The sequence below is a fragment of the Mya arenaria genome, chromosome 5, assembly GCF_026914265.1.
Source record: "Mya arenaria isolate MELC-2E11 chromosome 5, ASM2691426v1".
In the NCBI taxonomy this organism is placed as follows: Eukaryota; Metazoa; Mollusca; class Bivalvia; order Myida; family Myidae; genus Mya; species Mya arenaria.
In genome coordinates, this window is record NC_069126.1 from 45,610,978 (window position 1) to 45,737,095 (window position 126,118).

Consider the following 126,118-nt stretch of genomic DNA (forward strand, 5'->3'; position numbering starts at 1 on the left):
TTAATTGAATTTTAGCAAAATGATAAAATGCTTATTCATACTTTTGTGATAAGATTATGAGATTGTAACAGTGTTAGCCCCGATAGGTCGGAACCAATAAAATAAACACAGGAAGTATCAGGAACACTGCTGTGATAACATTAAAAATGGCAAAAAGGGGAATTATCCTATGCATCCAACCATTAAGCAGGCATTACAATGAATGAGTTCCTATTAAACTTGCTATTTGATGTAAAAATACATGATATGCATCGTATAAAAACAAATTCTATACAATTTCTTTAACAAATGATGAAAAGTGTCCTAAAGAAATAGTACTTTTATTTTATAATGGAGTTGCAACACAAAATATAATAAATATAGCCTATTTCCTATCTTTTATCAAAACATATTTGTTTACATCTCTCCTCTAAAACAAAATTCGTAAACAAATATATTGAGTTTCCTTCAAAGGCCTAGTTTTAGGAATGAGTGTCATGATAATTCTTTGCTGTGTATCCCTTGTTTATTGCACTAGTGTCATTGCTGGGCCAATTTCCTGTGTATTTGATTATTGGCTCGGGGCCATTTAGAGGTGACACCATTTAGAGTAGAAAATAGCATTGTCTCTTATACAAAACCAATTCTTGCATAAACAATATATGCATAGCCAATGTATTAATTTGACTGATGGGAAGTAAATAATAAACAACTAAAGTTAAAAGGGTTTCATTCCATTTATGTTGTATACTATAAATGATATTAATTGGATATTACAAATAATATCTAACATTCCTCTTATTCTTACTCTAAAGCATCGTAATAATGCCTTTAATATGATTTAAAATATATATAAAAAAATAAACAATTAGTCAAACACTGACAGATCTGAGATTTGACAGACAGCATGAGGCAATAAAGATCAATACACAGAATTGTGTACTATGGGGGGGGGGGGGGGTGCACTTAAAGAATGCTTAAATTATCCTTCAATGGATAGTATTTCATTTGATAATGAATCAGCAAAACCAATTATACAATACATTTAAAATATGTGTTTATCTATTATGTGTTTCAAATCAGAAATGCAATTAATAAATCTGGGTACAATGTTTTAAATATACTATAATAATTAATGGTGTACTTAGTTGATAATGATTGCTGTCAGGTTGTCACCTTAAATCATAATACATTTGTTAAACAAAAATAAACATAAAATTGAAAGTTTCAGAATAAATGGAAGAAAATCTTTGTTTATATAACATTTGAATGAATCAACAATGGCACATCAATTTCATAGTTTGAGCTTGAATGGAACATTAAGGCGTGAACTTTGATGATTAACTATTTCAAATAATGAACAACTTGTAATTATCACCTTGTGAAACTTATTGTTTTACTTTAAATAAAGGCTCGTGAATTCCTTTCATTGGTATGTTCAATAAGTGTTTGAAGATGAAACCCATTAACCCAGAACCAAAATTATATCATTATTCCTATCATATAATATCAAAATAATGCAATGTATATTTCAAAAGAAAACAAAAAAATATTTAAATATCTTTGTTTGCCATTTTTAAAAAAAACAACAAAAACAACATCAGTTATTTAATTTTATAAATCTATATTATTTACATGAAAGGTCCAAATGGATTATAATTATTCTCTATATATTAATTAACATTAAACATCTGTTTAAAGTACACTCATCATTCTAAGTTTCACAGTAAAGCTTATATGATAGACTGAAGAAGCCTTATCTGGTCAGCCCCTTGTCTGCATTTAGTCTTTCCCTGGTTATTGGAATTAGCAGTATACTTGTTTGCATTTTATGGAGCTGGACATTGAAAGTCATTATGTGAACAGTGATCTATTAAAAAGGCTAATTATTCAAAAAAGGTTGTTAAGTGTTATTGAAAAACGGTCTGGTGAACATTGATGAAAAGCTTAGTAACCTGGCTAAACATTTTGTTTTAGGCTTTTATTTACCAAAAATAAATGTTCACTTGAGTATCTTACCAGTTACTGTTTTGGTTGTTATTTTTTAATAAAAAAGGACAATTTTCTCATATATATATTAAGACTAATTATTATTGAATTAGATAAATATATTGTGTATGGAAACTTTTAATGAGAGTGTTTATTCAAAGCATAAAAGAAAAAGTGAGCTCTATGTAAAGCATGATCTACCGTGATCAAATACTATTTGAAGACAAATCAAATTCTGCCAACTTAGCGAACACAAAGATTTGGACGAACTCCCACGCACTTATATGGTATATTATTCATTGAGCATTGAGTGGCAAGTCACCACCCTATGCCAACCCAACATAACTTATTACACAAAAATGTTCAGTCTGCAGCCCGAACCCAATAATGCTGCATCAAAGGTATGCATGGGTATCAACTGATAAAGCTGACTGGGGGGGGGGGGGCAAGCTCACGCCCACTCTATTACAACCCACAGTGTTCTGGATAATGCAATCAATGTTGTTTTTTTGAACAGAATAGTTATGTTTTCTGAATGGCAAGGAAAGCTGAAAACACACACGCAATCTATGACTAATAACTTAGGCCAGAGTTTTTTATTTTTCGTGTTACGGGAAATTTTTCAAAAATAAGCGCCAGGAGGAGGGAATAAAATTAAGAAAAAGATGTCCAAAAATGAGCGTCGAGAAAAAATAAATAAAAATAAGATGGATTTTCTGTATTTTTTTATTTTCGGAAAAAATTAAAGAATGTATGTTTTGAAGTTGTACACAAGTTTTTTACTTCATACTGCCTGTTATATAATAGATCTGTATAATAAAGTCGAAACAAGATGTCATTTTCACAAGTAGTCACAATAATGGACCAGACAATTGTAACTACACCCCCTCCTCCCAGGTCCGGAGAATAGCGGGGACTTTGACTTTCAGTCCAGCCAATCCTTGGTAAAATCCCCGCCCTGAGGAGAGAAAGTACTGGTCAAATCCCCGCCAAATTCCCCCGCACCTCGAGGTAAGGCCCTTTCCCCGCTATTTTCGGCGCAAATACAAAACCACCGCATTCACTAGGCACTGCGAGGCCACCTGGAAGGTAAAAATACGGCCCATTTCTCTCATTATCTCCTATATACCCAAGGACCACGGGGGCCATGGTTACAATTGACTGGTGCATAATCTGGTGCATAATGCACGTTTAAGGAACGTTTTTTTAACATTTGGATGTACCTTGTTTCTTTCTTGTATATCAAAGACATTAATTATCTTCAGATATGTTGTTTATCTCATTATATGTACCCAAAATGATATTAATCAACATTTTAGACACAAACAATGGGCCAGATGCATTGGTTTGAAATGAGATTTGGACAACGCGTTGATGTAACGATTATCTACTACTGGCCAAATGAACGTATAAGTTCACCTTATTACAAACGTGAGCTATATTTTAAGCGCTATGGTCAAGTATTGTTACTACTTAGTATCTTAATGTTGTCAAACAATATGCATTAAATAATGTTGTCCATATAAAGGGTCCACATATAAACAGCCACTTCAGAGTCATTTGACGTTTTTTTTGAAATCACTCAAAAATTGACATTTAGACACATTTAAATTAAAATACGTAAACCAAGAAAAGAAAAACAACATGAGTTTTACAGGACACACTTGAGGATGAAATTTCATGGCAGTAATATCAAGTATGCAAGTATCAGTTATTTTAGTTGGAACGCAAATTTTTTAAAGATGTCTCAATATTGACGTCAATGGTATATTTTGATGACTCGTAGCTTCAAAACAGTTTTTCGAATATTGAAAATGTAAAAACAGTCTCTAATTAGACCTATAATGATTTGATTGTATACCAATTATAAGACATTAACTCGAAAATATGTTCCGCGTTGCTTTCCACATTAATATAATAACCAGTCAATTGTTATAACAGTCCCCCCCAGGTCCGGGAAAAAGTAGGGACTTTGACTTTTGGTACAGCCAATCCCGGCTAAAATCACCGCCCTGCGGACACGAACAGATGGTAAAGCCCCCCCCCCCGAATGTCCCGCACCCCAGGAACCCTAGGTAAGGCCCATTCCCTGCTATATTTAAAGCTAAGACATAACCTACGCAACCATCCGGCACTGTGGGGCCACCTGAAATGTAAAAACAAGGCCCATTTCCCCGGTATACACCCGGACCTGGAGGTCACTGCGAGAATACAAACAATTGCATGAATAAAACCAAGAATGCATACCTGAAAGACCTTAAGCAAAACCAATCAACTCCGTAAAATAGATTTTCAGCAAACAGTGTTCTCGCTCTAAACTTCGTGACTGACTGAGTCGAACCATGCCTGAACCAATTTCAATCGCTGTTACTTATATTTCGACCAATAAAACTGTCTCTTCAAAATAATGCGAAGCCGATAATTTAGAAACCAAGTTGTTCCGTATATGATCAAAACAAAAGGTCAATATTCAATTCTCGATCCGATCACCCAGACATCACGTATATGACATGCATACATTTCCTTGAGATTCAGATCAAACCAAACTGATTCAAGCTTATTATAGTAGTCCGATGTATTTGGTGAGTCGTTTTTGGGTATACCATTTTGCATGTTTTGAAATATCTGGTAATGTGAATCGCAGTTAGTGTCAACTCCCATTTATTCATTTCTTTAAATGACAGAACGTGAGTAGAGTTGACAGGCGCTGCATCATGTCTTGAAGAACATTCTTGAATCATTACCTTGATAGTTACATTATGCGTATCGTCTTGACGCATTGTGTCTCTTGTATTGTGAAAAATTATTATTTAAACAGTATTTTGGCTACCAATTACGCTCTAGGGCTAGTCCATCTACCTGCCATTGTATTATTGTATGTGTTCATCTCCGTAGATGACACTAAGTTATGTCGGAAACTTAGGGGTCTGATATTTTACGTTTGAATCCTTCTTTGAGGAGTCCAGTTTATGTATAATGTGTCGTTTGCCAGTACTTTCTCCTGTCTGTGTGTAATTCTCTTTTTAACCAGAACTCATGTATACACAGACGATATAGTCCCTTTCATTTGAAATCTTTTAAAATATCTAAGTATAATAATAACATAAATCTATATCAACTAGGGATAGCAATGTTTTTACATGTTTACTCAACCATTGTCCGATACATATTCAAAAGGATAAACCAACTTTAAAATTTATTACAGTATATTTCCATTATATAATAATATGGTTACGTTTAAAAATAGCTGACAGCATGTGCATAGTCATACAAAAATGCTGATGAGAGTCAATGAAATGAAACACAATAATATTTACAGAATCACCATTCTAAACAAATAGTTTTGTCGTTGTACCTTCAGTCCCATTACCAATGAGTGAAAAAAAAAAACAATAAACGCGTCAAATCACTCAAATAATCATGACTTTAATTGGAAAATGTTGAATCAGGTCTCTTAATGTAAATGGTAAACTTCTGGCACTGAACACATTTCCATTGGTTTGAAAAAAAAATACATGTATCTAATACAATTAGTTTTGGAATATAAGATGCACGCAATTTGAATTTCATTTGGATAATAATGTATGAATTAAATGTAAAAGCTATATAATAGTACGTGCAAATTAAGAAAATATACGAACCTGGTAGGTTGGATTTAAATATACTTTGAGAATACAAGATATACAAGATATAATCATAATATAAAAAAGATCAAGAAACAGATTTGGGTTCAACATTTACAAGAGCAGTTTCCCTCGTACTAAGTGTATGTCTATAGGGAAATGTTAGCAGTTGTACTTACTACGTCTGGTAGCGACATGAAAGCAAGCTATGACTCAAATAGAAGAATATATTAACAAGCTAATGACTGAACAACTTTATTGTCAGATAAAATAAGCCCCACTTATCGCGACAATTGCCAAACATGATTTAAAAACAATTAAAATATAAATGAATTTGATGAAAGATACCCTCACGAAGAAAATAACTCTTGTAGTTTGAAGTGAAAACAACCATATACATACAGCCCATAATACACAACATAATGTAAATATGTACCAATTTCACTGAATTAGCTCCGTTTGTTAGTATACATTTTAGCAGCATTTGAGCCGCATTTATTGTCAATGCAGAACGAGAGTATCACCGAAGCATAACTCACGTGTCATTTAATGCGTGCCATAAATGTTTAACTAACACAGTACATGATGATTATTCCAAAAATAATATATATATATATATATATATATATATATATATATATGGTCTGTAGAATTATATGAAAGCAATATTTACACCTTTGTCTTTTGATAAATTCATTGTTTTATCACCGAAATCTCTTTATTTCAAGAAGAATGAGGTGATATTCTTTTCTAAATCAATCCGCTAGCAGCATATATACAGCATCTGAAAATATAAGAAACTTTTTCTAACGTATTTTTAATCTGCGTTGTTGTCTTGTGGCGTCTGTCTGCGTAATATCTCGTCATGTAGTGTAGTGTGGCGTGTTGTAGGGTCCTGTACGGTCCTGTAACGTTCGTCGTCATAGTTTCAATTATATGATAAACATTGACAAACCAACCAAGGCCAACCGACACTGTATACGATATGTATATTAGATATTATAAATGTAGTTAACATTATATAATGTAAGTTTGTTTATTATTTAAGAATGTTTTTTAATCCAATTTCGTGGTTCAATTTAAGATTTTGATATAAAACAGAAAATTATTTTTGGCAAACAACGGTAGATATATTAAAACATCGTTATCAACAGGTATAAGTATTACAATTGTTTTATCAGCATGTTAAATATAATAACCACAAAAGCATTAACAATATTAACATACACTTAAAAGGGTGGACACGAAATCATATCCTTATTTTGCTTCTCTTCATAAACATATGTTGGGCATACAGAAAATACCTACTAGATGAAAATCTCTGCATGCAATCTTAGGATGAAATTTTCAAGGCTTTGGCTGAAAAAAAATTAAAAATAAATAAATAATTTTGACCTTGCAGTCGGCGTCATTGAAGCAGGTTGTATCAAGAACAAAACTTTATATATAGATAATCATTTTACTTACAAATATCATCAATCCTACATTTAAAACGGTATTTGGGTACATATCAGCTATATTTAATTAAGTGAAAATACTTTTTATACACACCCGATATTGAGGACGCTGGATGCGGTACTGAAAAAAGATAAATGTTGATATAAATTACTGAAATGCCTTTTACGCACTTGTTTCTAATCAAAGTGGGCGAATTCGCCAATATTATTTTAACGTATCTTATCATTTAAATGAATCGCGACACGCAAAATTATGCCTTAGATGCCTAGAAAATTGTTACTCTTTATGAGGATCATCATTTATCATTTGGCAAAGGATTAGTCCTTGTATTTTACATTGTATTATTCTAGTTTATTTTAAGCATCGAAAACTTTTGGTCTCATGTCAAATACGCCCTTTTTAATGAAGGAAACATACTTTCATTTAGATGGATCAGTCCCTCGACATGTTAAACCATTGGTCATGCTGTCATACATCTTTCAGACATATGAAGCTTTGCTGTATTAGCTTATGTCCATTAATCTACCTTTTTTTCTGTTTGTTACGGTTCTAATTATTTCAATACTTTAGCCCTTCATTCTTCTTACGTTTACATAATCTGCTCATTTGTTTCTCAAATTTACTTACCGGTTCATTCGGATTTATGTGGTTGAACATAAAGTCCCATGAGAAATTGGATTGTTGGTTACCATAAACTGAAAGAAAACGATACATGGAATACGTTTCGCACATTATTACTTGCAAAGAAGTATTGATAGCCCTTCAGAATATATGATGAAAAAGGAAACAATAGTGTTTACATTTGTTTTCATTTGCAAAGACTAAGATAAAAAATTACGCTACGAATCGAAATAAATGTTTATTTGAGCCTTATCTGAATCAGTTCCTACAACGGATACATTGCAACATATACACAAACTCAATATTATGGCTTGCACCTACCCTGTGTTTCACCATAGTTTTCGCGTCCCTTGTACTTCCGCTTCCGGCGAACATCGTCGGAACTTCCGGAAGATGTTGAGCTTTCCACTTCCCATTCCTGAGGTCTGTATGCTGAATCGTTCCTTCCCCATGTGTTGATTTTGGTAGGCATTGCAGTCGGGAAAAATCCGTTGTTCGGGAAACCCGATAGCCCCATACTTTAATGGAACATACGTGTTATCATTTAACTGATTTGATTTCATGTCGATATTGACATGCCCCTTGCAAAGGTTTTACCCATTTTATTTAGGCGAAATATGAATACATATACCACTTCGCAATAGCCACTCCTTTATATTTTACAGTTAGTTATATCTGGTTAGGCCTGGTTTTTCATTATAACATAAAGTCGTTTAAAGCTATTTCTTTCACTTAAATCAACGCCATCGTCTAAACCTATTATAGTTTATTGTATATCTGGAGTAATCTGGTAGGTTCTCCCTTACGAACCAAATACGACGTTTTTTGTAGGATACCTTCGTTCCAAGCCTATTCAATGAACTTGAAAACGCTCTTTGTTTGCAAATGTAGGATGCCGCGTAGGACTATTTTAACTGTTATTTAAGTATTAGTTCTGGGAATGGCATACCCTTCATTTGCGACCCAAGGGTACCTTGTACCACGTTTCGATAACCGCATACCGAAAATAGCGGTTTAACAATATATTAATCAAAGTATACATAAAAGGCATTATATATTTCATTTTCTAGGAAAATAAACATTTACCTCTCCTCAGTGTAGAATCTCCTTTTCTCTCGTCTCTTCTTCAATGTTATCTTTATTACCAGGAAAATGACGATAGCCAATAAAAAGAACAGTGGAAATCCAATCCCAAGTCCAAGCACAAGATTTAGGTTGTCTTCGCTTTTCACTGGCCTGAAAATACGAATCACATAAAGCATATAAGGTCAAGATATAGGTCAGAGCGTACAAATCAAAAAGCAAACTGTTCGTATGAGCTTTAATGACAGAACTACTAGACTTTATTCTTTATCACCAAAAAACACTATTACACTATTTTCTTTATTAAGCAGGTAAATCAATATTTATTTTGAGTGCGTTTTGTCTGCACGATAATCTTGTCTGTTAAACGGTTTCATCAGAATGATGTGCTTTCTCATTATCTGCCCTTTAAAACGCACGTTACTTACTGGCAGACGGGTTTCGTGTTTATGACGACACACACTTGTTTATCGCCACATGAACCACGATCCACTATAAACAGGTCACACAACAATTTGTTTGGGCCGGCATTGTGGTCAACTGGAAAAAATCGGTTATGTTTTGTGAAAATTTAAGGAAAACATTTAAAAGGCAATACGTTTGTTATAAAAAAAACAAGCAAAACAACATTTATAGGGATCATATACGTTTCTGATTGAAAATAATGTAAACAACATCAAAACAAATACTTGAGAACAGTAAACAATTAATTAACACTATTCGAATATTTTGCTTAATACATACAAAGTGAAATAATATTGACAGAGAACACCAAAACAATAATGCTGTTATGGATACACAAGGGACGTTTAAAAATGTATCATCATTTTCCTCATGTCTGTTCCAATAGTTCGATTTTTAACTCATGTGACGTACTTTGAACACCAGCCAACGCACTAGCTGTTGCGGTATAGTTTTCACCATTGACTTCCAACATGACGTTATCTAATTCACTTGTGGCTTGACTGAGCAATTGGGCAGCCTCCTCAGAATCATCTTTAATTATTGTAGCATTAACTTTGAGACTGCCACTGAAAGAAGGCAGGCAACATTAACGTATTGCTGTTAGGAAGCCGTAACACAGCTAAATCCCAATTGAATGTAAACAAATTTAGACAGTATGTTGATGCTAAATCAAGTCAATAAATTTCACATAGTAGACAACAAAATGTATCAGAAATATCACATAATCCGAAAATTTTTACATATAATCTTTGGGCAACTATTTCTTGTATCATCACCATCATCATCAACAACAACAACAACAACAACAACAATAGCAGCAAAAACTACAACAACAACGTTTAATGCCTTTAGACAATTATGCCAATAACATACGAATAGTTTACAAGCAAACAGGTTCAATTTAGCGAAGCTTAATAATAAAATGTAAACACAATTAATAATTGTTAAATAGTAGTAATGAAATAGTTTACAATTAAAGGTAAATCTAAGAAACTTATGTAAAAAAACACATTTGTTTAACAGATGTTAGGGGTAGTAGTAATAATTCAATCGAAAATTTCATTATGTATATAAATTGAACTAATTCATATTATATCATGTCACGTGCTATTACTTTAACCAATTTTCTATGAATGAAAAGTACTTTGTACTTAAGTAAATTGTGACTGACATTGCAACCGTGGATATCTAGTGAATTAGTTGCAGCACTTTATTATAAGTTGAAATTCTTTGTATAATGTATTTCATGTGTAAACTTCCGGCTAAGGGGCTTGTTTCTGTAGTTTTTAATATTAATAATTACTATTGTTTTTGTAATTGCAATGAGTTGAGTTGAAAACTTGCATTTGGTTGATTTGATGGAATGAACTATGTGTTTTCGTGGTTTGAGACTTTAGATAATTGGTTTCAATAAATGTTCCGTATATTTTATAGTGCATTTAGGTATTGGGTTTTCAGTCATAACAAGAGTTAACTGCATTCACTGTGGAAATTGGAAGTAAAACAGCCAGTGGTTTAGTCCCTTAGACTTGGTAAGTGATAAATGTGAACTGTGTTTCAAACGCCACTGGACAATTACGTGACATTTATGAAATACATCATATTTAATACCATCAGATTTCTATGGTATTACAAGAATATTTATCTTGTACTAAACATTGTTTTTTTCTATATTTAGAACGTGTCATTTTTATATATAGATTGATATAATGATTATCAACTTTTGAAATGTTGCATCAAATGAGTATTTAGAAATCACGTCTTCTAAACATTTTCCCCTAAGTATACATGAATTATCGTGAAAATGGAGTGAAGTTAGATATATATTTTGCCATATTTATGGATGTGTAACTGGTTTTTTCGCTTAATGATTTTGTAAACTTGTGTTAACTTGCCAGAGACAATGGTATGTTTAAAAGAATAGTTTACGTATATCACGGAATTTAGGACATTTTAAAAAGAATATGATATTTTGATTCTACTTGGTTTTAACTGCAAATTGTATTTAATCGTATCGACGGATATTTACATACAATCGAGAACAATGATTTGTACAAACACTTACATTTCAATGTGAAAAACATTGACTCTTTTAACTCTGTTTCCCATTTTCGCCATGTAGTATTTCAAAAGCTGCAACGGAAATATATTACCTAAATTACTCATCGTTTCCAAAAGTACCATGCTATTATTATTTTAATTTCTACCTAGTTTATCTTATACGTGTAGTATAACCCTGAATCCTAGTTAACAAATAATTAAATGAATGAATAGCTTATTTCCAATATACATCTATATTTCAATGAGTCATTTAAATGTTCTCTATACAGCAAAGTTTATCGTATTACCGTTTCTCCAACATCGTCTGCCCATTCCTGAAAAGTGATGGCTACCGAGAAATTTACATTCTGCAATGTCGTTGCGGGAATTTGGAAAACGATAAACACTTCTATACCATCCTCTGCAACAATATAATATAATGGTTTTAAAATAACGATATGGAAAACTGGTGTTCAGTGAAAACGCGTAACCATGTATATACAACTGTACTTGATTGAGTTAAATGAATTTCATGTTTTGTATAGAGTACATTTTTGAAATGGTATTTACTCATTTCATTACATGGTTACGCGTTTGCAAAACCACTACAGTTGCAGAGACAAGAAAGAGTTCAAATCAGCTTACCAGTTCTTTATCTCTTAGCAACAGGGGACATATTAAAAGTAATATATGCAGATGTTCTAGGTGTTTTATAGCACCTGATACCTTTTCTCTGTTTGTTAAATTATTGGCTTCTATTTTTGTATCAATTATTATTATCATTATATTTATGTATTCAGTTTTCAACATAAGTTCCAATTTGCATATTTCGACCAAATGTTAACAATGGTTAAAAGGAATGCTATAGTATCCTATGAACCATAAACTCGTGAGCAAACAAATTACCTTCTGGAGCTAATGTTGTGGTAGTAGCAGCTGCAATAATTAACAAAAGGTATTATGTGTTTTATATAACGATCGTGATTCATTTCATTATATATCCGAAATAACGCTCACTTGATACAAATACATTCATTTCAAATAGATGAATTAAAAATGAACGTACTAAATAGCACACAGGTGCCATTACTGTTCTCTTGGTAGTTGCGCAAACATGAACAATTATGTCCACCAATGATGTTGTGACAGTATTTATTTTGTGCAGTACAGTTGTTGAGCAGCGGATCTGTGCACTCATCCACATCTATCTCACACCGAGAACCACCCCACTGAGCCCTGCACATACACGCGCCTGTTGTGTGGTTGCACGTCTGCTCAGACGTTTCGGCATGATCAGTCTTACAATCGCACATGTTGTTACAACTATCACCGTAAGTGTTTCCACTGCAAGCTGAAATTGAATATATTTTATTAGTTTGAAAAATTGAATATATTCATTTATAAGATAAATATTACTCAATATGATTTAAGTATACCATCTGAAATGTTTTAAAATCATATTTCAACATCACGATCCTGTATATAGTTGTATACTTAATAATGAGTTATCATCCAATGGCAAAAAACACCAATTAAACATTGAAAAACCAAAATTGAGTGACAGCAGTATTATATACAAGTTTCAGAAAGCATCGCAATGGTTGTATACGAAAGCTTCTTGTGTATGTTTTCCTAGTTGTATTGTGCTCTGAATTTATATTCTTGATCTGAACAGCTATGAAAAGAGCAATCAATGTGGGTGAATGTTTCTTTTATCTAAAATGCACTGGGTGTTTACTGAAAATTAACTACATTTGTTAATTTTATCTAAAATAATTAATGAGTTTCATCATTCAATTTAATCATAACACAATTATTGCATTTCAGTTGAAATCAATTTCTTTATCGACCTGATGACCGCAGGGGTATCACTTCATTAGGTCTATAACCACCATATCGTTCTCAGTGATATTCAATAATTGTATATTTTACGGGGAAGAACTCTTTCAGCTATGCTTTCGTTCCAATCCATTTCAATATTAGGCCACAACGAATTGATCATTTGTTCTACGGATTTTGTCAAATAAAAGTAGGAGCGAGCGAGCGAAAAAAAATAAACATACTTTTTTTAAATTTAAGGCAATTTATAAGCGATCGTAAAGCGAAAAATAAAAAATAAAAATGTATTCCTTACTAAATTTATCATACAACTATGTCAAGAAATGCTTTTTAATTGCAAACATAGGTTCTCAGTTATAAATGAAAAGGTTTTGATTGTATCACATAAAAATTTGTCTCAATATTTAACACATGGCAATAAGATCCAGGGCTTTACTATTAACTCCAATTTAAACGTGGATATATTGTAAAGACACCATTTCTTATAGTAACGAGCAATTATTCGAAGACCCAAAATTAAACTTTTTTATTAATTCCGTAACTTACTATCACAAAAAACATTTTAGACTTGCAAGAGTAAATCAACATTTGAGCCTAAAATTGAACCTCTTAAAACACATGATACAATTGTTGTGACTTTGACATTGCAGAAGATCGAAAATGTAAATAACACAGAGAACATTTAAAAAAAAGACATTCTGGATTAAATTGCGGTACAACATAATTAAAGCAGCATCAAACAAATCTGCAAATGTTGTACATGTCATTAGATAAGAGCAGGTGTAGGAATAAAGCCGTTTTCCTTTCAAGAGCCTTGGATGGGGGGAGGGGTGGGGGAGGGGTGGGGGAGGGTGGTGAATATTTTAAAACATTGACAAATCCTACTACTTTTATCTGTTTATAACAATTATAAGTATATGAAAACTGAGAAATGCATTTTAGAATTTAAAAATAACTCACGAAAACATGTTCAATTGTAGTAAGTCGTGTGTCCGTGTATTTGATATAAGTTTTGCACTCAAAATCCGATTTAGTTTTAATTTAACTCTAAATTTTGAGTATTAAACAATGAATTACTAAAATACACTTAACTAATTATTGCCTTCGGCGCTGTGAAACTTTTGTTGTTTACTGAAGACTATAATATATTAACTATGACACTGATTTTCATTTAAAACGTGTATTTTACATTACGAAAACTGAAAGTAGCCTGAAATTTAATACCGGCAATAAATTACAACGGTGCGTCCTGCAAAATATTCCCGACAATAAAAACTGTCAACAAATATCGGCTGTTTTGCGGATACCCGGACCTGATTTTGTCCTGACACAGGGAAATTTTGCTCACGAAGAATGTAAAGCATGGGAATAACTTAAAAAAAGGCGAAGTCAACGTTGCAGGTTTAAATTCTATGTAAAAGAACTTCAGAAAATAGAGGAAATTCAGAAGTAACCAAAGAAAATAATATGCGCGGCTAAAAAGTATGTGCGGGCGCATCAAATGTTACAATCGTTGTGTATTTTGTTATGTGTTAAAATAGCTTACTGTCCACACTTTGTTTAGAATGCACAACACATTCACCTGAAAATTCTAATACAAAACATTAACCAAATCTATCTGCAAAAAGCCGTTTATGTTATTTCTTTTTAATGTTTTTATCTTTTCAAGTTAGATCTGAAACAAACAATACAAATTAATCATACCTGAACAACCATCATCCACAGTTAAAAAGCCTCGGTTACATATACAGTCGTAGCCCTCCATTTTGTTTGAGCAGTTTGAATTTGCAGGACATGTGAACTTTGTTGGATTAGCGCATTCGTCTACGTCGGTATCACATTTAGTTCCTGTCCATGTTGCTTTACAATCACATACTCCTGTTGCTGCGTTACATACTTGTGTCGCGTTTTTAGTGTTCGCTTCGACGCATTCGCACACATTAGCACATTCCTTGCCGTATTTGTTACTCTCACATGCTATGACAGATCATTAAATAACGAACATTTTCATAGATAATTACTAGATGAGTGACCTTTGTTTTATTTTCTCACTGCATGTTATAGTACAAATTTTCATAAAAAGTTAACTTAATCTTTTCAGAGAATCAAACGTAGTGACTTAATAGTTATAAATATTACTGTCATCCACGTTGTGATTCTTACATGTATTATCACTGGATAAAATAGCTTTTTTAAATAACATAATTGCAATTGGTTATTTCTCTTGCGATGTCAATAGCACCTTTTCATATCAAGACATATTACGCAAGTGTTTCTGTGCAAGTTTAATTCCACGGCTTTATATTGACAATGATACATACGTGTACATGTTTCGCCGTCTCCAGAAAATCCCGGTGAACAAACACATGTGTATGAACCAGGGGTGTTCACGCAATCCTGATGGCATATTCCGGATTGGGTTAAGCATTCATTTATTTCTGCAATAGATAAGAACATTTTAAATTTCAGGTCCAGTATTAGTGTTTTATTATTTCACAAAATGTATATATATATATATATATGCAAATATCAGAATCAATAAATCTTTCATCTTGCAACAATATCATGTTTTTCATCCAAACGCACTACAAAGACAGTATGAAATGTGTATCGGTGTATTTTACAATATACTTCAAAAATGTGTAATCATTGACCCTACACCACTATCTGTTTCAGGTCCACACTTACCTACACAGCCAGTAGCGTCTTCCTGATAGCCAGCAATACAATTGCATTCATAAGATCCATATTTATTGTTGCATGTTGTATGCTGCTTTACTGCGCATGGATTTAAAAAGGATCCACCCGGATTGCATTCGTCAACATCCTCGTTGCAAGTAGTTCCTTTCCAGAAATCATTGCATTGGCAATCTCCGGTGACCTTGTCACAAATGTCTGTGTTTGTCATGTTGCATGCGCAGATTTGGGCACAGTTCTCACCAAACTTACTGTTAGAACATTCTGTAAGACAGAAAACGTATAGATGTGTAATATAGGACGATTAATTATATGTTTACATTCTGATTATTGATATAAAAACATTCAGAGCAAAACATGGGTTAAACATGGATTTTTCTATGGTATATGCGTGTTTCAATTAAACAGCTGTGCATGAGAAATAAGGTGAAACAGAAAATAGCAAAAGTAAAAGAAATACATTATTGAATATATTCTTATATTTCGATTATATCTATTCACTTATGTCTTGTAAGACGCTGACCTTGACATTGGCCTACTGCAGTTTTCAAATATCCACTTGTGCATTTACAAGTATACGATCCAGGCATATTGAAACATTCGGAATTAGTTGGACATACTGCCGATCCATCTTCACATTCGTTTATGTCATTTGAGCAATTTGTAAGGTTATATCCTGACTTGCAATTACATGTGCCGTCTATAGGGTCGCATATGTCAGTATTTGCTTCAATACAATCACACGATTCTGTGCAGTTTGGACCGTACTCTCCCTGGGGACATTCTGAAAAAAATGTCAAAGGTAACCAAAACTACCGCATAAACTTAAGGTATATAATACATACGGAAAACAGTCAACATTACCTTTTCATGATGTTATAGCGATATGGCCATATCGAACGAACTTTACCATTTGAACAGAAATTATTCAAAACGCTTTATTTTCTTATAAATGGTATGTCTTCACTACGCATGAAGACTCAAATTAAAGCATTGATTTAAAGTCATATTGTAAAATGTTTCTTTCATAAATATAAGTAACAAATAACTTAATCAAATATGGTTCATATCTTAATAAAAGTAATAAACTTATAATATGAAATACGTCTTTACGTTCATGTTAGGTTCCTTTACCAAATATTTTGTCGATAACTCTTACTTACGTAAGTTTCAACAATGTTCATTACCTATGCATGTTGTGGCATCTACATCCAGTTTGAATCCGGTCTGGTTACAGACACATTCGTATGAGCCAACTTTTTCTATACACTCTTGGGTACAGGGAGCTGAATCACATTCCTTGATGTCTAAAACAATAATAACAGATAACGATTACATTTTCAAGAAACCAGTGCAACTAAAACTAACGTACGTTGGTGGTCATTATTTCAAATTCCTCTAGGCAACCAAACAAGGACATGATTACAACTTAAAGAATAGGGAAATGAGATGGCCCAACGATAAATGCCAAACGACATTAGACATTAAGTCATTTTCAAGACAATATACTTCCTACAGGTAACGGTCAGGGGCAAGAATAAGATTATTCTTGGGATAGTGCAAGACGAGAGAGAAACCTTAGACAGAAAATTGTCGTATAACACAATTAATTTTACTTACTTACTTATAAAAGTATGACTCATTGTAATTAAATGCGGTGATAATAAACGGCAAGACTTATATCAAGATATTTGGATAATTACATGGTCAACCTTATACGAAGGGCAATCAATTACCTTCACAAATCGTCACCGATTCGGACTCGAACTGGAAACCCGTATGACAGGTACACGTGTCAATCCCACCGATTTTGGCACAATCAGCGTTGTCACCACAATAGCTGCTGTTGGAGCATTCATTTGAGGCTGTATATAAACGTGTTGTAGATGGTTAGCTTCAGTTCTAATTTAGAGTGTTTTGAGTACTATTGATACTAAGTTCAGAAACGGCCATAATGGTACACCAGTAGATTTAGGAACTTGTCTTAAGAGACACCACTCGGAAGAATAAGCAGAAAGTATGGTTGGTGAAACAGTGTAAAAAACCCTTCGGTAGCGGCCACTTATAAGTTTGCCCATAAACATGTTTTTAACTTTAGATTATACACAATGGCGTCATGATCAAACTCTTCATGTAGTAGTAAGAGATGATATGCCGATAATAAAACATCTCTTTGCCTTACGGATGCAAGTTTTGAAGTCTGTAAGGTCCAATCTGTACCCATCATTGCAAGTGCATCGGTAACTTCCGATTGTATTTTCGCAAGTTTGCCCACAGCCGTGAGTACTTGTTGAGCATTCGTTCACATCTGCAAAAGATATCAAATATGACAAAATTGTAAATCAAATGCTTAGGTCTTTGTTCATTCGATAGTACATTTGAGTTATCACTATACGATGACGATTAATTGGTATTGGCTATAATTTGATATAAAACGTTGTCGGGGTGCTTGGTCGATAATCGATCAAACGTCGAACTAACAAACACTCTCGCGGATATCATAATTAACGATCCGATTCATTTCCATACAGCAAAATAAGTTGATTTTAGCTGAGCTTTAAAGAATACATTTTATGAAATGTGGATATTTATCTGTTTATAGCTTTAAGGATAAAACATGTTATTACCAGATCATTTATCATAGTCCGGCTAAAGCGCTTTTATCAATGGTTATTATTCAAAAGGTTTTACCATTAATAGTCATAAGTTTAATTTTCAAAAGGATGCCACTATAATATAAAAAAAATACAGAGAATGCCTATTGTATCGTATAGTTAGTTCACTAATTCCTACACACGACGGAACAAAACCAATTAATACTATTTCTTTATGTTTAATGACTACCGTTTATCTTATAAATCGAAGTGACTTATCTGAAACAAAACATTTTTTACCATTGCACAAATTGCGTGACTTCCTGAAGCCATCATAACAGCTGCACGTGAAAGATCCCGGCACGTTCTCACACTGTTGGCTACAGTTATGCAGTGATGGAATTATACACTCTACGATATCTGTAATTTAATATAACGCATTAATACACCGGTATACATACTGTTAAAAATATTATTTGCTCATATTTACAATACTACAATGTAAACTTCAAGATAATCTCATACAAATAGTGTAAATTGAAAATCTTATACACATATATCCGAATGATACCTTCACATATATTTTCTGCATTTCTTTGGTATCCAGGTGAACACACGCATATGAATGATCCGGGGATGTTTTTACATTGTTCGTTGGTTCCTGTGCAATTATGTGTTCCTATGTCACATTCGTCCGTATCCTGGTCACATTTGGCGCCAATCCAACCGTCTGATTTGCATACGCAACCTGTTTGACTGTCACAGCGAGAAGACCCGATACCACAGTTGCATTCCAGATCACAGTTGTCACCGTAATGGTTGGAATCACATACTAAATACAAATACATTACATTGTGGATCACTAGTGATTGTACATGCTTTTTATACAAACAATAGACAGTTTGAACATTGATTTGTATAGAAAAATCGAATGAACAAATATGAAAAGATTGATGAAAGAATTAGGAGTTAGTACATATTGTTGTTAAACAGAAGAACTATTAAAATTGTTCACATAATAATAGCATATACCCATGCAAGTTCTTTCGTCATTTGCAAGTTTCTTGCCCCTTGGACATGCACAGTTATAACCTCCATCTTTGTTGGTGCAAATATCTGAGCAGGAGTTGTTTGTCAAACACTCGTTTATATCTGTACATGAAAAATATAAAATCAGATTTTAGAGTTTTTCCGTTATTATATCAATCATGATGAGCTCATGCATAAAGTCTAACTTTTATCACATTGAAGAACAACTGGTTTTACAAGTTTCGTGTTAATACTATAGCGATGAATAACAGATACAGTTACCAAGTACATCCTTATAAGACAACCTGACATGTTAGACACGTTACATTTCCGTCAGTTCTCCGGATTTGTCCGCAAAACTTCTGAGAATAAATGTGGTTAATCTATATTGTTATAACCTGACTGTTTGACTGTTGTAAACATATTTTAACTTCCCAAATACAGTAAATTTCTTACCTATGCATGTTTTGGTGTCAGTAGACAACTCATAGCCCGTTTCACACAGACAGAATGCCTGCTGGTTTTCTACCTTACATATATGGGAGCAACCAAAGTTGGCGAACTCTTCAGCACACACGTCTTGCACTAGAACATATGTATCAAATAAATGCACTCGAATGTAACACAATTTCCGTTTGAGCCCCGGACAAGTATGTCTTCTGTCTTTAACGACAAGCTTCTAATAATACCTTGTCCAAAATCCGCATTATTTTGAAATGCCTTCCACATCATATTCCAATTGAATATTCTAAAAAAATCTTGGCAATTTAAACTCATTGACTTTGTCTTTCTTCATAACTAGTGTAGAATGTTGAAAGTATACCTTGGTAACAGGACTTCCTGTCGTCATTTAAACGGTATCCGAAATAACATTCACAGCTAACTCTTCCAACTGAATTAAGGCATTTCTGCTGACAGCCGGAAACTCCTGCATCACACTCATCATAGTCTGAAATAATATGTTTACTTTGAAGTTTATAAGCCAAAAGAAACAGGTAAATGATGAAGCACATTTTCGTCCAGTACCTTCCCTTTCTCGTTCAAACATTACAGATGCGGAAAGGTCAGCGAGTACTCAATTTTTACGGACGTCCCTGTAGCGCTCTGACAGGTATCGTTTACAATACACATATCATTAAACAGTTATCATGTTTATACGTTTTAAACTAACCGACACACATCAAAGCGTTGCCTGGATCCACATTATATCCCGTGTTACAGGAGCAAACGAAACTTCCGGGAGAGTTGGTACACGACTGTTCGCACGTGTTCAGCTGGTCTGACTCGCACTCGTTAACGTCTGTATGTAACAAACCAAACAGAAACATTGTGTATATTCATAATCAATAATTCTTCATATGTTAAAAATACTTCCACAACTTATTTAGAAATAGTACATACCACTAAGGGTTATATGACATTATAAGGACCGAAAGTTGACAAAGGCGTTAGCCGAGGTCCATTCACTTTCGGTGGCTGACTGGCCGGTCCATGTAATGCCAAACGGCCCGAAGTGATGTGCTATATTTCTTATATTATACCGAACATTTATATAACAATTCATTTTGAAGTGTTTAACTGAACACCACAAAAAAATATTTACACGCGACAATTGTTCGCCGTTGTGAAAATTGCAAGCCGCACTCGCCAGTTTTTTGAAGTCATCCGTCAATATAATATTTCTGCCGAGGTCCGGACCGGTCAAAAATAGGATATAGACCGATGACGTCATAGAATTGGATTTGTGTTATGAAAATACAGTGATATACGGACCGATCGACTTTATATATACAAGGAAGGCACCTATACATGTGTGGTATAATATTTAATGAGGTTCAGCCTACCAAGACATGTTCCGTTCGCGGCTTTGTTATAACCACTTAGACATGAACACGTGTAAGACCCAATAGTATTAGCACACTCTTTGTTGGCATCGTTACAAACATTTGGCGTATCGCACTCATCAATATCCGCATCGCAGTTGACCCCCTGCCATCCAGAATTGCAGACGCATCCCCTCACGGAGTCGCATCTGTTTGCCCCTCTTCCACATCGGCAGGTAGATGCACAGTTTTCACCAAAGGTTGGATAGGGACATTCTGTAAAAGACATTCATCACTGTTATACTCACTTATCACCAAGGTTTGATAATGGCATTCTGTAATGGACAATTATCCTCAAAGTTTGGATTGGGTCATTATGTAATTGTCAGTTATAACCAAAGGTTCAATAGTGGCATTTTGTATTAGTAAGGTATTACCAATGGTTTGATAAGAGCATTTTGTAATAGTCTGATATCACCAAAGATTCGAAAGGGTCATTGTTTTACAGTCAGTTATCACAGAAGGTTGGAAATGACATTCTGTAATAGTCAGTTACCAAAAAAGGTTAATTAGGGGCGCTCAGTAATCATACATTTAGTTTGTACATATTTGATCTATGTTTATAGCGACACTCTGTTATATTCACGTTTGAGTATGTTTCCTGAACATAGCCCATGTTTATACATATCTTCTCATACTTAACTCCGACGTTAAACCAAACTTATTGTAAAAACACAGTATTATATCCCAAACTGTGTAAAGAGCATACTTTAATACTGTATGAAAACTTCAATGTGTATTTACGTGTACAGGACACTCTGTCTGCCCCAAGTTGATATCCTGTCAAGCAGCCACATCTAAAACTACCCTTGGAATTCGAGCAGGTTTGGGAGCAAGGACCATTGTCGCATTCATTTGTATCTGAAAATAGTTAAAACCATTTTTAAAGCAAAGTAACACTTGACATGGTTATTAAATCGAATATAGTTCCCCGTCGTTAACTACACGCTGATTAAACAAGAAAGTCCATACTGATAAAGTCAATACAATGGACATTCTACTGATTCTTTTGGTAGCCTACATGTTCTTTCTCTACGGACACTCAAGCATCATCATTTAAAATGCTCGTACATATTGGTCATTCTTTAACGGGATAACTTGCAAACACATTATTTCAAATGCAGCAGTCAACAGTTTTACCTATGCACGTGTTATTTTCCGGTATGAGGCTGTATCCTGCATTACAGAAGCACTTTGCATTGTTGTCGGCGTCCGTCGTGCACCCATTCGCACCGTCACAGTCGATCGTATTACACACATCAGGGGTTGTCGCTGTGGATACAAAATGTAACAATAAAAAATACAAAAATAATATACCCAAATAATTGCATGTTTTGCACAACTGCCCCGAAAACAAGTTTATTTTCCAAATGATACATTGTGATTTACAGGAAAAAATATATGATAATGATTCTGTATTTCATAATAATCAAAGTTAAACATGCATGCACAAACACACTTTTCCATAGAAGAATAAACTAAAATAATGTACATGTACAAATTTCTTGTGGTATAGTGATAAATCGAAGTTGAAATATATAAGCCAATAAATAGCTTAACTCGAGATCTGTAGTGCTTATATATTTAGAGCATACATTACGTACACGATTGTTATGCTAATTAACTAAAGCATAAAGCGTTATGTACAATATTGATTATGCTATTTTTTTTTAGCTTACCCGTTATACTTATATCATTTTATCACACCTTTAGTACACGATTCCTTATGCTTATTTAATTAGAGCATTTTGTACAAGATTGGTTATGTCTATGTTATTTTAGCTTACCTTCAGTACACGATTCCTTTTGATAGTGTAATTAGTGCATTTAGTGCAAGATTGGTTATGCTTATATTATTAGAGCATACCTTGAGTAAACGATTTGTTTTACTAATAATATTGTATCATACCCATAGAACACTATTGGTTGTGCTAATACAATTAGAGATCATACCTGCAGTACACACAGAGCCCGTCAGGTTGAACCCCGGGAAGCAACTGCATGCGAAGGAACCAGCTGTGTTGTCACATATTTGATCACATTCAGAGGTGGCCTCATTACACTCATTTATATCTGAAAAATATTTCCATCTGTTTTGTTTATAAGTTGTTCAATAAATTATCTATTCAAATCCCTTTCACTCAGTGACATAGTTTTTTCTAATTTGATATTCGACAAACACATATCACAATTAAGGATGAGACTAAAAGGAGGTTGTCGATACTGTACCGATATTATGCGGTCGCTGATACGTCTCGATTTTAATTGTTTCGAGCATTAATATATGTATAGTATTAAAGCTGCGCGTGATATGATCAACAACATGGTGGACGAAAAGAAAATCGACTGATATTGTTATGTCATTACATATTTTGTCGTTTGCGAATTATAATGCACGTATGTTCTATGTTGACATGTGTCATCTACGTATGCTGGTTTGTATATACACTTGTCAGTCCAGCCCTTGGTTATCACTAAAGGACCCCGACCCACAAATATGTGCATATAAGTTCAGCCTTTCGTTATCACTTAATTACCCCGACCCACAAATTTGTGCATGTAAATTCAGCCTTACGTTATTACTTAAGGACCCTGACACACAAATGTGTTCATATAAGTTCAGCCTTTCGTTATCACTTAATGAACATGACCAACAAATGTGTGCATGTAAGTTCAGACTTCCGCCATTACTTAAGGACCCAGACCCACAAATGTGTGCAAATAAGTTCAGCCTTCCGTTATCAATTAAGGACCCCTACCCACAAATATGTGCATATAAGTTCAGCCTTCCGTTATCACTTAATGAACGTGACCAACAAATTTGTGCATGAAAGTTCAGCCTTCCGCCATTACTTAAGGACCCCGACCCACAAAGGTGTGCAAATAAGTTCAGCTATTCGTTATCAATTAAGTAGCCCGACCCACAAATATGTGCATATAAGTTCAGCCTTTCGTTATTACCTTAGGACCACGACCCACAAATGTGTGCACACAAGTTCAGCCTTTCGTTATTACTTAAAGACCTCGACCCACAAATGTGTGCATATAAGTTTAGCCTTTCGTAATTACTTAAGGACCCCGACCCACAAATATGTGTATATAAGTTCAGCCTTTCCTTATTACTTAAGAACCCCGACCCACAAATGTATTCATATAAGTTCAGCCTTCCGTTATCACTTAAGGACCCCGACCCACAAATATGTGCATATAAGTTCAGCCTTCCGTTATCACTTTAGGACATCGACCCACAAATGTGTTCATATAAGTTCAGCCTTCCGTAATGACTTGACCCCGACCCACAAATGTGTTCATAAAAGTTCAGCCTTCCGTTATCACTTAAGGACCCCAACCCACAAAGGTGTGCAAATAAGTTCAGCCTTCCTTTATCACTTAAGGGCCCCGACCCACAAAGGTGTGCAAATAAGTTCAGCCTTCCGTTATCACTTAAGGGCCCCGACCCACAAAGGTGTGCAAATAAGTTCAGCCTTCCGTTATCACTTAAGGACCCCGACCCACAAAGGTGTGCAAATAAGTTCAGCCTTCCGTTATCACTTAAGGACCCCGACCCACAAAGGTGTGCAAATAAGTTCAGCCTTCCGTTATCACTTAAGGGCCCCGACCCACAAATGTGTTCATATAAGTTCAGCCTTTCGTTATCACTTAAGGACCCCGACCCACAAATGTGTTCATATAAGTTCAGCCTTCCGTTATCACTTAAGAACCCCGACCCACAAATATGTGCATATAAGTTCAGCCTTTCGTTATCACTTAAGGACCCCAACCCACAAATATGTGCATATAAGTTCAGCCTTCCGTAATCACTTGACCCCGACCCACAAATCTGTTCATATAAGTTCCGCCTTCCTCTATTACTAAAGGACCCCGACCCACAAATGTATTCACATAAGTTCAGCCTTCCGTTATCAATTAAGGACCCCGACCCACAAATATGTGCATATAAGTTCAGCCTTCCGTTATCACTAAAGGGCCCCGAACCACAAATATGTGCATGTAAGTTCAGCCTTTCGTTATGACTTAAGAACCCCGACCCACAAATGTGTGCATATAAGTTCAGCCTTCCGTTATCACTTTAGGACACCGACCCACAAATGTGTTCATATAAGTTCAGCCTTCCGTTATCACTTTAGGACACCGACCCACAAATATATGCGTATAAGTTCTACCATCCATTAATACTTAAGGAATCTGACCCACAAATACGTGCGTATAAGTTCTACCATCCGTTATCACTTAAGGACCCTGACTCATAAATATGTGCATGTAAGTTCAGCCTTTCGTTATGACTTAAGGACCCCGACCTACCAATGAGCTGTTTTGTGAGAACTCAAATAATCAAAATGTAAATTGTTGTTGCCTGAAGATCCCATGTTAGCCTTATAACATTTGAACGCGCATTGCTTGTTGTATGATAATAACTAAAGGTTCAGTTAACATAAAGTTATTGTAGTTTGATTTTCATTTCAACAAAACATGGATAGTTACAACGTCTAAGGCAAAAAAACATTTTATGTAACTTTCTGTCTATTTTTTACGTCTTTTTTTAGAAAACAACAACATATTCATGCTAATATACTATGGGGTCATTAGGCATTCCCATTTGTGGGTTATATACATTCAGTAATAAGACAGGCTGACTTTAGCAGATTTTTTTATTAACATGTATTTTGAAGCACCAACTTTAAAACTGATTACTCGCTTAACATAATTTAACATAAACAATAATAACCATAATTTTCTTTTTTTCTTGTAGCATGTCTTCTAGTAACAAATGATACTCAAATTGAAGCTACTTGAACTTACCAAGGCAAATTGTTCTATCTGAAGTTAAAAGCCTAAAGCCCGAGTTACACGTGCAGTAGTAACTACCGAGCGTATTGGTGCAAACACTGTTGGAATTGCATGGAGTGGTGGTATTACACTCGTCAATATCTGGAAATAAGGCGAAGGTGATACATATTTTGATGCGATTGCATGCCGTACGTTTCACCAATACATATTGCGAATAATTCACATTCACGTCCTATCTTAAGGGCATCGTTCACTTTTGTTATGAATCTGCTCATTTTTCATTTTTCACTGTTTTAATAGTTTAGCGTATATATATATTAAATAATATAATTGTAAGGACAGGCAAGTCATCCCCGCAGAAGATATATGTATGTGTGTGCATATTTGTATGTTGTCTGTGTGTGCATATTTGTATGTTGTCTGTGTGTGCATATTTGTATGTTGTCTGTGTGTGAAGATTGTATGTTGTCAGTGTGTGCAGATATATGGACCTTTAGGGGTTGAATGGTCGGTTCTACAATGCGATTTGGCCTTAGGTTATATTTCATTTATTGTTTATACCAAACATTTTATATTACCGTTCACTATTTTTAAAGCGCTTTTGATGTGTTTTATTAAACAAAGCATATAATGCATGAATATTTTAAACTTTCAAGATTTCGCCGTTGTGAAAATTGCTAAGCCGTACTCACCAATTTTATGACGTCAACGGTCCATAAATTATAGCGTGACAAGTCCAGACCGGCCAAATATATTTTAAGGACCGCTGACGCCACAAAACTGGATTAATTTTTAAATTTAATAATATACGGACCGATCGACTTCATACATACAAAAGGTAAACATTTATGTATGGTTTAATATGTTGAAATATTAAATGGACCATAGTCCTAATAAATATCCCCAAACTAACTAGTCAATGCATGACAATGGTCAGTCATGAATTAAGGAGCTTTAAGAGTATGTACTGATTCTTACTGTTATGGGAACTGTAGTTAAAATAGTTTAGGTTTTCTCGGAATTAAAAAATCTTTCGCCTATCCTTGCCGTAACAAAATAGCTTTTAAATACAATGTATTTTCTATAATAAATCTTTTTGCCAAAGCTTTTTTTGGGAAATGTGCGCCTTTAAAAAGATGTAATGATAATCTTTAAAACTGTGCTTTTTCTTAAATTTTCACATCCTTTGAAAAATGACATACTCAAATAGTTCTACCACACTCGTATTTTGAAGCCTACCTTCACATTTTGTTCCTCTGACAGCGTATCCATCCGGACAATCACTGCAGGTATAAGCATCGCCATTCTCTATGTGATCGACAGCAAGAACATCCGAGCAATTCTGACCAATAGCACAAGGGTCGGATGCACAGCCGTTAAAGTCCGTTTCGCAGTCATTCCCTACAAAATATTTTATCGTTATTACACGTTTATTAAAATAACCAGTTAGCATTTAAAACTTGCACTTGTTAATGTAATATATATTTATAATTAACGGATTGATAACGTTTTTTTTCCTTTATGTTTAATAACAAGTACAATTTAAAAATCAGATCAGAACAGATCAGAAAGCAGTAGGACGCACATAACGAACGTTATTAACGTGGTCTTAATTGATATAAAAGAAAGTAGTGTTTAAATAATCATATCGTAAGCTCGGTACCTTCCCAATTGAAAGGGCAATCGCATACGGCAATTCGGAAGCTATCTGTTCCCTCTCCTTCTCTGTGACTATTGTAATTACACTGGCCGTTTCCAGTACAACCATTGCAGTAGATGATTGTGACCTCAATTTCTGAGGAGGTTACGTTTTTGTCATCACGAACAAAGACGCTAAATATTGAAAATATTATTGATAAGATATTGTGCCAAACTTTGAAGTTGTAACGAGGAAACGCATTCTTGATAACACAAGAAATTGCATGAACGAAATGTTGCATCAAAACTGTTGATACTGAGCCAGGGTAAATAAAACATGTCTGTTTGGCCTCGTTGCATGTGTATAGCAATACAAATTGAAACAACGGATGTCCTGTAGCAATCCTCTTGCAATACGGTCGATTTTCACTGTGATGACGTCACTTGTAAACAAGTTTTATTTGCGCGATGTTCAAATGACGTCATAAATCAAAACAATGCGCCATTTGAATAAAAGTGAACACATCTATTATTAAACCAGTTGAAATGTATATAATTTAAGGGAGATTAGGACTGTTTTTTATCGAAAACGTCATAATCAAATCACATGGATTGTTTGTAGCAGGCTAAAGAAATCTACGCAAGTCAATAACAACCTTCCGAGTCAAACCTCACTTTTTATATTGTTATTATATTATTTTTATAAACTAACAATCGATATAGTCAATATAATAATAATAATAATAATAATAATAATAATAATAATAATAATAATAATAATAATAATAAAGATCTGTTATTTTGAACATAGTATGTTTTTTTTGCACTAACCTGACTTTCACGACGTCAAGGCTACTTAATGTAAACTTTATTTCCTTCCCATTCCCTGAGGCAGGATCAGAAAATGCTGCTACGTTGTCAGTATTGTCAGCAAACTCATATGTAACTGTTCCGTCATCCTCTCCGTTTACTATGAAACTAGCTTCTGTGTCCTTTTCAACGTTTAAAAAGTGCTGGCCGGTTTCATTATCCGTTGTAAGTCCTGATACAACTGTTATATTTGGTACCACGTTACCTGCAAAGAGAAATAATTCGACAGTTAACATTCTTAAGGCTGAAATACAATAATGTTTAATGCCATTCATTATAAATAAAACATGCACGATTATCATTTCCAGAAAGATAATGAACCCACTTTAAGCCTATCAGGAGAAAACTGTTTTCGCACTCTTAAGACCTGCAGTAATTAACCGATACAAAACCATAGTTTTCGTTTCTGCTGTGTAAATCTAAAAGTAACTTATGATTGTCAATACAATTTTGAACAGTATTTTTGGGAAGGCACAAACTACTTCAAAAGTATGACAATATTAGTTAGGTTTTAATTGGAAGTGTCCATTGACAGAAATGTCGGCCTAATTTAAGTCACACTGGGCCATACTCAGATGTTTTATGATAATATACAAACTTCAGTCCTTACTTGCATCTGCAATCGCTTCATCTGCTAATTCCTCAGTACTTCCGGTTTGCAATGCGAGTTGTCTGTCCCCGGTGAACACAAAATCAAAAATACACTGGATATTTCCATTGCATGTTGTATTCGCCTCTTGTATCTTGGTTTGATTCGCTTCCTCCAAAAACTGCGGTGTAAACTCCGGATGAGAAAAATTACGGTGTGTAAACCCTTCATCATATTTGAATATGGACTCTGCTTCAGTCGTCATCCCTTAGAATTAAGAAAGTATTACATATTATACCAGGAACTCCAACAATTGCATTAGCCGGAAAAGCTTGTTAAAGAACAAGGACCTATAAGCATCAACCACACAATACATCTTAAAAGGACCTTTGTCCATAACAATGAACTGTGTGCATACATATTAGGATCAGTTAGGACAAAATTATTTTTTTTTGGCTGAGAAAAGTATATTTTGTTTATATAAAGAGCTCTTAGCTGGTTGTGTCTAATAGTTAGCATAAACTGTTTAATTCCAATGATTGTATAGGTGAACATGCAGAATAAATGTTACACAGACATGAATCAGTGGTAAGGCAAAATATAAACGTACACGTCTGTCCAAAAGCCTGGAATATGTTACTCTCAGATGTGTCTGTAATTGGCTGAGTTTGATCTCTAGGCACAAGATCATCATGTGGATCATCGTTGTAATTTCCCAGAAGACCCACTGCGTCTTTGTTCTTCAAATCTGCGTCCATGCTGATGCCCATCTGAAGAAGCCTTGAACCAAGTGAAACATTAAAGGTGACGCCTGAAACAATGGAGAAAAAAACAATTTATATAAATTATATGAATGACGTTGCCATCATGAACTGCCTTCTTTTCTATAAAACTAGAGTTATAATTAAAGACGTGGCACCATAATGAATAGCGTTGTTACTTGAATGATTTTTGTCAATATTAGAACATTCGATTAAGAAACTCCGTATTGACCGACCACACATGTTTTTCCTTCAAATATCTAAATTATCGTACACATTGGTATTGTGATATTAACATATATTATAGAACTCCTGATTACCGCTTAACCAACGCGCAGTGGAACAAAATACCACACTATTATATTAAAACAACTCACCTAAATCTGTTAAAACAATCGAGATTCTGGTTTTTATTGCTCGCGAGTCATTTCGGGAAACGGACACTATAATGCCTTCATAATTTCTTATCACTTCTTCTGCAGTTTCATTGTTGTACGTGTCCGTGAAATCGGACCAGCTACTTTTGTTGTTGCCCACGAACAGTAAAATTCCAGTTTTGGCTGCATTTAGTTCCGCCTGAAAATTGCACAATCAACTAATTGAAATAGGAATAACGAGACGATAATGTAGGCGAAACTGTCATCAGCGAGCACTACAATCAATAAATATATGTAGGAAAATCGATTTCAGTGTAAGGACGTATTTAAATACAAATTTGCTATGGTCATGAGGGAAACAATATACGATTTTACACTGAAATGTTCTGTTCTTTTCGGAGATTTATTTGGAAGTTTTATTTATTTATCTCATTATTTTGCCCACCGTTTGATGCATCTCACGCACCGATTACGTATATTGGCATTCATACGCTGGTTTATGAAGAAAAAGTACTGCAATGATGTTTTTTAAGGTTGTTATTTACTTCTATTTCATTGGTGGCACAGTGGTAACATCCGCAACACTTCATTTATATTATATGGTGGCCACAGCTTGTGTCGTACGATTTAATTACATTTGCCAATCATCGTTTTTGCATGATTCTGAGTGTGTCTCATTCATTTGACTTAGTGATACCCCCCCCCCCCCCCCAAATAGTTTGTGTACAGATAAAACATATAAGCCTTTATATTAAAAAAATAGATACGTGGCCACAAATTCCCATTTAAAATGTTTGCAGAAACGGAATCATTATTTACCTGAGCCCAAACTTCATCTCCTTGAATAGCAAACCCGGAAAACACCGTCGCTTCGGATGCGTTGCCATCTGCCTTAACGGCACGATGTGTTCTGCTCTGTATGGTCAAATTTGATGAAGGGATATTAAGCAACTGGTATTCACCGTGGCCGTTGAATGTATAGCCTTTCCCATCTAATGTATTAATATGGGGATCACCAGAACCACGAGCTGAAGAAAACGGTTGACAATTGCGTAATTATAATAATAGACATGGTAACAACAGTATCTATAAATTACCGCTATTTGAGATTAGTGGCACTATGTCAGGTTTATGGCACTATGTCAGGGTAATGGCATTATGTCAGGGCTATTGCACTATGTCATGTTTATGGCACTATGTCAGATTGATGGCACTTTACCATGATATTGCACTATGTCAAGTTTTTGGCATTATGTCAGGTGCATGGAACTATGACAGGTTTATGACACTATGTCAGGCTTATGGAATTATGTCAGGAGTGTGGCACAATGCCAGGTTTATGACACTTTGTCAGGCTTATGGCATTTTGTCAGGATTGTGGCACTATGTCAGAGTTATGGCACTTGTCAGGTCTATGGCATTATGTCAGGTATCTGGCGCTCTGTCAGGTCTATGGCCTTATGCCAGGGTTATGGCACAATGCCAGGTTTATGGCACTGTGTCAGTTTGATGGCATACTGCCAGGTTTATGGCACTATGTCAGGTTGATGGCATTATGTCAGCTTTATAGTATTATGTGATGTATATGACACTAAGTCAGGGTTATGGCACTATGTCATGCTGATGGCATTATGTCAGCTTTATGGTATTATGTGATGCATATGACACTATGTCAAGTTTATGGCACTATGTCAGGTTGGTGGCATTATGTCAGCTTTATGTTATTATGTCATGTATATGGCACTATGTCAGGCTTATGGCATTATGTCATATTGATGGCATTATGTCAGCTTTATGGTATTATGTGATGTATATGGCACTATGTCAAGTTTATGGCACATTTCAAGTTGATGGCATTATGTCAGCTTTATGGTACTATGTCAGGGTTATGGCACTATGTCAAGTATACGGCAATATGTCAGGTTGATGGCACTATGTCAGCTTTATGGAACTATTTCACGTTAATGGCATTTTGTCAGGATTATGACATCATGTCATGGTTATGTAACTATGTCAGGGTTGTATTACCAGAACCACGAGCTAAAAAAAACGGTTGACAATTGCGTAAATATAGTAAAAGACATGGTAACAACAGTTTCTATAAATTATCGATGTTTGAGGTTAGTGGCACTATGTCAGGTATATGGCATTGTGTCAGGGTAATGGCACTTTACCAGGTATATGGCACTATGTCAGGGTAATGGCATTATGTCAGGACTATTGCATTGTGTCAGGATTATAGCATCATGTCATGGTTATGTAACTATGTCAGGGTTATGGTATCCTATAAGGGTTATGGCACTTTGCCATAGTTATATAGCATTTTTTCAGGCTTAAGGCACTATATGTCTACGTTTTCAACTATAACTTCAATGTGAATATACGTATATCGAAATCAAAGTTATTTAGATATACATTTAAAAGTTACTTTTAAATCAAATAGCATACCAATGGCAGGATACATCGATACCTATACATCATTTTAATTAATCACTAAATTATACTTATAATGTTTTCTTGTATGAGTACCAGAGCAAGAATAATGCATTTATAAAACAAAATGATTCAATAAACATTAAACATTATATTATACATATATCCTTTATTGTCTAAGACAATAACCTTCTGTTGAGGTGGGGGGAGATATTTAATTTAGAATTTTATTCTGGGAGGAGGGTCATTAACATACATTTACATTCCGGGCTGTAGATCCTTAATTTCATCATTAATTAAACAATAACATCAAACTATTACTTTTTTTAAATTCGGAGAAGGGAACCCTTGATGTACACTTACATTCTGGGTTGCAAATCTTAAATAAAATATGCATTCTTGGGAGAATATCCTTTATAAACAATTATATTATGGGAGAGATCATTATGATTATTATTACATGCTTGGAGGGAGATCAATAATTAACCTTTACATTCTTTTATTGGAGGAAGATCCTAAATAAACACTTACATTCAGTGAAAAAGAACCCTTATAGAAAATACATACAGTGGGAACGAACCCTTATATACATTCTGGGAGGGAGATCAATAATTAACATTTACATTCTTTGGATTAGAGGGAGATCCTAAATAAACACTTACATTCAGTAAGAAAGAACCCTTATAGACTATACATTCTGGGAGATCCTTTATACACAATAAGTGTCTGGGAGGGAGATCCCTAACAGACAAATACATTAAAGAATAATTACTTTTAAGATAGATAACCATTATAAACAAATATTTACGCCTCAACTTCCATTTCTTAAATTAATTGCCTTTCGGAAATCGCGGTTATCATCAGATGAACGTAACATATTCGGATATTTTCGGATCGCGAATCATCGCATAACAATATACTTGAAAATTGATTATCTTGTTATTGTTTGTTTTGTGCCGTAAAACATTTTAGAAACTGTAAATTTATGATATGTTAAATGTATTGTTGTCATTTGTGTTTTAAATTAGGGTTGAAAGTGATTTAAAGTTGTTAATCTTTCCTGCGTCATTGTAACGTCAATTGGAAAAATGTTTCCGGTTACAGTCGGGTCGTTCTATGTACTGAATGTGTGGGAAAGGATTACTATAAGGTTTTCTTAATTGAAATGAAGTATATTTTTTACAATTCGTGAATGAAATAATGGACAATTGTTGTAAATTTAAGATTTTATTTAAGTAATGAATTGAGGGACTGATGTCATTAGCGGGGATATGAACGCAATAGCGCTGGTCAAAGTAAAATCTGGGAGGGAGTTGCTTAATAAACAATATGTTCTTTGAGTGGGGATTACAATCTGGAATGGCGATTCTTAATAAACAAACATTTGGGAGGGAAATCCCGAATAAAATAATACATTTTGGGAGTGAGAATCTATTCTAGGGTGGAGATCTTCATTAAATTTACATATTTTGGGACGGAGATCCTTAATAAACAAATACATGCTGGGAGAGAGAATAAATTTATGAGGCAGATCATTAATAAACAAATATATGTTAAGAGGGAGAATCAATTTCTGAGACAGAGATCCTTAATAAACAAATACATCCTGGGAGGGAGAATCAATTTCTGAGACAGAGATCCTTAATAAACAAATACATGCTGGGAGGGAGAATTAATTTCTGAGACAGAGATCCTTAATAAACAAATACATACTGGGAGGGAGAATAAATTTCTGAGACAGCGATCCTTTATAAACAAATACAGCCTGGGAGGGAGAATCAATTTCTGAGACAGAGATCCTTAATAAACAAATACATGCTGGGAGGGAGAATCAATTTCTGAGACAGCGATCCTTAATAAACATATACACGATTTAAAATAGTATTTTTACTATAATGGTGAATATTCATTAATTGCTTTAGTGTCATGTAAATATCGTATATTCTCTGTTTAAGTACAGTACGCCCATCATGTCGACTATTCTTTGCCAAAATAGTCAATCAGAATGAAATGTAAGAAAATAGTTATGACAATAAACGCAGTAGGATGAGTGTTGCATTACTGACCTCTCAAAGTAAATGGCGATCTTGTATAACACGATCGAGCAACAGGCCTTACGTCCCAATACTTTTCGCAAAGATCGGCTTTATCGCAGCAAACACGTTTATAGTACGTGTTCTCGATTGCATAACTTCGACGATCAACAAGAGCGCTGTATCTTGTAAATGTGCCAGCCCACTTCCCTGAGCCGATAAAAGACCATGTGCGCCAGTTATATGCACAGTTCTGAAAACAAGAACGAATTACAAAACACAGACTTCATTAAAAATGATTTTTTGAAAAAAACAACAACCCTGGATTGATCCCCTCTGTTTTATTTCGTTCTGACGATATTTTGAATACACAGTTATACAGGAACAACATGTCACCTTTCCGTTCGGATAGAAGACAGACCTCCGACTTGTAATTAATGGAACGCTGATGACCTCATCTCCGTTTTGCCACTCCCTATTCCATAAACTGAACCGCGGATCCCACCACATGAACTCGTAAAAGCAAGGACATAGAGGCATTTGGTTTGATTGATCAACATAAGAGCGCTTTTTGACAGATTCGTTTTTATGCCATGAAAGACATTCTAATCTACTATTGCGTAGAGTCGCTTCATCTACTGAAACGTCATATGTTGCCCCACCGATGCATCCTGGAAAATATATATACAACAAAAGCTTAATAGCACATAAGACATAAAATAACCTATACACTTGGAAAAATGGATATTCAACTCTTTTTTTCAAGTGTTTAAATGAAAACCGAGTTCCACTGTTTTTTGAAATAGGGAGAGTTTTGAAAAACTAATATATTCAAACTTGAATTAATAAGTATGGCTTTTATTACAAGATTACTTGTAAATACCAACGTTTTCAATACATCAACGACCGATTTGTATATGGTAAAGCCTATTCTAAGTGATAAAACACACCTGAAGCACCAGAAAGTTCCAAATTCGCGTCCGGGCGGCGTAAAAATGAGCCATCAGCCGAAGTTTCAAATTCACCAAAAGCATAGCCATCGTTGATATAGCCTATAAATTGATCACCATTTTCGAAGTTCATTCCTTCTGACAGGTATGAATAAAGTGCATACGCATGGGTACCGTCTGTGGTATAGATACCTTGAAATGTCACGTTCTGAAAAATTAAACTGCCGGTAAGCATAGATAAAATAAATTGTAGTTTAAATCCTGCGTTATGATTTATTTGACATGTGTATCACAGTATATGAGCGGTAATATATGAGCGATGATATAATAAAATGCGTTCACTAGTTATGCATTACGCCGTAGAAACTTTGCTTCTGGATAAATATTCCCATGTAAAACCACAGAAACAAACCCAGTAGCCAAAAGTTTAAACATAAACCCCGTTTAATAGCACTGGGTAAACGCCAAAAGCGTAGAACACAAAAACAGACAATCACAAACAAGAAACATGGAGTATCAACACAAAACTCAACAAACAACACAGTACATATATACTATATAAATAAATAGGTGTGTTTATCAAGGATTGTTAGGTACCGCCTTGGAACGGTCAGTAAAATGTAAATTTACTTGAGGTTTAAACCAGTCTATGTGCACAACCTCACTATATATCTTAATGAAGTAAAAACGTTAAATTCAATTCTTATAATTATGCAGACATGGAACTTATGTGAAAAAAAAATCATAATGTCGTTTCATTAGTTCAAAACTAATATTTCTAATAATTTTTATTTGCTGTCATGAGCAAAAAACAAACAATATAACATTATTTCTACATTACCTCTGAATCAGGGCCACCAAATCGGGGAATTTGATCCCATGTGGCTTTGACAATGTACTGTGGCAGGAAGTTCGTGGTGTTATACTGAGTGGCAACTAATGCCTTTACTTTAGAATAAACTGTCTGGTCGACATCGGAGCTGAGGCTATCGTAAACTTGGTAAAATACATTTCCGGCGCTATTCGGATTCAAGTCAGTAAAATAAGGAGCTAGACAAAACGACCCCGCGAACTCTGAGTTTACTCTTCTATTTCTTTGCGGTATTGTATATCCTTCATACTTCCGACCTAAACACATAAGTCCATTTGGACAAATCTGGAATGTAGTAAGGCATCATTGACGACATATTAAGCCCTTGTAAATCAAAGTGATAACTGATATTTAAGCATTATAGAAGAAGAAGAAGAAGAAGAAGAAGAAGAAGAAGAAGAAGAAGAAGAAGAAGAAGACAAATATCAAAAGGAACAAGAAAAAGAGTTATTTAACTAAAAAGTATGTAATATAAATACGCTTCAAACCATATTCATAACTAATAAATCTAGTAAAGGCTTACATAAACCCGCCTATATCCCGCGCCACGTATGAAAGGTATGTTATAGTTTGTTGCAATTTCAACTCGACAACTGTCATCTGACTTTGGGCTTGTTGTATCGCCCGCACTTGTGCCAAATGCGAGGTGAAGACCTGGAAACGTTATTTATGTAGAGAAATTAAAGGCTGGCGACTTATCTATATGCTAAATAAGTCATTTTAGAAGGGATGCATTAACGGTAAAACGAGTTAAAATCATATTTTTTTAAGCTTCATTGATTTGATGATCAAGTCTTTATTAACAACGTAGCTCCTGAGAATGCCTTCCCGTGTACCTATGTATTAAGTAAAATCAAAGACGGTATTAAACCTTTCCTCGTTTTATAACTTGCTACAGTATCCGACCAACAATTATGTATTTTTGGATACTTGCTAACACATATCATTATTGGTGTTTCTCTAATAGGTATTCATATACTGCACAATTGAAATTAATGAGTAAATATATAATAAATATATTATATGTAATTACTTAATGTAAGATGAACTTTCGGTCCTAAACTATGCATAAAAGTTATGCGAAAGCAAATGCGTAACAAACAAGAGATGTTTGTCAAACATAATCCCCCCTGAGCGCCATATGGTCAGGATTTTTTGGGCAATTGAATGGACCGACAGGACAGCAGAATTGTTATTGACACTGGATGCCTTTGGGGCAGTTGTAAGATTATGACCATTCATAATGTGAGGATAGTAGGTACAGTTTTTATTCATGTTCAGATGATGACTGATATTTGCATATTAAAATGTATCCTCTTAGCAGCAAGAAATAAGTAAATATGACGTAAATTATAATAATAAATATGAGTAATGACCTTGACCTTTGACACTATGACCTCAAAATGCATAGGGGTCATCTAATGGTCACCCCAACCTAAATGTCAAGTTTGAGGTACATGTCGAGCTTTTTGCGTTCAAGGTCACTGTGACCTTGACCTTTTATCCGATGACCCCTAAAATAAAAAGGGATCATCTAATGATCAGGCCCGACCGCCATATTAAGTTTGATTATCAAATATCAAGGCATTGTTGAGATATCACTCGGAGAAGTTTTGTGACTATTTTCACGTCAACGGTCACTGTGAACTTGACCATTTACTAGATGACCCTTAAGGTCAATAAGGTTCATCTTCTGATCAAGCTTAACCTTCAAGTCAAGTTTGATGACCATAGGTCCAGGAATTGTCGAGTTTACGTTCAAGGTCAATGTGACATTGACGGTTGACCCGATGGCCCCTAAAATCAATAAGGGCCATCTACTGGTCAGGCCCAACGTCCAAATCAAGTTCCAGGGTCATTGGTGCAGGCATCGTCGTGTTATCACTCGGACAATTTTGTAGCATTCAAGGTGACCGTGTCATTAACCTTTGACCCGATGACTCCTTTTATCAACAGGGGTGATCTACAGGTCAGACCCAGCCTCCATGTCATGTTTAATGACCATAGGTTTAGGCATTGTTGAGTTATCACTCGGACAAGGTTTGACAGCCTTTTACCATTAAAGTTTACAGTGACCTTGACCTTTTACCCGATGACCCCTAAAATCAATAGGGGTCATCTTCTAGTCTGGCTCAACCTTAATGTCAAGTTTAGTGACCAGACGTGTAGAGATTGTCGAGTTATCAATCGGACATGCTTTGGTGTACCGACGGACGGGCCGACGGATCGACCGACATGTGCAAAGTAATATTCCCCCTATTTCGGAGGGGGGCATACTGATGGTGAAATGATATGGGGTCAGGCATCGAAATTTAACATTATGGTAAATGTGTCATGCATGGAACTTGCTCATTTATTGGTTGGATTTCTTGAACGGGTCATCATTGTTTGAAAGGAAAGAAAAGATCATGAACTTACCGCAACTCTCTCGAGTTGTAGCTGGAATATAACATCATGTATTAGTATGAGTATCAAGTAAAATTAGTTTTGTACTGAACATATGTAATTTATTTAAGCAATTCGTTTATGTTGCTAAGATTAAAACTTAGTGTCCCATACATAACCCTGATAATAATGTTCGATACCAAATAATGTATGCATTCAACATCATCAGCCAAGCAGTAAGCGATATTTTACTTCATTTACAGATAGTTTCTAAGAAATGAACGTGTCACAAATTGAAATTAAAGTGACACTATATCAAGGACCATAAAAGAATTACAGCGACATGCCCCGTAGCCTAAAATGTTACATAGATTTTGCATATCGTACACTCCTGCATTCATGAAATCACTAGATTCCCCACTTGACGAATGCGGACATTTAAAGTCGCTATCGATTGTTGATCGAAATTCGGTAAGAGCAACACACTTGTCTATTCGTATTTTATTATGGGTGTACATGGTTGGCTTACAAGAAAGGATAATATGAACACGATTTCAGACGAATTTCGTCAATACATACCTGCGCATGATGGAACGGAGGCCTCAAAGGTTTCATTGGATAAGCATTTAATTGTTGCCTCACCAGAAAGGTCAAAACCGCTGATGCATGTGTATGTGACGGAAACTCCATAATCGACGATCATAAGATTCGGCGATTTGTTCGCATTTGCAGCCGATGGTACCGTGCAATTTATTCCTAGAAAAGAGAACAATACGTTGTCGCATACAGATCGTTAGGAGACACACACTTCATCCGAAGTATTAAAACACCAGAAACTGTCGTTTTGGTTGAGACACGATCATTCATATATAAAAGTGGACACATTAATACAATAATAGTCTGTTTAATTCCTCATGCATGGGTTGTGTCAGTGTGTACGCAAACAGTCATCAGAGTTTTTCTTTGAAAATGAAATGATGATAAAAAATTTGTATTTGATTCGCGAAAACTTAAAAGACAGATGTCAGTAATGTACGAAAACGGTCATTGTAAGACCAAAAACTGACAACAAATATTCTACAAATTTAAAGCAGTATTGAAAACAAGCAGCCGTAGACTCGAGTGTGACTGTACGTCAACACTTCTGTCTAACTCTATTCACTTGTATAATCCTGAACACCAATATTAAACACTATAAAATACAAAATAAATGAAGAGTAACAAAACATATGTATCTAAAGTGTTCAATCAGTAAATCAAATTTACAACTTCTTAAGTACAAATACTATGCAGCTTGTTATTGTAATACGTACGTTTGTTTTAATATGTAAACCCATACGAATTAAATCACATTCACATGCAAATTTAACAGTATTTCAGATATAGTACCTAAACTTTCATAGCTGATAATGTATTCAAAACATATATCTTGAAACATAAATTACAAAAGTTTATGTTTAAACTTTTGGCTACTGAGCTTATTTCTGTAACTTTTCATATAAATATTGGTCATTACTCGAGCAGGTCGGATGAGTGCCATTGAAACTCCCATCAGCTTGGCAGGAAATTGTTGCGTCACCGGAAAGTTCGTAACCGCCGTCACAAGCAAATGTGACAGCCACATCGATTGCAACCGTATGAGGATGTGGCGGTACGGAAGAAGCATATGCGATGGATGGAACTGTACATATTGTGACTGAAACATATATCAACCATATTGCCTAATATGTGAGTCTGACTAATGGAGTCACTGCAGTTCTAAATCCGATACTTATGCAATAAAAGCATTGTCGCCTTTTAAAAGGTGGTTTGCATTATTATTTTTAAGCTCTTATGACCTTTCGGTAATTGGTAATCCATAAATATTTCCTACCTTCACTTAAAAATAATCAAAACTTAATTTTTTTGCAGATAAGAGGCATATTTTTTTTCCAAACATATTTGTATCTTATGTGTTTAATAATCTGTGGGTTTGTTGGGAACTGTTAATTTCGGTCATTCAAGATATGTTGAGGAATATGTTTATTTTGTGTTTTAACCATGATTACTACAGCTCCTGCTTTGTCATTTTCATTGATAACTAAAACATCATACTGTTTAATGTTATTCAAGGCATTCCATTCTGCTTTTCCAATATAATTATGTTTTCACGCTTTTTTGCAGTAATAATATGAAAATATTCGCAACAAAACCATTTGTTTTCAACAGTCCGTAGCGTAGACCATGTTTGACTTTTGTTAATTCTATAAACATCGGTGCTACAATTTAATCGCTTCTAAAATGACTAATGATTTAGTCGTGTTTTGCTGCTGAAACATGTCCTTTTTACAAACACGAATTTTCAATTCAAAATACGATATTTATAAAAAAAAATTGATCCAAACGTTTTTCGGAGTCTGCATAAGTTGTTAGATTTGTTCTATTTCATTAGACGAAATACATTAGTATTTCTAAAATCCATGCCGAACCAAAACTAGTGTGTTGATGCACTTTCATAGATGTCATAAAATCCTTCAATCACTGTTTTTGAGTGTTTGATTATTTCAATGGCTATATTTACCATCTGTTTAGATTTACATAAAATAGTGTTCAAGTGGCATTTTATGCCGATAAATGGGACATGTAAATATCAAAAAAGTTCTGGAATGTTAAACAGTGTAAACGAGCGTCTGTTGCCAGAAATGCTGAATGCCCTTCGTACTAGGTAAGCAAACAAAGTGAAGTTGTTTCTTCTTACTTAAAATAAAACTGTGGTTTCCATGCGTCTATGCGTATTGACTTCTGTGGGTACTTTTAATGTAATTAAAAAAGTCTTTTTTCCAATGATCTAAATCTAATATCATTACAAAATATAATGCTGTTTCCAAACTTTTATATAATAAAATGATTTAAAACGAACCAGAGCATACGGGATCTGTTCCGTTCAAGATTCCATTTGCTAAACACCATCGAAACAAAATTAAACCAAAACTGCCCAAGTATGTTAATATAAAATGATATTTATTTATCATATAATACTGTGATTCTACGATTTTTAGAAGTAGAAATGCAACATAACATGTCCGCTGGCCAAAATAATAAACGTCATGACCAACTAGCATACCAAATATGAAGTTTCTTGACCAAAAGGATCTTTAGTTATTGAGCGGAAACCGTTTCATGACCTCAAGGTCACGGTGACTTTGACCTTTGACCTACTAATTTCAAAATTAAGAGGGGTCATCTACTATTCATGAACAACTAGCTTACCAAGTATAAAGTTCCTCCTTGGTACAAGCGTTCTTTAGTTATTGAGCAGAAACCATTTTTAAGCTTAAGGTCACCGCAAACATATTGTTTTTTACCTGAAACTAACATTGTCGTTTGACCTTTTGACCTTGAAATCGATAGAGTTCATCTCCTAGTCATGACCAACTAGCAAACCAAGTATGAAATTCCTTGACCGAAAGGATCTTTAGTTATTAAGCGGAAACCGTTTCTTTACCTCAAGGTCAAGGCGACCTTGACCTTTGACCTAGTGATTTCAAAATCAATAGGGGTCATCTTCTAGTCGTGACCAACAAGCATACTAAGTATGAAGTACCTAGAGTTCTGTAGTTATTGAGCGGAAACGAAGTGTGACGTGCAGACTGACGGACTGACAGTCTGACTGACGGACAAGGCAAAAACAATATGAATGGGAAGACATAATAGGAGAAATTAAACCCCACTGCCAATGCACGTTGATTTAAATTGATATATATATTTATTTATATTAAATTACTGTGATTCTACGATGTTTAGAAGTAGAAATAAAATATAATAATTATGTCCGTTGGCAAAATTCAGAAATGTTAAAACGCTATTCAGAATTTCTCTAAATAGAAACATACCTGGTGATTTTGTTGTGGAACTCGTTGGTGTAGCGGTTGAAGTTTGATCTGAAGAAAAAACATTCGTTTTATGAAACAAATTGTATTCAGACGTTTGGTTCATATACATGTCTCTCTTAAGTGAGCACCAGCAAGGGCAATAGGTATTATAGTAAATAAGAGGTGTATTCATTATAACTGTAATTGAAGAAATGATATTTTTGCTAAGGATAAACTCAAACGTCTACGTTTACATTACTTTTGAGTGTCCATTTAGTTCAACAATAGTAAAGATTTAGCAAGAAATAAAACACTGACAAACCTTGATGCACCCTTAGCTCGGGATTTCTCAACATTTGTATTTTATAGTTATATCTGGTGATTTTAAACACCCGACACATTTATTTTTATGATATTTCACGATATTAAATTCCATCAGAAGAAATTCATTAACTTAGTTGACTTCCGGTTTGATTTTTCAGAGGTAAATTTTTTCAACAGTCTGTTACGAAGATCATGATTGACGTTTGTTAACTTTATGAAAATCCAGGCTTATGTTCCATCCCTTCAAAATAAAGACCAACAATTCAAAGAATTAAGGGTTTTTTTTGCTGTTGAAAAATGAAATCTCTGAATGCGCTGTTGGGAAAAGTTTGAACCAAATGCTTTTCAGTGTCAGCAATTTTTACATTTTACACTTGTTCAGTTCATCGTAGTAAATACCTTTAGAAATCCATGCGATACGAAAACTACTGTGTTTTGGCAATATCTATAAATATCAGAACATTTTTCTACCACTGTATTTGTGTGTTTGACTATGTCAATTAATATATTTTGATATATATTTAAATTGACAATGTTGCACAGGCATTTTGTGCCGCTTGATGGAACATTCAAAAATAAAAAATGTGGAATGTTATGCAGTGGATACATAGTAGAACAATGACTCTTTTCATGCAAACAATAAAGTCACTTCCTCTTATATAGATAATAGCTAATAAAAGTGCTTCAGGTGTACGAAAGATGGGATGTTCTAGTACTAGGTAAGCAAACGAAATGACGTAACAGTTTCTTGCTACTGCAAAAAACACAGCGGTCTCCATGCTTGAATGTGTTTTACTTCTGTTTATATTTTGACTGTTTTCCTAATGTTTTTTTCGAATGAAACATTTCTAGTATGATGACAAAAACATATAACATTGTTTCTTAAAGTTACTATGAAAACATGTTTTGGTTTGCCACTGTTGAAGCATTGCAGGCTATTGCGCTATCTTTTGAAAACAACGAAAGGTTTGCTTTTTTCTTCATTAGAAGTATGCTATAGTACAAACCAGAACAAACGGGTTCTGTTCCGTTCAATGTTCCATTTGCTAAACACCATCTGGTCAGGTCACCGGCTTGATGGTTGTATGTTGCGTTACATTCGTATGTTACGGATTTGTTGATGTCAATCACTGATTGGTTAGCAATCGCGTTAGGAACGTTTGACACATTGCAGGTCACGACTGGAATTCAATACCATTAAAGTGATGCTTTCATTAGGCGTACACGGGGCGAGTTGCTTCAGACAAAGCTCCATATAACTGTAGTGTAGGGTATGACACTGCAATTATTAGCGATCAAATGCAGTTTTTTTTAAAGGCCGATCGGCGATGTTTTGGCTAGGTTAATTCAAGAATATATTTAAAATTCCTAAACATTTTTTTAAAATATTTTATTTTGGATAATTTCAGCAGAAGTAATGCATTAACAAACTTGCTTCCTCTTAAAAAAATCGGATCTTTAATTCCATCGCTTTTAAAGGAAGAACAAAAATCAATGACTAAAGATTAAGGTTGTATTTTGCTTCTTTAATATTTTGGTTTGTCACAGTTGAGGTACTTAGGCTCTTCGTGATACATTTCAAACAATAAGGTATATTTTCTTCTTTACAAGTATGATTAGTACATACCAGAGCAGACGGGTTCTGTTCCGTTCAATGTTCCATTTGCTAAACACCATCTGGTCAGGTCACCGGCTTGGTGGTTGTATGTTGCGTTACATTCGTATGTTACGGAGTTGTTGACGTCAACCACTGATTGGTTAGCAATCGCGTTAGGAACGTTTGACACATTGCAGGTCACGACTGGAAAACAATATCATAACAAAGGGCGTGATGCTTCAGCCAAAGCTCCATATATAACAAACACGGTTCTAACTGAAAGCCGATTGGCGAGATATTGGATATACATGGAAGTAGTAATGAGAGATCATCGTATTACAAAACAAAACAATTATTAAGCATATCATTTTATTATAGATAAGGTGAATTGTTCCACCTGTCATTACTTACGAATTATTTAGACGCTATGTAAACGACAGTTTATTGTTGAAACCAACTGCCCCTATGTTATAATACAAAGGACACGTCGAAGTCAAACAGGGAAGCCAAACTTTTTTCTCAGCATTATGATTAAAACGGCGAGAATTAATACCGAATAAGCACTAAACAAGGGACGCACGACGGCACAAGGCAACACATATTTAACGATTATCTTCATTGTAAACGCCTTGAAACGGTCAGTGATATAGTGTTTTATTTCAATGATGGTTTAATATTTTTTGTGTGCTTAACCTCACACTTGTCCATAACAATAAATGTTTTAAGATACAATCTTACTCACTCCCAAATAAGACGTACCACAAATGATAAAATTGTTTTGATTTACCGAAAAGGATAAATAAATACTGAAAAGAATGGTTCGTATGACGGAAACCGTGTATAATTTGAAAGGTGCAGAAAACACGGCATTTCTACTTGATGAGACGATGGTTGATTACTGTAAATTTTTTAGGACCAACCAGTCATTTACTACTTTTTGCATTTTCAGCCTTTATATACAATGTTAGAATCTTATTATTAAGTATTTAATATTTTTCATTAAGGCATTATTCAGTAATGAGTTTTAGATGTATTACGCAAAATTTATCAATTTGTAATGCATGTGTATTTATTTATTTTAAATACAAGTATCACTTTAAGATGTAATGGACAAAGAACAACACATTAAAAACGAGAAAAATAATTGAAAACGGTAGCCAATAGTATAAAATTTGGATACGTTAACCACGGTTATCCTTTAAAGCCAAGTTTAATGTGACATGTTCGATAATTATTGACCTTACAAGAAACATTTTGGCTAATTAAGACCAAACCAAAGTTTAACCATTTTATACAATTGACCACTAAGTCCCCCCCCACATTCGTCCACGTCAGTCTCGCAACGTGTCCCTGTCCAAGTTGCTTTGCAATCACATACTCCTGTTGCTGCGTTGCATACTTGTGTGGCGTTGTTAGCGTTCGCTTCGACGCAGTCGCACACATTAGCACAATTGTCGCCATATTTGTTACTCTCACATGATATGATAGATCATTAAACAACGAACATTTTCATGATTACTTAATGAGTGGCTTTCGTTTTATGTTCTCACTGCATGTAGTAGTGCAAATATTTGAGGAAAACTGCTCTTAATCTTAGCAACGAATCAAACGTAATGACTTCAAAGTTATTAATATTATTATAAGTTGTGATTTTAACATTTATTGTACCCGGAGAAAATAGCGTTTTTGAAATAACGTACTTGCAGGTTTTATTCTGTTGCGATGTCAATAACACCTTTTAATATCAAGACCTATTACGCAAGTGTTTTAATGCACATTCAATTACAAAGCTTTATTAATTATGATACATACGTGTACATGTTTCGCCATCTCCAGAAAATCCCGGGGAACAAACACATGTGTATAAACCAGGGGTGTTCACGCAATCCTGATTACATAGTCCGGATTGGGTTAAACATTCATTTATATCTAAAACAGATAAGAACATTTTTAAATTTCAGTTCCAGTATTAGTGTTATATAATTTCACAAAATGTACCGCTTAATAAAAACACTCAATACATGTAAACGTTTATATATACAAATATCAAACTCAATAAATCTTTCATCTTGCAACAGTATTATGTTTTGCATTCTAAAGAACTAGGAAGAAAGTATGTAATGTGTATCAGTATATTTCACAATATTCCTTCAAAAGGTGTAAGGTGTACTTACCTACACAGCCAGTAGCGTCTTCCTGATAACCAGAAACACAATTGCATTCATAAGATCCATACGTATTGTTGCATGTTGTATTCTTTTTTACCGCGCATGGACCGGGACTACCCATATTACATTCGTCAACATCCTCGTTGCAAGAAGTTCCATTCCAGACAGGCTTGCATTGGCAATTTCCGGTGACCTTGTCACAACTATCTGTGTTTGTCATGTTGCATGCGCAGGTCTGGGCACAGTTTTCACCAAACTTACCTTTAGAACATTCTGTAGGACAAAAAACGTATGGATGTGTAATACAAGACAACAAGTACATGTTTACATTATGAAGTTATTGAAACGTTCAGATGAAAACATGGGTTGGGCAAGAATGTTTCTATGTTGTATGCATGTTGCAATAAAAACAGGCTGTGCATGAGGAATGAAATGAAAAACTAAGGAAAGAGCAAAAGTAAAAGGTATGTCACTGAATATATTCTTATATTTTGATTCTAGCTATTCGCTTACATTTTGACTCTAAATAGGTTGTAAGACGCTAACCTTGACATTGGCCTACTGCAGTTTTCAAATATCCACTTTTGCAGTTACAATTATACGATCCAGGCATATTGCTACATTCGGAATTAGTTGGACAAACTACTGATCCATCTTCACATTCGTTTATGTCATTAGAGCAATCTGTTTGGTTATACCCCGACTTGCAATTACATGTGCCGTCTATAGGGTCGCATCTGTCAGTATTTGCGTCGATACAAGCACACGATTCTGTGCAGTTTGGACCGTACTCTCCTTGGGGACATTCTGTATAAATTGTTTAAGGTAACTAAAACTACCGTATAAACTTAAAGCATATACTGCATACAGAAACAACCGCTTATCATTACTTTTTCATGATGTTTTAGCGATGTGGTCACATCGAACGAATTAATTTAACAGTTGAACACACATAAATCCAAAAGATCTACTTTGTAAGAGTTTGTAATTTATTTGTTCACTACGCATAAAGACGCAAATTAAAACACTGATTTAATGTAATGTTCTTAAATATATTTTTTTTCATATTAAGTAAAACATAACATGATCCAACATTATTTACATCTAAATACAATTATTTATTAAAAGTTATTTTCTAATATGTCAAACGTCCTTACATTTACGTTTGCATTAGTTTCCTTTACTATATATTTTGTCAATCACATCCTATTTTTTTTCAACAGTGTTTCATTACCTATGCATGTTGTGGCATCTGCATCCAGTTTGAATCCGGTCTGGTTACAGACACATTCGAATGAGCCAATTCTTTCTATGCACAATTGGGTACAGGGAACTGAATCGCATTCCTTGATGTCTAGAACAATGATAACAGATAACGATCACATTTTCAAGAAACCAGTGCAACGAAAACTAACGTACGTTGGTGGATATTATTTGCCAATTACTCTAGTCAACGAAACAAGGACAATAAAACAATTTAAAGAATATGGAAATAGTATGACACAACGATAAAAGCCAAACGATATAAGAAACTCATAAGACAATATAAAGCGTTTGTTTCTTTCATATTACGGTCATGTAAGAATAAGATATTTTTTCTTGGGATAGTGCAGGACATAAAATGAATAGAACATTATTGTATAACTGAATTAATGCTACACTAATCCAGATAAAAGTATGTATTATTTATGAAATGTGTTGATGATTTTCGGGCAAGACTCATTGCAAGATAATTGGATAATTACAAGGCCAACGTTAAACAATGGGTAAGACATTACCTTCACAAATCGTCACAGATCCGGACACGAAATGGAATCCCGTATGACAGGTACACGTGTCCAGTTCATCGATATTGACACAATCAGCATTGTCACTACAATAGCTGCTGTTGGAGCATACATTGGAGGCTGTATAGAAAAATGATGGGTAGTTAACTTTAGTTCTGTTTCACAGTGTTTTGATTTCTACTGATACACAGTACAAAAAACAAACTTGTAGACATATGAACATTTCTTCAAACGACCTCGAGGAATAACACAATAGACAGTATGGTTTGTGAAAAAGGCAGAAAACCCTTACGTAGCAATAGTTTAAACGATTTCGTTTGACCACGTTGTTTGCTTATCCGAAAATACAGTGTGGCGTCATTCTCAAACTCTTCATATAATGGTTAGAGAGGGCGTGTCGATATCTGTTACTTACGAATGCAAGTTTTGAAGTCTGTAAGGTCCAGTCTGTACCCATCATTACAAGTGCATCGGTAGCTTCCGATTGTGTTTTCGCAAGTTTGTCCACAGCCGTGAGTACTTGTTGAGCATTCGTTAACATCTACAAAAGTTATCAATATGACTTAATGTTATATCAATTACATAGGTCTTTGTTGGTACATATCTGTAAGAGTTGTCAATATGACTAATTGCAATATCAAATTCATATGACTTTGCTTATATCTGTTGAAAGATGCCCAATATAATTGCATTTTTATATCAAATATAAAGGTCTTTGGTTTATCGCTTGAACATGTGAGTAAGCACAATACATATACGATTTAACGGTATGGCCAATAATAAAATCGAAAATTAGCGAAATGCTTTGGCCAATAAAAGACGATAACCGATCGAACGTTGAACTTAAAAGAATTAAACTCTCGCAAATATAAGAATCAACTATCCTAATCCATAGGAGCAAAGCAATATATTTTTAACAAGCATTACAATTTAAGAAATGAACATATTGATATATTTATATCTTGAAGGAATAAAATGTTATTATAATATCATTTATAGTAGTAGCTGTCTGAACCGCAAATATCGATGAATCGATTATTATCTATGCATGTTGTATAGTAAAGTCAGTTCATTAATTTATGCTCACGACGGAACTAGCCCAATGAATACAATTATTTATATGTAAATGACTATCGTTTATCCTTAGACTTGAAAAGACTTATCTGTGATACGACTTTTCAAATAAATAGTTTTCTTTACCATTGCAAGAATTGCCCGACTCCGTGAAGCCATCATGACAGCTGCACGTAAAAGATCCAAGCACGTTCTCACACTGTTGGCTACATGTATTCAGTGACGGAATTATACACTCTTCAATATCTGTAATTTGAGATGACGCAGTAACACACTGGTATGCCTAATGCTAGAAATATTCTATGCTCATGTTTTCAATACCACAATGTTAACGTAAATAGTATCTTATGTAAATAGTAAACATTTAAAATCTTATACAAAAATACACTTATATTAGAATATTACCTTCACATATATTTTCTGTATTTCTTTGGTATCCAGGTAAACACTGGCAAACAAATGATCCGGGGGTGTTTCTACATTGTTCGTTGGTTCCTGTGCAATTATGTGTTCCTATGGCACATTCGTCCGTATCCTGGTCACATTTGGCTCCAATCCAACCGTCTGATTTGCATACGCATCCTGTTTGACTGTCACAGCGAGAAGACCCGATACCACAGTTGCAATCAAGAGCACAGTTGTCACCGTAATGGTTTAAGTCACATACTAAATACAAATGCATTACATTGTGAATCACTAGTAATTGCACATGCTACTACTGCAAGCAATAGAGAGCTTGAATGTTGAGTTGTATAAAAATCGAATGAACAGATTTGAATAGATTGATAAGATAATGGGAATTAGTACATATTATTAAGCAGATAACCACAAACAGCATACCCGTGCAAGTTCTTTCGTCATTTGCAAGTTTTTTGCCACTAGGACATGCACAGTCATAACCGCCGTCTTTATTGGTGCACGTATCTGAGCAGGAGTCGCTTCTCAAACACTCGTTGATATCTGTACAAAATATATTGTATCCGAATATATAGTTTTCCCTTAGTGTATATCATGGTGAGCTAATGCATTAAGTCTGACTTTTATCACATGAAAGAAAAACTAAGTTAACTATTGCCGTGTTAATACTATATGGATGAATAACACGAAAAGTTATTGAATACGTCCTAATTAGACAACCTGGCATGTTAGAAAATTGACATTTCCGTCAGTTCTCCGGATTCCTCCGTAAAACCAAACCCCCTTTTTGAGAATAAATGTGGTTGATTTATGTTGCTATAATCTGATTGCTTGACTGATGAACACAAATTTAAACTTCCCGAATACAGTATAATTCTTACCTATGCATGTTTTGTTATCAGTAGACAACTCATAGCCCGTTTCACACAGACAGAAGGCCTGCTGGTTTTCTACCTTACATATATGTGAGCAACCAAAGTCGGGGAATTCTGCAGCACACACGTCTTGCACTAAAACAGAAATATTAAACAAATGCGCATGTAATATAACATAGAAATTACTTGGAAACAAAGATAGAATGCCATGCACTCGAATGTAACACAATTCCGTTTGAGCTCCGGATAAGTATGTCTTCTGTCAATAACGACGTGCTACTAATACCTAGTCCAAACTCCCCATGTTGGAAAATATGGTAAATTTTGAAAAGCCTACCACATCATATTTCCTCTAAATATTCTAAACAAATCTTGGAAATATAAACGAATATTGACTTCGCCTTTCTTCTAAAACAAGTGGACAGAGTGGATAATGTACCTTGGTAACAGGTTTTCCTGTCCTCATTTAAACGGTATCCGAAATAACATTCGCAGCTGAATCTTCCAACTGAGTTAAGGCATTTCTGCTGACAGCCGGAAACTCCTGCATCACACTCATCATAGTCTGAAATAATATGGATCTTTTGTTCGTGTTTATCATTTTGATTCAAACACAGGCAGGAAAATAAATGATTTATGAATCATAGATATTCGATTCAGTTAAACCTTCCGATCGATGGCCGCCTATACGAAATGTTACTCTACATTTGTCATATTGAGCGCTTTTTTATTTTCTAACATTCTTAAAAACGGTACAATGTTAAGTTAGTTCCATGACAAATCGTATAAGGGATGACATTTCGTCTAAACCTAAATATATTTCACTTTAAAATCACTCAACAATATATATTTAAATATAGTATGACCCTATACAGATTTATATTTATATGAACAACTACAGAAACAAGCTCAGTAGCCAAAAGTTAACATTAACCCCGTTTAATGGCACTGGGTAAACGTCAAAGACATGTGTTTATAAAATATTGTTAGGTACCGCTTGGAATGTCAGTAAATTGTAAAATAAACGAATTCATCCAAAAAAAAAATTTCGAAGTGAACAATAGATAAACATTATTTTTCAAAACACTATATATATGTTTAACATAAGTATTAAGCTCCAGATGAAATATCATTATTTAACAAAGTACTGTGAAACTGAAGGAAATGCATGTTTATAAACATATTCTGTTTGACAGATGACGTGTAAAACACAAATATCATTAAACAGTCATCATGTTAATACGTTTTAAAACTAACCGACACATCGCAAAGCGTTGCCAGGATCCACATTGTACCCCGTGTTACAGGAGCAGACGAAACTTCCGGGTGAGTTGGTACACGTCTGTTCGCACGTGTTCAGCTGGTCTGACTCACACTCGTTAACGTCTAAATATTACAAAACGGAAAGAACCATTGTGTGTATTATAATCAATAATTCTTCATACCGACGTCGTCAGTGCTACAGTTTTGGGAATTACATATATACAAAATAATGCGTAATTCGTTGTGTTTGAACAATATTTTATTACACAATTTACAGATAATAATTTTCAAATTATTTTTTACATTTTAACAAAAAAATATATTCTATATACAAACAGAACTAATTTAGAAATTTAGGACAGCACTGAGGGTCATATGACATTATAAGGACCTGCCAGTCAGGCACGCCTCGGTCCATTCACCTTTGGTGGCTGACTGGCCGGTCGTTTCAATACCATATGGCCAAAAGTGATGTGTTATAATTTCTTATGTTATATCGAACATTTATATAACCATTCATTTTGATGTGTTTTATTGAAAAAAGCAAATTATGTTTACTTGCGTCAATTGCGTCAATTGTTCGTCAATTTGTGAAAATTGCAAGCCGCACTTGCTAGTTATATGACGTCATCGATTAATATAATATTTCTGGCGAGGTCCGAACCAACCAAAAATAGGATATGAACCGATGACGTCATGAAATTGGAATAATATCAAAATACACTGTTATACACACCAATCAACCCTATATATACACAGAAGACACACATATATGTAAGGTATAATATTCAATAATGTTCAGCCTACCAAGACATGTTCCGTTCGCGTCTTTGTTATAACCACTTCGACATGAACACGTGTAAGACCCAATAGTATTGGCACATTCTTTGTTGGCATCGTTACAAACATTGGGCGTATCGCACTCATCAATATCAGCATCGCAGTTGACCCCCTGCCATCCAGAATTGCAGACGCATCCCCTGACGGAGTCGCATCTATTTGCCCCTCTTCCACATCGGCAGGTAGATTCACAGTTTTCACCGAAGGTTGGATAGGGACATTCTGAAAAAGACATTTATCAACTAAGGTTCAATAAAGGCATTCTGTATTTATCAGTAATTACCAAGGATTTTATAGGGGCATTATGTAATGGACAATTATCCTCAAAGTTTGAATTGCGGCATTATGTCAGTTATCACCAAGTTTGGATAAGGACATAATGTAATAAGTCAGTTATCACCAAACGTTTCATAAATGCATAATTTAATAGTCAATTATTACCAAAGGTTTGATAAGGGCATAATATAATAGTCAGTTATCACCAAAGGTTGGATAAGTGCATAATGTAATAGTCAGTTATCACCAAAGGTTGGATAAGGGCATAATATAATAGTCAGTTATCACCAAAGGTTTGATAAATACATAATGTATTAGTCAGTTATCACCAAAGGTTATATATGGGCATTATGTTATAGTCAGTTATCATCAAAGGTTGGATGGGGGCATTATGTAATAGTCCGTTATGAACAAAGATTCACAGGGGCATTCAGTACCATCAATTTAGTTTGTACATATTTGATCTATGTTTATAACGACAATCCGTTATATTTATGTTTGAGTATGTTTCCTGCACATGGCCCATGTCCGACTTTAATCCAAACTTATGCTAAAAACACGGTATTTTATCCCAAACTGCGTAAAGAGCATACTTGTATAATGTGTGAGAACTTTAATGTGTATTTACGTGTACAGGACACTCGGTCTGCCCCCAGTTGATATCCTGTCAGGCAGCTACAGATAAAACTACCCTCAGAATTCGAGCAGGTTTGGGAGCAAGGACCATTGTCACATTCATTTGTATCTGAAAATAGTTAAAACCATGTTAATGCAAAGTAACACTTGACATGACTCTTAAAGCGTATATAGTTTGCCTCCGTCAAATACATGCTGAATTAACAAGATAGTCCATACTGATACAATACTGATACAAGTCAATACAATGGACATTCTACTGAATTAAGGGTTGCGTACATTTTCGTTATCTACGGCCTCTCAAGCATCATCAACAGTCAGCATTTAAAATATATATTGCTCGTACTTCAACGGGATAACTTGCGAACACATTACTTGAATTGCAGCAATGAACAGTTTTACCTGTACAAGTGTTATTTTCTGCTATGAGGCTATATCCTGCGTTACAGAAGCACCTTGCATTGCTGTCGGCGTTCGTCGTGCACCCAACTGCACCGCTACAGTCGGTTGCATTACATGCATCAGGGGGAGTCACTGTTGACACAAAATGTAAAAAAATAAAAATATAAAAAATAATATACCCCAATGCATGTTTTGCACAGCTGCACAGTTAACATGTGTATTTTCCGAATGATTTACAGGCAATGATATTGATGCTGTATTTTATAATAATCAACGTTAAGCATGCTCAAACACACGTTTCCATAAAAGGATAAAGTAAAATAACATTGAGTACATGTACAAATTTCGTGTGGTAACAGTGTAAACTAAATAAAGAGTTGAAAGTATTGTTAGCAACAGCTGTACGCAGTCAGTAGTGCTAATATATATAAGCCTTCAGTAAAAGATTGGTAGTGCTTATATAAATTAAGTAAACATTTAGTACACTTTTGGTATTGTTCAAATAAGAAGAGCATACCTTAAGTACAAGATCGGTTATGCTTATAGTAGTTTAGCTTGCTCTCAGTACCCGATTCGTTATGCTTATTTAATTAGAGCATATAGTAAAATATTTTTCATGTTTAGGTAATACGAGTATACACCTTATGTACAAACTTGGTTATGCTTATATTATTTAAGCTTTCCTTCAGAACACGATTCGTTATGCTTATGTAATGAGAGCATAAAGTTTAGGATTGGTTATGCTTAGGTAATTAAAGCATACCTTGCGATCACGATTGGTAATACTCGTATCATTTTACCATATGCTCAGTACATGATATGATGTACTAATATAATAAAAACATACCTGCAGTACACGCAGAGCCCGACAGGATGAACCCCGTGAAACAACTGCATGCGAAGGAACCAGCTGTGTTTTCACAGATTTGATCACATCCAGATGTAGCCTCGTTACACTCATTTATATCTGAAACATATTTCCATCTCCTTTATTTTTATTTTGTTCAATAAATCATTTGGTCAAATGCTCAGTGATAAAATCTTTATAGTTCTAAATTCGAAAAAACAACACTTATATCACAAATAAAGATAAGACTAAACTAAGGTTGTCGATTGTGTACCGATATATGCGGTCGCTGAAACGTCTCGATTTAAATTGTTTCGAGTAACCACTAGTATGTATTGTATTAGTGTTGCATGTGATATGATCAACCACATGGCGGACATAAATAATTTGACTGATATGTCTATGTCATAACATGTTTTCTTGTTTGCAAATTAAATTATAATGCACGTATGATCCTATGTTGACATGTGTCATCTACGTATGCTGGTTGGTACATACACTTGTCGGTTCAACCTCCCGTTATCACTTAAGGACCCCGATCCACAAATGTGTGCATATAAGTTCAGCCTTCCGTTATTAATTAAGGAATCCGACCCACAAATATGTGCATTTAAGTTTAGCCTTCCGTTATTACCTAATGAAGACATTTTTTTCTAGAAATATTATTTGGAAAATGATTTATTTTTCATTTGATAACAAAAGAACACGCATTGAACAAATAATAAAAAAACAAATTCAAGTTGACACAGTTTTTACTACGGTTCGTCTGCAACAACTGTCAAAACAAACATGGCTGATGATTCTGAGACTTTCTAGGACAAATGTACGATCCACTATCGGATTCAGACAATGATTATCTTACAACGATATGATTAGGCGATATCTTCATTTAAATACATGAAATGATTGGAGTCTGCCTAAGTGTCATGTATTTTCGAGAGTTCGAACAAACGTCTTAATATTGACAATTCGAGAAGACTAGCACATCACAACACTTCAATATCTTTGCGAAAGTAAAAAGACAACAAAAAATACAATTTTGACGCTATAATTACCTTGAACTGGAAGTTATTCATTAAATCACCATGACCACATTTTTTCATGCCCTCTCACATGGGTCATGCATATGTAAAAAATCAGTTTAAATGTATCGAAAGTTCCCTTGATTAAAATTAACATATTACAATAAAAATCATTATTACCTCCACATATTTTACAGAAACTACAAAAAAATATTAAAAAAATATATTTGATTATGTATTTCTTTGTGCAAATTACTTATGGAATATTTATTATGCGGAGGATAAAAAGAACGCCCAGCTAGAATACCAAGGTTGACAAGTGCTCTTACCATTTACATTCGCTCTTCACGTTTTGTTCCCCTTTGTTGTAATTAAAGACTTATTCTCAAACACTATTAGGTCGAAAAAATAAACAAATAAAAAGAGAAAATGTAAAAATAAGTATTGATTCTTATTTTTTGTGCGTGCATGCAGTATGAACGCTCGGCCGCGATTTTGCATATTTTGTAAAAACCGCTTGCGCGGTTTATGCATATGCAAAATCGCGGCCGAGCGTTCATACTGCTTGAACGCACAAAAAATAAGAATCAATCCTTAAATTAATCCAACCCACAAATATGTGAATATATATGTTCAGCCTTCCGTTATTACTTAAGGAATCCGATTCACAAATTTGTGCACAGAAGTTCAGCCTTTTGTTCTAACTTAAGGAATCCGACCGACAAATATGTGCATATAAGTTTAGCCTTCCGTTATTACTTAAGGAATCAGATCCACAAATGTGTGCATATAAGTTCAGCCTTCCGTTATTACTAAAGGAATCCGACCCACAAATATGTGCATATATGTTCAGCCTTCCATTATCACTTAAGGAATCAGATCCACAAATATGTGCATATAAGTTCAGCCTTCCGTTATAACTTAAGGAATCCGACCCACAAATACGTACATAAAAGTTCAGCCTTCCGTTATAACTTATTGAATTCGCCCCACAAATATGTGAATATAAGTTCAGCCTTCCGTTATTTCTTAAGGAATCCGACCCACAAATATGTGCATATTAGTTCAGCCTTCCGTATTTACTTAAGGAATCCGACCTACAAATATGTGCATATAAGTTCAGCCTTCCGTATTTACTTAAGGAATCCGACCAACAAATATGTGAATATAAGTTCAGCCTTCCGTTATTACTTAAGGAATCCGACCAACAAATATGTGCATATAAGTTCAGCCTTCCGTTATTACTTAAGGAATCCGACCAACAAATATGTGCATATAGGTTCAGCCTTCCGTTATTACTTAAGGAATCCGACCAACAAATATGTGCATATAAGTTCAGCCTTCCGTATTTACTTAAGGAATCCGACCAACAAATATGTGAATATAAAAGTTCAGCTTTCCGTCATTACTTAAGGAATCCGACCAACAGATATGTGCATATAGGTTCAGCCTTCCGTTATTACTTAAGGAATCCGACCAACAAATATGTGCATATAAGTTCAGCCTTCCGTATTTACTTAAGGAATCACACCCACAAATATGTGCATATAAGTTCAGCCTTCCGTTATTACTTAAGGAATCCGACCCACAAATATGTGCATATAAGTTCAGCCTTCCGTTATTACTAAAGGAATCCGACCCACAAATATGTGCATATAAGTTCAGCCTTCCATTATTACTTAAGGACCCGGACCCACACATTTGTGCATATAAGTTCAGCCTTCCGTTATTGCTTAATGAATTCGACCAACAAATATGTGCATATAAGTTCAGCCTTCCATTTTTACTTAAGGAATCCGACCAACAAATATGTGCTTATAAGTTCAGCCTTCCGTTATTACTTAATGAATTCGACCCACAAATATATGCATATTAATTTGCCTTCCGTTATGACTTAAGGACCCCGACCTCCAAATGAGTTGTTTTGTGAGAGCTCAAATAATCATAATGTTAAATGTTGTTGCCTGAAGATCCCATGATAGTGTTATCATTTCAACGGGTATTGTTTGTTGTATGATAATAACTAAAGGTTCAGTTAACATAAAGTTGTTGTAGTTTTTTTTTTTTTTTTGTGTTCAACAAAACATGGACGGTGACAACGTTGAAGGCAAAAAAGCTTTGTTTTGTATGTAACTGTCTATTTTTTACGTCTTTTAAAAAAACAAACATATTCATGCCAAAATAACATGGGTCATTAGACATCCAAAATTCCCATTTGTGGGTTGTATACCATTGTGGGTTGTATACCTTAAGTAACAAGGTAAGGCTGACTTTAGCAGATTTACTGATTCACATGTATCTTGGAACACCAACTTTAAAACGGTTTACTCGCTTAAAATATTTAACATAAACAAAGATAACCATAATTTTCTTTTTCTTCTTGTCTCATGGCTTCTGGTAATAAATGATACTCAAATTGCAGCTGCTTGAACTTACCAAGGCAAACTGTTTTATTTGAAGTTGAAAGCCTAAAGCCCGCATTACACGTGCAGTAGTAACCCCCGGGCGTATTGGTGCAAACACTGTTGGAATCACACGGAGTGGTGGTATTACACTCGTCAATATCTGGAAATAAGGTGAACGTTATACTTTTTTGATACCTTTCATTAATACATTGCAAAAAAACATTCACGTCCTATCATAAGGGCATCGTTCACAATTGTTATGAATCTGCCCAGTTTTCATTGTTCACTGTTATCATAGTTTAACTCAAATATAATTAATTATAGTGAAATTTACCTTTAAAATGTTTTGTAATTCATTAACAGCTTTATTGTTTTTCATCAAAATGATCACATTATTTTATAAGTCATGTATGTTGATCTGGATTTAAATGAGGTAGTTGATGTGCATTAAACATTTATAAGCCATACTTAAGCAATATAACACAGTTGTTCGGGTTATATGAAATTAAAAGGACCGACAAGACTTCCGCCCAGAAGGTATATATGGACCTTCAGGTGTTGACTGGTCGGTCCAACAAATGCGATTTGACCTAAAGTTATATTTCATATATTGTTTATAACAAACATTTTATATAAATATTGAATATTTTAAAGCGCTTTTGATGTGATTTATTGATCAAAGCATATAATACACAAATCAGCGGTCCATAAAATAAAGTTTGACAGGTCCGGACCGCCAAAGGTATTTTAAAGACCGATGACGCCATAAAACTGGATTATTATTTAAATATAGTAATATATCGAGCGTTCGACGTCATACATACAAAAAGGTACACATTTATGTAAGGTATAACATGTTTAAATATAAAATGGACCATAGTCCTCAGAAATCCCCAAACTAACTATTCAACGTATATCAATGGTCAGTCATGTAGTATGGAGCTTAAAGAGTATGTATTGATTTTCATTGTGATGGGAACTGTAGTAAATATATTGTAGGTTTTCTGGGAATTAAAGAATCGCTCCCTTATCCTTGCCACAACACAATATTTTTTACGAAATATGTGTTTTATATAATACATCTTTATTCAATAGCTTTAATAGGGAAATGTGCGCCTATAATAAGATGTAATGATAATCTTTAAAACTGTGCAGGTTCTCAATAATACACCTTTGGAAAATTACATAGTCAATGTCAATTTGCTTTATCACTTTCGTATTTTGAAGCCTACCTTCACATTTTGTTCCTACGACAGCGTATCCATCCGGACAATCACTGCAGTTATACGCCTCTCCATTCTCTGTGTGATCGGCAGCAAGAACATCCGAGCAATTCTGACCAAGAGCACAAGGGTCGGATGCACAACCGTTAAAATCCGTTTCGCAGTCATTCCCTACAATTTAATTTATCGTTATTATACGTTTATTGAAATAACCAGTTAGCATTTAAAACTTGCACTTGTTAATGTAACAGATATTAATAATTCACGGATTTATAACGTTTTTGTTTTATGTATAATTACAAATACAATTTAATGCGATCAGAAAGCAGTAGGACGCTCATTATGAACGCCATTAAACATGGTTTTAATTGATACGAAAGAAAGTAGTGTTTAAATAACCATATCGTAAGCTTGGTACCTTCCCAATTTAAAGGGCATTCGCACACGGCAATTCGGAAGCTATCTGTTCCCTCTCCTTCTCTGTGACTATTGTAATTACACTGGCCGTTTCCAGTACAACCATTGCAGTAGATGATTGTGACCTCAATTTCTGAGGAGGTTACGTTTTTGTCATCACGAACAAAGACGCTAAATTGAAAATAGTATTGATCAGATATTATGTTAAACTTTGAAGTTGCAAGAAATTGCATGGACGAAATGCTGCATCAAAACTGACGATATTGCGTCAGAGGAAATAAAACATGTCTGTCTGGCTTCGTTGCATGAAAATAAGACATTTAAAATAGACCAACTTTATGCTCATGTATATCACTAACACGCAATACAAATCTAAACAACGGTAGTCCTCTTGCACTCCAGTGCAATACGGCCGTTTTTCACTGTGCTGACGGTACTTCTCATCAAGTATCAGTGCGCGATGTTTAAATGACGTCATAATTTAAAATTGTCATTCGAATGAAAAAGAAAACATTTATAATGAAATCATGTGTCTTTTATGTGGTTTAAACCAGTTGAAATGTAAATGATTGAACTGACTGGTAATCGATCTAGGAAATATAATAATAAAAACAATATGTTATTTTTAATACAGTATATATTATCGCAAACCTGACTTTCACGACATCAATGCTACTTAAGGTAAACTTTATTTCCTTCCCATTTCCTGAGGCAGGATCCGAAAATGTTGCTACGTTGTCAGTATTGTCAGCAAACTCATATGTAATTGTTCCGTCATCCTCTCCGTTTACTATGAAACTAGCTTCTGTGTCCTTTTCAACGTGTAAAAAGTGCTGGCCGGTTTCATCATTTGTTGTAAGTCCTGATACAACTGTTATATTTGGTACCACGTTACCTGCAAAGAGAAAAATATTCGAAATTAACCATTCTTTAAGTGACAAGTCTTATCTAAAATTAATACAAACATTCTTTAAGAGTGATAAACCTTTAACTACTCATTTAATAATTAATTCATTGATAATATTAATTACTGATAAAAAATATTCTAACCGTGAATTTTAAAAAGCTGAAAACGCATAGATATTAAACGATTGGTGAGTGCTAAAAAGATTTCTTGCAACCTACTAACGTCTCATAAGGTAGAAACCCTTTTTTTTCAAATTAAACACGGTTTCCTTCATAAGAACCATTGTTATCGACATAGATTCATCCGTTTTAGTACATTTAACAATTGTATTAATTGTGGTTGATCTTATTTGGGATTAAGAGTGCATCTCTAAAACTGGCTATAATTTTTAATTCCATTCATTGTTAATAAAAAAAACAACACCATGAACGCTTATCATTTCGGGGAAGATCATGAAAGCATTTTAAGCTTATCAGAAGAATCTGTTTTCGCACAAGTAAGAACTGCAAAAATTAACCGATAAAATACCATAGTTTTTTGTCGTGTAAGTCTAAAATTAACTTATGACTGCCAATTCATTTTTGAAGAGTATTTTTGGAGAGGCACAAACAACTTCCAAGTATGACATTAGTAGTAATGTTTTGATTGAAAGTGTCCATTGACAGTTAGACAGTTATTTCGGATTATTTGATTCGGACTGGGTCATACTGAGATTGTTTTATGAATAGATGCAAATTTCAGTTCTTACTTGCGTCTGCAATTGCTTCATCTGCTAATTCCTCAGTACTTCCGGTTTGCAATGCGAGTTGTCTGTCCCCGGTAAACACAAAATCAAACATACACTGGATATTTCCATTGCATGTTGTATTCGCCTCTTGTACCATGGTTTGATTCGCTTTCTCCAAAAACTGCGGTGTAAACTCCGGATGAGAAAAATCACTGTGTGTAATCCCTTCATCATATTTGAATATGGACTCTGTTTCAGTCGTCATCCCTTAGAATTAAGAAATAATTACATATTATACAAGGAACTCCATCGACAAGTCCATCGAAGAGATGACCTAGTTACAGGACAAGGAACTATGAGTATAAATAACAACCACACAATACATCTAATAACTTTGTGAATAAATATTCGTATCAGTTAGAACAACAATTCAACATTTTGGCTGAGAAAAGTAAAGAGCTCTTGGCTGGTTTTGTTTCAACTTAGCATAAATTGTTTAATTCGAATAACTGTATAGAAAAACATGCAGGTCAAACGTTACACATGCAGAATACAGTGGTTAGGCAGAATTTACACCTACATGTCTGTCCAAACGCCTGGAATATGTTACTTTCAGATGTGTCTGTAATCGGCCCACTTCCCTCTCTAGGCACAAGATCATCATCTGGATCATCGTTGTAATTGCCCAGAAGACCCACTGCGTCTTTGTTCTTCAAATCGGCGTTCATACTTATACCCATCTGAAGAAGCCTTGAGCCAAGTGTAACGTTGAAAGTGACGCCTGAAATAATGGTGAAAAGGCAAACAAATTTATATAAATTTCATAATGATTGTTGCCATTATGAACTGTCGTTGTAAATATTTTTATCTATATAACTAGAATTATGATTTTAGACATGGCGCCATAATGAATAGCGTTGTAACTTGAAGGATTTCTGTCAATATTAGAATCTCCGTACCGACCACACACACATGTGTTTCCTTCAAATATCTAAATTATCGTACATATTGGTATTGCTATATTAACATACCTTATAGAACTCCTGATTACCGCTAAACCGACGCGTAATAGGATAAAATATCACAATATTTCATAAAAACAACTCACCTAAATCGGACAAAACAATCGAAATTCTGGTTTTTATTGCCCCCGAGTCATTTCGGGACACAGACACTATAATGCCTTCGTAGTTTCTTATCACTATTTCTGCAGTTTCATTGTTGTACGTGTCCGTAAAATCGGACCAGCTACTTTTGTTGTTGCCAACGAACAGCAAAATTCCTGTTTTGGCTGCATTGAGTTCCGCCTGAAAATTGAACAATCAACTATTTGAAATAGGAATGACGAGAAAATACGCTTCTCATGCGTTTGTGAAGAAAACGTTCTCCAATGTGTTTTTCAATGTTATTGTTTACTTCGAATTCAACAGTGGCACATAGGCGACATTCGCAACACTTTATGTATATTGTTGAAAAAGTAATGGAAACAAATTCACAAGTTGTTAACCATAACATAAAAAGTAGCAACAACTTTTTAAATTGTGGCCAAAACTTAGTAACTTGTGGCCACAAATTATTGAATGAAGGCCACGACTTAGATAAGTCCATCAAAACGGCCGCTTTATGGTAAAAACATGGTGTCTGGACTTACCGAAATACGAAGACAATTGCCACAAAACGCAAGAAAGTTACCGAACAGTTTTTTCTGTCATTTATGTTTCAATATTCATCAATTATTCCCATTTATTTATCAAAAATTGGCCTTGTACTAAAACACTACACAAAGAAGAAATAATTAATTGTTCTCATAAGAATTTCGCTAATTTAGCAATACGATTCAACAGTTATGGCTATGGTGGCCACATCTTGTTTACGGATGTTTTGATTTCATTCGCCAATCATCGATGTTGCATGATTCTGAATGCGTCAAGAATGGTCGATCGAGTTGACAACAACGTCAACAACAAAACGAGCGTCACAGTACTCTCTTCGTCTTTTTATATTGAGGTCACAAGTTACTAAGTTGTGGTCACAACATAAATAAAGTGTTGTCAATGGATGTCACCTCTGTGCCAACGTATGTTTAATTGCACACATTTTATAAAAAAAACACATCAATTTACTATAATGGTTTGCATTTATACTCCAAATAATATCAGTTTACGCACGATAGAATTGCACGGCTTGATTACATTATAAATAAAATATTTTAAAGATCGAAAGTTTGAATAAAACAAATGGGATTCAGATTGGATTAAAAATATCATTTAGGTTTTAGAGCTCGTTTCATGTATTCAATCCCTTCAAGATCACTGTTCGGTGTTTGAATTGGACGTGTTTCAGATTGTTATAGCGGTTAGTTCTCGACGGGGTACATTATAAGTGTATGCAACAAAATGCATAATTAGGTTTTATCTTTATGCATGGTTGTGTCTAACTCATTTGACTTTATTGATCAAAACAAAACGAAATAATTTCTGTACATATAAAAGATATCAGCCTTTATATTAAAAGTAGTTAAGTCCAAACATATTGCTAATAAAGCCACATAATATTTGCAGAAACGAATCTTAATTTACCTGAGCCCAAACTTCATCTCCTTGAACAGCAAACCCGGAAAACACCGTCGCTTCTGATGGGTTGCCATCTGCCTTAACGGCACGATCTGTTCTGCTCTGTATGGTCAAATTTGATGAAGGGATATTAAGCAACTGGTATTCACCGTGGCCGTTAAATGTATAGCCTTTTCCATCTAATGTATTAATATGGGGATCACCAGAACCACGAGCTGAAGAAAACGGTTGACAATTGCGTCAATATAATTATAGACATGGTTATAACAGTTTTCTTAAATAATCGAAACGTGATGTTTGAGGCACTATGTCAGGTTGACGGCAATATGCCAGGTTTATGGCACTATGTCCGGTTTACGAAAATATGCCAGGTTTATGGCTCTATGCCAGATTTAGCATTATAACAGGGTTATGGGAACAAGTCAGGTTTTTGGCAATATGCCAGGTTGATGGCCCTATGTCATTTTTACGGCAATATGTCAGGGTTATGGCACTAAGTTAGGTTTATGGCAATATACCAGGTTTATGGCTCTATATCAGTTTTACGGCAATATGTCAGGGTTATGGCACTATGTCAGGGTTACGGCATAATGTCAGGTTTACGGCACTAAGTCAGTGTTATGGAACACTTCCAGGTACATGGTACTATGATAGAGTTATAGCACTAAGCCAGGTCTATGGTACAATGTCAGCTCCCCTATGTCAGGTTTATGGCACTATGTCAGGTACATGGCACTATGCCAGGGTTATGGACTATGTCAGGTTGATGGTACTATGTCGGGTTAACGGTACTATGTCAGGCTTTTGACATTATGTCAGGATTATTGCAGCTTGTCAAGTGCATTACACAATGACAGGTTTATTGAACTATGTCAGACTTATGCCATTAGGTCAGGATTGTGGCACTATGACAGGTTAACAGCACTTTGTAAGGTTTTTGGCACTATGTCAGGTTTATGGCACTAAACCAGGTTTATGCCACTATATCAAGTTTATTTGCATCATGTCAGGGTTATGGCATTAGGTCAGGGTTATGGCATCATGTCAGGGCTATGGCATCATATCAGGGTTATGGCATCATATCAGGGTAATGGCACTATGCCATGGTTATGGTATTATATCAGGGTTAGTGCTCTATGTCAGGATTACAGCACTGTGCCAGGGTTGTGGTACAATGACAGGTTTGTGGACTTTGTCAGGTTAATAACACAATGTCAGGTTTATGACATTATGTCAGGTACATGACATATCAATAATTAACATTTACATTCTCTTATTGGAGGGAGATCCTGAATTAACATTTAGTAAAGAAGATTCCTTATAGACTATCACATTCTGGAAGATCCTTAATACACAATACGAATCTGGGAGTGAGATCTCTAATAAACAAATACATTATGGGAATAATAACTTCTAGAATAGATAACCTTTATAAACAAATATTTACTCCTCAAGTTACATTTCTTAAATGAACTTGCTTTCGGCAATCGCGGTTATCATCCGATGAACGCAACACATTCGGATGCCACATAACAATAAACTTGAAAATTGTTGATCTTGTTATTATTTGTTTATGTCAGCAGGTCTCGTAAAAATAAATCAACATTTTAGGAAGTGTAGAGATGTTAAATGTTTTGTTATCATTTGGGTTTCATTTTTAGGTTTGAAAGTGATTTCAAGTGGTTGATTTTTCCTGCGTTACTGTAACGTCATTTGATCATATGTTTCCGGTTAGAGTCGGGTCGATCTATTTACTGAATGGGTGGGAAAGAATTACTGTAAGGTTTTCTTAAATGAAATGAATTATATTTTTAACAATTCTTCAATTAAATAATGAACTATTGAAGTCATTATCGGGGATTTGAATGCAATTGCGCTAATCACACTTCAGACTCCACACACTTTAACCACCCCAACTGCGTTCATACCCCGATAATGACATCAATCCCGCAATGCATTTCTTAAATAAAATCTGGCAGGGATGTGCTTAATAAACAAGTATATTCTGTGAGTGAGGATTACAATCTGGAATGGCAATTCTTAACAAACATTTGGGAGGGAAATCCCGAATAAAATAATACATTTTGGGAGTGAGAATCTATTCTAGGGTAGATATCCTACAGTAATACATTCTGGGAGGGAGAGTCTTAAGTTAACAATTACATTCTGGGAGGGAGATTCATAATCAACAAATACATTCTGGGAGGGAGAATTCATTTCTGAGACAGAGATCCTTAATAAACAAATATATGCTTGAAGGGAGAATAACATTCTGGGACATAGATTCTTCATAAACGAATACATTCTGACAGATAGATCATTAATAAACTTTAACATTCTGGGAGGAAGATTTTTTAAAAAGAGTTTTTTTTCTGGAAGGTGTAAGAATACTTAATATGCTAACATAACGTGAATTACTTAAATTGCACACAAGGTAGAGCAAGGTAAAGTTTCACAAAAGGCCCGATGACAGAGTCGAGTTAAAATATGTATTTTTACAATTATGGTGAATATTCTTTAATTGCTTTTGTGGCATGTAAATATCGTATAATTTCTGTTTTAGTACAGTACCTCCATCATGCCGTGTATTCTTTACCAAAATAATCGATCAGAATAAAATGAAAGAAAATAGTTATGACAATAAACGCAGTAATATGAGTGTTGCATTACTGACCTCTCAAAGTAAATGGCGACCTTGTATAACACGATTGAGGTACAGGCCTTACGTCCCAATACTTTTCGCAAAGATCGGCATAATCGCAGCAAACACGTTTATAGTACGTGTTCTCGATTGCATAACTTCGACGATCAACAAATGGGCTGTATCTTGTAAATGTGCCAGCCCATTTTCCTGAGCCGATAAAAGACCATGTGCGCCAGTTATATGCACAGTTCTGAAAACAAGAACAAATCTCAAAACACAGACTTCATAAAAAAGGATGTTTTGAAAAAAAAACTGCATTTATCCCTTCTGTATTATTTCGTTTTGGCGATCTTATGAATACACAGTAATACAGGAACAACATGTCACCTTTCCGTTCGGATAGAAGACAGACCTCCGACTTGTAATAAATGGAACGATGATGACCTCATATCCGTTTTGCCACTCATAATCCCATAAACTAAACCGCGGATCCCACCAAATGAACTCGAAAAAGCAAGGACATAGTGGCATTCGGTTTAATTGATTAATATAATTTTGTCTTTGGCCAGATTCTTTTTTATGCCATGCAAGACATTCTAATCTACTATTTTGTAGAGCCGCTTTATCTGCTGAAACGTCATATGTTGCCCCACCGATGCAACCTGGGAAATACATATACAACAAACTATTATTAGCACCATCCGCTATTATATAGCCTATACAACATAACCTTTATCATATTAAACAGATATTCAACTGATATGTTAAGTTTCAGGATTGCACAACGTTTTGAAAGTGAAACGAGTTGTATTGTTTTTAGAAAATAATTTTTCAACATATTTACGAGTGGTATATCATAAGTAAAGCTCATTAAATATGACACAACACACCTGAAGCACCAAGTTCCAAATTTTCATCCGGTCGGCGTAAAAATGAGCCATCAGTCGAAGTGTCAAATTCCCCGAACGCATAGCCATCGTTGATATACCCTATAAATTGATCACCATTTTCGAATTTCATACCACCTGACTGGTAAGAGTAAAGTGCATACGCATGGGTACCGTCCGTGGTGTAGATAGCTTGAAATGTCACTGTCTGTTGGGAAAATATAACTTCCGATTAGTATGGATAAAATAAATCTTTGTTCAAATCATGCGTAATAATTTATGTGACATGTGTATCACAATGCCTGAGTGATGATTTAATGAAATGCGTTCCCAAGTTATGCAAAGCGTCGTAAAACTTATCTTAAGGATATAGATCGTGGAGTTAACATGGAAGTTAGGTGAAGTGTATTTTATAATGTCGTTACATTATTCCATACTAGTATTTCTAATATATTTTATTTGCTGTCACAAGCAAAATTATCAGTACAATTAAAAATAATTTCTACATACCTCTGCAGTAGGGCCACCAAATCGGGGAATTTGATCCCACGTGGCTTTGACAATGTACTGTGGCAGGAAGTTCGTGGTGTTATACTGAGCTTCAACTAAAGCCTTTACTTTAGAATAAACTGTCTGGTTGACATCGGAGCTGAGGCTATCGTAAACTTGGTAAAATACATCTCCGGCGCTATAAGGATTTAAGTCAGTAAAATAAGGAGCAAGACAAAACGACCCCGTAAACTCTGAGTTTACTACTCTATTTCTTTGCGGTATTGTATATCCTTCGTACTTCCGACCAAAACACATAAGTCCATTTGGACAAATCTGGAATGAAATAAGGCATCATCTAAAAAATAGACACTGCTGATAGTGAATGATAATTAATAGTATAACATTTTTTTTTATATTTTTGAAACGAAGAAGAAGAAGAAGACAAAGATCAAAAAAGACATTTGACTTAAAAGTTTGTAATACACGTGCGCTTATAACTAATAAATCTAGTAAGGCTTACATAAACCCGCCTATATCCCGCGCCACGTATGAAAGGTATGTTATAGTTTGTTGCAATTTCGACTCGACAACTGTCATCTGACTTTGGGCTTGTTGTATCGCCCACACTTGTGCCAAATGCGAGGTGAAGACCTGGAAACGTTATTTATGTAGATAGATTAAAGGCTTGTGACTTATCTAAAACATGTTCTTTTTTAAGCGTCATTATTCAAGTCTTTATTTAAAACGTAGCTCCGGAGAATGCATTCCCGTGCACTGATATTTTAAGCAAAATCAAAGGCGATATTTAACTTTTGCTGGTTTTATAACTGGTTAAGGTATCCGACCAATATATATGTATTTTTTGGATTCCTGCTAACCCCCATCATTTTGGTATTTCTCTTAAAGGTCTTCATAGACTGCACAGTTGAAATAATGAGCAAAAATAAAATAAGTATATAATATGTAAATACTTTATGTAAGACTTTCGGCGATATATTATGTATAACTGTTATGCGTAAGCACATGCGTATCAAATGATGATATAACTGTATGGGGTCAAGCATCGAAATTTTACATCTAGGTAAACGGGTCATGCATAGAACTTGCTCATTTATTGGTCGAATTTCTTAAACGGGTCTGATTTTGTTTGAGGGAGAAGAAATGATCATGATCGTTGAACTTACCGCAATTTGCTCGAGTTGTAGCTGTAATAAAACAACATGTATCAATATATGTATTCTCAAGTAAAGTTGGTATTGTACTGAAGATATGTATTTTCTTGAAGCAATTAGTTTATGTTGCTAAGATTAAAATTTAGTATCCCATAACTACACAACACTAAATGACAGTTAGTTTACGCATCAACATCATTGGCCCAGCAATATTATGCTTACACTTACAGAAAGGTTATAAGAAATGCACGTGTCGCAAATTTAAATTAACAGAAAACATTGACCCTATATCAATGGTCATGTATGAAAAAGGAGCATGCCCCGTAGCCTTTAAAGTTACAAAGATCTTGCCAAAATCATTATATCATACAGTACTGCATACATGAAATCACTCTTCCTCACTTGACGAATGCGGACATTTATAATCTATTTCGATTGTTGATCAAATATCGAACACGATTTCAGATATAAACGAATTTCGTCAATACATACCTGCGCAGGATGGAACGGAGGCCCCGAAGGTTGCATTGGATAAGCATTTAATTGTTGCCTCACCGGTAAGGTCAAAACCGCTGATGCATGTGAATGTGACAGAAACTCCATAATTGACGGTCATACGATTCGGCGATTTGTTCGCATTTGCAACAGATGGTACCGTGCAATTTATTCCTAGAAAAGAGAATAATACGCTCTCGTATACAGATCGTTCAGAGAAACAAATTTTATCCGAAGTATTAAAACATCAGAAACTATGTCGGTTTGGTTGAGACACGATCATTCATAGAGTTAAGAGAACACATTAATACAACAATGGTCTGTTTATTTACTCAATCATGGGTTGTGCCATTGCATGCGCATACAGTGGTTATGAGTTTGTCTTTGAAAATGAATTGGTGATAAAAATATGTATTTGATTCGCCAAAAGTTACAACACAGATGACAGTAATGTATGAAAACGGTCATTGTAAGACCAAAAACGGACAATAAATATTCTAGAAAAGCAGTATTGAAAACAAGCAGCCGTAGATTCGAGTGTGACTGTACGTCAACACTCCCGACTTCAGTGTGTTCACTTGCATCATCCTGAACACCAATATAATTTTAAAAAAAATATAAAATACAAAATAAAAGAAGAGTAACAATACATATGTATCAAACGTTTTCACACGGAAAATCAAATTTACAACACCTAAGGTAAAAAGACTATTCAGCTAGCTATTGTAATATGTACGTTTGTTTAAATATGTAAACCCATACGAATTAAACTTAATTCACACGCAATTTTAACAGTATTTCAGATATAGTACCTAAACTTTGATAACTGATGATGTATTCAAGACCTTTATCATGAAACATAAAGTACAAAAGTTTATGTTTAAACATTAGGCTACTGACTTATTTTTGTAGCATTCATATAAATATTGGTTATTGCTCGAGTGTGTTGTTTTCACGCGCTATTAAATAAATACAAATTAAGTCCAGATTTTAGTTATTATCCAAACACTGGCTGGACACTTAAGAGTTTTTGTTTTTTTATATTTTCTCACTATAATAAATTGCTATTTCTAAATATTATTGTACACAAGTTTTCCGGTCAAATGATTCGTGATAAATATACATATTGACTTGTTGGTGGAACCTTAAGCACGTATGGTCTCTTGGACGGAATTTAAAACAAGGAGCGCTTCTAGCATCAGATATGAGGATGTCAGATGAACACCTCGCCATATATATCGACATATTTTGACACCAGTATAATACACAAGTAAGAGAAAGTATCGGAATGGTTCTTTACGTAAGCTTCTTGTGTGTTTTTCCTTATTGTATTGTGTTCTTAATTCATATTTCTCTAACGTTCCCATTTGATTGACTATACAAGACGAAACTATTGAAATATTTCAATGTCGAATGGTATTTTAAAAGAGAGCGCTTGGACAATGCTGTTACATACGAAACACAAACAATACATTCTTATACATAAACAATAAACTCAATTATGCTTTTGTTTTTGAATTATAAACCATATAAACATAAATACATCTGAATAATTTAAAATATAATAAAAATCCAAAGTGTTTATAACGTTAGCTTAACGCTGAATGACTAATATACACCTTATTTCCAACCTAATACATTATATTCAAACGTCGTAAAATACAAAATACATTTCGATCAGATCTAAATAGTCATGAAAAGAACATTAAACGTATGTGAATATTTCTTTTATCTATACATGCACTTGGAATTAACTGAAAAGTTCATTTGATAATTTTCTGTTTATTTTTCATGATTTATCTTTTAGAGTTGGAACTAAAACAGACATTACAAATCAAATGTACCTGAACATCCACCTTCCACAGTTGAAAAGCCTAGGTTACATACACAGTCATAACCCTCCATTTTGTTCGAGCAGCTAGAATTTGCAAAACATGTGAACTTTGTTGGATCAGCGCATTCGTCCACGTCCGCATCACATTTAGTTCCTGTCCATGTTGTTTTGCAATCACATACTCCTGTTGCTGCGTCACATACTTGTGTCACGTTGTTAGCGTTCGCTTCGACGCAGTCGCATACATTCGTACAGTTTTCGCCGTATGTGTTACTCGCACATGCTAAGATATTATTAAAATATCATTAAATAAAAAATGTTTATAGATTATTACTATATCTGTTACATTCGTTGTATTTTCTCATTGCATGCTGAAGTGCAAACAATTGAGGAAAAGTTTACTAAATCTTTACAGCGAATGAAACGTAATTACTTATGAATATTATTGCCAACCAAGTTGTGGTACTAACATGTAAAGTAGATGGATGAAAAAGGTTTGTTTTGAATAACAAACGTGCAATCGGTTAATGGTTTCTGTGCTCGTTTAATTGCACGGTCTTATATTGATTATGATACTAACGTGTACACGTAACGCCATCTCCAGAAAATCCCGGCGAACAAACACATGTGTATGAACCAGGGGTGTTCGAACAATCTTGCGTGCATATTCCGGATTGGGTTAAACATTCATTTATATCTAAAACAGATAAGAACCTTTTTAAATTACAGTTCCAGTCTTATCTTATATAATTACACAAAATGTACCGCTTTATCTACCTCCTTATACATGTAAACGTATATGAATGCAAATTTAAAATATATCTTTCATCATCCAATAATATCATGTTTTGCATTTTAATGCATTCATATCATGGAATGTATATCGGTGTACTTTACAATATACTTTCAAAATATCATTGATCCTACACCACTATCTGTTTCAGGTCTACACTTACCTACACAGCCAGTAGCGTCTTCATAATAGCCAGAAATACAATTGCATTCATAAGATCCATATGTATTGTTGCATGTTGTATGCTGCTTTACCGCGCATGGATTTGAAAAGGATCCACCCGGATTGCATTCGTCAACATCCTCGTTGCAAGTAGTTCCTGTCCAGGTTTGCTTGCATTGGCATGTTCCGGTGACCTTGTCACAAATATCTGTGTTTGTCATGTTGCATGCGCAGGTCTGGGTACAATTCTCACCAAACTTACCGTTAGGACATTCTGTAAGACAAGAAAGATAAAGATGTGTTATACGGGATACTTAATGTATGATTACAATATTGAAGTTATTGAAATGATATTGTAATGTTACAACATGCAGAGCAAAACATAGATATGACATGAACGTTTCTATGCTGTAAAGTTTTAAGACGCTAACCTTGACATAGGCCTGCTGCAGTTTTCAAATATCCATTATTGCAGTTACAAACATACGATCCAGGTATATTGATACATTCGGAATTAGTAGGACATACTGCCGATTCATCATCACATTCGTTTATGTCACCTGAACAATCGATTAGGCTATATCCTGACTTGCAAACGCATGTGCCGTCTACAGGGTCGCATCTGTCAGTATTTGCTTCAATACAGTCACATGATTCGGTGCAGTTCGGACCGTACTCTCCTTGGGGACATTCTGAAAAATATCTTTAAGGTAACCAAAACTATCGCATAACTTTAAGTCATATAATGCATACCGAAAACGGTAAGCACTACCTTTTCATGATGTTTTAACGAAATGGTCATATCAAAGAACTTATTTACCATTTGAACATTAATTAAGTATAACCATTTCTTCAAAGTTTGTAATACATTATATTTGTTCACTACGCAAAATATGCACATTAAAACACTGATTTAAAGTCATGTTGTTATTTTTTTCTTTATCTCATATTAAACAACATGTCACTCAATCCAACATTGTTTAAATCTTAATGAAAATAATCAACATATAATATGACATACGTCCTTATGTTCACGTCAGTTCCTTTACCAAATATGCTGTCAATGACGTGTCACATACGTAATTATCAACAATGTTTCATTACCTATGCATGTTGTGCCATCTGCATCCAGTTTGAATCCGCCCTGGTTACAGACACATTCGTATGAGCCAACCTTTTCTATACACTCTTGGGTACAGGGAGTTGAATCGCATTCCTTGATGTCTAGAACAATAATAACAGATAACGGTCATATTTACAAAACAAGTTCAACGCAAACTGAAGTACATTGGTGGAAATTATTTGCCAATTCCTCTAGGACAATAATACAATTTTAAGAATATGGAACTGGTTTCACACAACGGCAAAAGCCAAAGGACATTAGACACTCTCAAGACAATAAACAACGCTTACTTATTTCATGTAACGGTCATGTAAGAATAAGTTTTTTCTTGGGATATTGCAGGACAAGAGAGAAACCTTTAATAGAACATTATTGTTTGACACAATTAATGCTACACGTATCCATATTACAGTATGTAGTATTGTAGTGAAATGTGTTGATGATATATGGGCAAGATCTTCGGAAAATTACACTGTTTACTAAAACAAAGGATAAGACATTACCTTCACAAATCGTAACTGATTCGGACAGGAACTGGAAACCCGTATGACAGGTACACGTGTCCGTCCCACCGATATTGGCACAATCAGCGTTGTCACTACAATAGCTGCTGTTGGAGCATTCATTGGAGGCTGTATAGAAAAAATAGAGGTAGTTAACTTCAGTTCTGTTTCACTGAGTTTTCAGTTCATGTTTAATTGGTTATTTTTTTTCCTTAGACTTGAAGTGATATGACATTTCAACTACATAGTTTCCTTTACCATTGCAATAATTGCCAGACTTCGTGAAGCCATCATAACAGCTGCACGTGAAAGATCGAGGTACATTCTCACTCTGATGGCTACATGTATTCAGTGACGGGATTTAAACCCGTATACACAACATACTTATATTAAGATTATACCTTCACATATATTTTCTGCATTTATTTGATATCCAGGTAAACACTCGCATACGAATGATCCGGGGGTGTTTCTACATTGTCCGTTGGTTTCTGTGCAATTATGAGTTCCTATGGCACATTCGTCCGTATCCTGGTCACATTTGGCTCCACTCCAACCGTCTGATATGCATACGCATCCTGTTTCACTGTCACATCGAGAAGACCCGATACCACAGTTGCATTCAAGCGCACAGTTGTCACCGTAATGGTTGGAATCACATGCTAAATACAAATGCATAACATTGCAAATCACCAGTAATTGTACATGCTACTACTACAAGCAATAGATAGCTTAAGTCCATATTTTAGTTATTATCCAACCACTGGCTGCACACTTAAGATTTTTTGGTATTTTTATATTTTCTCAATATAATAATTGTTATTTTTAAATATTACTGTATACAAGGGTTCCGGTAAAATGATTCGTGATAAATATACATATTGTCTTGTTGGTGGAACCTTAAGCACGTATGGTCTCTTGGACGGAATTTAAAACAAGGAGCGCTTCTAGCATCAGATATGAGGATGTCAGATAAACACCTCGCCATATATATCGACATATTTTGACACCAGTATAATACACAAGTAAGAGAAAGTATCGGAATGGTTCTATACGTAAGCTTCTTGTGTTTTTCCTAATTGTATTGTGTTCTTAATTCATATTCCTCTAACGTTCCCATTTGATTGACTATACAAGACGAAACTATTGAAATATTTCAATGTCAAATGGTATTTTAAAAGAGAGCGCTTGGTCAATGCTGTTACAAACACACACATACGAAACACAAACATTTAACAATACATTCTTATACATAAACAATAAACTCAATTATGCTTTTGTATTTGAGTTATAAACCATATAAACATAAATACATCTGAATTATTTAAAAAATAATAAAAATCCAAAGTGTTTATAACGTTAGCCTAACGCTGAATGACTAATATACACCTTATTTCCAACCTAATACATTATATTCAAACGTCGTAAAATACGAAATACATTTCGATCAGATCTAAATAGCCATTAAAAGAATATTAAACGTATGTGAATCTTTCTTTTATCTTTACATGCACTTGGAATTAACTGAAAAGTTCGTTTGATAATTTTCTGTTTATTTTTCATGATTTATCTTTTAGAGTTGGATCTAAAACAGACATTACAAATCATATGTACCTGAACATCCACCTTCCACAGTTGAAAAGCCTAGGTTACATACACAGTCATAACCCTCCATTTTGTTCGAGCAGCTAGAATTTGCAAAACATGTGAACTTTGTTGGATCAGCGCATTCGTCCACGTCCGCATCACATTTAGTTCCTGTCCATGTTGCTTTGCAATCACATGCTCCTGTTGCTGCGTCACATACTTGTGTCACGTTGTTAGCGTTCGCTTCGACGCAGTCGCATACATTCGTACAGTTGTCGCCGTATGTGTTACTCGCACATGCTAAGATATTATTAAAATATCATTAAATAAAAAATGTTTATAGATTATTACTATATCTGTTGCATTCGTTGTATTTTCTCATTGCATGCTGAAGTGCAAACAATTGAGGAAAAGTTTACTAAATCTTTACAGCGAATGAAACGTAATTACTTATGAATATTATTGCCAACCAAGTTGTGGTACTAACATGTAAAGTAGATGGATGAAAAAGGTTTGTTTTGAATAACAAACGTGCAATCGGTTAATGGTTTCTGTGCTCGTTTAATTGCACGGTCTTATATTGATTATGATACTAACGTGTACACGTAACGCCATCTCCAGAAAATCCCGGCGAACAAACACATGTGTATGAACCAGGGGTGTTCGAACAATCTTGCGTGCATATTCCGGATTGGGTTAAACATTCATTTATATCTAAAACAGATAAGAACCTTTTTAAATTACAGTTCCAGTCTTATCTTATATAATTACACAAAATGTACCGCTTTATCTACCTCCTTATACATGTAAACGTATATGAATGCAAATTTAAAATATATCTTTCATCATCCAATAATATCATGTTTTGCATTTTAATGCATTCATATCATGGAATGTATATCGGTGTACTTTACAATATACTTTCAAAATATCATTGATCCTACACCACTATCTGTTTCAGGTCTACACTTACCTACACAGCCAGTAGCGTCTTCATAATAGCCAGAAATACAATTGCATTCATAAGATCCATATGTATTGTTGCATGTTGTATGCTGCTTTACCGCGCATGGATTTGAAAAGGATCCACCCGGATTGCATTCGTCAACATCCTCGTTGCAAGTAGTTCCTGTCCAGGTTTGCTTGCATTGGCATGTTCCGGTGACCTTGTCACAAATATCTGTGTTTGTCATGTTGCATGCGCAGGTCTGGGTACAATTCTCACCAAACTTACCGTTAGGACATTCTGTAAGACAAGATGTCAGAAGACAGGGATAAGTGGGGTGATAAGAAGAGAGGTTATAACACAGAAAGATGAGTGGGATGATAAGGAAAGGGATTAGAACAGATATAAAGGAAAAGAGAGTCGAGTTGTATGATGACGAGAGGGGACAGAACACAGAAAGATGAGTGGATTAATGTGGAGAGAGGTCAGGACAGAGATAAAGGGAAAACAGAGATGAGTAGTATAAGGATGTTTAGAAGAGAGGAGTATAATAGGGATGATGAGAGTGTTAGGAACACGATATGAAGGATTATAGGGTGGAGTGACAGTTGACATAGAGACTTACACTGAAATAAACAGAAGTTCTTTTTCTTTATGTTTATTTCTCAATATTTATTGGTATTTAAATTTATTTTTCTAAACACCCCCTTCCCCTTGAAAATGACCGTCACACTGCTGGTAGTTAGGCCCGTCAACAAGACCACCCAACCATTCGATGATCTAATCTAGACACACACTCCGTTTAAGCCCAACTACATTGTTGCTTTGGTAGTGACAATCCTTTGTTCGCAAGGACTTATTTGTATTGCGCTATTGCATTTGTAAAACTTATGTGAAAAACTACAGAAACAAGCTCAGGATCAAAATGTTTAAACCTTTTTTTAACTAAATATCGTTTTATTTTTCGTTCGTAATATTTAGGGGCTTAGCCCTCAAAACACATGCATAGGTAAATGGTTGTTCTTTTATTCTCATGAAAACCGCACGATTTCGTGAATCAAGGAATTGTCAATACATTGGCATGTTACGATGGCAACTGAAATTCTTAACAACCGTTAGACCTTGTCGCTTGTTCGTTACCTTAAACGTACCTGGACGTTTCTATAAATAGGGAATAACAAGAATAAACGACATATTTTGGAACATAAAAGAACATCCACTTACATACATGGAAAAGGCTTTTGACACACACTGATTTCTCTGGAGAATGCTGAACAGTATAGGGAACGTTAAAGTCTTTCAAGGTGAGCTTTTGTGAACGCTCTTTGTCCGGCGTCTGTCCGTCAGTCAGTCCGTCCGTCCGTCCATCAACAATTGCTTTAAAAACATCTCCTCTAAATCTACCAGTCCAAATTCAATTTAACTTAAAAAAAGCTTCCTCGGTCGGTACAATTATACCACTAGGGGTCATGATGATCATCAACAACAACAACAACAACAAAATGGCCAAATTGTTAAAATCTGATAGTTATGTAAAGTTAACTCTTGAAACAAAAGCAGCAAGTCTTGCAATATGGTCTCCCTTTTTGTAGGAGATTCCACTTCTTTCTATTTATAGTAACAAGGGAATAGATAAAAAAATTATTAAGCCTTCAACCAAGTCACTTCTAAAGTAATTATTGTTCTTTTTTTTAGGTTCATAGATTTAAATTATTATTATACACTTTATTCTAGTAGAAATTTTATTTTTACTCAATGATAAATTTAAAAATCAGACTTTTCCATTGAACTTCATGTAGATTATTCTAAGCTACAATCTTATCTTCTGTGTGGATAGTGAACATATGAACGAAAGTGATGTTGTCCTAGATGGAAAAAGCAATGATATTAGTGGAAGGTGCTGAATGTGTTCTGATATTTGATTTTTAGACCTTAAGGCAGTTTGTTGATTTTATTGGATGGTGCACTGTTTGTTGTTTGTGTATCTATATTAAAATTTATTTCAGTGTGCAAGCAATTTAACATAGTTTTGGCAGTGTGCAGGCAATTGAACGAAGTCCTGTGTGTGTGTGCAGGCAATTGAACAAATTCCAGTCAGTGTGCAGGCAACTGAAAAACGTCCTGTCATTGTGCAGGTATCGGTACCAAGTGCTGTCAGTGTGCAGCCAATTATCAAGTGCTGTCAGTGTGCAGGCAACTGAAAAAAGTCCTGTCAGTGTGCAGGTATGAGAATTAAATCCTGTCAGTGTGCATTCTATCATCAAGTCCTGTCAGTGTGCAGGCAACTGAACAAAATCCTGTCAGTGTGCAGTCAATCACCAAGTCCTGTCAGTGCAGGCAACTATGACAAGTCCATCCAGTTATTATCCAGGCAACATGTTTAACCAGTATGTTTTTCAATATTCTTTGAGAACAAATATCAAGCTATATTGATTACAAAGGTTGAACTCTTTTACCCAGGTGAGCGATTAGGGCCATTATAGCCCTCTTGTTTTGTTTTATTTTACTGTTATAGATCTCTGAAAAAGACACTTATACCATACTCACCTGGTACCAACATTGTTAACTGATTTCTACAAAAACGGAAGTTGCGTTGGAGCATTTTAATACATAACACAATGGTATGAAAAATATTCTCTCGGTACGGTAAATGCAGACTAATGGCGAGCGATGTGTTTTTCAAAACAAACTTCCTGATCCCATTCGCCTTACGGTAGATCCATATGTATGGACTTCACATTTAAATCAACTCATAAAATGAAGATTTGTTTTATTTATCATGTGTATATTGCTCGTCAAAATATAATATGTTACTGTTTTCTTATGGTAAAGTTGCCTATTAATATACGCGTCACGCGGTTGGTTTATTGCGTGTATTTGAGGTTCTTTGCTACTTAAACATAATAAAATGCGACTCTGTGCAATCTGATACCGATCTTGTTAACATTTCTATTAAATTGTTAAATATCCTTTCGGAAACAAATCTTAAACAAGGATAAAGTCAATAAGGACCAGTGTATAAACCAAGACAAGATAACTTGCTTGTGCTCTATAAGAAGTATAATGAACTTACGTATATTATATTTAACTGAAATATGACCCTTTACAAAGATCTTCGTTCGTAAAAGATTAGTAACAGAGCTGATTGTATCGCATTGTGCGTTAAACAATAGGCAAATGTCATAATGATCGGTACTGCGCAGTATTTAACATGCATGTTTTTCATAAATTGTAAAATCGTTTAATTTCAAAGACATTGATTGTCTACGTTGAACAATACAAAATGGAAATTTTGCTGGTTGTGTTAGTTATCATAAATGTTTTCTGTAAGTACATCATTTCTGTTTACTTTGTTTATCAAGCTTCAAATAAAAGATAATACCATACTAGCTCATTTTGCGCAATAACCATGAAAAGCTTCCTTTTTTGCTTACTTCAACTTCACGTTACAAACGTAAGTTTTATTACTCGTTTGACGATTTTCCATTTAAATAAATGCACGGTTTAAGTAATGACTCATCTTTATAAATATTTCCCCAGAAATACCTGTTTCTTCTCTGTCTGTTCTCTTGGTCATTTCAACATGCTGGACGTTTAGGTAAGGGGCATGTCCCTGTTATACTTCGGTTACATTCAATGCAGAAAAAATGGTATAAAATAAATAACATTTGATTATTACTGATAACACGGGATAATTGCAACTATGTTTACGTGTTGCAGTGTATGTGTCTCGTTAAATGTATGTTGTCGTGTGGCGGTGTGTGGCTCTCGTTTAATGTATGTTGTCGTGTGGCGGCGTGTGGCTCTCGTTTAATATTTTTGTCGTTTGGCGGTTTGTGTGTCTCGTTTAATGTATGATGTCGTGTTGCGGTGTGTGTCTCTCGTTTAATGTATGTTGTGTTGCTGTGTTTGTCTTTCGTTTAATGTTTGTTGTCGTGTGGCGGTGTGTGTCTCTAGTTTAATGTATGTTGTCGTGTGGCGGTAAGGAACTCTCGTTTAATGTATGTTGTCGTGTGGCGGTGAGTGTCTCTCGTTTAATATCTGCTGTCCAGTGTGTTTCGTTAAATGTATGTTGTCGTGTGTGTCTCTCGTTTAATGTGTGTTGTCGTGTGTGTCTCTCGTTAAATGTCTGTTGTCGTGTGGCCGTGTGTGTGTCTCGTTTAATGTATGTTGTCGTGTGTCTCTCGTTAAATGTATGTTGTCGTGTGTGTGGCTTGTTAAATGTATGTTGTCGTGTGTGTATCTCGTTAAATGTATGTTGTCGTGTGTGTCTTTCGTTTATTGTATATTGTCGTTTGTGTCTCTCGCTTAATGTATGTTGTCGTGTGGCAGTGTGTGTGTCTCATGTAATGTATGCTGTCGTGTGGTGAGTGTATGTCTCGTTTAATGTATGTTGTCGTGTGGCGGTGTGTGTCTCTCGTTTAATGTATGTTGTCGCGTTGAGTTGTGTGTCTCTCGTATAATGTATGATGTCGTGTGGCGATGTGTGTCCCTCGCTTAATGTTTTTGTCATGCGTGTCTCTCGTTCAATGTATGTTGTCGTGTGGCGGTTTGTGTCTCTCGTTTAATGTATGTTGTCTTGTGGCGGAGTGTTTCTCTCATTAAATGTATGCTGTTGGGTGGCGGTGTGTGTGTCGCATGTAATGTATGTTGTCGTGCGGCGGTGTGTTTCTCCTTTAATGAAGTTGTCGCGTGTGTCTCTCATTTAATTTGTGTTGTCGTGTGGCGGTTTGTGTCTCTCGTTTAATGTTTGTTGCCGTGTGTGTCTCTCGTTTAATGCATGTTGTCTTGTGGCGGTGTGTTTCTCTCATTAAATGTATGTTGTCTGGTGAAGGTGTGTTAGTCTCATTAAATGTATGTTGTTTGGTGGCGGTGTGTTAGTCTCATTTAATGTATGTTGTCGTGTGGCTGTTTGTGTCTCTCGTTTGATGTATGTTGTCTTGTGGCGATGTGTTTCTCTCACTAAATGTATGTTGTCTGGTGGCGATGTGTCAGTCTCATTAAATGTATGTTGTCGTGTGGCGATGTGCGTCTCTAGTTTAATGTATGTTGTCGTGTGGCGATGTGTGTCTCTCGTTTAATGTATGTTGTCGTGTGACGGTGTGTGTCTCTCATTTAATGTTTGTTGTCGTGTGGCGATGTGTGTCTCTCGTTTAATGTTTGTTGTCGTGTGGCGATGTGTGTCTCTCGTTTAATGTATGTTGTCGTGTGGCGGTTTGTGTCTTCCATTAATTTATGTTGTCATGTGACGGTGTTTGTCTTCCGTTTAATGTATGTTGTCGTGTGTATCTCTCGTTTAATTAATGTTGTCTTGTGGCGGTGTGTTTGTCATATTTAATGTATATTGTCGTGTTGCAGTGTGTGTCTGTCGTTTAATGTATGTTGTCGTGTGGCGGTGTGTGTCTCTCGTTTAATGTTTGTTGTCGTGTGGCGATGTGTGTCTCTCGTTTAATGTATGCTGTCGTGTGGCGGTTTGTGTCTTCCATTAATTTATGTTGTCATGTGACGGTGTTTGTCTTCCGTTTAATGTATGTTGTCGTGTGTATCTCTCGTTTAATTAATGTTGTCTTGTGGCGGTGTGTTTGTCTTATTTAATGTATGTTGTCGTGTAGCGATGTGTGTCTCTCGTTTAATGTATGTTGTCGTGTGGCGATGTGTGTCTGTCGTTTAATGTATGTTGTCGTATGGCGATGTGTGTCTGTCGTTTAATGTATGTTGTCGTGTGGCGGTGTGTGTCTGTCGTTTTATGTATGTTGTCGTGTGGCGATGTGTGTGTGTGTCGTTAAATGTTTGTTGTCGTGTGGCGATTTGTGTCTGTCGTTTAATGTATGTTGTCGTGTGGCGATGTGTGTGTCTCTCGTTTTATGCATGTTGTCTTGTGGTGGTGTGTGTCTCTCATGTAATGTATGTTGTCGTGTGGCAATGTGTGTCTCTCGTTTAATGTATGTTGTCTTGTGGTGGTGTGTGTCTCTCACTAAATGTATGTTGTCGTGTGGCGGTGTGTCTCTCTCGTTTAATGTATGTTGTCTTGTTGTGGTGTGTGTCTCTCATGTAATGTATGTTGTCGTGTGGCAATGTGTGTCTCTCATGTAATGTATGTTGTCGTGTGTATCTCTCGTTTAATTAATGTTGTCTTGTGGCGGTGTGTTTGTCTTATTTAATGTTTGTTGTCTGGTGGCGGTGTGTGTCTCTCATTTAATGTATGTTGTCGGGTGGCGGTGTGTGTCTTTCATTTAATGTATTTTGTCGTGTGGCGGTGTATGTCTCTCGATTAATGTTGTTGTCGTGTGGCGATGTGTGTCTGTCGTTTAATGTATGTTGTCGTGTGGCGGTGTGTGTCTCTCATGTTATGTATGTTGTCTTGTGGTGGTGTGTGTCTTTCATGTAATGTATGTTGTCGTGTGGCGGTGTGTGTCTCTCATTTAATGTATGTTGTCGTGTGGCAATGTGTGGCTCTCGATTAATGTATGTTGTCGTGTGTGTCTCTCGTTTAATGTATGTTGTCATGTGGTGGTTTGTGTCTCTCATTGAAGGTATGTTGTCGTGTGGCAATGTGTGTCTCTCGTTTAATGTATGTTGTCGTGTGGCGGTTTGTGTCTCTCGTTAAATGTCTGTTGTCGTGTGGCGGTTTGTGTCTCTCGTTTAATGTATGTTGTCGTGTGGCGGTGTGTGGCTCTCGTTTAATGTCTGTTGTCGTGTGGCGATGTGAGTCTCTCGATTAATGTATGTTGTCGTGTGGCGGTGTGTGGCTCTCGTTTAATGTCTGTTGTCGTGTGGCGATGTGAGTCTCTCGTTTAATGTATGTTGTGTGGCGGTGTGAGCCTCTCGTTTATTGTTTGTTGTCGTGTGGAGGTGTGTCTCGTGTTTAATGTTTGTTGTCGTGTGGCGGTTTGTGTCTTCCGTTTAATGTATGTTGTCGTGTGGCGGTGTGTGCCTCTCATTTTTTGTTTGTTGTCTTGTGGCGATGCGTGTCTCTCGTTTAATGTATATTGTCGTGTGGCGAAGTGTGCCTCTCGTTTATTGTTTGTTGTCGTGTTGATGTGTGTGCCTCTCGTATATTGTTTGTTGTCGTGTGGCGGTGTGCGCCTCACGTTTATTGTTTGTTGTCGCGTGGCGATGTGTGCCTCTCGTTTATTGTTTGTTGTCGTGTGGAGGTGTGTCTCTTGTTTAATGTTTGTTGTCGGGTGGCGGTTTGTGTCTTCCGTTTGATGTCTGTTGTCGTGTGGCGGTTTGTGTCTTCCGTTTAATGTATGTTGTCGTGTGGCGGTTTGTGTCTTCCGTATACTGTGTGTTGTCGTGTAGCGGTTTGTGTCTTACGTTAGAAGTAAGTTGTTGTGTGGCGGTTTGTGTCTTCGGTTTACTGTATGTCGTCTTGTGGCGCTCTATTTTTTTGTTTAATGTGTTTTCCTGAGGCGGTTTGTGTCTCTCGTTTTCGGTTGTCTTGTAGCGGTGTGTGTCTCTTGTGAAATGATTGTTCGGCTTCGACCATGTGGCTTTAAACAGAATCTTAATTACTGTTAAGGCTCTTATTCTTGTTCCCTTGATTGACTAGATAATGGCAGTAAACTACAATGGAATTGATGAAGATCCTGTGTTATATCGCTATAGCTTCCGGTGTTTGTTTTTTTAAAAATAAATAGACAAATCCTTTTGATGTTTGTCAATTTTCAGGTTTTTGCCGAACCAAGTACTTTTCTGTGCCTATTGAAAAACAATGGTTTTTGTCATATCAAAAAAAATTGTGATATGCAATAATTATTACACCTTTTTATTGAATATACTTGTATCATATTCATATGCTTGTTTTACAATAATGTTCGAGAGTCTTAAAGTTTCTTTAATATCCTTAAACAATTGTAAATTATGCTTATTATCGGCTGATTCAATAAATTGTTAAGAATCTTTGGTCATCACCATTTCAATATATTCCTCGTTGAGTTTACAATAACTCACCATAAAGAAGTACAGTAAAAACTTGCTATGTCGAAGTCGATAAGACCTCAAGAAAAACTTCAACATAACGAAAATTCGATATAACGAAATTAAGAACATCTGTTACTTTACCCAATACGTTCGAAAAAAGATCGAATTTACTAGAACATGGAATTTACCGAGTTCGACATAGCAAATTTCTATGACACCGATATATTTTAAAGAATATTTTGTTTATAAAGCGACCGGCATTTTTTTGAAAATATTGAAGTTGGAGGTTTAAAGTTCATATGTATCTACTACAATTTATGTTATATTTTCATGTCTTTTCTGACGTTCTTGATATAATTTGATTTCTTGCAATTATTTCTCATCAGTTACACGGTTATGTCACATCCTTCGTTAAAAATCCGACGTATTGTTTAAAGCGTAAAGGACAATTTACTGTCACATTGTTCATTCCGTACAAATTGTTCCGCCAAGCTTAACCATACCACGACACTTCTTTATATTTATAAAATTTTGTTTAGGTTAAGAATGTATTCGTTAGTAACTTATTTTAAATGGATTATTAACACTAAACAGTTATCGGTCTCTTTTAATTTATAAAATAAAACTTTTCATTTCAAATATCAGATGCTGACGCAACACTATGTAAGACCTCATACGGCATGAAGGACTGCGCCTATGGATGCTGTACAAACGAAAACACCAAAATAGTCTCCTGCTGTGGGCCAGATACTTGGGTCTTAGTTTTAGCCTTGGTTCCCACTGTTCTGTTTGTAGTCATTATGATCACCATTGCCTGCTGCTTCTATCATAAAGCATCAAAGAATGCAAGGAAGATTCGCGATGATCTATACAATGGTGAGTACGGTATCTTTGTTCTTTACGTTTATTCATGTTTTTTATTAAGCTTTCCAGTGGTTTATAGAAATTAATCAGTTGAATAAATTGATATTTTATGTTGCAAACCGTGAAAATATCCATTTGATATCGTTCACTATTTTGAAATGTAAGTCCATTCTCTCGTCCAAATCAAATTTCAGCGCGTTCAGGAATGGGAAAAAATTACGACGTCATTTCCGAAATGACGTTAGGTTGGCAAACAATGTGGCGCGCTCTTCGGAGAGAATGCAATTAAACGTCATTTATTAGCCTTTTCATGCATATGACAAAATGAAAAAAAAGTTTATTTTAGTGTAAATTTGCGATTTTCTTCTTTTCGATGAAATATGGAGTTTTATCAGTGCAATAACAAGCGTGAACATTCCAATTTAATATTTTCACTGCAAAATAAGGAGTGAAAATACCAACGTCTAGAACAACTTTTAAATTCCTGTGTAGAAACATCCCCTTGATCATTTTTTTCTTTGAACAAGAGCATCTTGGCAAACAGTATATAAAATGAAATGGAAAAAGAGAGTTAAATACGTTTAAATGAAGATATGTTTGTAAATAAACAACTTATCGTTTATGGGAAAAAATGGTAATTCCGTTTTTCAAACGTTTATTTGAACATTGTGACTGTTTGAACAGTTGATTTTATACTTATCAGATAACAGACGAAGACAACTGCTCAAATATAAATTTAATGTGATATAAAAGTTCAAATATATCTTGAACTGTGTTTCGTTGTAATACGAACTTCACGGAAAAGTTCACACGACAATTAACAGATAACTGTTGTTTTTTTTATCCCCATCCACGCCTTCAAGTTGTCAACAACCTAGCGTGGTCTTCACTCTCTACCTGGAAATCCCGCGGGTAGCGGCGCAAATAACACTCTTAAATACTCCTAAAACATCGAGAAAAAGCATAAACGAAAAAGACAAATTGTTCTTTTAGTGTAAGATGGTATTTAATTTCACTTGTGATCATAGAAAAACTATATTATATTATAATATGCTTTTCCATGACACTCGTGAAATTACGATACGAACTACGATCGTACACTGTAATAAATAAATATCCTTCATAATCCACCTTGTGAACACCAAAAGCAAATTGTTACATTCGTGGCTGTGCCACTCTCGAAATATAACATTTGGTGCTCTCGGTTAAATATATTACGATCTTACACTGAAACAAACAATTACCCTCTATCTACTATACATATACTCCTATTTAGGTTTTTTAATACATTTAATCATGTTTATTTTCAATAAAACCTTTAACCGGTTTAATTTCATTTTATGGGTGTTCCTGTCTAGTTTCATTGTACGACTACACGTTTCTAGTTTCATTAAATTTCCATAAACCACACACATGGTATTATTCTCGACAAATGTTAATTTAAACCATGACTATCCCGTAAAATGGTTACTCGTGTAAAGTTTAAGAACGCGCATCAAAAAACAACAAAATTATGTTTACAAAACAAACCAGTAAATTAACAGTTACACAAGTACTCTCTTTTCTTGATTGTTGAGACATATAGCACACTCATAAATACATACATTTGTTGACCCGGAATGTTCTTATAATTACATATTTGATGTTTTCAGATGAGACCAAAATACGTCCAATTGACGACCATCACAATTTGTATGGAAGGCATGAGAAGTACTCGTCACGGAAAGTATCCTCCAATGAGAAGTTTTAAAGCCAGCTTGTGTCGTGCCATTTACAAGTGAACACATATGTACTTATTACTATACGTAGTTTATGTTGTCAATTGTTGACGACCTTTTTAACGAGTAATAAGAAACTTAAAGTTCGTTTATATTAATTAATTTAGTATAATTTCATATCTTAAAGAAAACCGAATCGAAAAAGTTGTTTAAATGAATGAAACATAAATAAATCTTCCTCTTGAAACACGCGCTCAAAGTTTATACAGTTGAGTAAATGGTATACATTCGGTGTCTAAAATGTGACTTAAGAATAAAATAGGCAAATCAGCCAAACCACAGTGGTTCTATGTTGGCGTGGTGCATTCCAAACTGTGATACCACGTATACATGCTGTGTTGTCTGTCGGCAGCGCTATTTATATCTATTCCTTGACCCTGATCACTTGTTTTTGGTAGTGGTACTCCCTTTTTATTGTTTTTTAAATGGATACTGCTTCCGATAAGGTTTTCTTGTTTGCAATTATTGATCGATATTGGGACAAGTGCGATGTTTTGAACAATTATATAAATTTAAACCCACAGTGATCTCGTGTTTCGCAGATCGTAACCCAAGGCAATGATCACAACATTTATTGATATCTATGTTGTTAGGCACGTTGTGTCTCCCGTTAACTCTACTTGTGCCTATAACGAGAGTCGTTTCTTCAACTTTTTGGCTTGCGATATCCTCTGTTTTCGTATATACATTATGTATTAAAGTGATTAAGGTCAAATGGCAATGGATGCAGCTCAGATAAAGTCTGATAATCCTGATCGTTGTGCTGACTTGAGAAGTATTCTTTAATATAACGAAATTTTCAAATATCTACTCCTGAAAACAGACTAGCGGATCAACCTTATACACAATCATTTGGCGATCAACAAATCAATATGGTCCAATGAAAAGGCAATATACTTCAAATTTGCCCATAGACTTCGAGACGGTAGATTTAGACAGTGGCTTGCCATCTTACATGCTAGTTTACACAATCATAGTTACCGTATTTATGTGAGAAACAGGTCGGAAGTATGTACTACAAGAAGCAGTCTAGAATGGTATCTCGTCGTTGAGTACTGAATGCTAATTTGTTATTGTATTTGTGTAGTTTTTACTTGAGTTTCTAAGTATTTTGTAGCCTTAATGTCGATGTCAACACCGGCATGCAAACATTTATATCTTGGCAATAACTCAATACTCGTTCAAGATTTTAACATTATAATTTGAGTGTGACAAGTGACAATGATGGCAACTTCAAGTTATACCCTTTTCTTTTTCTCTCATTATTTTTGTGAAAGAGGAAGTTGGCATTTGAATTTGGAAATGTGCATTATTTTGTCTAAAATAATGTTCATCGAGTTAGAATTGAGACGGAACACTTAAGAATTATTTTAGAATTAGATAACGGTGTTTTTTTTCATAAGTCTCAATTCCAAAAATGTTTTTTCAAGCATTCATTTGTGTTTTTATTTTTACATTTCTGAATAGTATATGTTGGGGTGAAGCCGACCTAAATCAGTCAGAGAACAGCAAGACCGCCCTTAGAAGTCCTTTGCCAAAAAATGCAATATAAATGCCAAAATCTTCAAGAACTTCAAATTTACCTGTGTCAAAGTGCACATATGTAGCAAGGCACAAAAATATGGATTTGATAATGGAATTATGCACCTTGATAAACTTAAAAACTGATGGAGTAATAAAAAGTTAAAATAAATAATAAAATAAGTCAAATTAATGAAAACACAACTATTAAGTGTTCTATAGTTTTATATAATATATAGTTATATATATATATATTTATATAAATGACATTGAAAATCATTCAATAAATCAAGATATCTTACCCTGGTCAATGTTTTACTATTTATTTTTGGACAGAATAACCCCAAAGGAAATTGTGCTACATATTGTCATAGTTTCAAAAACGTAATATATACGAGGGTTGTTCGTAAAGTCCACGGACATGTGGTATAATGTCATTTATTCAACAACAATTTTAATAAATGCATATCATTTGAAACATACATTTTATACGAGAGTAAAACATCGAACAATGTATCAAAATTATAACGTTTCTGAAAGAAATTATCTTTAAAGAAACCATGTATAGTCGGTACGGAGCACTTAGGTGTTTAAACATAACGCGAAACAAAAGCTCCCACTTTTAATGCAATTAAACGAGAATTTGACGCCAAATTATGTCAACGTATTGAATGCATATGATATGACGTCATATCTTTATTCATCAGAGATATTGACATCATTACTCGACATTAAATGTTTAAGGACAGCATCAACACACATTGGTAGTTGTAGCGCTCAGCCATAAACTGGTTATGACGTTAAGGACGGAACAGTATTTCGTATTATACATATCGCTACAACGGGAATGACACCAACACCAACCCTTAAGTTCATGGAGTTTGCTTCTGCGAAATGTTGCAGGAGACTTAAGTTTAAATAACATAAGCGTTTCAGAGACGGTGAAATCAGCGTGGATTATTTCCAAAGAAATGGCCGGCCATCTAGAACTAAACGCGACATAGCATTGGTCCTAGATATTGTACAAACTGATCGCAGAAAACCGTTCGAAAAATAAGTTATATCACTCGAATTTGTTCAAAGGTTGTGTATCGGGCCATAATACAGGATCTGATATGCGGAGAGTTTGTGCGCGATGGGTGCCCCGGCTACTTAACGATGAGCAGAAAGGACAAATATGAGGGTTTCAAGTTTCGCAAGTATGCATAACCAGCATTATGTTCAATGAATGATAAACATAGCAACCGAACTTTTGTATTCATTCCAAAAGCGTTAACTTTTTATATTACTTTAAGCGCAAAACATACTCTATAGCGCCACCACTTCTCGACAGCGCCACCACTTTTATAAATATGTGCATTTTTCCTTTTTAAGAAGAGTTTTGTTGTGTTTCGGCATAGGTACTATACATAACAGTTATGTTTGCTTGCGTGGAATGATCTTACAGGGTGTGTAAGCACCGAAATGTACTTGCTATGCAATCAGATCTCAAAATATGCACAATTCCGTTTCGGGAGAAAAGTTCCTGGCACCACAGTTTGCACAATATTGAAACGAAATAGTAACCAACCTACAGTATACGTGTTCTTACACGATACCACATTCTCCGATTTTCGAAATAAGTCCGTTAAATGAAATTATCAAATAAAATATAAATCATACTCACGTTTGATCATGTAAACATAGGGCACAGCTCCACCACGGAAGTGTCGACAGCTCTTTTTTTTGCACCACCGTAAAGTGGTGGAGCTGGCGTTAAGAGGCCGTGTAGGTACCGGATAGGAAAGGTGTCAAATACCGCGTGTTATCAGAAGTAATTTATTAAGATTTTATTATTCCTAAACCTTTCTCCGAAATGATTATCTACGTAAATTATTTGAAGAAAAATATTCCGAGCCAGCCAAAGACGGTTTTAAAGATACCTTTATTGTAAAATCTTATTCTATATTAACATGGCCCCAATTTCTCGAAAATTCTTAAGTACGTTAACTCAATAACATGCTCAGTAAAAATAACGCTCTCAGCTGAGTAGGTTAGCTAAATCCCATTTCTTGAACGTGCTCAATAAGCTACTCAACTGAGTAAAAATAACGCGATTATCTTTTCGGTCATTTCGGTTAAAAGAGAGCTCTTCGGTAAAAAAGGTAAGAAAGTATAAAGTTCGGGAAAATCTGACAACAGACGATAGAAATGAAAAAATCTTGCACAATGGACAATGGAAGCAAAAGAGCTCCCAACTGGACAGAAGCAGAGAAAAGCTACTGCCTCGAGCTGATATCAGTCGAGTCTGATGTACTGTTCGGAACATTTCGAGGGGCCACACAAGGTGGCAAGCTAAAAAAAACAGCCTGGGAAGGCGTTTGTAAAAAGCTTAATGCGTAAGACACAGCCCTTTTGTTCACATTTTTTTTTATCAAACATGTATTATTACAGTAATTAAATAACTATACGATACAATACACATGTTTATACAAGAATTTATTATTTTGTCATATGATTTATTAAACGGTCAACAATACGGGCATGAATTTCAAACTTTTGAAAGAATCTTACCGCAAAGAATCTAGTGCCTTCTATTTTTCATTGGATGCAACTGTATCATTGTTATTTAATTGTTAAGTCCTGGTTCACATATTTTATGTAACGTGTAAATTTTAGTCCACCTAGTCCTTTGACGTTCATTATTTATTGTGCCAGACTCGAGACAGGGATACAGAAGAAATGTCAAAATAATAAAAAATATCCCTGATCGCTCTCGATTATTGTGGCTAGTGTAAATTTAGCTTTGATCATTGTGAAATATGCTAAAAGAATCCCGTAAAAATTGAACACACCGTTGAACACAGTTGTGTCTATTTTTATCAAGACACCTTCAGCATGATTTGTTTTCACTTCCTTTTTCTAAGTGTTTGTCGATGTAAGCTTTTATGTATGAGAAGTTGGTTTCTTTCCATTGTCTGTAAAAATCACATGTTAAATGTACTGGAATAACAGAAACTATTGTATTAACTGAACCAAATCTGAGAAAGTAGATATGGAAATTCAGCCCTATTTCCATGCGGTACTTTATGTTTACTTTCACTGATTATATGTAAATCATAATATCAGTATATTACAAAAATGCTAACACGGATACACGATAATTATACATCCATTTTTCTCACAAATATTAGATTTGCACTGTGTAAAAGTATGACCGCTTTCCCTCAGGTCTGACGAATGACTGATATTTTTGAAAACTTTACACATGTCAGGCATCGAACGATGACATCATCTACACGAGCAATCAAACTGCACATCGCGTGTGCGTGTTAAATCTGTGTGGTATAAAAGTTCATGTAATAGTGTATTGATTTTTTTTTATCAACAGTCGTGACCCGTATTGGTTTAATACATAACGATACATATACACCAACCTTCAATCGATCTATGTTTTATTTATTATGTCTTGCCATTACAGAACTATGGGATGTACTGCAATGTATCACCATTAATCGCAATTAATCAGTCCCGTGCTTTTATAATATGCATTCTATTGAATGCTAGTCTTCGAAAAAAAAAAATTATATTTTTTTACAATATTTTAACTTGTTTATATTCTATGTCCTAATTTTGTTTTAAGATTGACGTTTTGTTTGTCACCCTAACATTATGATGTAGAACACGATAGTATTTTGTATCTTTTTTTTAGCTCTGGTCTGGTTACGAACATGAGGAGTGTTGACGAGATTAAGACGATGTGGAGAAACGCAAAAGGAAGAGGTTCGCTTAATACGCTTACTACGCTAAACTGTCTAACCCCGTTTGCTCTAACTCAGGAAAAATCGGGCTAGGTGGGATGTCTAACCTTCAGAATATAAACATCGGTCCTTCATATCCAGTTCGATCAGCAATTCTGGCCAAAAGAGTTCGAGCCAACGGGGTGCGGCTGTATTTAAAAGTTGAATAATTATTCTTGTGTCGCCTGTACGTATGACTGACGGTCAGTCAATTATAAGGAACCGTTTGCCACAATGTATTATCTATAAAAAAGATAAAATTTACTTCAATATGCTGTACTATGTGAAGAATCTACGTCAATTAATTTGCCTTTGCTTTTAAATCACCGCCGCACGTATTTTGTTAACCGCATGGTGATATTTACTATAAAGCATTGTAGCTGTACTGATACTTGAATTTTGCTTTCTGTTTTCAATGCATTTTCATACACGGACGTTATTTTATTCAGTAAAAGAAAAGGTAGATAAAAGTAAAATGACTGGTGCTGGTGTGATTGAGCCCCTAACAGCATGCGAAGAGTTCGTTAGCAAACCACATGTACGCTAACAATCAGTGCCAGTTGCTAGGGATTCCCGGAGGATCAGAAACAGGTGAGATTACTGAATTCGTACATATTTCGACTGTTGAGATTGTTCAATATGCATTATATTAACGTTAATCAATCGCCAAAATTCAAAACATTAGAACGCTTTAAGGCCGTGCGTATTTGTGCGTAACGATCTGTAACTATAATGCACCAGTCAGTAACCACGGCCCCTCCAGGTCGGGGGAATAGCGGGGACTTTGACTTTCGGTCCAGCCAACCCCAGGTAAAATCGCCACCCTGCGGGAACGAAGTGATGGTCAAATCCCCGCGAAATGCCCCCGCACCCCAGGGAGCCTAAGTAAGGCAAATTCCCCGCTTTTTTGCGCAAATACAAAACCACCGCATTCAACCGGCACTGCGGGGCCACATGAAAGGTAAAAACACGGCCCATTTCCCCGGCTGTCCCCGGACCTGGTCGGGGCGTGGTTACAATTGACTTGTGCATAATTGTTAAGAATAATATATTGATTATTAATATGTTAATTCTTTTTTTCAGCCACTTATGTTGCACAGTCATTACCAAGCGGCCAAGAGATTACCAGATCGATGGTCTGATCGTGCTACACCTTGACGACAACATGAACATGTAACTTATACTTTACACAATAAACTGACAACTAATTATGTTAAAATTTGCGAAAGGGAATATTTACCGAACTGTTGTATGAACATGACCGTCTATCAGTAGTAGTATTGCAATGGAAGTAGGTGATAATTGAAGAAGTACTAATTGACTTTATATGAAGAACATATTAGTTAAATTGTATGATGTGTATACAAAGTTCCTTGATGCATATCAGTTACTGAATGTATGTTTTGTTTTAGCTCGGATATAATACAAACCCCAAGCCCAGTGCGAGATGAACAAGATTGTGATCGTCAGGCGGCAGAAAAGAAGCCGATGTTTAAAGGTGGTAACTAAACCTTTATATAAAATCATCAATCTGTTTGAAGGCCTCATGACCGCAATTACAGATAGCCTTTACATTCAATGAGCACATTTTAGAACTTAAATGTTATAGATTAAAGGCATAACACATGTTTGTCAATAAATGAAAATCAAGAAATAACATACTAAATATTTCTTAACAGGGAAGAAAAGCACACTGAAAAGGAAAGGAGAAAGAACGGAGGATTTGTACGATCTTGAGGAGCAGCGCTTGAACGCTGAATTAAAATCATTTAGGGCCCAATAGAGGTATTGGACGGAGAAGAACAAAAGGGAGGCAGCAGTTCATGAACTTAACATTGAACTTTTGAAGAGAAGAGTCGAAAACGAAAACTATACTTAAAATATATTTAAATGAATGTAAAAATCCCAACATCATCTTAAGAACCAATTCTTCGTATTTGTCATTTTTAGCTCGAAGAATAAGGAGGGCTATACAACTCGCCCAACGTCTGCGTCCGGTTAAAGTTTTAGGGCAAGTTGGGCTTTTCACTATAAATCGAATAGCCTTCATCTAATTGACTTAATACTTCACACATTTGTTCATGTCCGTTACAGGATGAGGTAAGGTTACTCCATATTATCCTTTATACAAATTATGGCCCCTGATTGATTATGGAACTTATGTTAAAGCAACTGTGCCCCAGATGATTAATTTGCAAGAAAAAAGGAAATTGTCGAAAACTGACAAAAACTTGGAATTAATGTGTACAATTAATTGAAAATAACTAACTGAAGTACCACATAGTTTACAATTTATTTAGGTTTAACAGTTTTTCGTATTTTTCCATTAAACAAGAAGGCCCTGAATGCCCTGTATCGCTCACCTGGTCCAATTCAATTACCTTGCTGTAGTAAGTACATTCCGATCAGATTTCATATAGATATAGTAGAACTATGGCCTCAAAAGTTTTTTAACAATATTTGACTTGACTTTGTGACCTTGTTTTTGAACTCATGTTACCATGTTTCAAACTTGACATAGACTTCATAAACACAAACATTCAGACATAGTTTCATGGTGATCAAATAGAGAATGTAACCTCTACAGTGTTTACAAGGTTTTTTTTCTATAATTTGACCTAGTGGCCTGGTTTTTGACCTCTGATTACACAGTTTCAAACTCTACCTAAAGATCATCAAGAATAACCTTCTGATCAAGTTTCATGAGCATAATTATCGTTAACATGTTAACATGAGGATACATTTATAAATGTGACCTCTAGAGTGTTAGCAAGCTTTTCCTTCAATTTGACCTGGTGACCTAGTTTTTGGATCCACATGACCCAGATTTATACTTGACCTAGGGATTATTGATATTAACATTCTGTCCAAGTTTCTTAAAGATATGGTCATAAATGAAACCTCTATAGTGTTAATAGGCTTTTCATTTAATTTGACCAGGTGACCTAGTTTTTAACTCCAAATGAACCAATATCGAACTCATCCAACATTTTATTGAGGGTAACATTCTGACCAAGTTTCATTAAGATTGTGTCCAAACTGTGACCTCTAGAGGGTTAACAGTCAAATTGTTGACGACGGACTCAGGGCGATCACAATAGCTCACCTTGAAGAACTTCGTGCTCAAGTGAGCTAAAAATATTACTGGGTATGTCTACCTAGTAGAATTCATTCCTAATGCCTGATTGGCTAGTCGATGTTATCACATGATCTTAAATAAAAAAATTGCCACATGTTTTTTATGTTCATGTTACTAATTGTGTAATTCCAAATCCTTTCTTTCAATGTCTTATGAGATGCCTTTCCCATTGTGTGATATTTGTAAAAAAGATTATGTTATATTTACATGTTTATATATATATAATATGTGCATAAATGGACAATAAAGTATTTGATTGCCCTTTTAAAAAAATATATGCATATTAAAGTACATCAATTGTTCACCATGTTAAGGTCAATGAATCTACCATGTGAAGTTAAATGAATCTACCATGTGAAGTTAAATGAATCTACCATGTTAAGATAAATGAATAACACTACTTTAAACTAAAACATAAAGGAAATTTACAGACAATGGAGGCCTAACATGTTCTTCACAATAACATAACATGAAATAGAACTTGACATGTATTTCATCTGTTTTTCAATAACATAACATAAAAAAGAAATTGACATGTATTTCATCTGTTTTTCAATAACATAACATAAAATAGAATTTGACATGTATTTCATCTGTTTTTTTAAGTGCCATATTTCAAATATATTGATTGTCACATTTGCAAAAGGTACACTATGTAAAAGGATGATATGTACAGTTAATTCATGTGATAAAAGTTATACGACGTTATGAAAGTCTTTATGACCACATCTGCATATATACTTATGTGTTATTTGTTTTGTTGTTTAATATCAGGTAGTTTAAAGAGATTTATTACAGAAATAAAGATTTTTAAACAAAATACATTTTTTTACGAAAGTATCAAGGATATGGGCTTATGCATGAAACACCATTGGAACAGAAATATTTGATATGTCTCAAAAGACTAGCAATGGAAATATCACACTCGGAAGTAGCAAATGATCATCAGATGAGCAAAAAACATTAAGAGAAAATGCAATTTCTCTTAAACTATCAGCATTCCAATTGAAAATTAGACATGTATATAATGATATCAAATGAACCTCAAACAGGGATTGACAACCAGAGTTGGTGGAAAACATTTCGAAGCAATTATTAACAAGAGCTGTCACAGAGACAGCGCGTTCGACTACTCCGTCGCTTTTAAGTGTAAGGATTGAAAAGTTTTGGTGAAACATGCATGGATCACTTTAAATTGGATTAGAGTGATGCCAAACTTAATGCAAACTATAGTTATTTTACTTGTTTTTTAGTAAATTGGATGGTTTAGTACCATTGTATAAAATCTCAATGCAACACGATACATCAAGTAGTTGCTGAGATATCAACCTATGTGTGCCTACATGCAACACTTTTACCAGAATTTCAAAGTCAAATAATAAAGGCCCATTTGCACTATACTCAAATAAGTGTTATCTTACTTCATTAATTTGGTAAGTTATATAAATGGGAATACATATCCAAAGTTTCAATGCAGTAAATGATGTAGTAACTAGAGATAATGGCTTAAAGCTGCACTATCACAGGTTGAACGTTTTGACGACTTTTTTTATTTTTTGTCCTGGAACAAGCCATTTTTTTAAAAAATCCATGTAAACCATTTATATAAGACTGCTGACAAAAAATCAGATGGCAGATTGTTAAATAAAGTTCAAAAATTGATATTTTATGCATTTTCCTTATACTTTTAGTAACAGTTTAAGCAATAAAACATTAATTTTGGTACGGAAATATGAAAATCTACGATCAGATTTTTTGTCAGCAATCTTATATCATTAGTTTGCAGATATTTACGCCAAAAATTTGCTCTTTCCAAGACACAAAATAAAAAAAAGTTGCAAAAATGGTATATCTGTGAGAGTGCAGCTTTAAATGTGCATACCAGTATATGCAAAATCTTAAACAAGATGTCCAGCCGACGCTGCTGCCGACATAACGCAGAGTAGTATAGTTCTCCATTCTTCATTCAGTTCAGCCAAAACAAAATGATTCTTACTTTTTTCAAATACTCAAATACTGTCATAACAGTTACAGCACTTTTATGAAAAAGGAAACTGAACATATCAGTCAGGAGAAGAATGTTTGTGTTAAAACATCTCTGAAAAGAAGGCCATTGCCTGGATTTTGAATTTGAAAATGAAAGTCATGATCTGGTTGATCAACATCAAAACCGTCCAGACGATCAAATATGTCTCCATTATCTAGAACAAAGTTGTGGAGGAAGGAGCAGGTCAATATTATCTGGCAGCATCGCTGGGGCTGTACACGAAGGCCATATGAAAGGCAAGGAAACCTGCGCTTCAACACACCGTATGTCTGTTCAATAATGACTCGAGTCTTTACTAGGGCTCTGTTATATCTGAAATTTATACAACAATCATATCATGGGCATATAATTATACAACGCAATTAATGTTAAAGGTACTAGACACTAGATGGTCCCAAATTTAGCAATAACATGATCCAGTATGAGTGAAATGTCACTTACACATCTAAACAAATTTTAGCACATCTTATCATTTACATATGTTACATTTCTTTTATTTGCCCTGCTTGGCATGAGTATCATACCTTTCCTGTGCTTGTGATCGTGTGTTCAGGTACGGCGTTAGAAGGTAACGTCGGCACGCATAACCACTGTCACCAAGCAAGTAACCATCCATGACACCTGTTCGACATATTATATAATACAACATCAAAATACATTAGACATAATCAAATGCGGTCAATAAGAACATGAATATTTACACCTCACACTGCTTTTCAGGCTTCAACATGTAAAAACTATTAATAATCACAAATTTCTTAAGATATGATTTTGTGTATTTATTATTTTACAGTTTGCAATAATTTTAAAATCTTTGATTAATCTTGGATTTGGAAGCAATGGTACATATTAAAATGGTACAAAGATCTATTGCCAAACTGAGACACATACAATGACATACTTCATCACTTGACCATTGTTCAATTGCTCACCATTTATATAATGGTGAACAATTGAACAATGGTCAAGTGATGAAGAATGTCATTGTATGTGTGGAAAAGAATTGTTTCAAAAACATGACTACCTTTAAAGCTGCACTCTCACAGATTGACCATTTTAACAACTATTTTATTTTTTGTCTTGGAAAGAGCAAATTTTTGGCGTAAATATCTGCAAACCAATGATATAAGATTGCTGACAAAAAATCTGATCGTAGATTTTCATATTTCCTTACCAAAATTAATGTTTTATTACTTAAACCCTTACTAACGGTTTAAGAAAAATGCATAAAATATCAATTTTTGAACAATCTGCCATCTGATTTTTGTCAGCAGTCTTATATAAATGGTTTACATGGATTTTCTCAAAAGTTGGCTTGTTCCAGGACAAACAAAATCAAAATAAGTTGTCAAAACGTTCAATCTGTGAGAGTGCAGCTTTAAGAATATGAAACTGGAAGTTATGTCCATCAATTATTTTACTGAAAGTACCATATACAAATATTTTTTTAACTTTTTTTCCAATTACTTTGTTAATTTAAAAAAATAATAATTTTATTTTGCAAAAATCACAGATTTGTATAATAAAAAATCATTTTACATCAAGAATGATTCAAATTGAAAACATTTTAACAGAAATATTGACAACATGTTATGAAAATTTCAAGATTATGGAAGTTTTAGTACTGAAAGTTTTCACCCATTTTTAGGAAATAATCTACTTACTAACTTCCTTTAACAAACGCCCTGTTAAATTATGTATTACCATTTAAATATACCTGGCAATCTTAAACTCAGAAAATGTGTGTATTTGTATGGTTATATGACATTAAATGAGACATCAAAGTAAGAGAAAAATGCATTTTCATTGAAATACACGAGCATTGATTCATATACCATTTTCCAAATCCAGGCATAAGGAAGATTGCCGGAATATGCGGGCATCAAGGACACTTCCAGGCCACTTCACAACTACATTTTGAATCCGGAACCCAGCATCACATACCATCTGAAAATACAATGACAATTGTTGATTATGTTTCAGTCCAGTTGTTCATTTCTGGAGTAAGATTGAACAAAAAGAATGAGTATTACAATGAAAAGTGAGTGTTTCTTCTTCATGATTGCAAGGAGTGTACTAGTGAAGATATAAGTACATTTAGAGCAAAAATTCATATGTCAGTCATTGAAATTAGACTTTCGGATAAACAAACCCGAATTCTTATACTATATTGCATGGAATCATGTTTTTGAACAAACCCTGCTATATAAACCTTAGAATTTGAGCAAGCCCGGAAGACATTTTACTAGTGCGTGGCTTGCATGCTTGTGCTAATTTCGACCACTGATATGTTATTAAAACCATGAAATTTACAGGAAGAACTTTCAATCATACTATCACCATTGGCATTGCCAAGGCAAGTGAGTACACTATGAAAGTTGTTATAAGCTACATGCAAAGGCCAAACAATTTACAAATACAACATTGCAGCTTGGTAAGGATGACCATTACATTTCGTATAAAACTAGAACATCTATAAGATTTATTGACAACAAAACATTTATGATCTTTTTTCAGACAGTTATATCATTTTCAGTTGTATCAATATGTAAGTTCTCACCTGCACATTGATAGAGTGATAGCCCTTACGATTTACATAGTCCTCCTCATACTGGTGAGGGGCATTTATTCGTATGTGGGTTCCATCCACCAGTCCAATGACATTTGGAAATCCTGAAAACGCAAACTTCCAATTAACATGTGTAAATATTCTAAGAAATGAAGAAATAAATTTATTATTTAAATTTAATCCATTTACAGCTATGGAGTGGAATGAGTAAATAACTAAGAGTTGGGTGGGAATGGTGGCGGGGTATATGCGATTATATCGACAATTTCATCCACAATATAATTTATATCTACAAATGTAATCAATGCACATCTACGTACAGTATATAAATATGATATTTTGACTAAAATATTTCCTTCACATTTTGATTCTAATCAAACGTTTATGTAAACTTTGTTGAAAGATATTGTACTTAAACCATATTCAGAAATGACAACTTCATTGCATTCAAATTCATCAGCTACTCCGATCACAGTACGTGTATTAAAACCGACATTGTTTACCTACCGTTTGCTTGTTCCTTATTTCACGTTGTATGGGTTATGATACATATATTAATTCCCGTGTAACACAATATTAATGCGTGTTTCCATTGCTTTCAATATCAAACATTTGTATTTCACTATCCATCAATAATTAAAAACAATTAGTTTACTTCCTTATTTCAGTTTACATTGTCATAACATTCAGTTATGCGCATGCGTATGATTTTATTTTCATGCATGCGGATCCATGGCAGTATTAATTACAGTTTTTTCTGAATAGGATATACAAATGCCAATACTTATCTCAGTATGATACAGCGTCAAACTACGTTAGAATGATACCATAAGTTGAGTGAAGTGGCACTAGAAAACGATCATTTGTTTGATAACTACGTTATATATGTCAGTATTTGGACATTGCTTTACATATAAGTGCAATAACTTGCGTTTACCAGGCATGTTAAATTTTATCGGCGTTCAATCATCGATCTCATGCAGTCGCGATTGGCTACGTCATAAGCGACAGGGGTCGAAGGTTAAAGGTGTTTGTTTTGAATGTTATTCATCAGAACAGTAAACAATTTCAAAGAAACATTAACATGTGCATGTTAATGAACATTATTTTGTCACCGGAACATTGGGGAATATCTCAATTGTGTATGGATAGGGCGTTACTTACCGGCAATGGAGAAGAACGCTGCCTTTACAGCATCTAAATCCCGACGGAACTGGATCTTCTTTCTTGCAACTCCAGAAAGTATAGCGACAGTGGTTTTGATGGCGCGGCAGACAGACGAAGCGGAAATGCCATGGACGTCACCAACAACGATATAGTGGGCTCCAGTTGCCAGAAAATGGAGAGAAACAAGTACGGAAAGAAGAGGGGGTAGTGGACAGGAGCGTCCAGTGGCTCGTTCCAAGTAAGGAAAAAGGATGTTGACGAGACGAAGAATAGAATGAGGACGGAAACGATACCTCTGGAATATTTCAGGAGAAGATAGAGTCTCCAGAGGGTTTGAACGGTCTTGAAAGACCCTCGGAAACGGAAGATCTCTGGCGTAGTATCTGCAGACGACGCTGTATGGCGGCCATATTTGAGAGAGAAATAACTGACTTAAATCAACTACCTATTTGACTCAAATAACGTGCTCAACATCCAACCTAATTAAGTTATTGAGCAAGTTATTTTTTCGTGAAATGCAAATAATTAACGTGATCAAGCTGAGAACGTTAATAACGCGCTCAGCACATTTAACGTACTTAAGAATTTTCGAGAAATTGGGGCATGATGTAACATACACATTATGTAACAATTACAAATAACTCATCTGTTAATCTTGTGCATGTATACTGTATACGATGACGATTTGGAGCGTAACAAAGATGCAACAAATATTTAACTGTGAAAGATTCGAATTTATTTTGTTAACGAATTAACAAAACAAATAAATTTTGAGTAAATGTGCTGATGTGTGCATAAAGACTTTCACATGACTTCATTTAACTTTTGTCACATGAATTCACGATATCTTCTTTTTACGTTGTGTACCTTTTGCAATGCTGACAAACAACACACTAGTATTAAAATATAACACTTGAAAAACAAATGAAAAACATGTCAAGTTTTATTTTGTTTTATGTTATATTATTTTGAAGAACATGTAATGCGATCGTTGAATCTTAAAATGGTAAACAATTGATGAACTTTGATATGCATAATGTTTAAAAAGGGAAATCAAATACTTCAATGTTCAAATATACAAGTATATACATCACGATCCTATTTACAAATATCTCAAAATGGAAATGTCATCTCAACAGACATGGAACGGATTTGGAATTGCACAATTAGTAACATGAACATGAACATTAAAAAAAAGTTATTTTTTGCAAAGAACCATGGCTGAGTATTGAACAATTTAGTTTCATTTTTTAAGGGATTGTATAAGCCTAACATAAAATAAATAACTGCCTGTTGTTAAAATGAAATAAAACGAAGAATTGGTTCTTAAGATGGTGTAGGATATTGTGGATTCATTTAATATATTAACCAGTTATTTTAAGTCTTCTTTTCTAGATTTTAATGTTCAGTTCATGTACTGCTTCCTCCCTTCTGTTTCTTTGCGTCCCAATACCTTTTGAGCCTTGAATGATTTGATTTCAGCGCTCAAGCGCTGCTCCTCAAGGCAGTAAAAGTCCATGGATCTTTCGCCTTTTCTTTCCAGTGTGCTCTTCTTCCCTGTTCAGAAATATTCAATTATTTTTAATGTATCGTATAGTTACTTTATAACTGTAATTAAGTGTTATGAACAAATAATTACAAAATTGCCGAGTCTTACTCATTCAGCTTATCGCAAACTCCATGCTTATGACTGTCCTGCGGGTTTGCTTGGAGGGCCTCCTCCCGACAGCGTTAACCCGGAACCTGGGGTTGGTGTTGACCTGGTTGTTGTCCTAACAGTTCACGGCAACAACCTTGTACTTCGGTATGAAAACATCCCATCTGAAACGGGATAATAAACTTGTTTACATTTTATTTTAATGCCCACTCACTTCAATCTGCTTCAGACGCCATGATTAAATCCTCTCTAGGGGTTTGAACCCTTGAACCCATAACTATAGGTGGACACTATATTTACTAGACAACGTTTACCTTTGAATGTTAGAGATTGATGTTTAAAGAATGGGCTGAGTACTTGTAATTATACTGACAAGCATTGGAATTTTGTATGATAAAAGAATACATATGTACAGTTCCCAAAGTTTTCATTAGATTCATTAACATTATGTACAAGTTTACAGACATTTTGGTTACAATGATTCGTATTAATCCTAGATCTATTCAAACTTTAGGTTGCGTCCTCTGAGCCTCGCTCGTATAATATTCCGCAGCTTATCCACGATCTGCTTGACAGTCTTTTCTGGGAACCGGTCGCCCTTTAGCATCCGTACTGTGCTCAGAGAAGGTGTCCAGCAACGATCATTTTGTTTAAAAGTTACCAATCATACAATCATTATACAATATGCAATTACTCAACATATTATACAGCTGCTGTGAAATAGCAGAACAGCATGTGGTAGTCTAAGTAAAGAAAGGGTAAAGTAAGTATATAATGTGTCAGTAAAGCCTATTTATTATACAAGCATATTTTTTCTTTAAAGAATATAGACGGGAACTTCGCGGTGCTACAGGAATTACATCTATAATGAAGACTTACTGTTGGATGTCAGACAAGGAGACTTCTTACCTGATATATTGTTCTTTACTGTAAATTGTTATTTTTACTTGTTTCAAACTTTAAACTTCAGGAGAAGTTTCCATCTTTAAGGCGGGGGAAGTGGAATACATTACTGCATTGACATTTTGACTCTGCAAAAGTGCATCCTTAATTTATATTTCATTCTCATAAAGACTATGTATACATGGTCATCCACAAATAATATAATACAACTCTAGTATATGTAAGTAAGCATTCATAGTTTATCTTCTGAAAGAAAGTTTATTCAAAGTATTAAACGATTTCAAAGTTGTCAAGGAACTGTCATTTCCGCCATTTCGGTGATCTGGAAACATGCAAGTGCGTCATGATACATCGGCTCATTTTCAGAATATAAATGTTATTTACAACTTTCAATGTATTCTTAAACTGTCTTATAATGTCATTTGTTAATAGAAAATCGTAATTCAACAGATGCATACCATGATGCACTACTCTGAACTGATATATATTTGAACCATTTTGTAAAATCTGCGCGTTCCTAACTCTGAATTCCAAGGATATGAACTTCTATTGATTGTGACTTTCGCAAATGAACCAAGGTCACAAAGCATTAAATTGATATCTCCATGACGACAGTTACTGCCCTTTGTTAATATTTGTATGTTGAACACAAGTTTTGTGCTGTACTTCTATGTTTCTTGTTTTTGATTGTATGTTCTTTCTTTGGCATGAGCTTGTTTCTGTAGCTTTTTGCATACATACCGATGTTTGTGCATACTAGTTTTGTTGTTGACTCTATCTAAGTACTGCCTTTTAGGATAAGGAACTCCAAACACCGCAGTCATTGGCTGATAAATTACTTAAGACTTTTTGATTGGTCAAAATTCCTAAAATCCAAATCGACTGTCGAGTATATATAGCGGCGCAATCTTGCAGTGGATGTATCTTATATTTTGATTACTCAATGATTAAACATTCTTAAACAACATCTTATAGATCCTTAAATGGTTTCGTTATATATAATTCCAAAACTGGTACTTACTATTTAAACACAAACAAACTCTTTTTTACAGTTACATTGGTAATTAAAAGCTGATATTATTTATTTACCGAGAAGATAAATAGCTGATTATGAATACCAGACATACCTATAATAAATGTTTTGCTTACAAAGAGACACCGCGCGTTGCGCCGCTGCGTAGTCGTTAATGTATATGCATGTGTACATGTATATTTAAATAAGGAAGCTATAAATTGGACGTTATTGAAAAATGAAAGAATTGTTTTTTTCTTGTTAAATTGTTTCCATCGGTCGATTAGAAGCCATTCTGACAAAGACATATGTGTTATATAATTATACCGTTACAGATCTAAATCAAACAATTGTCAGCTTTTTACTTTAATACCAATTGTATCAAACGTCTGTAACATCTCAAAAGCAATGTAAGAATAAGCATCTAAGAGATCAAAAATATTCTGGTTTATGGAGATGGTTTCACAGAACATGAGACCGATTTCTCGAAAAAGGTTTACCACACGGATTAGTAACTTTAAGTCCGTTAAACGATTTAGCTGATCCTTCTGTTTAATCGATCTTACAAAGCACTGATAATTTGATCGAGATAATATCCCCGTCGATTCGCGCCAAAGGCGTGAATACTCTTTAAACGGAGAATAACCGGTAGTATGTATTAAAACATTGAATCGGTTGCAATGAATGAAATGGCTTTATAAAATAAAAATGTTTCCAGCAGGTAGTTGGGCAGATAGACTTAATGAATTATTTGGATTTTATTTAAATCGTGGATATAAAGGCAATATTTTTGAAGAGAACTTGCCTTCTAGTTTTTGAAGATGAATACCTGAAACAAAATATAGGGTTAAATATAGCATCCTTTCATTACTAAGCTTTCAGTCCTTTAATATTTTATGAAGATTTTGCTAATTCATGTTATCTTTAAAACCGTATTTGGCGAACATGTTTTTGGCTGTAACTTCATTTTATTCAAATATTTTACAGTTTTAAATCATAAGGAAAGTTTATTTAGCGAATACATGTCGCATTTTATTTTTAAAATGTTTTCTTTATTTGTTCACAGTGTTAGTACAATGATTTTTTTTATTATGAAACTCTATGATCACACAGTTTTAAACCTTTTGTTTTATAAGGCAGACTGTGTGGGATGTGGGATGTTTATAGTTTCAAACAATGACTGCATCGCATCTTAGAAAAGTTTTTGCATCAGGTGCGCTGAATTGCAGACGGAGTTGGGATCTCTAATCATAGAAGTACTTGGGGTTTACCTATACGTTTATTATTATTTGTTTTATTGATAAGTTTCCCTCAAGTTAATGCATACTTTGATAAGATTTACCTTTCGCGTTTTATCTTTATAAAAGATTGTTGGGATAAGAGTGAGGTTTGTGAACATAAACTGGTTTAAACCCCCAGTAAATTGACATTTTACTGACCGTTCCAAGGCGGTACCTAACAATTTTTGATACACATACCTATTTTTATATATATATAGTATGTATGCACTGTGCTGTTTGTGGAGTTTTGTGCTGTTCTTCCGTTTCTTGTTTGTGATTTTGTGTTCTATGTCTTTGGCGTTTGCCCAGTGCCACTAAACCGTTTCTGTAGCTTTTTGCATAAATATTGTAGTGAACACTTGCAACATCTATCACATATTGTGACACAGTTCAAACAAACAATTCATCTATGAAAAATTACCAAATGGAGGACTGATAATTACACATTATTACAGTTATGTGTGGTCCGGTAATTATACATCATAGTTCTTTAATTGATCAAAGCATTATTTCTCATCTTTGTTAGGATTTGATAATGGTTTGTTGTGGACAATATATATATATATATATATATATATATGTAATTATACATCATAGTTCTTTAATTGATTAAAGCATTATTTCTCATCTTTGTTAGGATTTGATAATGGTTTGTTGTGGACAATATTGTTTTTAACAAAATTTGCTCTGGTCATTTGCACTGTAACAATTATCTTGCACATTTTTTGGGTAAATGCACTTTGTTAATTTACATATTTATTTTTTGTCTTTGAGATATTGACTTCAAAGCTCATATACAGATAGACATCATTGAGAAGAATAGCAGTGCACTGAAATCATAATTTAGCTGCGATGTTGCTGTTTTAAGTTATTACCCCTAGGACTCCCAAAATAACATTTATCACAATTTTTACAATTGTTTTGATACACCACAAAGAAACAATTAATGTCAAAAACAATGGTTCTTATTAAGTAGACCGAGTTTAATTTAAAGGAAAAGTGCAGAAAAACAAAAACTATATCTACCTGATGAGACAATAATAGAACGCACGTATGAGTTTTCAGCTACACGGTATTTTTAATAAAAACATAATTTATTAAGTAGCTCAAGGTTAAACACTCAACATTTATGTTTGTTTATATGTGTTTGTAATGATTTTGAATAAGAGTTTCACTTAAATTTGCATACTTTGTTGTTTTTTAAGAAAAACAGTATTTGAGATAACTACCACTTTTTACTTAAAGATGCACTAAATTACTCCCAAGTAGGATTATTATTTTTTAGTTTGGTATTTTTACGATTAAACTTTTTAAAGCTTATTGCATAAATATTGCCGTAATATCCATCAAATTATGTAAGCGTTTATAAGTGTTTATATGCTAACAGTAAAGTATGTAACAGAAAAACGATGCTTGAAAATCATCATATTTATTTTTCGACTTTCCACTATCGTAAATCCATCTGCCCGATGTCGTAAACCGTCATGACGGTAAACTTTCAAGTGTCGAAGGATATATAAATATAAACAGAAGTACCATAACCGTTCATTTTACGGTGTTCTCCAAAGCCGAAAACAAATAACCATCGCCCGACACTCACTTAATGCCAGCTCTTAGTCACTGGGTTCGCAACCGTGGTTCAAGATTGTTTTTTTTTTTTAATTGAGTGAGTGTTATCTTTAAAACCGTTTTCGGCTACGAGATTTAATACTTTCGACGACTCCTTTTATGTATAAGTCAAAGAAGCCTCGTGATTGTTGTAATCATTTGCACTATAAACTTTAGTATGTTAAATGATATTTAAATTTCATATTGAATTTTCTTGTAGTATGATTATTAAAAGCCAGAGATTTTTTAGAACGCTTCATATATGCGTTATTCTATTTTCAGTTTGTATGACGAGCTTTAATTAGTAAAGTAACCGACATTAATATGAAATGTTCCTAAATAAATATTAGTTTCAGCAATATAATTTCTATGTTTTAAAAGCCTGGACAGTGTAAACAATGGACTATGTATACCATTCAAAAAAGTGAGCTGAAAAGTTTAATCCTGTTTTAAGCTATATTAGATGGAAGTTGGGATCAAGTCCAAGGTTGAGTCAAATTGAGTTGAAAAATAATGTTTTTAGATTATAATTCAATTCCATTTGAAGCGAAAATGGTAAACAATTCAACATACACTATCATAGTTGCTTAACAAAATTTCATGAATGAACAAGTCTCTTGTTTTATTCAAAGTTCTAGGCAGCTGGTCTATGAAACACTTGAACTACATCAAACGCATTTAATCAAGGATTTTACATCTTCAACTGCGTTACAGACGGACAAGATTGTCCAAATGACAAGTGATTTAACTTAACTTCACATTGAGAGCTTAATGTTAGATGTTGAGCAAATGTTTCTCATTTGCAATACAACATATTCAATGATTACAGTTACAAGCTTAAATCTATGAATTTTAATGGTATTTATGGTATCAATAATCCTGATTTCTACGGAAATAGCTGCTAAAAGCTGCACTCTCACAGATTTAACATTTTTACAACTTTTTTTTATATTTTGTGTTGGAAAGGGCAACTTTTAGGGTAAATATCTGCAAACCAATGATATAAGATTGCTGACAAAAACTCAGATCGTAGATTTTCATGTTTTCGACACCATTAATGTTTTATGGCTTAAACCGTTACTAACTTTAATTTCTTTCAACATAGTTTCTGACCGCGTTTAACGTCGGGAGTGTCGCGGGTGGTTTTCTTTGAGATAAAGAGTTATCTTTAAAACCTTTTTTCTGTTAGCCGATCCTTCGTTATATATTGTCATTCTCTTATTCCTTGCACATTTCTTGTGTTTTTTTATCCCCCGCCTATGAAAAAGGGAGGGGGATATTGAAATGGCGTTGTCCGTCCGTCCTTCCTTCCGTCCGTCACCTGCGTTTTCTCAGTAACTAGCCGGTATAATTTCATGAAACTTAAAATAAATATGAACCACTATACTGGAATGATGCCCGTCCAAAAAAAATTCGATTGGTCAATTGTCCTTGGAGTTATTGCCCTTGATTTTTTGAAAAAACTCATTTACAGCCATTTCTCAGTAACTAGGTGGTAGAAATACTTGAAACTTGAAATAAATATGAACCAACATACTGCGATGATGCCTGTTTATTTATATTTTGGATTGTGTCATTTCTATAAGAGTTATTTGCCCTTGATTTATTAAAAGATCCATGTTTGCAGCCTTTTTTATGTAACTAGCTGGTAGAATTTCATGACACTTGGAATAAATAAGAACCAACATACTGTGATGATACCTGTCTATTTTTCTTTTGGATTGGTCAATTTTCCTTAGAGTTATTGCCCTTGATTTATTAAAAAATCATTGTTTGCAGCCGTTTCTCAGTAAAACCAAAGTGCTTATCTTATTTTTTCTGAGATTTTTTTTAACCTTCAAGCACAAATAAGCCAACAAGCACAAACAAGCCATCGTTGGCGGGGGATATCTTTTCACTGAAAATGCTTGTTTTAATAACATCAAACATCCTTCGTAATAAAAACAGGGCAGGTAATCGACCATTCAAAATGTAAACAAAAAATGCATTTTGCACCAATGCGCCGTACCAAAAATGTAATACGACAATTTTACTAATAGTTCTTTGTTTGATTTTGAACTATGTCATTGAACATGAAATGTAAAATGGCAGTACATATGTGGAATGTTTACCAATAAAATTACTTTCTTGACAAAAAAACAGTGAGAAATAGCAAAATGCACTGCACTTGACTCTGTCAAATCGTTGTCATTTCACGTCGATTCAATTTCCAATGCGCATGTAACTTTTGTTCTAAAATGAGTTGTTTATCTACGTAGGTGCCGAAAGAGTTGGAAAAGAGAGGAGCAAGTTCATTACTTGATTTCTGCTTCAAGTTGATCCTAAAAACGGAGAAATTGTTTAAAACTTACCGTTTCATATCCAAGATGGCCGGTTTTTTGTTTACAGTTTGAATGGTACGGTGCAGGTCGATTACCCGCCCTGAAATATTTCAATCGCATTTTATTCATTCTCTGTCATCGAATGCAATTTGTAGTGCCCTAGCCGAATAATCATTGCTTTCAACGCGACGCGCGTTGAGGTTGTTCATGGGGTTTCCTCCTCGTCTGAAAGAATATATAAAAGAAACCTTTCACTTCAAGTATTCTATACACTACATTTGCAATATGTATACCAATACGACGGTGTCAATAACAATTTTCGACTTACCAAGGAATAGCCTCTCTTAGCCTGTGTTGGCGTTCCCGTTGCGGCAGCTACTGATATCCGGCGTCACGTACGACATCATCGTGTTAGATTGTAGGAGAGATTGTGATGTTGACCTATTATCATCGCTGCATGAAAACATCAGATGGGAATTATCTTTGCTGGGTTTACATAACAATTAACCAGCCGTAATTACTCACTAGATGTTTTTTTTTTACTTATTTTTAGTCCGTCCGTTTCTCCTCCATTGTCGGAATCAAGATAAGCAAAGAGGGTGGAACGAAACGAAGTTGTCTCTGTGATTTAAGACCTTAACAAACTACTTAATTAAATGGTATGAAAACTTCGCTTACATCTTGACAATCACGTACTTATATTGCGTAAAATCCTTGGTGGTTGATAATGATATTAAACTTTATCTTGTATGTATATCAACAAGTAACCTTTGTTATGTAAGGCAATATGTAGTAATGACTGGTAATACGGAACTTTTTTGTGCGGTAATTTTATTTTTTTGACTACTTAAGTTAAAAAGTATTAGTTCATGAATGAAAAGAGTTGGGAATTATTGTTCAAGACAACCTTTTTTTTTCGATATATGAGGAAAAATATACACCAGAAGACTTGCAACAGCTTTAGTGAATTGTATGTTTCGGTTCTGAGGAGGGGTCGCTCGTCAATAGTTGCGCCCGAAAAGGAGTGACCCCTCGAACATCGATTGAAACTTGTGCATGTTTTTGTGTTTATAATCATTAATAAAAGTACTACGGAATACTCACTGCATTGCCAAAAGATAATACTGTAAATGTCCTCATCCTGTTTGGTTTGTATCACAGCGACCGCGGCTTGAACTGGTTGCTGCTTACGGTGATGCCTTTTATGGAGAAATTGGCAGAGGGCGGCGGTCATTGAATCTTGAATACGGCCATTGTTTACAAACACCGCCACACAAGTTTTATAACTGTTAGTAAAAGACATATGAAATACCAATTGCATGGCGCAAGGGAAATATCCGTACCTGTCCTCATCCTGTTTCATTTGTATCACAGCGACTGCGGCTTGGACTGGTTGCTGCTTCCGAGGATGCCTTTCGTGAAGAAATTGGCAAAGGGTGGCCAGGTCATTGAACCTGGAATACGGCCATTGTTTACAAATACCGCCACACAAGTTTTATAAGTAAAAGACCTAATGCAATACTTAAAAAGCATGTCGAGAAGAAACAACCGTACCTGTCCTCATCCTGTTTGGTTTGTATCACAGTGACAGCGGCGTTGACTGGTTGCTGCTTCCGCGGATGCCTTTGGTGGATGACCTGGTAGAGTTAAGCCAGGTAACTAAACCTTGAATATGCTCATAGTGGACGTTGCGTGGTTGTGGTAGAGCTAGAGCATAATGGCGAATACCAACGCGCTACTTTTCTTACCTATGTCGATTAAGGGAATTAACATGACAAATGATAACTTCTATGAGTTACGGGACTACATATTTGCATAATTTTGAGGAGCCATCGAGATAATTGGCGCCGCCCAAGAGGTACATTTTGGATATAACAGTATTTCGGAAACTATCGAGTTATTTTACACTTGTACATCTGTTTGAGCCGATGAAAAGTAATTAACATGCATCGACTAATCCTTAGGTCATAAGACATGGAAATTCCAGAATGGGATTTCATTACTGACAGTTGGTCAGTTAACTCAGTTCACAAAATCGCTGAGAGGTATTCATATCATATTTTATAAAAGTTTTATTAATCTTGCTTTGCTAAGTCATTCCTCAAAATTATATAAACCAATCGTTACACCAAATGACCGTGTGCTTGGTTTACTTAAATACTGTGAATACTTTATAATATCCTCAGACGGATTTCAGTATCCTTGAGGGGGCAACAATTACATGAAAATCATTTCACAGAGTAATTCCAAGTACAAGGCGACCTATGAGAGAACAATGTGAAAAATGCTTACCGTGTAGGGTTGGTTAACAGGCATAAAAACGAGACAAATAAATTTCTGTTAAGATCGATGTATTGTCATAGGGTTGATTGAAACTTTTGATCTACGACATGAGGAAAGTATATTAACGTGGGACGGTCAAGTGACGAGTTCTATAGAAGCATCTGAACATGTGTGTTATTTCTCAAGATGATTTATTCCAAGAAGATAACCGATGGCTATTTTAAAGAAATTATTGTGGTTATTTATAGATGTAACAATCGGGATGTGAATGCCTAAAATAAGTTTTTTGAATTATAGTTTCCTTGCTTTCTGGTTATAATTCAATATAACTTTAAAACATTTGCCCTCAGAACCATTCCTTTGTTGTGCAGACAATTATATCATTTTACAGTTCTCTCGGCTTATATCAGGAAGCCATTAATTTACAAATTGACATTATCAACTTTTATGACAGACCTAAGATTTCCGAAATCAACTCTATAGGGAGTTCTGTCTCTCATTAAACATACTTATACGGAAGAAGATCCTGTAATTGGACGCCTAATGATATTCTGTGGAATGTACAAGGTCACAATATTATTGTTCTAAACTGTTTTCGCAAGTTGAAGGATATTTTTTGCAGAAAGTATCAAGAGTCAATATTCATTTAAATTTAAAGTGTAAGTTATAGATAACAAATCTTAATTAAGTTTGAAAGTTTCGGTTAAGCATAGTGAACATTTTCAGTAACTATCAACTATGTTACAAATATAAAGAAACACTCGTTCGCAAGTTATACATGCAATCATATCAAACATATATGTTCTGCGGGAGGTTATATAAGATTCTAAAGTTATTGTTTCCTCATTGCATTTATTCTTTCTTTTTAGTAAATATAATTATTCACAAAGTATTTTCAAAAAAATGGTACACCATTATAAGGTAAAAAAGATCATATACCATCATACGTTACAAAGTTTCTTTACCATTATAACAACCATCCTATACAATCATAAGGTAAACAAAATTCCTATACCCCCTAAGGTCAAAAAAATCATATACCAACATAACTTTTTTCAAAGATCCTATACCAGCATAATGGAAACAATGGAAACAACGGTCCTATACCATCATAATATATTTACATTCACACTTCATTCCTTGACGATGGTTGTTGTTTATCAATTGCACTTTATTTCTGTATAAAGTGCAATGGCATTTTCCATCGATATCGCGTGCGTTTGTTCGATACTTCTGTCCTGCCATTGGGCGCAATAATACCAAGGGGCGGGGCATATTCACTACGAAACTAATTTTTTCAATGAAATCGTAGTAAAAATATTGGCAACATGCACAACTGTAATCTGCAGTAAAGCAGTTAAAACAATATAAGCAACGATAATTTGATTGATTTCTATGTAGATAATTTCATGATGGATGGAACAGTTGAAGAAACGTTTGTGTTTTTATAAAAGGCTGGTAAATGTCACGAAAATGCAAAAACAGTTAGTTCAAAATAACCTCTATAACGGGTGCTTGTATGACGTCATGAGTGATGTCATTGAAAAAGTTTTACATTAAGCTCGATTCGGGCCGCAACATAACTCGGCAGCTGCATTTTGTTTCGACGCCATTTTTGGCAGTGTTAATTCGTTTTGAAAGTGTTGTTTTTTCGAAATTTGACTGGATTACTGGGATGATTTACACACAATACCTTTGGGTAATCAATTAACTACCTATACATTCCTACTTTAACCATTATTTGTTTTGATAACTAATTTAAGCCTGAAAATTTTGTAAACATGTTCTTGATAAAATGTACAGCATGTTCAGCATCAGAGAAAAAAAAATTGAAATTTCTTTGTTCATTGCATACGACGTAATGGAATCATGTCCATATAAGTCGTATGTTCTGAATAAAATCGACAGAAATAACTTAAGTTCGGAGGAGTTAGTCGTTTCAGACATAATTTAGTGCTTTTAATAGAAAAAACAATTGCAGAAAAAACTATTTAGTAAACACATCAGCTTGCCAGGAAAAGACAACTCAGCAGAAAATATGTAAGTTATATGTGGTTTATTTCATGTTTTGGTATTTGTATGCAGCTACATTATATATATGCTAAAATATGTTTTTGTGCAAAAGTTTGCATCGTTGACCAACTTTCGGTCAGAAACCAGGTCGCTCAGCCTTCTTTGTTATGATGCGGGCCCTGATAGCGCATATGTAAAACTAAAACCGGGCATTAACGCCACGTGAATTTACTGAATAATGCATGTTTTCTACCGATAACGCCCGGGTTTTTGCGTTTTATTACACCACGATAACGGACCGAAAACACACATTTTATGCAATAATACGTATTTATAATATTCTTGACCTTGGAAATAAACATATAAATAAGGAGCTATTGTATCTGTGCATTCATTGTCGTATAAAATTAGGTTACGATAGCTGTTCTAATTTACCCACCGTTGAGAACAACGAGAGAAAGAAAAAAGAGAAAATGCTCTTGAATAATCAATTTATTTTAGCAGAAATGTAGATTTAAATGAATGTAAATATAAGTATATTGGGGTATGGTATGCAATGGGGCTGCTCAAAATGGGTGGAGTCCGAAGGACTCCACCAACATTTTGAACTGCGCCATTGCATACCATACCCCAATAAAATGCAACATGTCGAATTTTAATCCTTAAATAAACAAAGATCCAATACCATCATAAGGTACACAAAGATCTTGTACAACCATACCGTAAACAAGATTCATTTACTATCATAACGTAAAAAATATCCTCTACCACCATAACGTAAAAATATCCTATAAGATTATATCACCCTAACGTAAACAACGATCCAATATCATTATAACAGCAGCAACGATCCTATATCCTCATAATGTAACAAAGATTCGATATCATCATAACTTAAACAAAGATTCTATACCACCAACGAATTCAATACACATGCAAAAAGCTACAGAAATATGCTCAGTAGCAAAACGTTTAAACATAAACCCGGTTTATTGGCAATGGGCAAACGCCAAAGACATAGAAAACAAATTCACAAACAAGAAACATAGAACAGCACAAAACTCTACAAACAGCACAGTGCATAAATACTATATATATATATATATATTGGTATGTTTATCAAGAATTGTTAGGTACCGCCTTGGAACGGTCAGTAAAATGTAAATATACTGGGGGTTTAAACCAGTTTATGTGCACAAACCTCACTCTTATCCCAACAATTCTTAATAAAGATAAAACGCAAAAGGTAAATCTTATCAAAGTATGCATTACCAAATGATGAAACCTAAGAAATTAAAGTAATACGCCAATACACATGTTAACTTAAACCATATAACATACTTCCCTCGTCCCCGCATAAAATAACATCTGTAAAATTTTGGCCCGGGGTAAATATAGTTCTGAAAAATGACCAGAAATAGATAAACCTGATATTATAAAGAATGATTTGCGTAATAGTATTATGCTTATGAGCATGAACGATGAACACGGCTGTTATATAAATAAAACATAATACTTATTGTATGAATAAAACAAAATATAAAATTAATTCAAACAGACTTTTAAACACAGATAAAATATAAAACGAGTGTTTTTTTATTTCATTTTTTTTTCTCTCAAAACGATACGATGTTTTAACATTGATGCCAAACGATAAAAAATCAAATAAACAAAACGTATATTGAAAGTCTCATTATAGTAACGTATGAGTGGTCAAACTTCTCTGTTAAAAATGTTTCTTAGAAATCGATTTAATATTCTTGAAAAATGAAGTATAAAGTCTATATCAAATAATGAAGAGAAGACATGTTTAGAAAATGAGTATTCCCCGGCTAGGTTCACTCTAGTGGAGACCGAGTATGAACTTTTCAATTGCCTGTCATTATTTGACATTTATTTTGGATTTAAGTACCAATTAAACCTACCTTTATATATGTGTTCTCCATATATAGAGGAAATAAAAGATCGATCTATTTAGATCCTATAACCCTTAAAAGTCATCCCAATCTAGATCGTCACTTAAGCTACAAACACAATAACTTTCATTGCTATCCATCGATTCATTAGTTATTATATTTTTAGTAACAGTGACCTTAACCTTTACTCTGGCCCCCGCGTCGAATCCAAGCTCTTCAATTTAGCTACCTACAAATTTCAGTCTTTTCCATTAATAATTACTGAAGTTATTGGGTCGAAACTATTTTTCCATTTAAAGTGACCATGAACTTTACCCCCACCCTCCTAAAAATCGAAAACAAACAAGCTCTTCACATAAGCTACCTAAACACCAAATTTTATTACTAATCATAAATTCTATTTAATGTAATTCGGCTGAAACCATTTTAGTTTTCATAAGAGTGGCTTACACCCCAACTCAATTAAACACAATCCAAAGCTAGCTCCTTACATAAGCTACATTCATACGCACTTTCATCACTTTCGATCAATTCTGATGTTGTTGGACGGAACCATTTTTATATGTAGTAACAGTGACCTTTACCCCATCCCTTTATCAAAAGCAATAACAAGCGTGTTTTTCATTTAATCTACCTGGTCATCAACCTTCATCACTATCCACCAATTCATACTTAATTAATAACTGGGCGGAAACCATTTTAGTAATAGTCACATTGACCCAATCCCCGTCAAAAACAATCTCAAGCTAGTTGTGGTTTTCGTTGAAAGCCAGCTTAAAATACCTTGTTAACAACTGAATCGAGCACATTTATATATATAGTTATGTTATATATAGCATAATTACTAATTCATCAATTAACAGGATAGATTTGTCCTTGTCTGTCAGACTTAAAAATTTCAACACAAGTAATATGTTGAATAAAGGCGTGAATTCTATGAGTCATATTATCTAATTTCTTTACAACTAGATCGCAAATCTAGGACCAACTAGGCTTTCGCTTTTTTCATGTATTCACAACCAATATGCAAACTAATGTATGCATTTGAGAAACACTGCCAATGGTTATTCACATATTCCGTTGAGTAAGCGAATATGATTATGATCTCATTTAAAATAAGTTATTTTGAGAGATATGTCTGAGAATTAGTACGTAATATTGACTCTTAAAGTCTCAGACCCGTACTTAAAAGCCTTCTAATAATGCAAAAAGGGCAATTCAAGTTGGATTTTAGTCATAATTCAAAATGATAATAATCTCTTGTAGTGCAATAATTGTATCTATGGTAAGTAAATTTACGATCATTTTCTGTCCTTTCCAGTAATAAGTTCGAATGATACCAACATGATATGCCGCTACAAGGTATCAGTGTTAAAGGAACATTTAGCTTATTCGAATACATTAACGAACACGTCATATGTTTGTACTTAGCGTTAAGCACGTCAAATGTCAAAATGTCCTGGCATCCATCTTTTTAAATAATATAGCGTTAAATTTATTAGCGTTCCGGATTTAACGAATCTTGAAATATCAGTAATACCTTAACTACACTTGAGAATATATGTTTTAAAAGCTTTTCAATGCTTTTAAATAAGATCAGATACCGTTCCGATGACGTTCTCCAGACCTGTACGATCTGAAGCTTATCAGTGTACGGCTGTTTTATTAACTCGCTACGTCTGAATCTCCTACATCGCAAACAAGTTTGTCTAGAATGGTTTATAAATTAGGCAATTTTATCAGTATCTGTCTCTCAGTCTGACTGCCCAAGATTTTAAAATGTTTGATTCACAAATACGTCCAGACAGCATGGGCCTATATATCAGACAACACTCTTATTTTCTATTTTGGATTTATTTGATCGACACAATTATTTGTCGACCTAACCGACCCACACTCAATCTACCTAGGTCGTAGTAAGAGTGATACCATCCTTTCAATATTCAGCTGTGTCTGATTTATGTATTTCAGTTGTATTTCATATTTCCCATAGATTGAAAAGTGAATTCAAAATTCTTGAGTTTGAATCGTCATTGTTAAAACTTCATTAAATCTCAAACGAGGTATCGATTTTTTTGAAATCATGTATTTTGACAATGCTATGTTCGACATAATCTAACACATCAATAGAAAGTCTTCATCAATCACATTAAATCAACAGGATATCAGCATTCTTCCTAAAGCACCCTGAACAATATAATGCAATACATCTTTCAAACATAAGATAGCGGGTTGTACAAACAGAATGTATGGTGATCTGTCAGTGCTGTTGATTCAGACGCGGAGGCAGACAAATTACGTTCTTGAAAATCCGTCAGTCAGGACCTTTAAGATTGATATATTATCAACTTAGCAGTTATGGGTTTGATTGGCAGTTATACTCCTAAGGCATGACGAGTGTTTTCCTTAAGATTATAGGAATGTTCGTTGAAATATACCAGGCCCAGAACAAACATATATTTTGTTGGTTCTTTTCTAGAATTCGACAAATGTTTAAATAAGCAGACAATTGGCATTCAAATGGGTGCCAATTATGCACCTTTACTTGCAGACCTCTTTTTATACTGCTATGAAAGTGAATAAATGTTGAAGAAATTATCTAAGCCTGGCCCCGATTTCTCGAAACTTCTTAAACTGCTTAGATTCGCAACGAGTTTAAACCCGTTATTCGGTTTAACTAAACCGCTTTGTTAAACCAAATTTCACGAAAGCGTTTACCAACCGGTTTAGCTAATCGAGTATAACACGATTATCTTTTTGGTAGTTTGGGTTAAAAGCATGGATACTCTTCAAATAGAGGTAAAGCTCGACCAAACATCATAAACCTGTCAAGTCGTCTGTTTACAACGATGGCGTCCTGCAATAAAATAGCGAAAAAAAGGTGTGCAAACTGGACGGACAAGGAAAAGGCAACGGCTATTGGTCTGATTGTGGAAGAGGAGGGCAGAGGACTGTTCTCAACGTTCCGTGGGGCCTCTCAAGGTGCACACGAGAAAAAACAAATGTGGGAGAACATCTGCCAACGCCTTAACGCGTACGTACATGCATCTTTTAATGACCATTTTTTCCATTTTGAAATTGGCTTAAAACTCTTGTTTTGTAAACAACCAATGCTACATATTTCGATCCAGTTGACCAATAATTTTAGGATAATAGTATGTTAAATCTCGAGGTACGATAACATGTATTTTTGGTCCGAAGGCAAACAGGATGAATCAAACTGGGTTTGTTTTTTAATTTCAGATCAGGACTTTGTGTCGAAAGAAGGTCTGTGGAGGACATCAAAAGTATGTTCAAAAACAGTAAATCTCTTGGTATGTATAAATGTCAAGTTCTTTGAATGATGTCTCATTAAAGTCTTGAAAAAAACGCTTGTTTAAACAAATATCATGAATGATTGAAAGATCATAACACAACTTCTGATTTAAACTGATGTAATTAATTATGTTATAACAACTGAAATCAGTCCGCTGTATGTTTGCACCTTATGAATAATTATGTCTTTTTTTCCAGTAAAAGGCAAATTAGATGCAGCGAAAAAAACAGGGAGTGGTGCTATCAAACTCTCACCAGCTGAAGAGAACTTGGCAGACCACCTAAGGGATGTCAACCCGCGACAAATAGACGGCATCCCTGGGGGTGTTGAAACGTATGTTATAGGTATAGAACACCCTACTTTTTGAAAATAATTCAATAAAACATTTTAAGCTGCAGAACATATCTTCAACCATAACTGCAGCAATTAAACTGTTATATCTATTCAATCACCTTTTTCAGGATTTAAATGAGAAATACAATATTCCTCCTTTTTACAAAATGTATATGTTAGCATAACAAGTCATGTATTTGTACTAAACAACTATGTTTTTAAAAAAACAGCCAAAAAAACCCCATGTATTGCAGTTTCATCGGTGCCAGAAGTAAACATGCCTTATACTCCAACGGAGGATGTTACTGTTATGCCATTGGGTAAAATTGTACTTTATTCCTTTGTTCAACATACACCTTATCACATCTTATCCACGCAGAACATGCTTTAATATTTACAATCGATTTCAACATTAAATTGATTTTACATCTTATAATGCATGCTTGTTTATACTGTACAATCAGCCATTTTGTACTCTTGTTGTATTGGTACCTACTTCTGAAGCTAATTATAAATATTTCACTGACAACGTGTACACAGATAATATATGCAGCAAATGAACAACATAATATTCCACTTTTGCACACAATGACCAAGTATAGCACCCACAAAATTTCTCTTGCAGTATTCTCTGTATCAGCTGTACATGAAACAGTGTCACCTGACCAACCACAGCCACCAGTTTCTTGTCCTGGTACCAGTCAAGCCTGTGACCCTGCAGAGGCTCTTGAGAACAGTTTTGTCTATGATTCCCCAAGTAACACGTGAGTTATATTTGAACCTTGAGTATACTTTAAATGTTTATTAATGTAAACTTAGAGACAAAGGATTCTGATCATATCTTGTATGCATGCTCAGTCATTTAAATAAGACTTTCGGATTAACAAGCCCGGATTCTTTTACTATTGCATGAAATCATATTTATGAACAAGCCCTGCTATATAAAATTCAGAATTTTAGCAAGACTTTCGTTAGTCATTCTAATTTTGATTGAGTGTTTTGCTTCTTCTTCTTAATCATAATCAATTCAATTATCTTAGATCTTATAAATAAAACTTACTCTTTGAGATTTGACACTTCTCAATTATATCTAACTTAATCTTTAGTACTTTTTTTCTCAGTGGTAACTACTACTCCTTGAAATAAGTATATATATATATATATATATATATATATATATATATATATATATATATATATATATATATATATATATATATATATATATATATATATATATCACATGGGCTTTTTGGGCATATTAATTACACTTAAAGTTGTTAATCAAATTCATAGATTGAACTTAAATGACCTGATTAGCCTTGAATATTGGTATATGGATTAAGGTGAAGCTATTGATTTGAATGATTTTGAAATTTTATTTAGCTTAATTGCTTGAATAGAAACACTTCAGATTTAATTGAATTGATTTGTTCCATCTGGTCATTATAATCCTCTTTTATGTGAAAACACAAATGCGAATAAAATGTGTTTTGTTTAAAATGGTATGTCATTCACATTCAAACCCATTAAGTTATCATTTTATATATGTATAATTTAATTATATTTTGTAATATCATGTAATGTGGAATACGAATCAAATTACTTAAAAAATGTATTGAATCTCTTATATCTTGTTGTTCATAGCCAAAAGCCATATTTGGTACCCAAGAAGAAATACACTTCTTTAAAAAATATCATCATGATTGCATGGTTAATGTCCCAAAATGGTTTAAATATAGACTGAAATAATCAGTGTTCAAATGTTTATTTCATTTCCTCATGTAATTTCTTAAACACTTTAAATGACTCATTATATCAAACATTAACAAACCATGCCAAGCTCTACAAGTATTTTTTTTCTCATTTATTTTCACATAGAGTAGTAATAACACATTATCTTCATCTTTATATAATATAACCTTCTATGCATTTTTTTATCAGTATGGTTAAGCTCACACACACACACACACACACACACACACATACACACACACGCACACACACGCACACACACGCACGCGCGCGCACGCACGCACGCACACACACACACACACACTCACACGACAGTGATGTCCCCTACACTTAGATATGCATACAAGTAAAAACTACAATAGAGATTTAATATTTGTTAAATAATTCAACAAATACATACATTACGAAAATAAAAAAATAAAAAAAAAGAATCGTTATGGCTATTTGTGTCTTTTACTGATTATGTTAGTTTCAGTATTTCCCACTTTTTATTGTGGGCTTCGTACTTATCGTTTTTTAAAGCAATTTGCTCTTCTATTTTAATCCTTAATTTAAGATACATCATATATGCATTAAAAGATAGATGTCTATTATTGCACTTGGTTGAGTTTATATAAAATTTCATTAAAACAATAAGGAAGTTGCAAACATTACTATATTTGTTTTTACATACTATTCCCAATAAAGCCTCACGTTTATTGATAACGATGTTAATTGTTGTTGAGGCAATAAAATTATTTAATTTGTTCCACAACTGTTGTGTTTCATAGCACTCCCAATATAGATGTTCTATGGATTCGACACCTGAATGGCAAAATGAGCATAATGTACAATCGACAAGTTTGTACTTAAAGAGTAATGTATTTGTTGGTATTATTCTCAAAAGGAACTTGTAATAAAAACTACGTAAGGTGGTGTCTATTGTTGATTTGTATATATTACTATAGATATGTTTCCATTCCATATGTTCATTTTCGCTTGCTAAAGTTTCTGTCCATTTTAGTTCTGAAGTTGGTGTTAATGTTGTTTGAAGTAATATTAAGTAAAGAAAATTGTTTGATTGCTTTGATTGTACAACTTTTTCTTTGAATGATGTGTTGTTAGTGTGGCTAATTCCATCTTTAGTAAGCTGTATTCTCATTTCCATCGGGATTGATTTAATGAGGGTTTGGTATCTTATGAAATCGGAGCTTTGTATGCCGTATAAATATTCAATTTGATTAAAATTGTAAAATTTATTCGTTCTATAATCAAAAATGTGCTCAAAGTACTTTATGCCTTTTTCATACCATTTTTTTTTATAGAATATAGTGTTTCCTATATTACGAACATTTTTGTTATTCCAGATCACTGTTTTGGCAATTTTGATTTTATTAGAGTCGTGTATTTTTTTTATTTTGTTCCATGATTGGAGAACATCATTCAAAAATGTGCCGTTTTCTGACACTTTATTAATAAAACACTTATCCATTTCACTTTCAAATATAAGATTATTTCCATACATTTTCATTTTATTGTGAAAAAATCATTTCCATTGACTTTTATTAGTGTCATCCAGGTATCTTTTAACCCAAACAGCTTTTAAAGGGTCAATGAAAGCTGCAATATTTGTAAGTTTAAGTCCACCCTTTTCAGATTTTTGATACAAAATATTTATTTTTATTTTTTCTGGCTTACCATCCCACAGGAATTTGAAAATGGCTCTTATAATTTGTTCAACACATTGTTTGCTTGGATTCGATAAAACTGTAAATGGGTATATTAATTTTGGTAGAGCATACGTTTTCACAACTGTTACTTTACCCAGTAACGTTAATTTCCTATGTTCCCATTGTTTCAGTGTTTTATGAAACTCAACAAGCTTTTTGTTGGTATTTTTGTCAATTGTTAGTTGTTTATTGTTGTAAAAGGTAATACCTAATGCTGTTGCGCATTCTGATGTCCATATAAATGGTTTAGATCTGCAATATTGTTTTGCTGTTGTTTTTAGCGTACCAACTCTTAGAATTATGGATTTGTTTGTGTTCAGGTTTAGACCTGAACATTTTGAAAAATGTTCTAATGATTTGATCAAGGATTCAAAAGAATGTTCTGAACCATCATTAAAATAAGTTGCATCATCAGCGAAAAGTGATTGTTTAATTTCCACGTTATCTACATTTATTCCCTTGATATCAGGGTTTTGCTTGATATAACTTGATAGTATTTGTAGGCAAAGGATAAATAAAATTGAAGAAAGTGGACAGCCTTGTCGTACTCCTCTTTCAATTGTAAATGCTTCCGACAAATGACCATTATTTATAATTATACTTTGTATATCTCTATAGAATAGTTTAGTCCATTGTACGATATTGTTGCCAAAGTTAAAACTTTTAAGGCTATCAAATATAAAAGAGTGATCAATACTATCAAAAGCTTTTTGAAAGTCGGCAAAGAATAAGAGCCCAGGCATATTATTGTTTTCAAGATATTGCATGACCTCAATAATAAGTCGAACATTTTCGCCAATGTATCTACCCTTGATAAAACCCGTTTGCTCAGGGTCAATAATTTTTGGCAAAATTTGTTTTATTCTATTTGATATTGCTTTCGTTGCTATTTTGTAGTCAATGTTTAGTAAACTGATTGGTCTCCAATTTGATAGGTTTTCTAAATCTTTGTCAGGTTTTGGAATAAGGGAAATTATACCCTGTTTTTGGAGCGGTGTCAAATGACCTTTATGAAAGGAAAAATTTAAGGAGTTAATTAAAGCAATCTTAATGTCATTCCAAAACATTTTATAAAATTCCGTAGTTAGACCATCTGAGCCGGGACTTTTATTATTGCTCATGTTTTTTAATGCATTTCCGCATTCATGTATTGAAAGTAGGCCTTCGCATGAGTTGCTATCAATTTCAGAAAGCTTATTGTTAACAGAATTAAGAAATAGGTTCCTCATGTCTTCTTCTAGGTCTGTGCTTTTACTATAAAGTTTCTTGTAAAATTTGACTTCTTCTTGTAGTGTATTTTTAACCCCTACCACCATTTCATTGTTTACTTTTAGTTTGTATACAGTTTTCTTCTCTGCGTGTTTTTTTTTCAAGACTTGCAAAATATTTGGTATTTTTTCATTATTTTCAACATGCATTGCTTTCGATCTTAAAATACTTCCATTTATATGTCTAGTTCGGATTTCATCAAGGAATTGTTTCTTTTGTACTAGTGCTTGCGTTAGGTTATCAATAGCGTCAGGGATGTTATTATTTAGTTGTGATTCAATACATTCTATTTCATTTATTAACTTTTCCTCCTCTGTTTTTAGTAAATGTTTTTTATATGAAGCATATTTTATTGTTTCATTTCTAATCGAACCTTTTATTATTTCCCATAATGTGTTTGGGTTTGCATCGTTATTAAAATCTATCGTTTCTTGGATACAGTCTTTTATCTTGGACTGATATTCTCTGTCCAGAAGGAGAGAGTTGTTTAATTTAAAATACCCCGGACCTCTTTCCGCCTTTAAATTATCTATCGTAAATTGTATTAAAGAGTGATCGGTTTTAAATCCTGGTTTTATATTACTACTTTTTACGTAATTTAATAGATTGTCTGATATTAAAAAGTAATCTAATCGACAGTGTATGTGAGGTTTATTATTCGAGTGCCACGT

General features: G+C 34.5%; 2 protein-coding genes, 1 long non-coding RNA gene and 1 pseudogene across 4 annotated transcripts; 2 read left to right on the forward strand and 2 right to left on the reverse strand.

Moving 5' to 3' along the window:
- Positions 1-5,152: 5,152 nt before the first annotated feature.
- On the reverse strand, positions 5,153-77,581 carry LOC128234050 (uncharacterized). 2 transcript variants are annotated; one of them, XM_052948007.1, is made up of 89 exons: positions 77,313-77,581; positions 76,937-77,053; positions 76,367-76,639; positions 75,154-75,414; positions 74,753-74,881; positions 74,231-74,350; positions 73,558-73,818; positions 73,128-73,400; positions 72,752-72,868; positions 72,182-72,454; positions 70,335-70,511; positions 69,855-69,875; positions 69,191-69,321; positions 68,689-69,003; positions 68,182-68,386; positions 67,679-67,953; positions 67,322-67,541; positions 64,654-64,862; positions 63,183-63,381; positions 62,655-62,855; positions 62,096-62,341; positions 61,092-61,335; positions 60,442-60,611; positions 60,033-60,194; positions 58,832-58,960; positions 55,374-55,493; positions 54,527-54,658; positions 54,117-54,233; positions 53,180-53,434; positions 52,367-52,495; positions 51,549-51,674; positions 51,116-51,244; positions 50,658-50,777; positions 50,223-50,483; positions 49,944-50,063; positions 49,159-49,284; positions 48,735-48,863; positions 48,191-48,310; positions 47,503-47,763; positions 46,963-47,229; positions 46,601-46,717; positions 44,819-44,992; positions 44,199-44,372; positions 42,889-42,936; positions 40,533-40,712; positions 39,596-39,772; positions 39,050-39,070; positions 37,155-37,285; positions 36,602-36,916; positions 35,761-35,968; positions 35,207-35,481; positions 34,844-35,063; positions 31,164-31,372; positions 30,345-30,543; positions 29,817-30,017; positions 29,228-29,473; positions 28,579-28,822; positions 27,773-27,942; positions 27,349-27,510; positions 26,122-26,250; positions 23,254-23,373; positions 22,441-22,572; positions 22,045-22,161; positions 21,262-21,516; positions 20,589-20,717; positions 20,241-20,366; positions 19,874-20,002; positions 19,421-19,540; positions 18,960-19,220; positions 18,689-18,808; positions 17,977-18,102; positions 17,531-17,659; positions 16,982-17,101; positions 16,318-16,578; positions 15,786-16,058; positions 15,419-15,535; positions 14,802-15,074; positions 12,325-12,609; positions 12,165-12,194; positions 11,567-11,679; positions 11,284-11,351; positions 9,630-9,784; positions 9,182-9,293; positions 8,757-8,906; positions 7,992-8,188; positions 7,677-7,744; positions 7,143-7,169; positions 6,900-6,950; positions 5,153-6,375 (listed from the first exon to the last, which is right to left on the reverse strand). In XM_052948007.1, exons 1-88 carry the CDS (start codon positions 77,530-77,532, stop codon positions 6,939-6,941), a joined length of 14,985 nt encoding a protein of 4,994 aa, XP_052803967.1. In that variant the 5' UTR covers positions 77,533-77,581; the 3' UTR covers positions 5,153-6,375; positions 6,900-6,938. The 2 variants fall into 2 exon arrangements, with proteins under 2 accessions (XP_052803967.1, XP_052803968.1); XM_052948008.1 differs by lacking the exon at positions 7,143-7,169.
- A 2,873-nt stretch (positions 77,582-80,454) lies between these two features.
- On the forward strand, positions 80,455-88,131 carry LOC128235112 (uncharacterized). Its single transcript, XM_052949848.1, has 3 exons — positions 80,455-80,611; positions 85,854-86,084; positions 87,725-88,131. Exons 1-3 carry the CDS (start codon positions 80,569-80,571, stop codon positions 87,820-87,822), a joined length of 372 nt encoding a protein of 123 aa, XP_052805808.1. The 5' UTR covers positions 80,455-80,568; the 3' UTR covers positions 87,823-88,131.
- A 4,902-nt stretch (positions 88,132-93,033) lies between these two features.
- Positions 93,034-94,323, forward strand: LOC128233688 (uncharacterized). Its single transcript, XR_008260752.1, has 3 exons — positions 93,034-93,133; positions 93,600-93,741; positions 94,234-94,323. It is a non-coding gene; the product is annotated as an uncharacterized LOC128233688 (long non-coding RNA).
- A 2,423-nt stretch (positions 94,324-96,746) lies between these two features.
- On the reverse strand, positions 96,747-102,482 carry LOC128233687 (putative nuclease HARBI1; annotated as a pseudogene).
- Positions 102,483-126,118: the final 23,636 nt, after the last annotated feature.

Excerpts from the sequence above, each read along its gene's own strand:
- LOC128234050 (XM_052948007.1), bottom strand. The coding sequence starts at position 77,532 with ATGACAAACACAGATATTTGTGACAAGGTCACCGGAACATGCCAATGC. Across the intron at positions 50,778-51,115 it reads TGATAACAAAACATGCATAG|ATATCAACGAGTGTTTGAGA; the intron begins GTAAGAATTATA and ends TATTTTGTACAG. Across the intron at positions 7,170-7,676 it reads ACATAAATCCGAATGAACCG|TACCGCATCCAGCGTCCTCA; the intron begins GTAAGTAAATTT and ends ATCTTTTTTCAG.
- LOC128235112 (XM_052949848.1), top strand. The coding sequence starts at position 80,569 with ATGGAAATTTTGCTGGTTGTGTTAGTTATCATAAATGTTTTCT. Across the intron at positions 80,612-85,853 it reads AGTTATCATAAATGTTTTCT|ATGCTGACGCAACACTATGT; the intron begins GTAAGTACATCA and ends TTCAAATATCAG. Across the intron at positions 86,085-87,724 it reads TCGCGATGATCTATACAATG|ATGAGACCAAAATACGTCCA; the intron begins GTGAGTACGGTA and ends TGATGTTTTCAG.